Source organism: Neomonachus schauinslandi, chromosome 7 (assembly GCF_002201575.2).
Source record: "Neomonachus schauinslandi chromosome 7, ASM220157v2, whole genome shotgun sequence".
Lineage (NCBI taxonomy): Eukaryota > Metazoa > Chordata > Mammalia > Carnivora > Phocidae > Neomonachus > Neomonachus schauinslandi.
This window is the reverse complement of record NC_058409.1, coordinates 116,323,088-116,467,266: the sequence shown is the minus strand read 5'-3', so window position 1 is coordinate 116,467,266 and position 144,179 is coordinate 116,323,088. Positions and strand designations below refer to the sequence as shown.

At 36.5% G+C, this 144,179-nt stretch overlaps 1 protein-coding gene and 1 non-coding gene across 2 annotated transcripts; both read right to left on the bottom strand.

Moving 5' to 3' along the window:
* Nucleotides 1–7,755: 7,755 nt before the first annotated feature.
* Nucleotides 7,756–7,878, bottom strand: LOC123325436. The gene has a single exon (XR_006540440.1). It is a non-coding gene; the product is annotated as a small nucleolar RNA SNORA54 (small nucleolar RNA).
* Nucleotides 7,879–39,634: 31,756 nt separating this feature from the next.
* Nucleotides 39,635–115,460, bottom strand: FGF10 (fibroblast growth factor 10). The gene is made up of 3 exons (XM_021696724.2): nucleotides 115,112–115,460; nucleotides 43,656–43,759; nucleotides 39,635–39,832 (listed from the first exon to the last, which is right to left on the bottom strand). Exons 1-3 carry the CDS (start codon nucleotides 115,458–115,460, stop codon nucleotides 39,635–39,637), a joined length of 651 nt encoding a protein of 216 aa, XP_021552399.1.
* Between the last annotated feature and the right edge of the window lie 28,719 nt (nucleotides 115,461–144,179).

Below are 144,179 nucleotides of genomic sequence, written 5' to 3'. Positions count from 1 at the left end.
CTAATTCTAATAAAGCTTTTCTTTGTCTCTTCTCCCATACCTTCGATTTTCTTTTTTCTCTTTCTTCTCTCTCTCTCTCTGGTTTTTTGTTTGTTTTATTTTTGTTTTGTTTTTGTATTTTCCCCACCTGAAGTTGCATAATACATTCCTTGCTCCATGTACACTCAGCTTATCCTTTCTGTTGTTTCTCCTCTCCTTCAGCCCATTCCCTGCTGCAGCAGCTGCTGCTGCTGCTTCTGCTTCTTCTTCTTCTTCTTCTTCTTCTTCCTTCTTCTCCTTCTCCTCCTCCTCCTCTTTCCTCCTCCTTCTCCTACTACTGTGCTCATTTACCATCTTTTGAGCTTAGATTCACTGTGTTTCCCTTCCAGTTAATGTCCATCTCTAATTTAAGTTTGCGTATTTTCTGGCCATCTGTTACTATGGGCAGACATGGAGCTAATGAAGTGTTTGACCTCACCATTGATAAGTTTCTCACTGTCATTTCCTGGATAGTGGAGGACACTATTGAACTCCACTAGGAGTTCATTGTCATTCTGGAGGGTATACGTCCTTGAGTGCAAATAGGAAGTCAGTAATGAGGAAATAAAACCAATCGAGGTTACATGATGTTTCTTTGAAGATTTGTCAAAAAAGTAGGACCAATGAGTCAGTCATCCAATAGGACTTTGAGAAACTGCAAAAATGCTTTTTGTTTATACCTCCGTATGGTCTCTATTACACGTAGGTTTACACACAGGATACGCATATGGTATTTCTAGCCGAGATTTCATTTATATATGTACAAACTCAGATTATAGTTTACAAATCTTACTTTTTAGTTACATAGCCACAGGCTGATAGCAACCAATGGTGTCAGCTTACAACTCAAATGGTAACAAATTATTATTTATATCATTTGATTTAAATTTCTGTTGGCAAAATTTCATGAGGTCCTTGTGACACATGTTATTCTCTGTCTTCTTAGTGCTTAGAGGGAGTAGGAAATCCAAGCAGCAATCATAATAAGTATCAATTACTGAAAGATTTGAGAATTGAAATTAAAATAATGTAATAAAAGGCAGGTACATGCCTAGAATCCCACAAGGTTTTGGCCACTTGCATTTGCATTTTATTTTAAAGTGTGAGTAGCTTTTGTGCAGCTATTTCCCAGAAATGTTTTAATACTAAAAATGTGCCAACTAGTCAAGCTCTCAAATTCTCACTGTCTATGACCTTACAGTCCATCTTTCATGTGTGTGGGGATTTTTCTTTCTATTGTGTTGTTGTTGTTGTTCTTCTTCTCTTCTTCCTTCCTCCCTTCCTCTTTTTTCTTCTTTCCTCCTCTTTCTCTTCTTCTTCCTTCTTCTTTTCTGGACTCAATTGGTGTAGCTTATCTCAACCATCTCGATCTCCTGGTCATCACATCCTGGTAGAGTTTCCTCTTACGTGGAACAGAGATAACTGTGTAACCTGTAGATTATTGTGGAAGTGATGGAATGTGACTTCTGAAGCTAGTTGATAAGACAGTGTGGCTTTCCTCTTCTGAAGCTAGGTGATAAGACATTGTGGTTTCCTTATATGACTTGCTTTGGGGAAAGCCAGCTGCCATTTTGTAAGGACACTCAAGAAGCCCTATGGAAAAACCTGTGGCAAGGACCTGATGCTTCCTGCCGACAACCAGCAAGGAACTGAGGCCTCTTGCCAGTAAGCATGAAAGAGTGAGCAATTTTGGAAGCCAATCCCCCACCCCAGCCAAGCACTGAGATGACTGCAGTCATCTTGCCTGTAATCTCATGAGAGAACCTGAGCCAGAACCACTCAGTGAAGCCACCCCTGAATTTCTGGCCCACCAAACTGTAAGAAAATAAATGTTTTTTATTTAAAGCAGCCAGGTTTAGGAGTAATTCATTATATAGCAGTATATAACTAAAGCATATATACTCTACCACCAATGGGAAGATCTCTGATCCAAATGATGTTAAACTAATACAAGTCCCAAATCAACCTGCTAAAGAAATTAGGTCTAGTTTATATGTTTATGTGTCTCAAATAAAATCACTTTTCCTTCATTTTATATTTGAAGATAATTTAAGTTAAAAATAAGTGATAATGCTATAAATTGAATAGGGGAAGAATTTAAAAGTCTTAAATACAGAGGCCATTATTTGAAGGCCTTAATAATAGAAATAGTTATTCTATCTCAAAATAACCAGAAATTAATAATATCCATTTGGGTTGGCAATTTTTATATATATTAAAGAAACTAGAATAACATAATTAAGTGCCACTTGCCAATTTTTTCCAGTTCTGTGTAAAGTTAACTGAACATATAAAACATATTTTCTCCTGCTGTTGACTTTTTATTGTCCTGGGCCTGTAGTAAATGTAAGGCTGCTTTGCTTAAGGGTATAATTTTGTGCAGGAAACCACAATAAGGTCTGGGAATAATTGCCACAAAGACTAAGATTAAAAGATAAAGTTAGCAAAAATCTTTTGACATTTCTATCAAAGTCTGTACTCTAGAAGAAAAATTCCAATTATTTCTTCAATGATGAAATCATTATTAGAGGAAATGCTGTTGCAGATTTCATTTTTTTGTATAGTCCAGCAAATTTTCTACCTTCATATTTGTTCTTACTTTAGAAAAAATTTAGAATATTGAATCTTTTTGGAGCCAAGTCCCATTTAGTTTTAGAATGAAGTAGCCGTATCCTTAAGAGAGAAAAAAATTCAGATATCCAGTTTTCTGTAGCTTTAAATATGTTTATCCTATCACAAAATCAATCTCCTCATTCCATTTTTCTTAATGACATTGGGGAAATAAAATAAATTTGGTCCAAATTGTTGTTATTATGGAAAGATTCTGGTTCTTTCCTGGGGTGTCACAGAGTGGCCCTGAAGGCAGCCCTGCGTTGGTTTTTGTGATCCTAGACCTCCCTAAGTCGAGGTCCTTGGGGTCCAGAGAGAACATATACACCCCAAGGGTACATCTTTTTGCATTTCACTCTAGAATGCTGAAGTTAGTGTAAGGATTTTTGTAATGTACCTAAAAGTGGTCTGTAGTTAACAGCTTTAACTCAACTGTGCTGGAGATCTTTGAGGAATTATGCTATGGTCTTTTCCCCATCTGTATCTTTAGCTCAGTATAACCCCCTAGTCAAAGTGGGGAATGTACTCTTCCTGCACTCTCCTAGACAGCTTGCTCCTTACCCCCTACATGCCTGGTCTTGGGACAGTTCCCTAGAACACCATCAACACTTTTATTTGGAGGTTTTATTAGAAAGATTGCAGGGAGGCAAGATCCAAAGACAGCTCCTGTGGCTAGTTTCTTATCAGAAAACTGTCCCTGGATATGGCAAAACATGTTAATGTGAGAGAAATAGGAGGGAAGAGAGTCTGATTTCACAGTAAAAACAAAGCATTGTTCTTTCCCCCAAATATTTATTGGGCATATTACAGGCATGGAGCTCATGCCACATGCAGAGAAGGCATTTTAAGACTTACTTTAAGTAGACATTCAACTTCCTGAACTAATACAGACATAAATGGTAAATAAGAATGCAGTATATTAAGGCGTTTTTTGTTTGTTTTTTCAGAGGAGCCCTCAGCCTTTATTGTGAAATTATTACAAGAAAGATATATCATGCTGTTAATATGCAACGTCAATGACAAAGATCCACACTATTGGGAGGCTTTGGTTCATGTGGTTTCTATTTCAACATGTGAATCCATAGTTATTTGAATAGGTCTGCAAGTAAATGATGACTTGGTCACCATCTTGAAAATTCACTTTCCTTGTTCTGACTTTGTACAGAACAGTGTTGGTGTTGAATAGAGAAATAGCAAACAGTAATTTCAGCTGGTTGAATTCCAAAGCTCTGTTTTCCACAGACACATAAAATTAGTTGAGAGTAGCCAACATTCTGGCCTGTACTGCAGTCTGGGTGTGCTGTGTAGGCTTCTGTTACTACATCCCGTCTGCAAACCAGGTGCACAAAACATTGTAAGGAAGTGAAGTCTGGTTGCTGGTAATTAATGGAGTTATTTGGTGAATGAAAGTCAAAGCAGTAGCAATATATTATGCTGGAGAGTGTTAGAGAAGTTTTCCTGAAGCTAGAATGGAATCTTGCAAATGAAAGCTTCTGATCTCGGTGAACTGGGATATTCTTGCACTTATTAAAATTCAATTTCTGATTATCAACCCTTGCTTAAAGAAGAGGGGAGAGGAAAAAAGATTTTTATGGGGTGGATAAAATGTTCTCTATAAAGCAAATATGGCAAAACTACTCATTGTGATGAACTGTGAAAATAATGGCCCACTAAACATCTTACTGTGCTTAAGGGCTAAATTTAAGGCTGTGTCACCTCTCTCTTCTCAAACTGTGTGTCCTCTGGCTAAGCATGGTTCATGATTGGTGCTGGAATCTAGATTTCATGTTCTCCCATATTTGGTACAGTCTCTAGATACAGTCATGACTTAAATGATGTTTAATGATGGAAATGTGACTGCTTATTTGGAAAAAATGGAAAGGAGCAGTAGTAGAAGTCATAGATGACAGATAATCATGATGTATGCTGAATAACCATGAATAAATAATTTCTATTTTATAAAAAGGGAAATATCCTACAAACTAATGAGAATTTTTGGAGGGTTTATAGATCATGTGTTCATATAATAACTCTAAGCTACTTATTTCAAAGAAAATTGAGGGATAATAATCCCATTAATGCAAGAAAGTTATCCTATTTGCATCCAAAGTCAAATTGCTAAAGAGGAAATAAAAGCAAAAGCAAAGCAAAACAAGAAAATAACTTTTTTACCTATTAAAAAATTGTCATCTTTTTCTATATATTAAATGTGGAGTCAGATTTCCAGCTGTTTTGGATAGACAGCAATCAATTAACAAGTACCTATCAGTCACTACTAGGTCTTCAACATTGGACCAGACTGAGCTACTGTGATTTGTAACAGAATCATCTGGGCAGTTTATAAATGCAGATGGTGATAAGGCACTAGAATCTTGTTGCTAACCCAGTTTGAGTTTCATTATTCTGGAAGCGTTATCCTAAAGAAGTGAAACACCTAAGTCTTTCTGCAAAAGGGGAGGAGATTACTGTAGAGTTCAGGAGACTAGGTCTTTACACAGAAAATAAAAGCAAGTAATTGATGACGATTGTAATTCTCCTCAGATAACAAATACTACTTCTTATATTTGGACTGAGGCAGTATGTTGATGATTAAAATTCGGTTGATCAGTTAGAAATGACATATCACTTGCCTAGACTACTGATGGTAAATTTTTTTTTCTTGGTGGTAGGCTCTTTTTGAATTTGATGGCTATTTGAAACTTTTGCAAAAAGAATATGTTTTAAATTATAGGTAGTTGAAAAATGAAAATGATTCCAACTACATACCTTCAAATTATGATGCATATAAAATATATACAACCAAAATAGTATAGATATCTACTTTTAAACATGTTTTCTTAGAGAAAGTTGAGGCATAGTTCTTTGGTTTCCTTGATGGGTGACAATTGAAGCTAAAAATGTTGATAAAATTACCCATGGGTAGTGTTTAGAAAACAAAGAATGGAAGAAGAGCAACGCTGAAAGACACAAACAGAGGGGAGAATGAAAGAAGAAAAGCTCATGAAGGAGAATAAGAGGCAATAGCCAAAGAGAAGAGATGCCAAAAGTATTATGACAGGAATGGGGGGGAATGTATTTTCAAGGACAGTGTGAGCAATATTGCTAAGTGTTATTGAGGTCAGGTAAGGTAAAGAGGGCAACCATGTGGTTGGCTATTTTAAGAGAAGTAGTAAAGTTCTCAGGACTTCAGGAAGTCATGGATCTATAAGACTAGAAATTATGGTTTTTTGTTTTTTGTATGGATTTTGTAGTTCTCTGGGATAATAGCAAGGCTCAGTATGTAAAAGGTGACTGATCAGGAGTCATTTGTCCCAGGTGAGTGAGTTTTTAGGAGGTGATAGATGATCCTACTAAGTAAAAGTGGCAGATTGGTTCTGACATGCAGGATTAAGTCCAGAGGTGCCACAATTGTGCTCTCACATTTTACAATGATCATCACAGAAAAAAATGCTATTAAATGAATATGCCATGTAACATTTATCAGAAAGAAAATTATAAATAGAGTATTTCATATTATCTGTTATTAAGTGACTTGAATAGTGACATAATTTAGAAATGTTCTAAGATCTAAAGATCTAAGGAAGTGACTTAATACTGGCTACACATTATAGTCATTCAGGGAAGTAAAAAAGCAAGCAAACAAACAAACAAAACACCAAAAAACAAAAACAAAAGAAATTCTTGGCAACAACCCAATCCAGTTGGATTTTAAAAGCCCCCTGAGACTTCTGGCTTCAGCTCTGACATATAAAGAGCTTAAAAGTCATCATTCCTGTCCTTATAACAAGTAAAGATCAGAACAAACTAAAAATCACTGATTTTTGTTGAACCTACCAGAAGACTGAAATCATAGGGAAAACCACTCCCCCCAAATGTAGAGAGATTGATGAATCCAGACAGTTACAGCCAAGCAGGGTAAAAATATTTATATCTATATCTATATCTAAACACACACACACACACACACACACACACACACACCTAGGAATATCTTATTCAAACTGCAGAAAATCAAAGGCTAAGAGAAAATTTTGAGGGAATGAAAAAGAGGGAGGGGCGCCTGGGTGGTTCAGTCGTTAGGCGTCTGCCTTAGGCTCAGGTCATGATCCCAGGGTCCTGGGATTGAGCCCCGCATCGGGCTCCCTGCCCCGCAGGAAGCCTGCTTCTCCCTCTTCCACTCCCCCTGCTTGTGTTCCCTCTCTCGCTGTGTCGCTCTCTGTCAAATAAGTAAATAAAATCTTAAAAAAAAAAAAAAGAGGGAATGAAACCCCTTACCTATAGAGAAACAGGATAAGAATTACAGCAGATTTCTCATCAGAAATCATGCAAGCAAGGAGAAAGTGGACTGAGTTATTTACAGTATTGAAAGAAAGACTCAGTAACCTAGAATTCTATATCCAGCAAAATTATCCTTCAGTAGTAGAGAAATGAAAGTCACTTAAATGTTTAATTTTTTTATCATTATTTTAAAAAATATTTTATTTATTTGAGAGAGAGAGAGCATGCATGAGCAGAGGGAAGGAGAAAAGGGAGAGGGAGAAGCAGACCCCCCACCAAGCAGTGAGACCAATGTGGGACTCAATCCCAGGACCCCGAGATCATGACCTGTGCTGAAGGCAGACACTTAACTGACTGAGCCATGCAGGTGCCCCTTAAATATTTTAAATTAACTCCTTAAGTGTTTTTAATTGAGAACCCCTGGTTAAGATAAAGGTGGCTTAGATTGCATGAACATATAGAAAGATTCTTTTTTTTTTTCGATTGTATTTATTTGCGAGAGAGAGAATGAGAGACAGAGAGCATGAGAGGGAGGAGGGTCAGAGGGAGAAGCAGACTCCCTGCCGAGCAGGGAGCCTGATGCGGGACTCGATCCCGGGACTCCAGGATCATGACCTGAGCCGAAGGCAGTCGCTTAACCAACTGAGCCACCCAGGCGCCCCATATAGAATGATTCTTATGAATAGTTTTAGTCAAAAATTATTAACTTAAAATACACTCCTTTGTCTTTCACTAACCACTAAGGATGAATCTGGCTTTATGAACCCAGTTTTTTTCCCTCACCTTCCTTTTTAAAAATTTTTAAAAATTTATTTTTATTTAAAAATTTTAGAAAAAATTTTCCAGGCCCTGTGTCCCCAGGACCGGAAACTGAGAGCCATGAGTCAGTCAGTCCTATGCTGCTGGAGCTGCTGTAACACTGGGATGGAGCCTGTTAGCTACAGCCAGACTAACAAGCCATCAACAGTGCCTCCTCTCCTTGAGAACCTTCCTGCCTAACAAAGAGAAAGAAAGAGAAGGTGGAGAACAAGGCTGATTTAAGACTCAGAGAAGAATTTTTAATATGTTTTCTTTCTCTCACTTTTTTTTTGAGAGAAATTAGAATAAAATTATAGGCAGCATTTGAGGGAAACTTATGGACAAAGAAAGGGGGTTTTTAAATAAGTGTTTCTTTGGAATATATCACCTAATGGTGTTTGGATGATGTAAGCATGTAAGTTGAGTTACCTTTTATTGCTCTGTGTTTTGTCTCTGCTCTAACACTAGACCGGTGGGTTATGGCTTCAAAAAGTAGTAGAGACATCTTCCACAAGGATTCTCATAAGATTTTCTTCAAGTTTGTCGAAACCATCATATGCTCATTAAGATTTCTATAATCATACAGTTGATATGGTTGGAAGTTTTTAAAGTATGAATTGTGATAGGTTCAGGGAGGCTTCTACTTGTTTTGGCAAGGGCATGGCAAAAATCTGTCTTGGGAATGGCTGCTTCACATTACTTGATATATGGTCTGCAGCATATATAGTGCTAGATTAATTTGACCACAGAAAGATGTCAGTAGATTACTCAAAGTATTTCTAGAAAAATGGACAGTTTTGAAAAATTATCTTACAAGGGGGAACATATTTTTATCTGGATCCAGTTTTTGTACAAGTTTATCTGAAAGCTAAAAATGTGCCTTGAGCTTCAGTGGGTCAGAAATAGAACAGTTTCAGCAACCAGTCAAGCATTGTTTCTTTCCGTTCCCCTTTTATTCTCCTTTATTCGATTTTATTTTTCTCCTAATGAGAAGATAGTGTATGGGTTGTAGGATTATGGAAGGCATTGGGCGTATTTACCTTCAGGATTTGTAACTGATTTGGGCTTCTTTTTGCTTTTCTTTTGGAGGAAGAGATTGGGGAGACAAAAAACTGAACTCATTACCTGGTGATAAAGCTTTCTCTGACTTTTTCTTTGCCTTAGCCATATAAAGCAGAAGTCCTGCACAGGCTGGTAAGCTAATGACAGGCTGAGGGATGGGGTCTTCTGGCAGAGTGGTATAGTGCTAGAGTGAAATATTTTGTGGTAATTGAGCCCTTAATCCGATGAAAATTCTTTCTCCCATCACTCACTGTATGGAGTTGGAGGAATCTAGAAAATCTGGCCATTTGCTCATTCCTTCTGCATAGGCTTAAATCATGAATAGTGATAACAACTAACCATTTTGAAAGTACACACACAAACACACACACAACCTTATTTAATCTTTAAAAACTGTTAAATTATATAATTGATATAAACCAAAGGATACATATGTAAATTATGTAAATTATAATTATAAAATGCTCAGGTATGAAACCAAAGTCACTGAAGGCTCATGTGCTACTCTCCTATCACAATCCCTTGCTTTTCCAACAACCTCTGTGCTGAACATTGTTTATCATTACCTTGTCATAAAAAATAGTTTCCGACTGCATATGAATCCCTAAACAGTTGAGCTTTATAAAAATGTTATCATATTATATATAGTCTTCTGGGTCTTATTTTATCAATATTATACTTCTACAATTCATTCATGGTTTTGCATGTAGTTGTAAATTTATTCTATAGAATTTTATTGAGTATAACATAATTTATTCATTTTTCTAATGCTGAAGCACATTTCAGTTTCTATTGTTTTGCAATTATAAATAATTCTGCTCTGAAGTTTCTTGTATAAATCTTCTGGTGAACTTATACAAACATTTCTCTAGGAGTGGAGTTCCTATGACGTAAAAGGCATAAAAAGTATTGAAAGAAAACTCAGTAACCTAGTGAAACTATCATTTCACTTACATGATAGTGCCCAATTATTTTGCAAAATGATCGTAACAATTTACTTTCCCACGAGTAACGTATATGAGTTCCTGTTGATCCACATTACCCTCTAATACTTGGTAGTATCTGACTTCTTAGTTTTTCCAATGTAGTGGATATAAAATGGTATCTCACTGTAGTCTTAGTTTGAATTTATGTGATTACTGATGCTGTGCATTTTCTTTTCTATTTATTCACATTTATAGTCCCTCTTTTGTAGAATGTCTTTTATTTGCTTATTTTTCTATTACTTATCATTTACTTACCAATTTATAGTCTCTTATATTATAACTATACTATTCCTTTGTGCTACAAGTAACTTGTCTCAGTTTAGTCTATAGTTTTACTTTGTTTTTTGATAACAGAAATTTTTTTCCCAATTTCATTGAGAATTAATTACCATACATCACTGTATAACTTTAAGATATACAGCATGATGGTTTGATTTATGTATATTGTGAAATGATTACCATGATAGGTTCAGCTAATATCCATCTTCCCATATAGATACAATAAACAGAAAAGGAAGAAAAAAAAGAAAAACATTCTTCTTGTGATGAGAACTCTTAGGATTTATTCTCTCTTTTTTAAAGATTTTATTTATTTATTTGAGAGACAGTGCACACAAGGGAAGAGGCAGAGGGAGAAAGAAGGAGAGGGGGAGGGAGAGAATCTCAAGTAGACTCTGTGCTGAGTGCATAGCCTGATGCAGGGCTGGATCTCATCATCCCGAGATCATGACCTGAGCTAAAATGGAGTCGGATGCTTAACCGACTGAGCTACCCAGGCATCCCAGGACTTACTCTCTTTAACAACTTTTCTATATACCATACAGAAATGTTAGCTATAGTCATCATGTTGTACATTACAACCCTAGCATTTATTTATCTTAAAACTAGAAGTTTGTATCTGTGACCACCTTCCTTCAATTCTCCCTCTCCTCACCCTCCAACTCTAGTAACCACAAGTCTGATCTCCTTTTCTGTGAGGTGTTTTGTTTTGTTTTGTTTTGGTTTTTTTAGATTCCATATATAAGTGAGATCATACAGTATTTGCCTCTCTCTAACTTATTTCACTCAGCATAATGTCTTTAGGGTCCATCCATGCTGTTACAAATGGTAAGATTTCCTTTTTATGGCTGAATTGAATTCCATTTATGTATATATATTACAATTTCTTTATCCATTTATCCATCAATGGACATTCAGATAGCTTCCATGTCTTGGCTACTGTAAAAAAATGCTGCTGTGAACATGGGGGTGCAGATAGCTTTTGGAGTTAGTGTTTTCATTTCCTTTGGATATATTCCCAAAAGTGGAATGAACCATATCGTAGTTCCATTTTTAATTTTTTAAGGATCCTTCATCCTATATTCCAAGAGGCTGTACCAATTTACAACCACACCAATAGTGCACAAAGATTCTCTCTTCTTCATATCCATGCCATCATTTGTTATCTCTTGTCTTTTTTTATGATTGCCATTCTAACATGTGTGAGTGATATCTCATTGTGGTTTTAATTTGTATTTCCATAATGAGTAGTGATGTTGAACATCTTTACATATACCTGTTGGCCTTTCATATATCTTCTTTGGAGAAATATCAGTTCAGGTCCTTTGCTCATTTTCAAATTGGGTTATTTTTAATTTTAGTTTTTTTTTTTTTTTGCTATTGAATTGTATGAGTTATTTATATATTTTGGATATTAACCCCTTATCAAGTATATGGTTTGCAAATATTTTTTTGCATTCTTTAGGTTGTCTTTTAAGTTTGTTGATGGCTTCTTTTGCTGTATTAACAGAAATTCTTAATTTTAATGTAATTTAATCAACCTACTTTTGAAAATCATCCTTTTTTTTCTTGCACTTAATTTAATACACTCTTTCCTATTTCAAGGTCATGGGTATTCTACTTTCGTTTCTTAAATTTTAAAGTTTTCCTTCCACATGTCTATTTATTTATTTATTAAAAATTCTTTTTGTTAACATATAAAAAGACTCAACCTTTCTTCAGGGAATTATAACCCATTTCTTTCATTTGTCTCATATTCTCATATCCTTATATGTATGGGTTCATTTCTGGTCTCTCAGTTTAGTTACATTAGTTAATTTGTCTATCCCATGCCCTCAATACTATCTTAATTATTATAGCTTTACAATAAGCATTGATGTTTCATGGGGGCTTATCACACCATCTTCTTTTTTTAAATTTTTTAAATTAACATATAATGTATTATTTGTTTCAGGGGTACAGGTCTGTGATTTATCAGTCTTACACAATTCACAGCCCTCACCATAACACATACCCTTCCCAATGTCCATCGCCCAGCCACTCCATCCCGCCCCCTCTCCAGCAACCCTCAGTTTGTTTCCTATGATTAAGGGTCTCTTATGGTTTGTCTCCCTCTCTGGTTTCATCTTGTTTCATTTTTTCCTCTCTTCCTGTATGATTCTCTGCCTTGTTTCTTAAATTCTGCATATCAGTGAGATCATATGATAATTGTCTTTCTCTGATTGACTTATTTCGCTTGGCATAATTACCCTCCATTTCCATCCATGTCATCCAAATGGCAAGATCTCATCTTTTTGATGCTTGCATAATATTCCTGTGTGTGTGTGTGTGTGTCTGTGTGTGTGTGTGTACCACATCTTTATCCATTCATCTGTTGTCACACCATCTTCTTATCCTTCTTTAGAAATACTTTCAATTCTTCCACATAAACTTAGAATCAACTTATCAAATTCTTTGTAAAACCCTATTACAATTTAGATTTAAATTAAATAAATCCAAAAAGTCAATTTGAGAAGTGACATCTTTAAAACATTGAGGATTCCTACCTATGGTGCAAATGGTGTTAGTTTACATGAAATTACTGATTTTAAAGTATGTTCAGTAGAATGGACTTGATATACCAAACATTTAAGAAAGAAATATCAGTTCTACACAAACTCTTTGAGACCACGGAAGAGGAGTGAAAACTTCTAGATTCATTTTATAAAGTCAGAACCTTTTTTTTTTTTTAAGATTTTATTTATTTATTTGTCAGAGAGAGAGAGAGACAGCACACAAGAGGGAGAAGCAGCCTCCCTGCTGAGCAAAGAGCCCAATGTGGGATTCGAACCCAGAACCCTGGGATCATTACCTGAGCCGAAGGCTGATGCTTAACTGACTGAGCCATCCAGGTGCCCAAGTCAGAACCTTTTAACAAAACCAGACAAAGACATTACAGGAAAAGAAAACCATAGGCTGGTATTTCTCATGAAAACATATACAAAGATCCTTAGTAAAATATAATCAGATTAGGATCAACAATTTTAAGAAAATGTTATGACACCAAAGTTGAATGAGATTTATCCTTGAAAAATAAGGCTCGTTCCATACTCAAAATCAATGCAATCAGGATATCAATAATTAAAGAAGAAAATCCATATGATCATATTTATACAGAAGAAGCTTTTGACAAAATTCAACATCCATTCATGATGAAATTCTTGACAAATTAGAAATTAAAGATTATTTTCTCAACCCAAAAAAAGGTCTTCTCCCTGGGGTGACTGGGTGATAGACACTGGGGAGGGTATGTGCTCTGGTAAGCGCTGTGAATTGTGCAAGACTGTTGAATCTCAGATTTGTACCTCTGAAACAAATAATGCAATATATGTTGAGAAAAAAAAAAGAAGAAGAAGGTGGTAGCGGGAGGGGAAGAATGAAGCGGGGGAAATCGGAGGGGTAGACGAACCATAGAGATGATGGACTCTGAAAAACAAACTGAGGGTTCTAGAGGGGAGGGGGGTGGGAGGATGGGTTAGCCTGGTGATGGGTATTGAGGAGGGCACATTCTGCATGGAGCACTGGGTGTTATGCACAGACAATGAATCATGGAACACTTCATCTAAAACTAATGATGTAATGTATGTGGATTAACATAAGAATAAAAAAAAAAAGGTCTTCTCCCCTCCTCCCCACCCCCCAAATTAATTAACATAATACTTCATTGAGAAAGACTGAATTCTTTTCCCTTAAGATTGGGAGAGAGGAAAGTATGCTCACTCTCCTCTCACTTCAATTTTGCATTATGTTGGAACTCTTAACCAGTGCAACAAGGGAAGTAAATAGGTAAATAAATAAATTCCATACCGATTGGAGAGAAAGGAGTAAAACGTACTCTGTTTATAGATGGCATGATTGTCTATGAAGAGTGTACACAGAACCTACAAAAAAGATATTAGATTTAAAAATTGAGTTTAGCAAGGTCAGAGGATACTAGGTCAAAATGTAAAAATCAGTTGTATTGCTATATACTAGTGGGAACAATTTGAAATTGAACAGAAATCTACAGTGGAGTTTAATGACTGGGCACTCATTAATTTGGTAAAGTTAACTTATTTTTCCACATATAGGATGTCATTAAAAAGGCCTGGTCAAGATTTTCAGAGCCCTTCAAAGAAATTAATTTATTCATTGGTTTGGACTTCTCATGGTTCATCATAATCTTGGTATTATTTCAAATCTCTGATGATGTACTCACAACTCAGCAGTTGTTATATGCAACACAGATTGACAAGAACTGTTGTTTTCAACAATACATCTGAAATAGCTTTGGTTGAGGTCAAATAATTTGTGGACAGTAAAGGCATGTGATCTGCATCATGGCATCTCATCACCCAACAACGTATGCTTAATAAGTTATAAAGAGGGGACAAAAAAAAGATTTCCTGAATAAGCCTGTTGAAGGTGACAGTTGAAAAGACCTTCAGATCTCTTGGAACCCAACGTGTCACTGTGAATTTCATTAAAAAAAATGTCTTTCTGAATTGCTTACAGGGTGAACCTATTTATAGATACTAACTTGCAAGTGAAGGATAAATGTGGTCTGGATATGGTTCAGCTTTTATTTACTTTTAATTTAAGTGTTAGATTTTCTTCAAAACACTGACTTGAAGCATGGTAGATTCCTATTTCCTTAATATGGATTTTTTGGCCTATGTTTTATAAGGCACATTATGTAATATGGCACTGTTATGTTCGTAAGCTGCCAAGGTGTTTCTTCCTAGCAGACTTGATGATAGATGTACCATTATGTGTGTCTCCACCAGAGCTACAAGGCATTGAACATTTTTTCTCTGCCACATGTCTGCAAGACCCTCAAAAAAGGAAATAATTATTTTCAGGCCACCACAGTGACCTAAGTAAAAACATCTGGTATTTCTGTAACCAGTATCGTAGAAAGGTAGATACACTAAAAGCGACCCATTTGTGGGTTAAGTCGTTATTTTAGAGGGCCATTATATATTCCATAGGATATGATTTTTATTTTTCTATATACATTTGTTCATTTGTTCAAATATTTGTCTCAAATATTCTGAAGATGTTTGAGAAGGTGGTACGTATCAGACAGTGAACCAAGATACTTAAATAATTGTGTAGGAAGCAAAGTGAAGCAAATTGTATGGGATTATTTCTAAGAACTTGTCAGTCCAGAAGAAACAAAATCTTCAAATACAGAGACAATAAAGTACTCAGTTCTCTAAATACAAGTAAGATTACCTTTTCATTCTGCTGTCTGAGAGAGAATCTGTATAAAAGACAGTTGTCATCACATGGCCTAAAACTATCACTGTTCTATGACTGAATGTTATGCACAATTTTATTTCCTACTTCTCTGTTTCAGATAAGAATACCAAATTAAATATCTAAAACATTTAAAATATGAAATGTTGCCAGAAAGGTAAAAGGATATGTTAGCTCCTGCTGTTCTGTTCTGTCAAAGTAACTTTAAAATGTACTTGAGCTGGAAGAAAGTGAGATGGACCATAAAGGCTTGTATCAGATCCTTGTTACCCTCTGCAGGGGTAACATCGTTTCAGAAACAAGAGAAAGTGAGGATTCAGTAAAGTGGACTTTATGGCAGCATTGGTATTCATGTCCTTGAGTTCCATTTACACAAAGGAAAAACAGGGTAAAAAAGCCCAGAAATATTTTGTGGGTAGCTTGTATAGTTCAAAACCAGTTTATTTGCTTTGGTGGCTAATTCTTTGTAAGCAAATTCTCATGTTTTTCCAGCCACAGTGGCCACACCATTGTTCAGAGAAGTACACTTTCTGTATTATGATATTAATAACTAGGAGTGAATCGTTACCACAAATGTGGAAAAGAGGGAAAAACTTAAACATATTTCTTTTATATGAATGATGCCATTGGAAAACGAATTTTATAAAATCAGAGGCAAGACTTAGGACACATAAAAGGCATCTATTAGTTTTTACAAGCTTGTTTTGAGCTCACAATTTAAGTTTGGGGGTCTAGTTAGCAGAGCGCATTTTTTAAAACCTGCAATCTGGTGATCTCCATTCAGATGAAAACAATAGAAATATATGTAAGTCCTTATAGGTTTTTACAGATGAATTTAAGTATTTGAACCATCTAGCAGATTTAAGGGAAAATATCACTTTGATATTATTTCTTTAGACTGAAGGCTCTGTGTGGCCAAAGGGGATGCATCTAAACTCCCCGAAGCCTTGTAATAGTTATGGGAACATATTCCTGTTGAGTTCATTGCATCTGCAGTAAAACAGTATTTGAATCAGCTTGAGTGGTGCCTTAGATTTCCCATAACCCAACAGCAGTTTTGCATTTCTTAAAACACAGAATATGAGGTCACTGTATCAAATTATATGGTTTCATTGATAATGAGAAGAAATTTTAGGACTCTAAAAACATCTTACCTAAGCTTATCTTATCTAAGATTAGATAATTATGTATTTCTTTTACCTCATGCCAGAGGACACACCAGGGGATCAGAGAAGGAGGGGTAGCAAAGAGACAAATGGAAGAGGCAACCCACTATGGGGTAATCAGTATGATGGAGTATAATGGGAGTTGAGGAGTGAGCTACAACTTGTAGCACAGAGTAGTCAGCACGATGAAGTATGGATCTCAGGAGTACAGTTCTTGTTTTGGGAAGATATTCTGTCTCTGTGAACACAGAATCCTCAGATTTAACATTAGATATTATAGGACCTAACTTGCAAGATCATGTAAAGTCATAGAATATTGCTTGATCCTAAGGTTGGAACACAGTTGGTTCCCAATAATATCTGGCTTCTCTGCTTCCTACTATAGCATTTATTATTCAGTATGGGAATTATATTTTAAACATAGTGGATTTTGAGGTCCTTGAGGAACGAACCATTTCTCATTCATATTTATACTCTCAGCACCTTATCACACCTGGTGATGATGGAATTCAAAAATATTCAATGGAAATAATAGAATTTTTTGTGTACAGAAAGCTCATGAGAGGAAATATTTCAAAAATAAACATGTTAAAAGTTACCTAACTCTTAGTGGTAGCACTAAATAGTAGTCGTGCTGGTAGAAGAAGAAATGGTTTTCAAATGTGGTGTAGGATTTGGAAGTCAGGGGAGTGTGGTTCAGGAGAGTTCCTTATCAGTTGCTACAGATGTTCATTAGTTCCCAGTTAACGGCTCTGTAAGAATCAAAGACGCACTTGATTCTTCAGATCCTGCTTGCTCCAAGGAGCCTCTGTAAGCACTCTAGGTCAAATGAACTCTTCCCCCCGCCCCCCACATGCTGCCATCTTCACAGTCAAGGTGATGGTCAGTGACAGTCCAGATCACAGAGTTGGTTGTTACTGTGTACCAGGCACTGTCTCAGGCCTTGAGGATAGAGCTGAGTAAGACAGCCAAGGTCCTTGTTACCATGCCACATGTATTCTAGTTGGGGTACCAACATTGGGGTGAGAACCCGATTCACTTTTAAAATTCTGTTTCACATGTATAAATCTTGTCTCCATTTCTTTTGTTCCCAGCAAGACCACTAGTTCCATTAAAATAGAAAATTGTCATATACTTCCTTCACAGCATTACCCTTGCTAGGAACAAATGTCTAAAAAGCAAAACCAAACAGAAACTAGTGACTGGGATGAGATGGCAGGTTCTCCATTTGCTGCTCTCAGTCCTACCACTCTTTGTGCCCCTTAAATCAATTTTGGGAAATAGAAATGGGTTATCTAAGCATATTCCTAAATAGAAATGGTTGGAGAACCTCTTAAAAGAGAAGCGGTTAATCATAAGACAAAAATACCGTCACATCCACAGTAGGTGCTCACCTGACACTTGCCCCCAAATAGTGGGTTGTCTTAATTTTGGTCAAAGGTGGACTGTCTTGTATTCACCTCATATCACAGTGTGAGAGAGGTTACAAGAAAAATAACATTTTTGAATTCTAAATAGTGAATGGAATTGATTAGATGATATTCCAAACCTATGGGTCCTAATTATTCTACAAGCTATTGAGATGCAGCTGAATTATGTTTTCCCCTGGGATTCACAGGCCCAAGTTATGATGGGATGGCTTATAGCTGGATTTCTGAATTCATTTTATAGACTACTCATCTATGGTAAGAATGTCCAGTACAAACATAAAAACACAAAGTTATATGCTAACTATCAAAGTTACTTGGTAAGTTGAAATAATAAAATTAGTAAAATTCTTTACAGAATTTGGAAAAAACACCAGCATTATAAAGTAAAACCTTAAAAATCCAAGAAATATTTAAAATTAATTAAATTACTTCAGTGGGAATTATTATAGAACATGCAGAAGATTAGATTTGGTCCAACTCATAGGATTTGCTTCCTTATGCAGGTGTGTGTGTGTAAATTGCTTTAATTGACACACAAAGGAAGATCACAGGGTGAAGTAACAAAACACTTTCTTTAACAAGATGTATTGACATAATATGAGAAAGTACAAAGAATATTGTTTCTTCTTCAGTATCTATACTCATATTATCAAATATTAAATAAAATCAATAACTAATTCCATATCTAGCTTTAATTGGTAGTTTTCAGTAATTTGGAGTGAAATACAAAACATTCAAAAATTTGAAAAAATGACTAGAATCAGACTTAAAAAGAACTGTTTCACAAAATTAAACATAAGGAAGATATCAAATGGGTTAGTATTTTGGGAAGAGGATATAAGGATGGCCAGTTTGAAGAACCTTCAATGCAACACATCAGCACATCACATTAAGTCCTCCAGGCAAGGGAGAGCTAGATCTCTAGTCTCTATTTCCTTATAATATCCCTTTACTCATGGGATAACATACTGTGTTTTTAAAATACCTAAGTTATTCATTAGGGAAGGAACTCTGGAGGGTGAGGGTAAAGCTTGATGTTCTTGCAACAGAACTGAAATGCTAGTTCAACTCCTTGTATAGAATGACTAGTGTCTTAGAGAAGGCAAACCCAATAATTCCTCAAAGTAACGGGAAACATTCCCTGCAAAAGGAAGCAGGCGATGAAGTACCCGGAGCTTTGCCAGCCTTCCTTATAGCCTAGGGGAAGAATTTGAATGTTGGGAGTAGGAGGATAGAATTTGAAACATTTCTGCCTCTCGTGTGCAGAACTGATCTTTTATGTCTAGAAAAATGTGTAGAGCATAAAGTTGAAAATACTATATACATACCCTTCTAAAATAGTATGTTTCTATTATTAAACTCTACAGACATAGATGAATAAAAATGTCTAAAACCTGGGAAATGGTGCACTCTTTCAAGGGGAAGCAAATAGAAAACCAAAACAAAATGGGAAGTTCTAAGAAATAATCTTATATTCTGCATTTTATGGAGGGGAAGGGCTCACCAAGAAAGTTGCTTTGGTTTCAGGAAACTTCCTGATGTGATCATACTTGGGTAAGTAAAAATACTTAATTTTGTGTCTGCATAATTCTATTGACTTGATTCTTTTATTTCTTTCCTGGAAATTATTTATTTTTTACTATCCTTATTGGAATGGTGAATTAAACATTTTCTTCTTTATTCAAACTATTAAGTGGAAAAACCCAAATGGGATTATCTCAAATAGTTAATATATATTTATGAAAATAGTCATCCTAAAAATACATAGAAAATTTATACTGGCAAAAATATAACTGTTCACAAATGTTAAAGGTGTAAAGAACAAACAAAAGAGTCTGTTGACTACACCATTGATTTTATTTTAACATATGTCTTTAATAAGAAAAATATCCATTGGCTTCTTGACTCTGTGGATATTGTTAAAACATAAAAAGATTATCTGAAAATATTACTTTTTTTTAATCTGCAGATTTTTTTGTTTTTTTATTTTTTATTTTATTTTTAAATTTTATTATGTTATGTTAATCACCATACATTGCATCATTAGTTTTTGATGTAGTGTTCCATGATTCATTGTTTGCGTATAACACCCTATGCTCCATACAATACGTGCCCTCTTTAATACCCATCACCAGGCTAACCCATCCCCCCATCCCCCTCCCCTCTAGAACCCTCAGTTTGTTTCTCAGTGTCCATAGTCTCTCATGGTTTGTCTCCCCCTCCGATTTCCCCCCCTTCATTTTTCCCTTCCTACTATTTTTTTAACATATAATGTATTATTTGTTTGAAAATATTACTTTTAAATAATAGCTTTCTACATGATTTTTATCTGTTCAAAGAATAATGAGGAAGAGTGATAAAGTGGAATATGATTGTGTGAAAAGGGGAAGGAGGTAATGATTGTAAGTATCTGCCATAATGGGTTAATGTCTATATGAGAAAAGATGATTTTTTGATATGTAGAGTCCAAGAAATCATGGACCCAGAAACTGGTGGAGGAATTAATAACAGAACTGCATATTTAAAGACCTGGAGGCACAAAGGTCATGGCACATTCATAAACCTGAAATAAGTTCACCATGGCTGGAACCTATGTTTAATTTAACAAAACATTAGGGGTCCTTCTATAGTGGATGTAGAGCAGACAATTACAACTGATCTGTGGTCATGATTTTTAAATATTTCTGTGATCTGTAACTACAGAGCTGTTAAATAATGATTAGTAAATCTAATTTTAAATTGCCTATCAAACAATTCGAGAAATTTAAGAGCAAGCTAATGTTATGGGAGCATTACTCTAATTAGAAGCAAATATTCTTATAGATTCAGCTCAAATGATAAAAAAAATTGGAGTTAAATAAGAAGCATACCATTCTACTTTGTTTCTAAAGAATCAGCACAACCCTAAAAGATATATAGCAACACTTTCCAAATAACATGGGTTTGGTTTTCAAAATTCTTGGTACCTTCAGAAAAATAGTACGATCTTGTTGTAATACTATTCATGATTTGATAGAATTCACATAATGCTATTTGATTATTCTTTATTCATTTATTTAAGAAACAGTTACTGAAGACATACCTTATGCCAAGAATGACCTACAAACCTATGAAATACTCATCTTTATTAACTAACTTTTACTTTCATGAGTATTAATGGTAACAGTGTTACCATTTCACACTACCAGGTCACTAAAAAATTTTTTTAAAGTTCTAAATATACAATGTGTTGGTGAGGATGTGTTGGAATGGGAACATCATGCAAGTGTAACGATTACCGTTACTGTGAACAACCATTTCATATTACCTGGTAAGGTAATAAATGCACACATACCATCAATCCTGCTCTTAGGTAGGTGTGTATACTAGACAATGTGTTATAGCAGCAAAAACTACAAAACAAAATAAGCAAACAAAACCTAGATTCTTTAATACTAGAATAATTAATTACTGGTATCTTTATAAAACTACAAAAATAGGGGCGCCTGGGTGGCTCAGATGGTTAAGCATCTGCCTTTGGTTCAGGTCATGATCCCAGGGTCCTGGGATCAAGTCCTGCATTAGGCTCCCTGCTCAGTGCAGAGCCTGCTTCTCCCTCTCCCACTCCCCCTGCTTGTGTTCCCTCTCTCGCTGTCTCTCTCTCTCTCTGTCAAATAAATAAATAAAATCTTTAAAAAATAAAATAAAATTACAAAAATAAATATGAATTAACTGTAGCCAATTTTTCAATATGGATGAGTCTCAAACCCACATTTGGGAAAAATTTACAAAATACATACAGTTTGGTTTCTTTCATATAAGGTTCAAAAATAAGTTAAACTAAACAGTAAGTTGCTTAGGAGTACATCCATATGTGATAAAACTATTAATGAAAAACCAGGCATTGATTATCCCAGCACCCTCTTCCCTTAGTATCCTTCTTCTCCCTTTGATGGTACTATTTATTTGGCTTTCTGCTCTCCTCTTTCTCTTTACCTAATATCACCTGTTTAAATCTTACCCTGTTTCGAATAGCCAAATTTGAATACCTTTTCTCCACAATCCAGAATTTACTCAGTCTTTCTGTAATATATTACTATATTATCACATTATATTTTGTACAAGATTATTTATCTACTTGTCCATGATTCCCTTTATATTGCTACCATCTCAGAGATTTTAAGTCCTTAACTTTTTACAACCTCACAGCCTTTAGTAAAGCACCTAGAATATGTACAATTACACTCTTTTTATGGAATTGTATATTTTGACTAAAATTCACTTTATTATAAAACCCTTAAAGCCCTATAATGAGGTTAAAGGAAGGAAGAACACTTTGCTCTGTATTTTCAAATTTTTAGCCAACTATAAGGAAGCGGATTGTTTTAGGGGCAAAGCTATGAAAATGGAATTAGGAAGAATGGTTCACAGTGCCTGTGTGTCTGTGCATATGTGCACATGTGTGTGCACAGGCAAAAATACTTGAGTTTTGAAGTAATAAATGTACCTAATTTTCAATATAAAATCATGTAACGATAGAAACATGTCCAAGCCTCTGTTTCCAAATTACTCTCACCACTCAATGAGTGTACTTTTTAACAAAGCTTTATTTTCAAACTCATTGATGAAATATTACTTTGGAAAAATAGACTTTATATTTTACTTTGGAGAAATGGACTTTTTATTTTCAACAACTGTATGCCATCTTTCCGTGTCAGGTTGGGTTGCACAGTTACTGTTTTGAACCTTGTGATAAAGCTAAAGCTTGGTCTAGGAATAGAAGTACTTCTATTATTGTTTGCTTGTGCTTCTATGAGTAAGGTTATCTTTATTCTGAATATTTATGGAAATCTTTTAAAGTCCATTGTCCAGCTCATCTTGTTAGGGCTAGTTGAATTACAACTGGCTAATATAACCTAATGAATCTGCTTAGTTGGCCACATGTGAAGTCCACTATATGCTAACATGCTGAAAGCAAACAAGTCTGGAGGGTCTCACTGTCTGCCTTGCTCTTCGCTCAAGGCATCTCACCTAGTGAGTGATCACAGCCATCAGAGAAAAGGACTCCAAGGTCAACAGTGTCCGTGCATTTGTTGGATTTTATGAAAGTTTAGTTTTTGTTCACTTTTTCACTTAAAATATCTTAACAGTTTTTCACGCATCACACAGATGATTTTGTACATTCCACTTTTGAGATCCTATGAATTAATCCAGTGATTGTTAATGCAACATAAAGAGATGAAGAATTCACAAACTTTTTCACAGTTGATGCATACATATGATTTTCCTCTGTACTATCCCAGGTTGAGGACCGTGGTATTAGATCGCAGTGGTCATTTGCTTAGAAAGAAAAAGAAAATTCCAACTGAGTGTGAATATAAATGTGAAGATACTTGTCCAACCAGACTTTGAGACCATCAAACAACAGTAATTCCCCCAAAGGGATATTCTTTTCCTGTGTTTCTTCGTTTCTTCTTCTCCTACTTCTTAAATCATAGGCTTTAAAAAAAAACTATAAAATTATATTTAGCTGTAATTCCAACACAGGAGAAGAAATAGCCATATGAAAAGAGGTGAGAGGGAAAACCTCAGAAAAATGAGAGTGATCAGTCATGGAATTGTGAATTTCATTTTTTTAAATGAATTTTTGTCATTACTTTGAAGCCAGGCTTGAAAAATTTAGGGGTCAAGTCAGTTAGTTTTGCATTTCTTGAGCATTTTCTGGAAGCCAGAAGCTGTGCTAGGAGCTTTGTGTGCATTGTTTCAGATCTTTATAATAACCTTCCAGGGAAGAATTACAATCCCTATTTTATCATGAGAAAACCTCCTTTAAATTCAGCTAAATGACTAAGCCAAAATTTGAATGCAGGTTATGTCAGATCCAATACCCGTATTGTCTCAACTACATTGAGATTGTTCAGGCCAGTTCTTTAATAAACCTGTGAAATAGTTTATGAAAAAATTTGTTGTTACTTTACCTTGGGTATGGAGGGGTTCAATAATGAGATGAGGCAAGACATGATAATGATTTTCATCATTGTATAGTGAATGTACTTTTATACTACCGGAAGGAATGGAAGGTAGTTCTTTCTCAAACTTGGTAAGTTTGGTTTTAGGCTGACATGCGTAACAACTACACGTAAAATATTTTCTAAAAGTGTTTATTTTTTATTTTCCTGTATCTTTGAAAACTGTTGTATATGTATGTATACACTATCACATATACTTATTGAATCTGTAATTCTACATAGGTGACAACAAATCTGTTGCATATTTCATGCTCAATTAAAAAGAAATCTTACAACTTTTCTATGTATTTTGGAAAGATCGACATCAGTCCTCCATTTAATTAGGTCCATTCTGATTATGTTAAATGTGTTCTGGCTCCCATTAAGAAAATTATCTAAATATACATGAAGGAGGACCTTGTTAAAAATGAATTGTCAGCAAGACACCAGGGAGATTTAAACAAAGAAACTCCAAGTAAACATAACAACAAAAAAATTATCTCAAACCTGAATGCTCAGACTGAATAATAACCCTTCCCCTTCATCTCTCATGACTGATCCAACCAAAAATGCAAATGCAACTTGAAACCACTAGTTTTGGAGCTTCAAGAGTTTGGTTAATTTTTCCTTCCTGTTACTTTTCACTTTGGAACACCTTTTGGCTTCTGGGATCTGACTGGAGCCAGGAGGGGAAATGCCAAAATACTATGGGGAAAGGCTTGTTCTTGGGGTAATTTAGACCTGATTTGAGGAAGCCAACTCCTGCTATAAATTTTATGTTAAAAAAGTTCTGTCTGTGAAATTTCTAGTGGGCTGAACAGATGCAAGAATTTCAGATAATAACATTTAGATAATAATGTAAAAGTAGAGAAGTGTCAGAATTCATGGAGAGCTTGAATTTAAGCTTTGGATCCTGAAGCTTGGGTTCTCTTCTTTGTTTTGCTGTTAATTCTGTGATTTTTTCCCAAACTTTTTCTCTGAATTCCTACCTTAAAAATACGCAGGAGTAAGATCTCCCTGGGCCCCATCACTAGGGATATACAAGCATCCGAAGGGGGTGAAAATTCCTTTTATCATTTATTTGTTCATTTGCCCAACGAATGTTTGCTTGCCAACTATATGCCAGGAGCTAGTCTAAGTTTTGGGGCTATAACTGTGAACAAAAGGAATTTTTTCTTATGGACTTTAAATGCCAGTGGAGAATAAACATGCAAATATACAATATGTTAGATTGTATTAAGTGCCATACATAAAAGTGAATCCATGTACAAAAATATTTTATGTAGAATAGTTAGGAATGGCTTTCTGAAAAGTAACATTTAAGCAGAGACCTGATTGAAATGAGCGAGTTAGCCGTATAGGTACTCTGGACGAAGAGTCCCACAAAGGAGGACCAGCAAGCACAAAGGTCCTGAAGTACCCTCATGCCTGTGTATTTGAGAAGCAGTGAGAACAATGTGGTGGAGATGAGTGAGCGTGGAGGAAATAGTAAAAGGCATGTTGAGAGTTTGAGCAAGAAAGAAATTCTGTTACTGAGTCTAGATCACAAGCTGGCGAGTGAAAGAAATAGTAACCAGCACATTGAAATAGTTGTTATTCCACCATTTAGATTTAGGAGTACACCTGGAAGGGCTCTGCTACATGAGTTTAGAATATCAGACTGTTCCCTTCACAAATTTGTCAGAACAGTTGGCAGGGATGCAATTACAAAGGAGGAAACCTAAATGCAGGAGAAGAGGTAGAAACCTGTTGAAACAAGAGAAGGAGACGATTGATGAAAAAAAAATCCCCCTAATTAGGCTATGCATTTTTAACAGTTCAGTCAAAATCCCAAAATGATGCTTCCTATTTCTCTTCTCCTTCCCTACCCCCTCCTTGCTTTTCCTTGCTTCCAAAAGGTTACATGCTATATGATTTCATTATATCACATTCTTGAAATGACAAAACCACAGAAATAGAAAACAGATTAATGGTTGCCAGATGTTAAGGGCAGGGGGGTGAGAAGGAAGTGGGTGTGGCATTATAAGGGAGGCTTGTGGTAATGAGAATGTCCTATATGTTGACTCTCTTCATCCCAGTATCCTGGTTGTGATATTGTATTACAGTTTTGCAAGATGTTACCATTGGGGGAAATTAGCTCAAAGAGTCACAGGCTCTTGCTCTGTTGTTTTTTACAACTGCGTGTGAAATCTTAAGTATCTCAAAATACAAGTTTAAGGGTTTCAAAAATAATGACCACCATGATCCTAAAGGACAGCTTGAGGCACCTGAACTCTGTCACTCACATCACAGTTCCCCCCCAGCATCTTTCCACCACGACTGTCATGGTGCCATATCTGTATCCTTAGTGTAGTAAAGCACATGTATCCCTTGGTGCAATAAAGCAACATTGTCAATAATTTAAATTCACTGGTACTCTCCTCAGCAATAAACTGTGATGTGGCCAGTTGAGAGCAGAAAAACCACTCAGATGAAACCAGTTTTCAGAGGAACAAGATGAGTTGATTTGAAAACTCACGTAAAATAAAAAGGGCCATGAAACATTTTGGAACATTTCCAATGAAGAAGGTAAGTAGATTGTTCTCCTTTTTTCCTCTCTGTTTGACAAGACACCAGCAGTATGTAAGATTATCCATTTCACCAAATCTTCTCCAACACTTAGTGTTACCAGAATTTCCAATTTTTCCTAATTTGATGGATATGAAGTGGTTTCTTTATTTTCATAGAAATTTGTAGGGGTTCTTGATATATTCTACATATTAATCTTTCTCAGTGTTATGTGCTGAAAATAACCATTCCCAGTCTGAACTTTATTTTTTTTTAAGATTTTATTTATTTATTTGAGATAGAAAGAGCACACATAAGCAGAGGGAGGGGCAGAGTGAGAAGTAGACTCCCCGCTGATCAGGGAGCCCAATTCGGGGCTCGATCTCAGGATCCCAAGAGCATGACCTGAGCTGAAGGCAGAGGCTTAACGAACTGAGCCACCCAGGCACCCCCCGCCCCATCTGAACTTTATATGAAATAGTTTTATACTGTAAGATCATGTCTTTCTTAACATTTTGTTAAAACTGGCCTGAAACTATCTGGCATTATAACCTCATCACTAAAATTGTATGTTACAGCTGGAGGAATAGATAAGCTTTAACAGAGGAAACCAAGTAGTCAAAAAATAGACCCACACACATATTTGAATTTGGTTTATGAGTAAAATAACTGTATGTCCCAGTTTGCCTGGGACAGTTTTTGCTTATGCTTGTTGTCTGAGCATTATTAGTTAACAATTCCCCCTTTAATTTCGAAAGCTTTTTGGTTTGGATGAAAAATATATGTATATATGACAAGGGTGGACCTGAAAATAAATAGGGATACCAATTGCTGTCCATATAAAATTTTATCCATATCCTACACTATAACAAATAAAAGTTCACATGAATTGAAAATCTAAATATGAAAGAAATCTTCAAAACCTTTAGAAAGAATTATAAGAAAAGCTTTATAACATTAAGATGGGGAAGAATCTCTTGAAAATGACATGAAAACACGAACCATGTTAAAATGAAGTTTTTCTTTTGGAGAGCAACTTGACAATATGTGGGAAAGTTCAAAGGTGATAAAACCCTAGAGTCCATCTCTAATTACACGCTGAAGAGTCCTTTTGACCTTGGACAGCAAGGGATGTGTATGAGATGTTTCACTGCATCAGTGGTTATAAAAATTTAGAAACAACCTTATATGTGCATCGGTTTGAGGATAGATGAATAAATGAATAATGTTATTTTCATAAAATGGAATGCCATTCAGCAGTTAAAACAAATGTACCAAGTTAATATTTGTGTGAAATCATAGAAAAATCTTGGCCTTTTTCTCTCCAAATTGATGGAGTCACCTGTTTCTTGCATTTTGCATACCAAGACTGCTGAAGACAAATGCAAATTTCATCAAAGATTATTTTTGTGAAAGTAGACAAAGAGGGACACTATATACTTTTATATTTTAAGGTTTGCTAACAAACTCAGAATTAAAAAAAAAAAACCACCCAATATATACTATATTGTGTTTTAGCTGCCCAGGAATATCTTAGATATAATGAAGAGTGAGGTTTTTGAAAAGTTTTTAAGGATACATTTTAGAACTTAAACACTTCCAAAATGGTTATCCTGTCCTATGTTAAACTCATACATATTAATACAAATATACTAGTTTACATAATCCTTGAGAGCCTCCAGAAAAGAAACATTGCACATATAAGGTGAATTAAATATATTTTATGTTTTCTCAGGTAAAATTGTTATACCATATGACTATCTCTAAGATTTGTTTTAATCTGAGTTTGTTTTTACATCAAATGCTTTGTATTCCCTATATCCTATTTCTGACTTGGGTTATTGAAATATTTTCTCGAATCCATTAAACTAATAAGTCCCTTAAACTAATATTTACCCTTGTCTCATGGAGGTTTGAGTATCTATCTCCATTGGACTTAAAGAATGTTTCTGCTTTTCATCTTTGGTTTCACTACTGGCCACCACTTTCCCACAGCATTGAAACTGTATATCAAGAGGCTAGAGGGATATCAGTCCTAAAACAAATCACTTGCTCCCTGAAACTTCCAATTTTATGTTAATGTTGAGGCCAGTCCAAGGACTGAGACTCAGGATCTGGACATAAATAGTATCCAAGGTGGAGGGCAGCATGTTCTTCGGTCCGCTCTAATTTTGCTTCTTCATCTCTGAGCTGAACATCTGTCTCCTAAATCCCATTTCTTTTTGCTTTTCTCATGCCTCACAAATGGCAAAGTAGTTAATGGGAGAGCGTTAGGGCAGGGATGATGGTGAGAAGGATTTTAGTTGAATGATTAGGAACCTATTTCTGTTTGCTTCATATTTTAATGAGAACCTGGATTTTATTGTCGATACTATGATTTGCCCTGTTTGAGACTTCTTTGAGTAATTTCTTTAAAAAAGTCTTTCACAGAAATAACCATATTTTATATTCTGTATTTCTTCAGAGGCATCCAGGGTGTGCTCATCAGAATATAAACTGGCAAATACTAGCATGCCACATAACAATGTGGAGAAGCATTGTACCTCATTTCTTTGACTGGCTTTTGCTATGTGGTAATTGTTAGGGAAACATCTGGTTACTGTCACATATTTGAGTATCCAATCTCATTGCGTGACATTTTGTTCTGTGACATTTAGTTCCCACTTAGGACTTGGAATTGAAAACCTAAAATTAAGTTCCATTTCCAACATAATAATAGGGAATTGTCCTGGATAATGATGTTTGAGTCTCTCTGTAATGGAATTTCAACATAGCACATTGGGGAAAAAATAATAGCAAATTGTTATCAGTGATTTTCTTTACAAAAATACAAATACTTAGAAACTGTTTGGAGGGGCTGATCTGGAACTTTTCTTAGTTTTGAAAATAGTATCCTTTGCTTTCTGGACTCATGGTAAACTGAAATGAACTTTCTTATAGTGAAGTTCATATACTTACACATCTCTCATTTTATACTGACTTTTTTTTTTTCCTGTAAGGAAACATTTAGGAATATTCCTTTAAAAATGTCTGAGTATACTTTTCTAACCTTTAGGTTTTCCACAACGGAACTGCATCTATCATAGATTCTCTCTGCTGGTTCTTTCATAAAATAAAAAAGGAAGGATTTTTAGACAATTGCCATTTTGCCTCTGCATGATTTTGGCAGTTAGCTCAGTGCCCATGGGCCTCTAGTTCATATCCTGGAACTATATTGGCAAACCCATTCTTAATCACTTATGCTGTTGGCTCTGTCCAAGCTAGTCCTAAAAATTGCTACTTTCTTCATCAATTTGTTCCTAGGAAGTGTTGTGTGTGTGTGTCCTTAGGTTTCTCTAGTGGACTTATTAAACTCACATGTTACTTAAGTTAAAAACGGAGGCAGCCATCATTCAGAAGAAGGGCTAGTTGTTTTGCTACAGTTTTATCAAATAGTCCCTACCTCAAAAACAAACAAACTATACTTAACAGGAAGTCTTAGAACTAGTTCCAAAGGAAACAGACTCTGTGATGGAGATTTGCATGTAGGAAGTTTATGGGGGAGAGCTCTTAGACTGAACACCTGTGAGAGGTGAAGTAAACAGCTCTAGGCAAAGGGAAGAAAAGTTGATCTGAGATGAAGTCACAACAGATGTCTCAGCTGATCCCACAGGGACGACCCGTCAAATAAGGGATGACCCTTATTCCCAACTGAGCAAGAGGACAGGCTTTTATACCTGATATTGAGCTGTCTTTGGATGTTGGCTGCCACAGCAGGGACCAGAGAAAGCAGGCAACTTGCCTTTAGCACCTAGGGAATGAGTGCCTAGGTCCTGAAAAGGGGATCTGGGCAGGTGTACCACCCATTAAGTATGCAGGATTCTAAAAGCTAACCAATTTACTTGGAAACAAAGAGGATAGATAGGCATAGTTTCCCTCATTTCCCAATTTATTTGCAAAAGGATTAAACATGTAACAGAAAGCAGGTGGCTACACAGTGGAGATATGAAAAATATTTTGTGTGTTTTTTTGTACCCCCTATTCACTGTGGGCTGGATAGTTATCACATTCACTTTCTAGGAAAGTGAGGCTTTGTATTAGTTGTGGAAGAAAAGCTGAAATATTGTTAAAACAGTGCTATACTAAAGCATCTATAATTTTACTGGAAACCCTTGTGCTCATGGTGTTTATTCTTCCAAGTGAATATTTTAAAACATCAATCCCTCTTGGTTCTCAAACCAAACTTTCCATAGACGTTGGCATCTCCATATCCGAAGTAAGAAAGCTATGTCCATGCTTATGTTCTTTTTTATTATCTGTGCCTCCTTCATTCTGATGCCTCAGAAAGCCCATTTTTTTCAGGTGAGAAAATTATACTTCATAACCAAAGTACCTCCTCATGAGCTGGCCCAGAGCCCAGGAATCAACAGTGCTGAGAGAAGCATGATTTTAATATACACTGATGATCTAGTCAATGGTCAGAAAAAGATTTTCTGGAGAAGAATGAAATAATACATGAATTAAACCTGAAATTTTGTAATGATGTAATCTTCTTGAGTAAGTGTGGAGATTTTGAAAGTGACCCAGTCATTATTTTAGCACATTAGGAAATGTTTTATAATATTAACAATTGACCAGTGAGAGGGCAGAAAGTCAACATGTATTGAGCACTTATTGCTTGCCAGTCATTATACAAAACAGTTAACAAATGTGAATATTCAATCCTTACCAGTGTTCCAAATGTTAGGAATTATTATTCAAGTTTTTTGTTCATTCATTTTTATCTTAAATGGGATAACTTTTGTAGGTTTACACTGCCAGAGAGTGGAAGAGCTAGGATTACAAATGATCTCTCTCGGGGCGCCTGGGTGGCTCAGTCGGTTAAGCATCTGCCTTCAGCTCAGGTCATGATCCCAGGGTCCTGGGATCGAGTCCCGTATCGGGCTCCCTGCTCAGTGGGGAGACTGCTTCTCCATCTCCCACTCCCCTGCTTGTGCCCATTCTCTCTGTGTCAAAATAAATAAATATCAATTAAAAAAAATGATCTCTCTCTGATTCAGAAGTGTATGCTATTCCTCTCAAAAAAAACATCCATTAAGAGAGATGTGTCACTAAAGGAAACACCTTCATTATCCTTCAAAGTACATTGAAACAAAACAAAACATTGGGCTGTAAATAGTGTGGTCCTCATTTCTTTCTTTCTTTCTTGGCAAAGTGTCCATATAATGGAGGGAAAAGTGATTTTGGAATCAGGAGACCTGCATTTGTTACCTCACACTGAGCTCTGGTAAAGAAACTGAACTTCAGTCTTATCAATTATAAAGTTAGGGTCTGAAAGCAGAATGAGAGAGCTCAACCTTTCAGCTAATATACTGCATTTGATACAGGAGACAAATCTTGAACAAGGTTTCCCGTGATGGGGCTACGTTGTATCCCGGAACCAAACTGTGATGTTGTGAATGTTGAGTGCTCCTGTGGTTTTGTGCAGCACTGACTTAGCATTGGGTTATCCTGGAGTCATTTTTCTCCATAGCAGATGTCTGTTTTGATGTTGGCTTCTTGCTTATTTGATTACTAGATGTACATAAGAAGATGGAAATTCAGATGGTAAATAATCAAAGGAGGGGGAATAAACAAATTAGGAGAAACGGTTTGGCAAATGTGACTATATTTACAGAAGATCCTTGTAGTTTTGAGTACATAACACAAACATTTCCTTGTTTTATACATTGTTGGTTCCGGATGGATTTACTAAGGTTTTTGGAGAAGGGGGAACGCTTATTAGCTACCCATTTTATGGTTGCACCACTGTAGGATCATAGGAACCAATTCAGTGATATATTTGGACTCAAAAGCTAATTGTGTAATTCTACTGGGAAAATTAAGACTGCAAAGATGGAAGCTAGGATTGTAAATTTGTGTGAGCACAGGTACCTATCTCTGGTGTAACCTGCTATGGATGGGGTGGAATAGAAAGTGACTTGCATCAAATCATGCCCTTGAAAGGAGGTAGGAACTGAGAACATTTGGTTTCTAAGATGAAGAATATTATTAATATAAATATGGTCTAATGTTCTCCGAAGTGGGCAATATTCATTAGATGTATAAATTTTAATATATTAGCCAATTCCATTATTTTGTAGTTCTGTCTCTTTTATAGTCTAATTATAAATATTTCACATAAAATAATTGAGATGTTAATTCCTAAAATTGTCATAAATTATCAGGAATTAATGGGGGCTACCATATGTAGATTTGTATTTGTATGTCCTAACTTGATTGTTTTTTGTTGTTCCTTTAGTAAACAAGGAAGGTCAAGATTTAAAAATAACAGAACTCCTGAAAGTATGTCTGTTCCTCACTAAGTTTTCTGGCTTACATCAGTTTCATCTAACTAGCATTTTGAGACTTTGGTCAAGTGTCGTTTTTGGAATCTATCATATTTGGGGCCATTGAGCAAACTACAAAATTTAGGGGGAAAGTATGACATTGTGGGGATACTCCAAAAATCTATGGGTTAAGTAAAGATTTATTGAGCAAAACCGTACATTAGACTTTGCAGTGACATGGCTTAGGCGTTGGTTAAGGTTGTTTGATATGAAGGTTGGTGTCAAACAATTCTGTGTATTCACATGAAAGCATTATGATTCCAGATGTGTCAGACATCCTCCTAACTGTGAGTTCTGTGGGTCTTACATTACAGGCTCTTTACTAGTTTCCCAGGGCTATCATAATAAAGTATCACAAACTGGGTGGATTTAACAATTTCATAGTCTCACTGTACAGAAGGCTAGAAGTCTGAAATGAAGGTACTGGCAGGGTTGGTTCCTTCTGAGGGCTGTGAGTGAAGAGCTTTTGGTGGTTTGCTGGTGATCATTGGTGTTGCTTGGCTTGTAGAATCCTCACCGCAATCTCTGTCTTTGTGTTCATGTGGTGTTCTCCCTGTGTGCATGTCTGTGTCCAAGTTTCTGATTTTTATCAGGACACAAGTCATGCTAGATTAGGGGTCCACTCTAGTTTGAATTGGCCTTAACTAATTACATCTGCAAATATTTCTAACCATAGAGAGAAATAGAAATGAAAAAAATAAATAAAACCAGAAGGGTGAAAATAGCAATTCCAGGCACCCAATATTAGAGGCCTCCAACAATCTCTACTAACATTACTATGGTGTCTTTACTTGTTTGAAGCAGCTGAAGGCGGGTATGGGTCTAAATAAAGTCTCTTTTCTTGTGAGTTTAATAAGAAAATAGATTTCATATAGCTATTTAATATCACCTGGAGTTAAGAATGGGGATGTTGCAGTTGATATGTGGTTATTTGCTTATTTCTTAGGAGATTTTAGAGGACGGAATGCAGAACTTTCCCAGGGTAAGATGAAAAGGAAAATTGTCTGATCTGACTTTAAAAATACTATTAAAAATACTATTAAATTTCATTTGTTTCCTGCATGAGGGTAAGCTTGCATCATAAAATGCATTTTACACTTAATATCAGTTTATCAGGAAAACAAGATATTGTTTGTAACTTATTCGCAATGTCATTTTTCAGGGTTTTTCTTTTGTCAGTTGGAAAGCTCCCCAAAACCCAGATTTTTTCTTATATTGGTTTTACAGATATTGGCTTAAATACTATTAATGTCTGAACGTATTGATCATGTCACTGAAAAAAAATGGGTATAGAAAAGTCTGGTGGTTAAATACCAGATGTTAAAATATTTTTTTTTGTTGTTGAATTGAATTGATAAGCGACCTCTAACCTGAAAACCATAAAAAGCAGTCTTTTTTTTTTTTTTATAATACCTATGAAACACTGATTTTAATTTACTGCTCCTTGAAAGACCTGGGAATATTTGCATTGTCAGCAGCTTAAATTGAGCACAGAAATGATAACTAATTTAGAAAATTGTAAGATTATTTAGTCATTTACAATGTGTGTAAGGTAATTAAAAACAAACGTCAGGAGGGTTAAGACCTCACTGTAGTTGGTTATTCTACAGCTAGGGTCACTGCCTAAGTTGTATGAAGGCATATGTTCAATTTACAGTTGTAATGAGGAACATGGGATGTTTTGATTCTTCATTTGCTGTGCTCATCTCTAGAGGATGCAATTGCCTATATTAAAAAATGAACATAGGCTCTTTTGTGGAGGATAATAAAAATGTGTAAGATAATACATGCCACATGCATATATGGTTGACATATGGCTGTTGTCTTTGGGTGTAGAATTGTTGCCCTTAGCTGATACCGTGCAGCAGCCACATGGAAATATTCATTATTAGCCACTTAGGAACGAGATCAGTTCCTTTGATCTCATTAGTTTGATCATGATTATTCCATTTGAACTAATACATGGTGTTTGTAAAGGTATTTTCAGTAGATTATTCACTTGCAAGGGCATTTTGTGTTTTATTCTAATCAGTGAAAGAGAAATGCATGTTACAGAGTTTTCTTTTGTCTCATTGTGAATGTATACAAGACGTAGTAAAAGACATAAAGCAGGTTTTTTTCTTTTTCTTTCTTTTTTATTCTACATTTAAAAAATGAATGGCATTTGAGTTGCAGATTTTGTCTACATGTTGATATACTTGAAAATACTGGTACATGCTTTTGAGGTAAAGAAATACTTTTGATGTCGTTATGGTATAGTTTAATATTTAGCAGGATTACCTTTTGATTTAGTGAAAACTTGCATTCATCTCAATTATTATTCCATAAAGTTTGCAGAATTATAGTGATCCTGGCTACATTCAGAGCCCTTCTCTTGGCTTTAAAACAAAACAAAACAAAACAAAACAAATACAATCTTTCCCTTATAAAAAATACATAAAAGAAAAACATCTTGAGATGTCTCTGATTTGAACAAATTAGCTGAAGGCTAATTAGAATTAGCGAAAAATATAAGATTAGATGATATGTGTTTTGAAAAAAGGTAAATGTTTAAGTCAGTGATCTCATTTATTTTTATTATTTTTTATTATTATGTTATGTTAATCACCATACATTACATCATTAGTTTTTGATGTAGTGTTCCATGATTCATTGTTTGTGTATAACACCCAGTGCTCCATGCAGTGGTCTCATTTAAATAGATGTAACTAAGAACCATATTTGTTTTTGATCTGTCCAGCACTGCCCTTCCCTTGGTACACTATTCTTCATTTCTTCAAATGTGTGGGCTGTCAAAATCTGCACCTTGAAGCTCTGTGGTCATGTGACTGAAACCTGGCCAATCCCAGTGTCCCTATGGTTTGTCAGACTGTTTGCTCTAGAGGTTGGGATGCTATCCACTCCTGGCCAATAACAGTCACACCTAGGATGTTTCCATTTGGGGATCTTGAGAAAAAGAGGTTTTGGGTTTTAGAGTTGGAAAGATGTAAATTGGTGGCAAGCAGTAGCCCAGCAAATAAAGCCAGTCAGAGGTAAGAGGAAATGAGTGCTGGGAGGAGGCAGAGTTTAGTTGCTTCATGTCCCAGTTCTGGTGGAATTCAGACCTGCCCATTTCTTTCCAGTATCCTTACAAAATACTCCCCTTTTTTTCTTAACTGCTTTGCTTAAGTTGCAAAAGTCCTGTCGAGTGAAATATATAAGAATTCTTAATCAACATGGCATTTGTTTGCATTAAATGGGTTACTTTTTTTTTTAAGATTTTATTTATTTATTGACAGAGAGAGAGAGACAGAGAGAGAGAGGGAACACAAGCAGGGGGAGTGGGAGAAGGAGAAGAAGGCTTCCCACTGAGCGGGGAGCCCGATGCGGGGCTCGATGCAAGGCTCAATCCCAAGACCCTGGGATCATGACCTGAGCCGAAGGCAGACGCTTAACAACTGAGCCACCTAGGCGCTCCTTAAATGGGTTACTTCTAATGTACCACGTATTGTAAGTATTTCCTGGTTTCCTACAGATATTTTTATTTAAACGAAGTTTGGATCAGCTAGAGCCTTCACTGATAAGGAAAAGGTAAATTTTATTTTTGCTGAATAATCATAAATCCTGAATTAACAACATCCAAATTATTGGAATTTTGCAGCATTAATGCTGATCAATTTGGATAGTGTCCAAAACCTTGCTTGGGCCCTGGACCCAGCTTGCATAACTATATACTTTTCTCTTTCTAATTTTCAAATCAAATTCATTGGCCTACTCTCTCCTCTTGAAATCAGAGTTTGCAGCCTCCTGGCTTTCCTCCAAAATTCTTTCATTGTTTCACAAGCCATCCTTGTTTTCAATTCATCCTTCTTTATCCACTGTGTAAGCTAGGTGGACCTGAAAACTTAGGAAAAATCTTAAAGCATTTGGTTGTTATTAGAGTAAGGATAGCTGACTCACACATGTAAAACATTAAAGAAAACTTACAAATGTTTGAGTGATTTTTTTTTTCTTTTGTTGTTGTTTGGGACTGTGGGGTATTTAACCACGTCCTGCCATGCATAGAGCACTTGAGCTTCTTTTTTTATTACCAGGTGTAGTTAGGTATAGGCTAATAAAACAAACAAGGACAATATTTTTATTTTCTTTTCCCAGCATTTTTATTGATTTATTTAAAGGTAACATACTATACACTGTTCAGCCTTTTGGGAGGTAGGAGGAGGGAGGGATTCTATATCTTTATGAGGAGTCTCCTCGGAACCACGTTTGTGGCTGACAGACCTTGACATCGTGGCCAGGGGCCACACTTCCCGCAGAGGTTGAGCTCCCAAAATCATCATGATTTTTTTTTTTAACATACACTATTCAGGGCTGGAAGTGCCTTTTCTTCAGTAGCACAATCCAGCTGCAAAGGGGACCAGAATTCTATTTCAGTATCAAGCAAGATGCCGTTTTTAAATGCAGGAGAATCTCCTTTCTCCTTACCAGACTGTTTTTGTCCTTATCTGTGTGTGTGTGTGTGTGTGATGTTGGGGTGTGGGTGGGGGTGAGGGAGATGTTTTCTACTTTTGGCTCTGCAAGCTTTGATATATTTTGCTAGAAGCTGTTTTAGTGTTTGGAGTCCGATAATGATGCCTGTTTACACATAGTCTCCTTGGTAATCTAAATGGCTATGTGAAATACGAATCCAGTTTGTGCCCTGTTTGCTGTTCATGTAGTCATCTAATCCTATATTTGTCTCACCAAACATTTAATTTTGGTTTTGGGTGGTCTGTGTTCGTGTGTCAGGTGCAATTATTATTTTAAAATAAAAGAACAAAGATAATCTAGTTCTGATAGCAATACATTACATTATAGGTCAGACTCAGTTACCAATTACATTTTCATATACAGATTCCAACCACAAAAATTAAACATTTTTAGAATCTGATTTGTTAAGAAGCAAGTTGGAAGCCAAGTGCCATCAAATGCAACTTTAGCCATAAGCCAAAACTCTCTGCCTCAAATATGTATCTTTTGAAATCCCAACTTTTTTAAGGAATGAAAAATAAATAAGATCTTTTATGGGATGACTTTATGGGAAAGTTTCTTTTAAAACTAATTCTTAAATAACCGATTAACTGGAAGTGCTGGTTAAGCATTGACACAATTAAGTTATAAGAGAAGATCACAAAACACCAGCCTTTCTAGAGGTTAAACTTTAGTAAAAAGACACATTTAGTGAATCTTTCCCTTGTACCAAAATACTGTGTCCGAACAATAAAAATAAACAGACCTTTTCAAAACAAGAAATATGAAGATAAAACTGCAGCATCAATATAATCTTATAGTTATCACTTAAAGTATTTAAAACAAATAATATTTTTCTACACTTTTAAAAAAAAATCACTACAGACACTGCAAATAAGGCTTATGTATTTATTTACTGGAATACAATGTGATGATGACTGGTATACTCTTATGTATTGTTTTCTATACCTGCTCTAACAAAATGAATTTTGATATGGTTACATGATGGAATCTTCCAAAGCTCTTTAAATTGACAGAAAATAAGTTTTATTTGGTTTTGTAAAGACTAGATCATACAGCTCGAACAGGTTTCAGTATATGGTTACACATATACGAGGATATATTTGCTCAGTTTAAGCCCCTGGGAGAGTTACACTTCAAATTCCTTGATAATTCCTTTGGGGGAAATGCACTCTGTGGGACTTAATATATGCAGACAGCCTCTTCATCACTTACCACCGTGACACATGGCAAAAAATCGTTGGGAAATAATGAGGCTGGGCTACTAAAATTTATTTAACAATTTTCCTTCTTTTAGTATATTCTTAGAGCCCCATTAGTGTATTGAAAGAGAAGAATTTGGCCTTCTGGTCTATTTTTTTTATGAAAGGAAGCCTTAGGAGTGATCGATGTTTTTAAACGATGGCAGATATCTCTCATCAAGCCATGCCACAACACTGTCATATTTATTGTGGATGGTTCTTATTGCAGGAGTGATATTAAGTTAACTCATAGCACATGGGGCTCTCACCCTGCTTCCCTATCTCCTCTCCTATTCTTGAAGTGTTTGCCAAGTTTTAAAAACACTTTGTCATGAACATGCATGTGGTGTGCTGAAGAAAAAGAAAAGGTAAATCAGAGGGCAGCTGCTGAGGATACTCTTTAAAACCCCAAAAGATATTTAACATCCTATTAAATAAATAACTTAGAACGAAATAGAAAGGGATGAAGGCAGAATGCACAAGCATACCGTACTATTTGTTTTGTTAGAACAGTTTAACACTAACATGTTTACATTTTTTTAATTCTTATCCAACTCTTCCATGATGCCACGCCCAAAGCTCCTTTGGTTGTGCATATGATGTGACCCAAGTGCTTTCCAGTAAATGCTTGCATGTCTTACTGCTCATTGAATCATTAGGCTTGCATGAGCAATGAAAGTCTTTGATATGAGTTCGTATTCCATAAATAACTTTCCCGACGATCCAACAGATTGTTCCATGTCCTTTAAGTTCTAGCTCAGAGGTTAAAAAACAAGAACAGAAACAAAAACTTCTCCAAAAACCCAGCCACAATGTTGTTTGCTTAGGAATAACTTCCATCCCATGTAACTCTGCCTATATCTCGATTATAAGGCATGACACAGAACTAATTAAAAGAACATCATATGTCAGCAGTGAGTACAAAACCTTCAAAGACTTCCTTTCGTTCAAGCAAGCAGACATCTGACATCTGCAGTGTGTCTCTGCCTTTTGAGCTACTGTCTTCATGAAGAATACCAACTAGTCCTGGCAAAAGAACCTTTGGTTCTCCTGCATCCACAAACCTTGCCTTCCTCTATGAGTGTACCACCATTGGAAGAAAATGAGCTGAGGTGTTTTTTCTTCGTGTTTTCTGTCCTCTCCGGGGAGCTCCTTTTCCATTCAATGCCACGTACATTTGCCTCCCATTGTGTTGCCAGTTGAAGGATGCGTACGTATTGTATCCATTTTCCTCTATCCTCTCCTTCAGCTTACAGTCATTGTTAAATTCTTTCTGCAAGGGGAAAATAAGATCTTTTATTCTGGTGATGATGATACTTACTTCCATTTGACACACACCATCCAGAGAACTCCAGTTCAAGAGTTTTGTTTGCTGTTGTCATTTGTACGTAAGTTGTGCACCTAGTGTGTGGTGTCAACAGTAGAAGAGTAGAACTCACAACCACAAAACAGGTTCTGTGTTTGAAGGCTCATGATTCACTTTAATTGATCATCATAACCACATGTTAGGGCCCTTTTAAAAAGCTGGTGTGTTTTGAATATGACATGGCTTAAGTGCCTAGAATGATTGTCAAGAAGCAAAGGTTCCACTATCAGTATTTGTGATGAGTCAATGATAAAGAATAGTGTTATAATCCTTTTTTTTTTTCCTTCAGAATAATGACCAGGGGTCTCATGGGGAAAACAGAATTACAGAAAAAACTTGGGCTTATCAAGTTTGCAAACTTTACCTATAAATCCATAATAAATACACCCACATTGGTAAGAAAGCAGATCATATAACAAAATCATAATCGTTCTAGATAACCAAGAGGGCCAGGGAACAGTGGGGGGAAGTTTTCCTTTTTTACAAATACTAGATTTCTCTATTTTGGTAGATAATATACAATTTTCCATAACTTGGAATTTTAATAGATTTACTCTGAGGTCTAAAATGATTGAAAACTAGGACATGAAATGCCTTGCTTTGTGAATTATCATATCAAAGAAATTACAAACATGGTGACTATCACTGCCTTTATTGTATAAACCTGAGACTTTGGTCCTGGGAAATTCCACTCTATAGCCATAGTCCTTTGGCTTTGTTTCAAGTGGCCATGTGTTTTAAGGGGATTTTTGGGACAAGAATTGATGTTGCCTTCATTCCATAAATCCAGTATCTTTCTCTGGAGTTACTGATGAAGAGTAACCACTAATCTCAAAACTCTGGCTTTAGAAATGTCCCTCCAGGGGCTCCTGGGTGGCTCAGTCATTAAGCATCTGCCTTCGGCTCAGGTCATGATCTCAGGGTCCTGGGATTGAGCCCCGCATCGGGCTCCCTGCTGCTCGGGAAGCCGGCTTCTCCCTCTCCCACTCCTGCTGCTTGTGTTCCCTCTCTCACTGTGTCTCTCTCTGTCAAATAAATAAAATCTTAAAAAAAAAAAAAAAAGAAATGTCCCTCTTCTCTTATATCCATATTAAAGCAGATAAGAAGCTAAGGAATACGGGATTTTGCTCTTCTGGTTCTATGTTTTCCAATCCAAACCAAGAGTATCGTAGGGATCTTTTAGTTGGCCTCTCCTGGGCAGTTTTTCTCACCTTGGGATTTAAAAATTTTTTTTTTACTGAATTCTCAATTCCTGAATGTGTGTATATTTAAGTATCTGGGTTTCTGTGAACTAGATCATCATTTTGAACATTATCAGAACGACCACAAACATAGTTTGTCTAAAACTATATGGCTTCAAAGCAGTGATGATTTTTTTATGTGAATAATCATATTCATTCTAATAAAGGGGATGCAGTTTAGAGACTGTGGGAGGATTGGGGTTATTTGAGATGATTTTATATTTGCAACAGAGCTGTGTTTAGAAAAGTAGCAGCAGATACTTATTTTTCCTTTCCAAAATAAATTTATAGAGTAATGTCTCTTTTTTTTTTTTTTTAAAGATTTGTTTATTTGAGAGAGAGACAGAACATGTGTGCGGAAGTCTCAAGCAGACTCCTGTTGAGTGCGGAGCCTGATGCCAGGCTTGAACTCATTACCCTGAGATTATGACCTGACTTGAAACCAAGAGTCATTTGCTCAATTGACTGAACCACCCATGTGCCCCTAGAACAATGTCTCCAAGTGAGGTATACCTGCAGCAGATTCCTAATCTCAGGTGTTTTTTTAGTATTTATACCTTAGCTCAGATGTATCAGAATCTCTGGAGGAGGGACCTAGGAATCTATGTGTTTACAGCATTTAGGCGAGTCATACTTAAGAAAGTCAAAAAAAAAAAAGAAAGGGTCTTGGGGCTATGCTCTGGATGGATCTGAGTGCTGAGGGTATAGTGTGGGATAAGGCAGCCCCTGTCCAATTTAAGCTCACAATTTATTGGGGGAAGGCAGTCAAGAATAAACACATTCATGAGAGAATTTCTGATAAATCTCATTGCAGATAACTAAAAGGGGGTGCTATGATAGAAAGCAATGGGCATCTACTTTAGATACAGAAATGATGAAACAATGAAATTATTCATACATCTTAGAGTTTAGTAAGAAGCATAGGCACAGTATGCGAGTTGTGTTGGGATAGAAGAAAAAGGTTATTAAATATTTTTATGACCCTGTTCATTTAAGAATTCTTAAATTTCAGTCTTTTATTGCAATTAAAATTGTTTACCTTTTTTTCTCTCAATTTAAATTCGTGTTGATCTGACTTTAAAGTTTTAGTTTTGACTAAGTGTATTAGTATCTCTGCAAGGAATATAAACCTGGTCCTCTTACCCAGTGATTCTGATAATAGTAGATTAAGGAGGGATTCAAACATGTTCATTCAAGAAAATAAATAAAAAATGCCTCAAAAGTGATTATGCTGTGAACCCCTGAATGGTACCACTTTTTAAAATGACCCATTATTGGGGCACCTGGGTGGCTCAGTTGTTAAGCATCTGCCTTCCACTCAGGTCGTGATCCCAGGGTCCTGGGATCGAGCCCCGCATCGGGCTCCCTGCTCTGCGGGAAGCCTGCTTCTCCCTCTCCCACTCCCTCTGCTTGTGTCCCCTCTCTCGCTGTCTCTCTCTCTGTCAAATAAATAAATAAAATCTTTAAAAAAATAATAAAAAAATGGCCCATTTCTCTCCTGGGCTCATGAGCAGAGCTGCACATAATGGAAAATTTTAAAATTCCCTTAACCACGTCCCTCCCCCTGCCATGCAAAAGGCAGTTACCCCAGACAAAGGGACTGGCCCACAGTGTGTGTGCCCAACTCCCCAGTTATGAGTGGATCTGATACAAATGAAATACAAGACTATTCTATAATCAGACCAGTGGTTCTTAAGTTGGGTTATCAAAGTGTTGCATCAGGAACACCTGGAACCTTGTTAGAAATGCAAATTCTTAGATCTTATCACAGCTTTAATGTATCAAAAAATCCTTCCCAGTGATTGTGGTCAAGTTTGGGAGCTGCTGCCTCTGGGCAGGCAGTGCAATTGTCCTTATGCTAATCAACAAAATAAGGTTATTTGCACATTTTGAAGTGATATTCCTTAATCCTTGCTATGAAACTCAGAGATGTATGTACCCAAAGCATTGGCTGGGTACCAGCTGCATCAATGAACTAATGACTGTTGTCTAGGTAAATAAAATTATGAAGTTGATTGAAGGCACACACAAATGGTGAATTTCTTAATCTGCCTCCCCATCTCATATTTTAACAGAATACAAAATACCAAACCCCTGTTTTATCTTCTGCTCTAAAACACACACAGTGTATGGTTTCCTATGCAATTTAAGATCTTTGTTTTCAATGATTCTTCTCCAAGTTGTCTGCAGCACCCGTGCCAATCTGACCAGATGCTTCCGTGAGAGTCTGACCTGTTAACAGTTCAGAGCACGGACTGACGAAAGCCAGCAACAGCCTGTGTGGCAGACTGAAGGGTGAACAACAGAGGAAATTACACAGTTGCAAGAGCTGCTTTGCCAGCTCTTGAAACTCTGGTGACCAGCCCACCGTGGCTCTATTTACTAGCAATAGAATGATAACAAAGCTCTTCAGTGTCTGAGGGAAACAGTCCAAAACTCTGGTAATGATTTACTGCAGTGGACTTGGAAAACTAAAGCAGAATACTTACTGAGCCATAGAGTTTCCCCTTCTTGTTCATGGCTAAATAATAGTTGCTGTTAATGGCTTTGACGGCAACAACTCCGATTTCCACTGAAGTTATCTCTAGGATACCTAAAACATACAATAAAAAAAAAAGCTAAATTTAAAGGGTCACATATATTTAGGTGAAAGAAAGAGAAAATCAGAACTATTGAGTTTTAATTTCTGATCATTCTAAAATTAGTAGATTTTTTTTAAAGATTTTATTTATTTATTTGAGACAGAGAGAATGAGAGACAGAAAGCACATGAGAGGGAGGAGGGTCAGAGGGAGAAGCAGACTCCCTGCCGAGCAGGGAGCCCGATGCGGGACTCGATCCAGGGACTCCAGGATCATGACCTGAGCCAAAGGCAGTCGCTTAACCAACTGAGCCACCCAGGCGCCCTAAAATTAGTAGATTTTTAAAAAGTGGGGGCATCCGGGTGGCTCAGTCAGTTAAGCAAATGGCTCTTGATTTCAGCTCAGGTCCTGATCTCAGGGTGGTGAGATTGAGCCCCGTGTCAGGCTCTCCACTCAGCGCGGAGTCTATTTAAAATTCTCTTTCTCCTTCTCCCTCTGCCCCTTTCCCCCCCCTTTCTCTCTGTCTCTCAAATAAATCAATCTTTAGAAAAAATAAAAATTAAAAAAATTAAAAATTGGAAAAAAAAATCTCTTCCGATGTGCCTAACTATATTGAAACAAGTAGTAAGTCTTTAAAAGAATTCCCTTATATTTTACTCTGAGCATATAAAGAAAAATATTGTTTTAATTAAAATGCTTCCTTTGCTAACTCTGCATTTTCAACCCCATAAATATTGAAACAACTCTATCTTAGCCTGGATTTCACAAAAACTTATCAGAGCACACATCTGTACTATGGTATTAAATTAAATCCATAGCATATGTCAATAATATGTCAGATTTGCCTCAATCTGTAAAAACAGTGGTAAACTATTTCTCCTTTGTAGGACACTTAGATAAACTAAATCTCTTGGCTACATTTAACTGATAAATTCAGTTTTGGAAAATGTGTTGACATTCTGTGATACAGAAAGTCTAATCCCAACATCCACATTGTCTTTAAAATAGCAAAATCACTACTCTGGGTTGGGAGAATATCCAGTATCCATCAGCATTTTTAAAGGCTTTTTTTTTCCCCCTAGAAAGAATGGAAAACTGAGGGAATTTGTAACTAATAGACAAGAGAACTTTTTCCCTAATACACATGTTTTGGTTGGTGCATCTAAAGGTAATTTTCTCTGAAAGGTCTGTAGGTAACTACAGGGAAAGCATTCGATATTTTACCTTGCCTTTGAGGTACAAGCAAATACATCCATTTATTGGCATATTGAAAAATACTTTCTTGTAGTTTATTTCTTTAATTCTCACAACAGTCCTCTAAGAAGGTATTGCTATTCTTACTTACAGATGAAAAACAGAGGATATGAGATTATATAACTCACACATAAGATGCTAAAGTGACAGAGGTCAGTTATGATGGATCCAACACCTAAGCTTCTGGCTTTCAGACTGTTGTGCTCTCCATCTCTATTTATCTCTCTATCATATCTCCCCACCTTTTCCCATTCTCCCAAGGGAATCCTGTTGGAAAACCATCTGACAAAATGACTCATCAAGATAACAGTCTTTAATAGGCATGCCACAGAGGAAAATGTCTAAGTATCAGGGAAGGGAATCTAATGTACTTTATGTCACAAGCAGAAGATACAGAGTAAGCAGGAGGTTGAAATCTTGGGCAAAATATTTAGGCCGGTATTTACTTCGCCTAAGAAACAAGCACTGTCAGTAAATTGCAAGTTGTTCCCTATGTATGCTTTTGTAACCAAAAATTGTTAGAATGAAAACATTGAAGGATGATTTTAGCAAAGAATAAAGCAGGATTTTGAAGGTGACAAAAAGAAAAACGTGATACAAATGTTACTTAATCCTTGACCAATCATTTCTGAGAGTGCATTGTACATGGTATAATTAGCTTGGAAACCCCTGGATTTTTCTGCTTTGCACAAAACACGAACTCAATAGTCAAAGAATTCATCAATCAATTAACCATTTTCCCACTCTGCAACCAGTTAAGACTAGTGTGAAAAAGTTCACTATGCTTTGAAATAGAAAGTGGGAAGACCTAGATGACTTAAGATTTTTTCAAATTCTGAAAAGAATCTGATAATTTTGTGGTAATGAACAATGACTGTCTTTATTATAAACATCTGTTAATGTGAAAGTAACTTTCTGAGGGGCTCAAGTGTAGCAGACTTGTCCATTTTTTTAATGAAGAACCTCTTCAGTGTTCTCTGTCCTTTGGTAAGGATGATTAAGTTTGCTTATAAAAGTCTTTTTTGAAAAAGAGAACCAGAATTCTACTTGATGGTTGTTGGACTAATAACTTAGCATTCTATATTTGTATATTTTCATGCAAAATTAAATGCCAATTGAAGGATGACCTCCTAGGGGAAAGTAAGTGAAAGGCATACAGATTTCTCTGTATTTCTTACAATTTTTGTGAATCTACAATTATCTCAAAAGTTATAAAGTACTGTTTTGTTACTTAAAGAAACTAACTCCTGAAAATTATATCATTAATGAAAGGGAACATAAATTATATTTCTTATTCATGTAAGTCAGGTATTTTCTAAATTTGAAGACATATTCTTGTAGTGAAATTCTATTACTTACATTAAGTTTTAACCACATCAGTTTTGATGTCTCTTAAAAGATGAATATGCCAGGTGGTATTCTAAATCTATTTAAGAGCTTTTGGACAGTTTAATTCAAACACATAGGAAGACCTGTGGGGAGAAGGGTACTCTTTTAGGAAATGGGAACATAAAGCCAAGTAAGTTATGGCTTTCCGTGAGCAAAATCTATGCTGTATTGGAAGTAAAAGACAAATACGCAGAGAATTACAATAAAACATTTTAAGTGATAGTACGAGCTAAGATAGAAGATAAAAGAGGCAAAAATAAAAGTAGTCCATATTGGCTGGGGCTCCAAGGCAGACTTACTTTTTGGAGCTGAGACTTGAATTGGGTTTTGAAGGTTCAATAAGAAGCATCCAGGGGAAAGGTGGGAACACATGAACAAAAGCATTAAGATGAAACAGTGTGGTGTTTTCAGAAAATCATGTTTGACTTATCAACTAGAGAACAAGAAACAAGGCAGGAAGTCATGAGAAGAGAGGTTAGGGAGTTAAGTAAGACTCAAGGTATCAACCATCTTGTATGGACTCTAAGAATTTTGGCAAATAGGAAGTATTTTATCTAAAACTATATGACTTTAAAAAACATGTTAGATCCAATATTTGGCAAATTTATTTAAGTAAATAATAGCAATCTCTAAAGTTTATTTTGAATTATATTTGAAATCCTATATAATAAAGTTTGATTATCGGCATTACAAGTGATTGCAACATAAATCAGCACCTGTTAATGGGCACATTCTACCTAAGAATGCATCATCACCATAGTAATGGGGAAGATTTTGCAAACTGATGAAATCCAAATGGAAATAACCTAGAAGTCACAATTTTCATGTAAATCATCTTTTCTTTTAACTTGCCAACGCATGAGTTATGTTTTGATGAATCATTGAGTAGTTAATCTGAGAAGGGCCATTCACAATTTTCTTTCCCAGTTTATGCTTCTCATCCTTCTCCAGAAGAGAAGCACCTGACCCATTTTCTCCCTAGCAATCACCCTGGACCAAGAATACTTCTCTTTTTGGGCTATTAGAATAAACAAACTATTGGCCAGCATGATAACTTTCTCCTTAAACATTTTTTCATGACACAACAGGAGAAAGTAAAAGGCAAGTAAAACTTTAATAAAATGGATATAGACAGAGGGAAAGCTAGATGTAAAAAACAAATGCAAAATCCCATTATCCTCTCCTAAATAAATAAAACATGAATATATAAGAAATCCTAGAGATTCTTTGAGTAAATTAAATAATGTATTAAGCACAAATGTGTAGGATTTGTGTTAGCTCTTACTATGGAGGATGCAAAAACAAACAAGACTCAGCCCTTACCTTCAAGGAGCTTTAAAACTGGGTAGAATAAGGACACATATAATTAAAGTACTTACAATACAAAGAAAATATTCTAAGAGGTACATGAGAGAGAAAATACATTGTCTTGGTTTTAAATAGTAAAGTTATTGTCCTGAAGATGGTTGATGTTTGAGGTGAACCTGTCAGGTGTAGGATTTTAGTAGGTGAGAATTTGCAAAGTTGAGAGAAATAGTCTATGCAGAGAAAAATGAAGGAGTGAAGAAAGGCCTGGGGGAGAAAAAAGCATTCAGTTTGTATTTGAGCTATGGTTGGCTCTCCGCACCAATCGTACTTTGTGGGGACCACTCAGTAAAAGTATAGATTGTACTTCATTGAGTAGCAGTGGTGCTGTCCTGGGCGAGGAATGTACTTTTCAAAAACTTTGTTGTGAACTTTGGAAGCAGCTCTGTAAATGTCAGAGCCTCATGAATTCAGAATCAGTCACATCTATTATTTTGCTCTAAATATTTTACTCAAAATTATAATGCTGTATAGTTTGATAGTTTTAGTTAATGTGCTGAAACATATTATGATTAGTATAATGTAATACACAAATCCTAACTTCTCTAAACTAAATCTCTTTCTCATGAGTTGTTGTCAAGTGTCCCACTTATTATATTATATTATATTATATTATATTATATTATATTATATCCTAATATAAAAAAGCCTGTGGAACTCCCCAGAGTTGTTATCACATTTACACTATATACCTTAGAGATTATGTGGCCATACCCCACAGTGTGGTGCTAAATGGCTCCAAGTGTGGTCTTGAGAATCACCATAGATCATACCTCTTTCAGTGTGTATCTTTCTCAAAGAGCCATAGCAATTGCAGTGATCTTCTTCTTCTTTTTATTAGAACAGGACGTACATACATAATTCATAATATGCTCAATATATTTTTATTGAATGAATTATTTTACTGAATGAATCAATGAATGATCAGTCCAGCAACTGGCTGAGTAAAAGAAAACTCAGTATTCATTAAATATAGAATTTTTTTTCTTTCTTTAAATTCTTTTTTTTTTAAAGATTTTTATTTTTCTTATTTGAGAGAGAGAGCACAAGCAGGCAGAGGAGCAGAGGGAGAGGGAGAAGCAGACTCCCCACTGAGCAGGGAGCCCGACATGGGGCTCGATCCCAGGACCCCGGGATCATGACCTTAGCCGAAGGCAGTCGCTCAACCAACTGAGCCACCCAGGCACCCCCAGAATTATTTTCTTTTGATATAGTATGGTCATATTTGTAAAACCTTGAGATAATAACTCTACATCAAAATAAAATGAAAATGAAAGTAAAAGGAAATGGCCAAATGAGCATTCTTTAAAGGAAAAGTCAGTGAATTACAAAATATAAATATTTGTTATCTAAAGGCAATTATTACAAATCTGAAACTCCTTTAAATTTTCTAAATAATATATGTATGTCTCTTCAACTATTCATTATTAAAATTGTGAGAAAAGAGGTCTCAAACATGGATCAGAAAGGCTATCTAGAGTGTGAGGTCTCAAGGCAACATTCTTGGCTAAGGAAAGCACCATTTGGGGTAGTGTTGAACTTAAAGACAGCAATAGCACAAAAATCAAGAATGACACAGAGTGACTGTTAGGTATCATATACTTTAATATTCATATCTGAGTCTCACAAAATATATCAGGTAAGCCTTATGTTCTACACATGTTGAAATTGGGCCTTGGAGAAATTAAATAAATTGGTGAATATACATTCACCTAGGGTATGGTAGATTTGGTATTTGGATCCAAGGCCCATTCTCTTTCCACTAAATCAGGCTTTGTTGAATAAAGTTGAATATAGCAAAATGGTAAAGACCATTTTACCTCTTTTGAATACGTCTCCATATTACATATTATAGCAAACACTTGATTTTTAGATTTCAAAAGTACTTTAGAGAAGCATACTGATTAGTCAACACAAAGCGATTAATTTCCATATAAACTGATTTTCTAGGTGACTAAAGTTTTACAGTTCCTTGGACATTATTTATTTAAAAAATAATTTGGCACCTTCATCTCCCAAGTTCATTCACTTCCTTGTTCATATATGGAGATTACTAATAAGAATGTAATGTTGTTCTTGATGACTAATGGACATCAACATTATCTCTAATGACTTTCTCTACTATGAAAGTAGAATGCTCTAAAGAGCTTCTAAGTACCTCCATTAAAATAAGCTGATGAGTTAATACGAAATCTGATTAGGATTGAGTCAAAATTATGGGCGAGGCTTGGCAGTGTTTTTTTCTGAGTACAGGATATGAGGTTTTGTGTAGAAATCCTAGTATCTTTTTTTGATAGGTTCTCCATTACACTAGAGAGTGACGTTCTACACAAATGTGGTGCAAAATTCGGAGGAAACAAAAAATATTTAGGTTTGTGTCTAAAACAAGCTACATTAGTTTTATCTTTTATATCTATGATAAAACATAATAATTTTCCTATGTTGTAAAAATTGTGATAATTTGCAAACGATCTAATAGGGTATAATTTTGCTTCATATTAAATACTGGTATGGAAAAAATTACACAGCAATTATTATTTCAGTTGGTAGTCCACTGATACCCTTGAATTTGTTGAAAACATGATTCCACTCATGATTTTTGGCAGTGAAATACTACTTTACATCTAGGAAATCCAATAGATTCTAGGTTTATAAGATCATGTCCAGAAAAAATACATAGCAGTTTTCAATATCTAAATAATTTCCATCATAATAATTAAGAATATTTCATTCTCAAATAATGTTTTCATTTCTCTTTAATGTGTAACAGAGTTAAATTACTTGAAGCCTCAACACATTATGTAACTGCTGAACCCTCACACAGAACAAAGGATCTTCCTGAACACTATGCCAAGAGTCTTGACCAAACTTAAGCTTGTCTTCCACCTGCACTAGGCTGTGTCCCTAAAGGTGACCTCAGGTCCCATGCTGAGTCTTAAAGAAAATGCAGTCCTGTCCAATTGCAAGTTATACATTGTCCCAACCCACCTTCCCAAACCATTTTCAGTAATTCCCTACCTACTCCCTTCTGTAAATTTCACTTCCACAGTCTCTCATCTCTCTGTCTTTTTTTTTTTTTTTTCACCTTTTCCACTTTCCTGTAATCCCTCTTTGTTCTCCCTTAAAAACCTTAATCACCGGGGCGCCTGGGTGGCTCAATCATTAAGCGTCTGCCTTCAGCTCAGGTCATGATCCTGGGGTCCTGGGATCGAGCCCCGCATCGGGCTCCCCGCTCGGCGGGAAGCCTGCTTCTCCCTCTCTCACTCCCCCTGCTTGTGTTCCCTCTCTAGCTGTCTCTCTCTCTCTCTCTGTCAAATAAATAAAATAAAATCTTAAAAAAAAAAAACCTTAATCACCTTTGTCTTAGTTGGAGTTGAGCTCAATTAATATTGTAGTTTCTCTCCCTTACTGCAATAGTTTGTCTTTCCACCTTTAACAAACATTTGGTGCTGTTTGTTTGCTGGACAATTACATAAGCTCAAAAAATTTCAGAGAGATTATGAAGTAGAAAACTGCCACCAAATTCATAGGTAGCATGTGCCCAGCAAAATATAGTGCATGAGTGGTGAATGTAAAAAGGAAGAAGAGAATGGGTTTTTGAAGACCGACTGGGAAAGGAGAGCACATAGCTGAGGGTTAACAGAACTACGTTAGTATCTCTTAGCTTAAACAGACCTGTTTGGGATTGCATATTTGTTTGACCTTCAACAATTTCAAAAAGTGCATCTAGACTTTAAGTTAACTGTCTTGAAAGAATGTCAAAATGTATCTAATTGCTATATATTGAGAGTGACTGGACAGCAACGTTTGTGATACTAATTTTATTTTTTGTATTATCTACTTATTTTCTCATTTCATTTCTCTCCACCCTGCCCCCCACCATCTGTCTGTCTGTCTCTCAGTCATGCCTGCGTGCACGTGCACACACACACACACACAAGGCAGCTAATAACTTCACAGACACATGTGCACACACAAATTTTTAAAGGGAACATCAAAGTCATATTTTATGTGACAAAATTAATGGAAGGGCTTAGGTGTAAATGAGAACGAAATAGCTCTAAAAGAGCAGAAGAACTTGGCTTAACATGTCAGCTCTGTTACTTAACCAGCTGTATGACCTTGAATAGGTCATTTATAATTCCTGAGTCTTGGTTTCCTCATTTGCAAATTGGGGCTAATTGCCTACAGCTCATAGGATTGCATAGAATCTGGAGCAGTAGGTATTCAATAGGTATTTACTGTCTGCTGAATCAGGATGGTGGGGAGTTAGCCAGTTTTTCATGCCAGTGGTTCTCAAACTTGAGCCTGAATCACAATCATCTGGAAGGTTTGTTGAAACATAGATTGCTGAGATTTTTGATTTAGTGGCTCTGGGGTGGGGCCAGAGAATTTGAATTTCTAGCCATTTCCCAGGAAATGCTGATTCTGCTGGTCCAAGGACCACACAATGTTCTATACACTATGATTCAGAGACAGAGAAGACCTTTGATATGAAAAAGCACTGACAGAAAAATGTGCAGAGAAGCAGAACCACAAACAGGAATAGACACAAATAATGGTAGCTGCTTAACATTAGTGAAAAAATTTTAAAGAATGTGGAAAGAAGTGCTAGGTTTTTCTTTTGTGTATTTTTGATAGGTGTGGGACTCAACATCTGCCTAACTATAATTATGTGCATTTGGAATTTGTGTACAAATACACCTCATTTTTGTCTATAGGCAGGCAGGTTTTTTTTTTTTTTAAGATTTGCAATATCATAATCTTTATTTTCTTCCCCTCACTAAGAGTGTGGAAATGTTGGTTGAAACTTAAGTGCCTTCAGTTACTCCCTTAAGTATTTTACATGCATTCTCATAGAGCTAATAGTGTCAACATTCTAAAAAAATTAAGGGACCACGTGGCCCCTTTGAAGTTACACTGATGACAAAGAAATTGCTATAAATAAGTAGGGATTCACTTCATCCCATATTCTCCACCCAGAGTTAAAGGCATATACTTGTTCTAGAATGATCTCACCACCTTTAAAAAGAGGACACCAGAGTGGGCTAATCATTAATCTAGTTCTGGCCTACCTTGTACTGTTTTAGACTCCAGATGCCCTTTCAGAATAATGCAACAGAGCGATTTAGTTTCTCCATCATCCAAATTCTTTCAGATACCCTTGACATTCATTTAGAATTGCAGACAGAAACAGGACCTAAATTAGCAGAAAATTCTTACCATCTCTATATAAAAAGATCAGTATTTTTCTCAATTTGCTAAAGACCAGAGTGACCTTTTACATTTTCAACTGGTGCTTCAAGGATAAATGCAGTCATTAGGTTGGCCTTATTGAGGAATATAGTGGCAAATTCTAAAACATTTCTAAGTTTATGGCTATATTTAATTGACCAGTATTGTAATTTGACCATAGTCAGTGACCTACCATGAAAAGTATTAGAAGCTAACAACACAATTTTAGGGACAATAGTCTCAGTTGTAAATTAATTGTTAAAATGTGTTAAAGATTAATTTTCTACTGCATTTTTAATTGCAAATGAGATATGATGCTGGAGTCTTCCATGTTGGTCATTAGTCAACAAATATTTGCAGATGGTCATTTAATGTGTCTCTTCATGGAACTGTGCTAGATCAATAGATTTAGTAAATGTGACAATTACTTTCTGTTTTTTTCCCTCTCCAGAGATTTTTTGTCCGGTTAACTTTATTGAATTATTTCAGGAAATAACTAGTTATCAACATTTTAATAGTGCCATGTTTTCAAACATTACCTTCTGTGTTCTTAGGATATATTCACAGTGAGACATTGATTAGATGAGATCGGCCGCATTCAGGGCGGCATGGTCATAGACAAGACATAGATTAAATGTTTGTAAGGATGAGAGTTTATTTGGAATTTTTGAGAATTGTCCACAGTAAGTGCTGATATAAATTTAACTTGCAAAGCGAGAAAAGATTATATGGCTAAATTTGCATGAAGTAAAGATTTAGAAAAGCTTGTGTGCCCCCTAGAAATGGGAATCATGCCCCTACTCCCAACCACCGGCAATCTGAAAACAAACAAACTGGAATTCTTACATGTTTCAGTCATTTGCTGTGACCCAGGATAACTGACATTGGATCCCATTTTACAATGTGTTAAATGGTAGGAAATAGCATAAAACAGAAGAGTTTAGAAAAGCAGGCTGAAGATACCCTCAGAAAAGCCCGGTACAATTAATTTCAATGGTAAGAAGGCCATGGGTAAGGCTGAGAGTGTTACTGAAAATATTTCTTCCTGAAAAGTAAACTTATTTCTGTACCAGAAAATATATTTGTATATAAAGTCATAAAGCTATTTATAGTTTTGCCTTTTTTCCTCCCTTTTTTTTAGTAAAACCAATTCTTCAGGAAAAATTTTGGAAAATTAGAAATCCTACTTTCTTGCCAGGGCATCCTAGCTACACCCAACTTTGGCCCTATCTTATGCCTCCTGCATTTCACATTTGGGGAAAAAGCCTGACGGAATCCTTATGTGGCTTGTGTATTTTCACTTGAGCCTTAGAGAGAAGGAAAGGCTGCCATTCTGTAAAGGAAGGGTGTTAAATACTAACCGGGTAAAAGTAAAGGACAATCACTGCAATGTTTTTGCTGTTGGAAAAATCTATGGAGAATACAAAATAGTACTAGAAATGTGTTGTGTTCTAGTAAAAGTCCACCAACTTTCTAAATTAGATCTACTATGATAAGGAGGTGTTGGCAGGAATGTCAGTTGTAATACTTCCTCATCCCCCACCAAAAAAACCCCTAAGTCATTATAGATTATTTTAAGAGGTGTTGTATATTCAATCAAAACTTCTGACCCGTCTAATTTAGAGCACAGACTTCAAAGCCTCAGAATCAACTAAAATTACTAAATAAGGAAACCTGGTCTCTTTTTTCTTTTTAGTGATAAAAGTTTAGATCATTTAAGGCTTAAAAATTTAGGTTCTAGTAAATTGTAGAGTCAGAGAAGAGCTTGGCAAAATCTAACAATTTTCTGGTTCATCTCTGATTCTCTTCTCTAGTAGATGATAGTAGGAGATCCAGGGACATTGAGGAACTTACCAAGCACCTCTAGAAGATTACTTAGGACTGAAATAGTCCATGTTCTTTCTACTATACCATGAGGCTCCTATAAACATTTACAAACTGTTGGCAACCAGGCAAAAATTTTATATCTACTTAATGTTTTATAGACTAATTTATCTTGTTCATTACCCAGAAATAATTCATTCTAGTTGAGCTTGACCACTGCATTTTATTTATAAAGGAAGAAAAACTTAAAAGCCAACAGAAAGGGTTGGAGAAATTACTTCGTGGCATATTTCACTAAATGATCACCATGTCAGTATGATTCTTACCCTAAAGACATTCCTATAAAATGTCTACCACATTTACTAAAGTTTTTATGAATTTATTTAATGTAATTACATATAATATAGACTATCTTTTCTCCTTAATTTAATGAAAAGAATAAACTGGATCAGTAGAACACATCTTGATGTTGGGTTTCTGGCAAGAAACAGTCTTACTTGATGCATTGAAGTGTTCACAAATTAGCTAAGCATGAACAGCCCTAAGTAGTCTAAAATACTTAATGTAGAACAAGTTTTAGGAATCAAACTCAGGCTCACTTTGAACACATATATTGTAAATTTTCTAAGCTTTCAACATGGTATGAAATAATTTATAATTAACTTCTTAACTCTTTCAAAGATATTTTCCCTCATTACTTAAATAGTGGGTAATTATAATACTTGCTAAGAAACATAAATACTACTATTAGTATATATATATATTTTTTTATTTAACTGTGTGGAAAGACAATTCACCTGTTTATATATACTAGCCAAACCAAAACATTTACTATATATGAAACTATATATTTCTGTGACTCATGATATTGGCAGTGAGGAATTCTGGCTTTTGCTGAAAAGGGGGCTTAATCAAGATGGGAAGCTAATAGCCCTCTGGACTGAAGATTGCCCCTTTTTGTCCTACACCAAGGTTGAAGTGATTCCGTATATCCGAAGTCCGTGGAACTGCCCTTCCATTGCCACAACACACAGCTGGCAAAGGAAACAGATCTCTTAGGCTGGAAATAGAAGAGAGCATCACAGAGTCATTTCGGATCACAGAGTAAAGGATATAGTGAGTATTTTGCAGAGCATATTGGAAGGAATACTTTCATAGAAACGAATGTAAAGGGTTTTCTTGGTACTTAAAATTGGTATTTGGAGACAGCATAAAAACAAAGATTAAAACTCCATGTAAAAGTCTGACATTCTAGAATAGACAACACTGGAAAGGCGACATTGGAGAAGAGGAGATGTTCTAAGAACAGATACTGTTACCTTAACTACATGTGGGAGGGCGGAGGGTGGGGGGGAATATTATTCCTTCCTTAGTGAGATGCAACTAAGGATTGATATTAGAGCCCAACACATATCCTTTATTGCTCTTTGTCATTATACATGAGAAATGGAATGCTATGTATGATTTTTAAACTCTTACTGAGTATTTTTGTTGTTTTCATTATATCTTGAGTTAATAGCTATCTATAAAGAAAATAGTAGACAAGAATTCTATTTGGCACATTATATCTGTTTCCCCATGGTGGATGATGACCAAGACTTATCTCAATGTCACATCTTATTTAAAAACCAACGCTTAGTTTGGTTTAAAATAATATGCTCTTGGGCGCCTGGGTAGTGCAGTGGGTTGAGTGACCAACTCTTGGTTTCTGTCTGGGTTGTGATTTCAGGGTCAGGAGATCAAGCCCTGCCTCGAGCTCCACACTCAGCACGGAGTCTGCATGGGATTCTCTCTCCCTCTGCCCCTCCCACTCGTGCTGTCTCTCGCCCTCTCTCTCAGATAAATAAATCTTTTAAGAAAAATAAAATAGTATGCTCTTGAGAAAGTGCACATATCTTTTAAGAGAAAACATGATCTATGTGATCCAAGTTTGAAAATAAAAACTGATGGTTTATAAGGGAAGATTATATGTAGGTGGTGGTCCCAAGTGATCAATAGGAACACTTTGGAGAACTTAAAAAAATGCTGAGAGGCAATTAAGTGGAGAAATATATATGTATATTTTAAACAAGTGTTATTTTATACTCATCTTCATGCAAGTCTTAGTAAACTTTTCTGAATAAAACATGCTGAAAGTTTAGCATTTAAGACTAGAAGATAGGTTACAACTACTATGTACTTGAGTTCTTAAATATATATTATTTCTGGGATCCAGATTATAGAAAAAAATAAAGAGAAAACCAAACCCTAAAAGTTAACAGAGGAGAAACACTGAGAGAAATAAAATGATTGTTGGACTGACTTGATCCAAACCAGGTGAATTGCAAATGTTTCACTTTACTCAATTCAGATTTTAACCCAAATTGTTAAAACCTTTAAAAATTGGGGGAAAAAGAATATTCAAAGGAAAGTTATCTTAAACTTCTTTGTAGCATACCTCAGTTATGCTGGATAAAACTCCACAATATTATGTTTTGAAGAAATGTTTCCATTTATGTTTATTTATCAAAATCTGAAAACATTCCCCCAGAAGACTCAATTAATATTATTTAATTCATATAATCAATTTCAAGAAAGAATTTGAATTGATTTGCTCAATTCAGACTAGTTTATACAGTATTGTCAAATAATTATTAAATTCAACTGAAATAAGATAATTTATAATAATTTATGGTGATTAAAATTTTGGTGCATAGGGTGCCTGGGTGGCTCAGTCAGTTAAGTGTCTGCCATCAGCTCAGATCATGATCCCAGGGTCCTGGGATCGAACCCCACATCGGGCTCCCTGCTTGGTGGGAAGCCTGCTTCTCCCTCTCCCACTACCCCCTGCTTGTGTTCCCTCTCTCGCTATGTCTCTCTCTGTCTAATAAATAAATAAATTCTTTAAAAAAATAAAAAAAATTTTGGTGCATAGATATCATATAGGGAAAAATGGAAGCTAGAAATTTGAAAATAATTTGTCAAATTGCCATTAAAATGGAAAAATACAATTCTAGGTAAAGTGGTTGGCTTTTTAGCAAGTCAGGTTAGTAAATTAATTGAAACATCTATAAAAAACAAGTAACATTCAGTAGTTTCACACTCTTTGATTTCTATTGCAAATGTTTTCTCCTCTCCTAATTCTAGATGACCAAAAGAAAACTCTGATTGTAATATAATATAATTTAGTACAAACATTGAAATGTTTCAGTGTAGATTATTCTTGGGTAAGATTCAAAGTAAACCCTGTTTGTTTTCATATAAGAAGCTTTACAAATGATGTCCAAAGAGATTTCAAATCTAGTGTCATAATTTAATTTTTGAAGGAGATATATTTGAAGTCTCCATATTTTACCAAAACAGACCCAGGAATTCAGGACCCATAATACAGTATACATTTCTTAGTCAGTGTATTAAATAGATAGGTGAATAGAAATATGCACATCTGTCTTATATAAACAAACCGGTTAAAATACAATAGTAAACACTAAAAAAAAAAAAAAAAAATAAGAATAGACATGCCCTGAAAAAGCTCACAAAGCTTGATGAAACTATGGCAGCATGGAAATGGGGCTCAGGAATGGAACTCTATTAAGCAGTTTTTATTTATGGATAGGTTACAGCTACTCTGTAGCTGAACTTAATTCTTGATGCCTTGATAAAAGAACTTATTTTCTTATCAAGGAGAAATGTTCAGTATGCAGATTTCAGATTCTTTCAAAACTCTGATTTTAGATCATTTGGCAGAGTGAGAACTATGGTGAAGAACGAGGAGAATGAATTTGCCTAGAGGTAAGAAGAGTCTCCATTTGCCCTGAGTTTATTGAAAGCATGACTCTCCTCTTTTCTCCCTATGGGCCACATCTGTACTACCAGCACCTTGCCCATAGCAGATGCCCAGTATATAATCATGGAACAAATTAATTAATTTATCTGAATAAATTCATGTGCAAAGTACCTGTTTCAACTTTGGCAAATTTATTTTCTTCTGGAAAGAGGAAAGGAGGGAAAGCTATTGGCAGGTATTCCTTAATTTGAGGGTGTCAATGCAACCCTGGGTACTCAGGTAGAATCCGAAGCCAGTTCATTTTCACCTTTCAGGGCAGACAGGAATGTAGTGTCCCTCCTCCACTGCCCCAATTTGTCTTCCATTCTAACTGACCCAGAGACTGATCCCTCACATTTATCTTGTGTATGTATATTCAACTCAAAGTAATGAGTCGTTACCTCGAGGGACTGATTACCGAATATAACCCTATGAAAATATTTAACAAATATTCCATGTTTTCTATGTAAAGCCACCTACCAAGCATAAAAAGAGCCGCCGTGACTTGCATGGTCTAGGAAGAGAAAGAATAAAATGAAGTCCCAAGCCTAAGTACAGAATTATCCTGCACAACAAAAGGACCACTTTATTCCCGTTCCTTACATAGGTGCACAGTCATAAGAACCTATCTGAAAAGCTTAAAAAAAAAAAGTCCCCTAACTATAAAGTCTAGTATCTCAGTCCACACCCTGGATGTCCTTTGCCTCAGAAACTTGGTCAAGGATGTTAAGGTAATGAGGTCTGCTGCAAATGTCCAAATATAAACAGTTACTTGTTGACTCTAAAACCCTGATGGGTGTTTTCACCTTGAGTGTTTAACAGCTTTCTGACAGGGTGGGAGATCCTATCTTTATTCCTCTAGCCTACAAACAGCATTCTCGTCCCTCTTTGCTTTTCTCAGTCAACACTTTAAGTTCAGAGAGGATGACAGAGTCTTGTCTTTATGTTGAGACTTAAAAGCTCCTAGCAGAGTACAATCATTTCACGCCCTTCCTCTTTCATCATCATCAACTCCTCTTTTTATTGTTTCTCTAACCTGCCATTCAACAAAAACAGCCACTAATAATTATGTTTGTGGTACCAGTTGCACAGACTTGTGCCACATGTCTTGTCCGGTTACACAAACTTGATTTCCAAAAAGAGAGCTTCGGAGACATTTGCTTAGCTGTCTTCCCACTCACAAACTTCAAGGGATGTGCACACGATTCTGTTAAATGCCTGTACCTGACCATTGTGTTCATATTTTATATTCTTTCACTTTCATTCAACTCTTCCAAAAATACTGGCATCCCTGTAGAGTGAGGAGTGTACTACTTATTGGAATCTGATAGTTTCCTTTTTTTCAGTTGCCCTTGCTAGCTAGCTATGATGGAAAGTCAGAGGTATTTTTGACTTTCAAATTGAAGCAAAGTATTGACAGTTTTTTTGGACAAATTTATTAGAAGCAGGAAAAATACATAGTTATAGATATATAGTTATTTTCTTTGCAAGATACTTTCTCAGACAGATTCTGTATATTTCCCCTAATTCTGACCATAGCCTGACAATCTCACCTATGTTAATAAATACTTTTTAAAAAGTTTAAGGAGAAGAAAACCATAGAAGGAAAATTATTTCAAATAGATTCCTATCCAGAATAACTTATTGATATATTTGAATAATTGATACTGCAGATGAAGATTTTGCTCTTCCTTTTGGCAGATAAGTATATCTCATTGATTTCTTTTGACTTTACCAAGTCTAGTTTTTATTATGTTTGTTGAAGCAGAGCTCTTCCTAATTGGTTGGCATATTTTGATGATAAGCTTTTAACCTGACATCACTGTCTTCTTCATCAACACCTCCAACCTCAACCAGCACCCATATTCACATGGTAACCTAAGTGAAAAATATCAAAAAAGGAGCATACACTCAATATCAGAGACATTTGTTTTGACATCTATGGCTCAGACCTTCTAAGTAGTCCTGGCAAAATCACCATCTAGTCTCCAACACAGAACAGCTGTTTTAGGTGGCAAAATCTTGTCAAGCTAAGGAACCCTTCAGAATGGATAACTGGCAAGATCTTGTTCCAATTCATCCTTAGTCTCTACTGAATCTGGACAAACAACTGTGAGTTTGTGCCAAATTCCTCTTCCTGTAATAGGCAGCCTGGCTTCCCACGGAGACATACAGTTTTTAAAGCCTTAGTGTCCCCAGGGTATCTGCTGGTACAAAGCTGGCCTAGGATAAGCCACATTAATAGCAGTTTCCTCTTGTCATTCTTAAGCTGTCCTTTTATATTTATGAGCTCATCTGCAGGAGTTAAATGTTTTGCATATATTTTTACTACTTCAATAGCTGCCACTTACTCAAAAACTGCCAGTTCTTTAATCCTTTAGTACATAGCTTTTCAACATTTCCAAAAGTATTGGATTTTCAAAAGAACGTTGACTAAAAAGGCATTATAAACAAGGTGCAAGGAGACAGTGGTAGTTGGTACTTCTCTTTCTTAACATATGGATTATGTTACAACTGAGCAGGTCCTCAGCTTTTATCTCTGGGAGCTGTGAAGTTGACTGCTTATAAAGTCGCATTGTCTAATTAATCCTTACTTAAAATTCGTCTAAGCAGGTCTAACATGAATAGGAAGTTGGTTTCTGTTAGTTGTTCCACCTTTCACCCTACCACACATCTGGGAAATATTCAGCTAAGATCAGGTCCAAGCCTTTTGGCATTAACTACCTCTAAACATTAAGATATCACCAGCAATTTGCCTCTGCTTCAGAAAATTAAAAGCATATTTGAGACATAAACATGAGTATGCCACTAATATTACTGACAATAATTGAGAGCTGTTCTTTTATTATAATGGGGAAAAATGAAATAGCGTAAGTCCAAATGCATACGCATTTTTCTGTGAATGCTAAAAATAAAGTTTATTAAATGCTGCTGTTTTTCTTTATGGTATAACAACCATACCATTGTTATGGTAGGGAAAACACAGACCCTATATAAATAGTATATAACCTGATCTATCAGGAAAATATCAAAATAATTTAAATTGCTTATAGTTTAGGGATTTTTAGCTCTTGATTAGTTGTTGATTAGACATTGCCATTTTTTTGCTAAGATTATTGTCTATTTAGTTTAAAATAGGAAAAACCCTACTTGGATCTTTTATTCAAACGTATTCGATCCTAGCGGTTATATTTTGCAGTCATATTCTGATCATTAAAAAGGATCTTGTGGGTAACAAATAGTTATGACTGGTAAAATTATTACTGTTGGTTATGACATCGTTTATACAGGATAGCTAAAGGTAAAAAGAGACATGGGTGAATGGGAAGTGACTCTGAAAAACTTATTTGGGAGCTAGATTTACATTTTTTTTCTGTCAAAATAGAAATTAAACAAGATTAGATCTTTCCTTAAAAATGTACAACTTATCTTGGAGCTTCTTTCTTGCTGGTGTGTCCCCACTAAGACTTTGTTTCACCACATTTTTTTTTTTTGAATCTTAGATTTTTGCCCAGTAACTGAGACTCTAAGGAACTGCTTGCATTATGTCCATCAACATCCAAAGGCTTATGTCTACTAACTTTACATGATTTTAGTTTTTATTAAATAGTTGCACTGGTAAGAGAAAAAGGAAGAGGCAAGTGAAAATGTAGCTTTGTGCCTTTAATTAGAGACTCAGAAATTTTTCTCATGCAATTTCCATGTTTGGTTCAATGTTTTCTAAAAAAGCACTGACATTTAAAACATTCTTTAAAAGGTTATTTTGAAGACATGTGAGCAAGTTGTACTGAGGGTGTTGTATGTGCAATTAGGGTTCCTTTCTCTGTAAAGCCTTGCCAGCATCTTAGATGAATGAGGATCTACCAGCTCAGTTTTCATCACCTTCTGTATCTTTGGGTCTGACACAGTGTTGTTGATCCCATTTTGCATGCAAAAAACCACATGGCACTGAGAATTAGAAACAGTTACCAGCCGAGCTATTATAACACACATAACCAAAGACCACCAAGAGAAGAAATCATGCTAGCATCATGCTAAAAGGAATGTGAAACAGTGCCATGACTATTACGGTTGCTCAATACTTTAGTGATTGGTTGATATTTACATGTGGACACTTTGGGACTAGAGCTGGAGACATCTAGGTTTTGTTTCTGGTGTGCTGTTGAATATAAATAACTGAAGAAAAAAAATACAAATGCTTTCCTTTATGTCTTCCCTCTTGAGAAACAACAACTAACAGTGTCAAACCCACTATGTGGGTAAAGCACAAGTATGAACTCCATTTTGCCACAGAATACTACAGAGATAAGCTTAGTGTTTTGTTAAAACCTTTTTACTCTTGGTAGGGAGTCTGTTGATGGTAGTTCCACGTTTGGCTTGGCAGATCGTGAGCTCTATGAATTTGGAAGAGCCAGTTAACCCCCCAGAGTTTCCTTCCTCATCTGTAAAATAAGGAGGTTGCCCCCGAGGTGATTATCAAAGCCTTTTCCAGCTTTACAATTCTATGATCTATGAACAAGAGCCAAAAAATACAATTTAGGATTTGGCACCTGATTTTCTACTACGCTGGTGCCATGGACCTGCTTCTTTCATTAATCTCACATGTTGAATTTCTCTGCGTAACCCGGTTTGACTTTGTGGTTTTTTCCTTTAAAGGAACTAAGTATACTCTCCCTTTGGCAATTGCAGGTGATTCTTAAAAGAACTTTAATTGTACTTGGGAAATAAACGTAGCGCTTAGTGGTACACATATCTTACTGCCCTCTAGTGGGTGAAACCATATCTTCCCTAACTCACCCCAGGATAGGTTAAGATAGCGCTTCTCAAATTAATCACGTGATGGGGGTGCAAGGGAGTATTTCAGCTTTTGCATTACGAATTTCCAGGTGATTTTATTGCTGCTGGTCTTACTTAGGACCATACTTTGACTAGCAAGAGTTTAAATGATGAGTGTTCTTTGGCACGTAATTGGTTCAAGTAAGGAAGGAAACCCATTCAGTGTGTGCTGAGAAGTAAGTTTGTAGTTAGTAAAAGATGAAGAGGAAGGAGAAGAAAGGGGTAGGAGAGAGAAGGATTGGAAGGCGAGAAGCAGGAGGAGGAGAGGGAAATGAGCCCACCAGATTTGAAAGGGCTCATTTGGCAAAGCCACATTGCTCTTTATCACTGGAAAGTTTCTAAGTCCAGGCTTCATATGACAGTATATACATTATGACTTAAGGTCCCGCAAATATTTTACTACAGTTCAGTAAATTTTAATGAAAAGATAGGCCTACCAAAAAATTAGAATTAATTGAGCCTAATTTGGAAGCCAATTCTACAATTATGTAAAAACTCATTAAAATCAGTCTAGACAGAAAATATTCCCCATATTTGTGTAATTTATTACAGAAGGAAGCTGTGTTGATGGAACAGTGAGTACATATGTCCAGATGCACTGAACTCTTGCAGAGTGGGATTGCTTTCCAGACAGAAGAGTAGAAGTTTAGCAGCAAAAAATTATATGTACGTCCAAAGCACTTGTACTTGACTCTGTGCTAAGCACACTGTGGTCCTCACCTTGATGGCCCCATTATATACATATGGAAGCTGAAATTGAAAAAGATCAGAGTCAAGGTCCAAACTCTAATGAGGCATCAGATGTGGGCTCTTAGCTGCTAGATTATGTTGCATTTCATTGGTTTTCAAAATGTTCACTCCAGTTGACTAACAGATGAAGCGAGTCCTTTCCCTCTGTGTGATTTGATTTCCATATCCTCAACAGTTGCCTCTGTAGGGCATTGGAAGGAGATGATACTGAGGCTGCCATTCTGAATGATAAATGCCATATGTCTGGATCCCACACCTCTGCATTTGTATTTTATGTGTGGGGAGTTGACTGTGGGAAGAGAGAGGAGCTGGCAGGAGGGGAGAAGGCAGAGCCTGACCCTCTCATCTGTTTTTAGATCTGACTTCCTATTCCTTCATCTGAGCTTTCATTCTCTTACGCTAACTCTACTGGGCCTCACTTTCTTTTCAGAAGCAAATGGTCACATGGTACAAAAAGGTGATTATCATTTCTTTTGCTCCTACAGCTAAGAAGGGGGGGCACCAGTTCCTTACACTAATGGTAAGTGTTACTCCAAATTTATCTTCCTAGCATTCTGCTTCCAGTAAGCCTCATTGTCTTAAAACTTAGTGATGCCCCATTTCATGTTTCTGAATGAGGATATAAGTGCCGTCTCGTTTGGTTTATAACTTTGGGCTCTCCATCTTCTCCATTTTGCAATATCATCCTTGCACTCTAGAATGAGAATCTCTCTGAAAAATACTGCTTCTTCTAGCCCTTTCTCAAACGTGTTTTGAATATTCCTAGGAATCATCTGCAAAGATTTCTTGAAACCCAATCCCAACATAAGTTTTCTCCCGATTCACTGAAAAGAAATGCTTGCCACATTATCATTCCAACAACGAAGGAGAATATAGTCACTTCACACAAAAACTACACTCAGAAATGCCTTCGATGCTTACCAATAGAAGTGCCTTTAGAGGTTATATTGAAGAATGTCAGTATTTGGATTGGACAGACTGGATGTATACAATAGTTAAATGAATTACCTTGCTTTATATAGTGGTTAGCCAGGTTTTTCCAACCCTAGCCTAATGTTCTTTCTACTAGCTCTAGAAAAATGTTGCTGTGCAAAGTAGCTTCTACCCAAGATGGTAATAACAGGAGAACAAGAAAGCTGATGCCTGATACTGTTCAATCAGCTGGCAAATAAATATTCTTGTTCATAAACCAACCTCAGGAAGGCTCAGTGGAAATTAATTATAAACACTGAGAGGAAATAACTGAGAATAAGAAAATTTCTATAGCACAGAACTTTTCTCTCTCTTTCTACTCATTCTCACTTGAATGTTTTCCCCTAGTAATGTTACAGGATTTTTAAAGATCTAATATTCTATGTAGTCTAATCTCTTTCACATAGTGCCAGACTCAGAATTTAACTTAAACATAAGGAAGGGTGAATAACAGCAAGAGGATCAGTTAAAGATCAAAGATCAGAATAGCTTGTCTTTTTCTAACCACCAGTTAGAAGGACTTACGCGTATAGGTGGGAATAAGTGGGTCACAACAAAACAATGATCAATAGTCGCTCACCAAGGGACACTCATGCATCCTCATGAGAAGAAGTGGCGTACTCCACTTTCCCTCAAACAAGCACTGTTAGATTGGGGAAGTCTCCAGATCTCTTTTTTGTATCAAGAAGTTTTGATAATTTTGATAATTCAAAATCTTCAGTTTTGACTGTATCCTTAGTCCTGTTCACAGCTAGTATTCTACTAAGTATATATCTTGGTATATAATAAAAAAAACCTTTCATATTAAGTATACCTTATCAAAAGAAAATTTAAACTAAAGTCTTCTTGGGAGTTCTCCTGGGAGGAAGCATTCAGATTTTGTGATCCCAAAGCTACATGCCAAATATAACTTTTGGCATGCTAAATTTATTTGTTGATTTATAACTTGAGCATCATTAATGGAAATTGATGTTCTATTTATTTTGTATTAATTTATTGTTTAATACATGGAAGGTAATCATGGAAAACAAATCCTTCATACAAATTCACATAATAATTAAGCTATATGCTTAGACGTTGCCTATATAACAAGCTTTAATTTACTGTTTTCCTCCCTGTTGACTATACATGTTGGAAAAGTACAGATTGTGAAAATGGAAAAAATAATTCTGTAAACACACTATAGAATATGCTATATTACATATGTAGACCCACTTTCATAACTCATAATTTATATTTTTAATATTAAAAAATATCAGAATATAATTAGTGAATGTTAATAATGATAATGACCTCAACACTAGAGGTGACCTTCAAATATCCTTAGAACCTATGTTCTTAATCACCTGACTCAAAGTGAGAAAAGAATCTATCTGAGATAAGATAGAATACCATCTTTACTACCACTACTATTGTAAACAATTTCTCCAATCCTAACAATGGATCTAGGATCTAGTGGTTGTAATTGTGAATGTTATTTAATTTTCTAAACCAGGTAAGCCCATGCTATATTAATGATCCTATTTTATTTTGGAAAATAAAAAGCATACCACTGACCCTGAGATATGATAAAGATAACACAAAGTGAAAGCTACCATTGCATCTTTAAAAAATACTAATTAATCAGATTCAATAATACACTATAGAGAGATGCCATTATGATTAAATGAGATTTATCCAGAAATTCAAACATAGTTTAATATTGGGTAACTACACCCTCTAATACAACTAGTATTTAACATTAACCAAGGGGGTCCCTGGCTGGCTCATTTGGTAGAGTGTGTGACTCTTGGTCTTGGGGTTGTGGATCCAAGCCCCATGTTGGGTGTGGAGAATACTTAACATTAAAACAATAAATGAAAAAAATAAAAAAAATATTAGCCAAGAAGTTCAGGTCAATGAAATACAACATTGAATAGAAATTAGAAGGATAAGTATTGAAAAGAGGAAGCCATACTATCATTACCTTTGGGTAATAGGATTACCTAACTACAACACCAAAATAATCTACTGAAAACCTTAGTAGTTCTTTAAGCTGGTTCAATATGAGATATTTAAAATTAATAGTTTTTCTATATGCCAACCACTATTTGAAAATAATCCCTTTATAAATCATAAGAAATAAAAAAGAAACAATCATGAGCAAAATATGCAGGATTTATAGGAATAAACTTATAAAATATTGAGAGATACAAAAAGATGAATATAAAGAGTTGTGAATATTCTAAACATTTCAGTTTTTCATTTATTATGTACTTGATACGATTTCAATGTTTTAACTTGGTAAAGCGGTCTTATATCTCATTGGGAAAAATGAATAGTTAATAGCAAAATTTTACCTTCAAAAATATGTAATTTAGAGGAAAACATTTTCTATCAGGTAATAAAATGCATTATACAGATATAATAATTTCAACAATGTGACAGTGGAACAAAGGTTAATGGATGGGATGACAGCTGGGACACTAGGTATCCTACATATAAACATTTCCATCGGGCAGAGAGAGTGTGGACTTCTGCTGGACATATGACATGACCTTTTATCCCTTCTCAGTTTACTCATGAAAATACCATTTCTATCCCAACTCTTCCAATTGTTAACCCTTGTTCTGCCCTCAACTGTTTGCATACATTAGAGGCACTGCAAGGACTTCTCAGGTTGAATATTTTTGAATTTATTGCTACACAATATCTTTAAAAATAGTAGCAGTATCAAAAATTTTGAGGGACATGGGATCCATTCTTATAAGTAGGATTTTTAAAACTGTAGTTAAATTAAACTTATCAGAAAGCCAGAACTATGGGCTTGAAAATAGAATATTAGTAAAAAACAGATTTCTTTTTTAATATTGCTCCGTTTGTTACAAAAATATAATAAAGAATATTACCATTAACAGTGTCCTTCACTATGGTTTCATCACGCAGATAATTTGTAATTTTTAAGAGCATTAGTTTTTTATACTTGTGAATACTGAATCTTGTAACATACTAAACTTGTTTATTCTCACTAGCTGCTTGAAAACCTAAGGGACACTATTTACAGTCCATTCTTTGCATAATAATGTTTGAAAGTAAAAAATTTGTGTTAACTCATTCTTGACTCCATCTACAACTTCAACTATTATTTTCTCTTTGCTTCATTTTACCTTTATTTTACCCTTTATCTTTACATGCTTTTAAAATAAATTGGAATTTGACTTAATGTAAAAAAATAATAAATAATTAGTATGTCAAACACAGTTTACGATTCAGATAGCATGAAAAACAGAAGATTCACTGTAGGATGCTGGGCAATTACCTAAATATTTAGGTAATGGGGAGTGATTGGATCCTGTCCTCACATTGATGTTACACTCTGAGTTAATGAAAGGATTAACTTCGAAAAACAATACCATCATGTAATCAGATGTAAAAATATAGAGAAATAATCTGGTCCCGGGGCATGAGAAAACATAAAACACAAGGACATATTCTCAAAGTGAAAACGATAGATTTAAATATAAAAAATTAATGATTCTATATATTATTTATACATAATAAACAAAAACATTTAAAAAGAGAACATTTCTGCTACAAATTTGACAAGGAAACTAACCCCAGTCCATTAAGAGCTTGCATAAATCAGTAAAAAAGGAGAACTAAAATTCTACAGAAAATTAGGCAAATGACATAAAAAATACAACTCAAAAGAAAAATACTGGTTTTAGGCATACAAAATATTTAGCCCCTTAATTAGTAAAAGTAATTCAAATTAAAGCAAGATAAAATTTTTTGCTTATCAAGTTAGCTAAGATAAAAAGAACCAATGATAGCCAATGTTGGTATGGGTTTGGTAAACTGGTCATAGGTGTGTAAATTGGGACATTTTAAAGCAATTAAGCAACTTACTGGAATAATCTTAAAACTGTTAAACCCTTTAACGAAATAATTTCACTTTTAAAAATCTGTACAAAGAAAACAGTTAAGAATGACAAAAACAGATATATGTATTAAAAAGTACACTGAAATCATTATATGTAATAACAAAAATGGAAAACAATCCAAATGTCCAACTAAACATAAGTGTTAAATATATTATTATTCTATCATATTATTGTTATATTTCTATTGGCAATCATAGAAAATATGTTAGGAAAATGTTAGAAATAATATCATTTAGTGATAGGAGGATTTGCTAGTATTGTAAGCTCTAAATATGATACTGTATGATCGCAATTCTCTAAAAGCTACTATTCAGCACATGTCCTATATATTACTTATAATTATCAGAAAGGAGGATAATCTAAAATAACTGATTATTTCTGAGTGCTAGCCTTATTGGTGATTTTCTTTTTCCTTTTTAATCTTCTGTATTTTCCACAGCCAGTACTTTGAACGTATTTTTTTCTGACTGCAAAATTGTTGGAAGAGATGACTTGATAATCAAAGTGGAGAGATACTAAAAGACATAGAAATTATGAAGCTCTGTGTAGACCTCCTAGAGCTCCTGAAGTGATGGGACCTCCTGTTCGCCCTTGAGAGGCGATAAATGCCATATCTCCATGGAAGATGGGGGGCAGATACCATTCAGATTTTCAAAAGCACCTGTCCAGCATGTTTGGCTTCCTAAGCTTGGATGTGTTGAAAAGATCAGCAGAGCTTTCCCCTTGCCCTCTCTTATTGCAGAATAAGTTCAAAGAAACATTTATCATGAAGAGGCTAAATTGTAACAAAAGCCTGTCCTAGCTTTGAATTGCAATTTAAAGTTTATCTGTAACTTTATTCATCAGAAATGCCCCAGCAGCTGAGTTACTCTAATAATTCTCATTAGCTTTTTGTGATTTCAAGTATCAAAGACAAATAATAGAGAAATTTTATTGTTTTTTTTCATTGGGGAATGTTATAAGGTAGAAAATTTAGAATGGCAAACTATATTTAGATTGAGATTATCTAACCAGCTACTTAATAATGATTTGAAAGAGTGTGTTACAAATGTCCATTAGAGTGGGGATAGAAGTTCATGTAAGCCAAATCAATGAATCCAATTTTCTGTTCATTTAGCACCAAGTATATTTAATTTTACATAGCCCCTTTTACCATTTTCCTTTTCTATAAGTGATCAGAGCAAACAATGAATATGATTTAAAGAGGGTATTTTTTGAAAACTTCTAAAATATTGAATCTGTCTCAAAACAGAGATTAAAATCCAAGCACAAAGAACATTTAACAATTTTGTTTACTTATTTTCATCTGAAGTCTGTACATCTTAGGTTCTAAGTGTTGCAATGTGATGATCAGAATAGTTAGATCATTTTAGAATTCAGTAATACCAGCAAGTATAAATTAACCCACCCCTCAAAAATGTTACTCATACTGTAATCTAATTGGTGTTTAACTTTTAAATGCAGAAATGATATTTCTGTTCTTACAGTATGTTAAAGAAATGTGAGGTTGAGGAAAATAGGAAAAAAAAAACACAAAATGAAAATAGAAGTTTAGTATAAGGCATCTTGTAAGAGAAATTATCCTTCTTTATATGAATGGGCTATGTTCTGTCCAAGAAGAGAACTTTTCATGTTGTGTATTTGCTAATTATCTGAAATGCAGTGATAACCTCCTATCAACACACTACATGTGAAACAGAGATCAGATAGGCCCATGCTGAGAAATTTCCACTTATTTATTCTTTTCCCACACTGAGATTCTTTGAACAGTGTCCTCTTATCTTAAAGTTTTCTTCTTGCCATTTGACCCCTATCTTTAACATTTTGCTTTCTGCTCTTTGCTCTTAAGCTTCTCACCTTCTCACTTTTGACTGAATTCTCCCCTTTCTTCAGGCTTTTTATTATCTTGAACAAAGGACTACCAGCCACTTTAGGCCATCTGCCCCCATTCTTTTTATGCTCCTATCAACACCCATCTCTTGCCTCTGAAAGCTTAGGTCTCCATTCTTATATTCCTCTTTAAAGTAAGTGCAACCTTGTTCATTTCCCTTAACTTTACATTTGTTTCTTCACTTTTAGATTAATAGGACAGAAAATGGTAAGAAATCGGAATTTTTGGAAGAGCAGGAATGAAGAATTTTAGAATATAGTCATGATATTTTCCCACTTACCAATTGCCACTATTGCCAAAATGACCATGAACTTTTCCACTTCATATGCATTTACTACTTTAGATAGTTAAGGAGGAATGGAAATAAAGAAGAGAGCAATATATAAAAAATAATAGTAAAAATGAAGCTGAAGTAGTGGGTGGAGGGAAAAAGCAAGAGTATGCATCAACACAGAATTTGGAAGGTGACATGAAATTGGCCCAAAGAATAGGAATGCCATTCCTTGGGCTTGCTTCTTTCCCAATCCCTTCAAGGATTGCCTAAGAGCTATAAACTTGAGTGAGAGTCGCAAGCCTTTGAAATCTACCTTTGTTCCCATAGAGTACCTTTTTTCAGCTTCTTGATGCTTTCCTTTAACTCTTTAAAAAACATCCAACACTGACCTAATAACAAAATATTATGAGACATAATAAAAGTTTAAAAGTTTAAGAACATGCGTATGCAGGCTTTAAGACACAGTTAATCCCAGAACACAGTTAATTATTTTTGTATAATGATGGCATTAGGTATTGTCTTTTGCCAGTGTGATAGTTTAACTTTTCATTATTCTAAGGATATTAACATAAATGATTGCAAGCCCATATCTCTCACTTTATGACTGAAAAGTGTTAGCAAAATTAAATTCTCAAAGAGAATGCCTTTTGAGAATTTAGGCTCCAACAGGATAGCTGTTTTTGATACACAGCTAGTCCTCTTTCTAAGATTTAGAATCTACCACATTGGGTAAATTAAAAAAAAAATAGGAGAAAAGAGAATTAGGATTTTATATACTCTCCTCTCCCCAAAAGAAAAAGAAAAAGGTGAAGTCAAAGGTAGAATCAGCCCAGGAAGAAAATCCACTTCCCTGTAAATATCCTAGAAATTAACATGAGAGGTACTCTAAATTAGGATGGATTTATGTGATGATCTGATTTATATCACTGTCTACCTAATAAGAGAAAAATTTATTCTAATCAATTCTTTCTTTGTTTCTATTTTTCACCATTTCTCAGGTCTGTCTGATGTCTAGGTTCCAGAGTGAAAGTTTGCACATGAGTTGTTGGCAAAATAAATGGCAATAAATGTGTATTAATCTCATAAATATAATAGTGTAAGGTTTTATTTTTTTATGTTAAAAAATATTTTATTTATTTATTTGAGAGAGAGGAGAGAACGGGTGAGAGAGCACAAGCAGGGGGAGCACAGAAGGAGAGGGAAGGGAAGAAGCAGCCTCCCCACAGAGCAGGGGCAGGGAGCCCCTAGTGGCCTGATCCCAGCGTCCTGGGATCATGACCTGAGCCCAAGGCAGACGCTTAACTGACTGAGCCACCCAGGTGCCCAATAGTGTAAGGTTTTATAATGGAATTTGCTTCTTTTCTATTTATATTATGCAGAATCACTGAGCATGTCTTCTTGGAATTTGATGTATATAATAAATATTGGGCTAAATAAAAATTGGTTAGATTTAGCTTTTAAGGAATTCTTAGAAGGGAACAAGAATTTAAAGTAAAACTCTCACTCAGTTCTACCTCATTAGGTCATGAATCTGATTTATTGATTACAGTGAAAGACCAACATAATATGGTTCATTATTTTACATATTCAGGTAGATAGATGATAGAGAGGAATGGAGAGGGAAGAAGAGAAAGAAAGAGAGATGGAGGGAGGGAAGACATAAAATGACAAGACATTGGGCAAAACAATAAAAACTCTGTAATGTCCACATTACAGACCACCCGCATGATAAGGGGATTGTCTTAGAAGATATTTCACATCATCATCTGAAGACCTAAATCAATCAGAGAACTCTCAGGGTTGCTCAGCACTGACTGCTATTATAGGACCCAGTTGTAAGAACAGAAACATGACTGCAGTTGATCGGAAGTGATGGGGAAAAATTACAGGACAGTGGATTGACCATAGAATTTAAAATCAGACAGACCTGAACCTAGTTCTACCTTTTATTATTTTAGGTGATACTGAACAACCCTACTTTATAAGGTTCGTATAAGGAATAAATTATTTGATACATGGGAAACGTTTAACAAATAATAGCTATTTTTATTTCTGTATTCTAACCCAGTAGGCTTTGCAGAAATACCATTCGGTGACTATAGAGGCAGAGCTGGGAGGGCAGCCCTGTCTTTTCTAACATAAGCTTTAAAAACTAGGTATGTATCCCTTAATAACTCCATTGTTCCTTTGATATGTGTGAAGTTAATCCTACTTGGAAGCTAGTAGATGTATATTTTCAGTCTGTACCACCTATTGCTATTTATTCCTTAGTTGTCTCCTCTATAAAATTATATTCTTTTAGTTTTAAATTTGATCTTCATAAGCATCACAGACAAATCAATGACTGCTTGTCAAGTACCATATGTATCATTTACGGCAAGAAGTAGCAGTCACACTCTAGCATCTAGACCTTGCTCTTAGTTCAGCCACGAAAATTCACTGAACACTGTGTTAGGCATGTCCTGTCAAGGGACAAAACAATTTGTGAAAAGTTAATAAATGTTCGATACAGTGGTCACAAATCCATCTGTAAATATATAGGTCATAGTACAAACAATAACTTCAACAGAAGTTCATGGGAATGAGGATTTTGGATTAGGAAAATGACAGAAGGTTTTATGAAGAAAGCAGAATCCATTATTCAAAATATTTACTGACTGCCAGCTCTAGGTCAAGCAGTCTAGTGAAACACAGGTGGGGGGGAGCTAATGGACCCTTAGAATAAAGGAAATGAAAATTCTTTGTACATTGCCCACATTAAAGTTCATCTACATTTTAAAACAATCGGTTACACACTTAGAGATATTTCAATAATTTAGGCTGAGGAGTGTTTCTCCTTAGAGTTCAGTGTTGTCTGCAAACTTAAGGGTGTCGCTTTTTACTCTGGAAGAGTAAAAAATCCTGCATACAGACAGTTCAGGGAAAAGCTATGATTAAGGAACAGGAGAGCTGGACAGATGTGAGTCCAGATATAGGGACCAAAAGGACAAGCCAAGAGGACAAGATTTTGTTGGAAATCTGGGCAGAGAGTGAACAAAGGGACATCTGTAGAGAACAATGAGAAGGGCACAACACAGTGAGGTGTTTGCTTCTTTCCCAGCCCAAGTACTTGAATACAGTCCATCCTCACGGTCCAGTTTTGGGGTTACATAAACTTTATCCCTGAGTGGGGATACATTCAAGTAGATGACAGTACCATGTTCCATTAAAGACAAACTGTTAGCAAAACAGCATTTGGAGTAATTGTACTTTTCACTAAGTTGCTATAAAACCATTTGAAAATTTTAGAAAGATTCAATGAATGTTTTTGCTCCCTAAATGTAAATCAGACACAGTAAAAATGCCAGATTAAAGTGAAGTTATAATTGGGCAATAATTTTTCTTTTTACCAAAGTAGGGTTTTCCTAATATTTTTTTCCAACTCCCTGACCCACTTCTGCTTCCAGGAATAAAAATATTTTGTATTTCCAATACTTAGTATTGAGAGAATATAAGTTTTCCTTCAAGATGATTTTCTGTGAAACATTTGCTAATAATAACAGTTTCAGCATTGTTCTGTTTTTGGTATGTACTGGGTCAGTGGTTTCTAGGGGTCAGTAAAGGGAAGGAAGTGTTTGGACTTTCAAAGGATCTCATTTGAAAAATAACTTTTTGAATTTGGATAAAAGCACTTGTATACTCCTAGCAACTTCCCTGAGTCAGGCTACAGTAGTACTTAAAATTACTTGCTGGCTCCCTTCTTTTCATATTGTATGGGGACCTTCAGTCTGTGGGCTTGGGTACCTTGAGGATTTCAGTTATTGTGATCAGTGGTCACATTACACATGGCCTATAACCTGAATATGCATCATTTCCCAAGCATCTGAATATTTTGTAGTGATAAAATTATCAAATGTATTTTAAAGCATTCATACTAGCTTTTATCATTATGTAATTATAATGATTCCATGTAGGAGTCTGCAAAATACCTTACCCTTAAAAATGGTCTTCAAGTACCAAAAGATTGGGAACTACTGACAGTATATTGTTTGTTTTATTGAAAAATAATGAAAGAATGAAAAAAAACAAGAAGATTCAATTTGAAGATTCATTGGGGAAAAACAAGTAAAATAAAACTGAACTAAGATTGTATTTCCCAAGACATCAAATTTCAACCATAATTTTTATTCCTCTGTGTATAAGAATATTAATACATTAAAATTCCCATTATTATTGAAATTATGTTCATATTAGCTCAAGCAAATGACCATTACTATCATCAATTTCAACCCAAATGCAGGATTATTCTCTGCATTATGTTTGGGTATCTCTCATCTTAAAAACAACCTACCTTTTTCCCCCTAGGTTTCAAGTATTTTTTAAATTTTTATTAAGTTTTTAATTTTAATTCCAGTGTAGTTAACATAAAATGTTAAGTTGGTTTCAGATGTACAACATAGTGATTCAACAGTTCTACACATTGCTCAGTGCTCATCATAAGTGTATTCTTTAATCCCCATACATCTTTACCCCATCCCCCTACCCACCTCCCCTCCAGTAACCATCAGTTTGCCCTCTATAGTTAAGAGAGTTTTCCTTTGTTTGTTTGTTTTGTTTCTTAAATTCCACATATGAGTAAAATCATATGGTATTTGTCTTTCTCTAACTTATTTCTCTTAGCATTATACTCTCTAGCTCCATCTATGTTGTTGCAAATGGCAAGACTTCAATATTTTTTATGGCTAAATAATATTCCATTGTAAATGTATCCCACTCCTTCTTTATCCATTCATCTATCGATGGACACTTGGGCTGCTTCCATAATTTGGCTGTTGTAAATAATGTTGCAATAAACATAAGGGTGCATATATCCTTTCAAATTAATGTTTTTGTACTCTGTGGGTAAATACCCAGTAGTGTGATCAGTGGATCATATGGTAATTCTATTTTTAACTTTTTGAGGAACCTCCGTACTGTTGTCCACAGGTACAGTGGCTGCACCAGTCTGCATTCCTACCGACAGTGCATGAGGGCTCATTTTTCTCCACATCCTTGCCGATACATTTTGTTTCTTATCTTTTTGATTTTAGTCATTCTGACAGATGTGAGAAAAACAGCCTACATTTGACCTCTGGTTTTTCCCAAGTTTCTCTCCATATTTTTCCTTCCTGTCTCAGCAAAACATAAGTTGTCTATATGTTTCACTTTTTATTCTCTTCCTCAGCTCAATAGGACTGGGCTTCCACTTGGCACCTTTTCATTAGGCACCAACAATTCCCATGTTGCCAAGTTCCAGTGTTTTCTTCTAAGTCTTTCGCCAGTGGCATTTGAAGTAGCTATTCTTCCATACTTCTGGAAACAGTTTTCTCCTTTGTCTTCTGAGATATCACACTCTCTGGATTTTGTTCCTATTCTTTTGGGCACTCTTTATAATACAGTCATTCTTGTAATTTTTCCTTTTGATCTACTCAATAAGGAGATACTGTGTTGACTTTGGAGTCAAACCCAGGTGCAATAAATGTTTGAAGAAAAAAATGGATAAATGGATGAATCCATCCCCTCTGCTGCTTGCTGAAGTTAGTTAGGCCTGTGTCATAATATGTCTGGTTTATCCTCCTTGGACTACTTCTGCCTCACTTAAATCTCTCCTTCATGTCACCATCTAAGAGATCATTTTGGGTTACATATGTGTTCAAGTCACACACTACTGCTTAAAACACATTGGTGTATGGCCTGAGAATCCCTTAATGATATGGTGACTTCTGTCTCGCTGGCCTTCCTTACCTTCTATCTTACACTCAAGTAATACTGAAGTACTTGCAGTGTTCACACATCTCAGGCTGGTTTGAACAATATGTCCCTTTCATGTTTGATAAACCTTTATGTATCCTTCAAAAACCTGGAGGTATGCTCTGTATGATGATTCACCCATGGCAAATCTTTCTCTTGCTGAGGATCACTCCTTTTTTGGTATACCTTTTATATCTTACCCATACTTTGATTGCTCTATGAATATATGGTACTTGGCTTCAGGGACTGTGACTTACTTTGTAACCTTATCACAGAGCAAAAGTTCTAGATGTAGCACATAGTAAGTGCTCCATCAGTAATTGTTAATTAAACTCATGCCTTTATAGCAGGATTCCACTGTACTGATGGATGGAACCCAGTGTCTCTGGTTCAAGACTTTTATTGTTCCTGTGGAAGACCGATTTTTTTCTTCCATTTGTCTTCTATAGAACAATTACTTTTAGTGTCTAGTAATACGATTTTATTTTTGTTGGGGCCATATTTTTATTAAATTTAGAACATAAATACAGGAGTCTTCCATATAGCCATTCTGCAGTATGTTGTTTTTCTTAGGGCTGTCACAATGTGGTATAAAATGTAAATAGAACCTGTCTGAGTGAAAATATGTCACAAATATGAGGATAGTTAATAGATCCCAAGGATTCTACCTGCCTTCTGGCTGAACCAAAGTGAAGTAGTTACCAAGGCACTGCTAGGCTCACAGAATTTCTTTAAGGAAAGGTGTTAGCTATTCTAAAGCAAGTTATTAAAAGTGTAATTTTCTTTTATGAAACCAATAGTACAATAGTAGGGTGAAATATAGGTATTAAAGCTAATGTTAATAAAACTTGCTAATGGAATAGTCCTATCATAATGGAAGCCGAGCTAGGGACAGAAACAGGGTCCTGTCTTGACCTGCTCAGCTGCTGTAAACAAATACCACACCTGGTGGCTTATAAACAGAAATTTGTTGCTCATGGTTCGGGAGATTGGAAGTCTGAGATTAGGGTGCTGGAATGGAGGTGAGAGCCCTTTTCTGGGTTACAGACTTCTTGTGTTCTCACATGGTGGAAGAGAGCTCTGTCAATCTCTTTTGTTAGAGCATTACTCCCATTCCTGAGGGCTCCACCATGACCTGATCACCTCCCAGAAGGTCCCACCTGCTAATACCATCAGCTTTGGAATTTAAGATTTCAGCATATGAATCTTGACAGGACACAAACATTCAGACTATAGCAGGTACTAAACATGGGATTTGGGTTTTACAATCATTCAGACCCTATGCATATTAGGGTTTGCCCTGTCCTCTGAGATATAAAGAAAATTCCTATTTAACTGGAAGTCCTGTAGTTTATCTGGCAGCCCTGCTTGGGGAGGATGCTGGGAAGTGGTGAGTTTTGCTTCCTTTCATCACTTCTTGCTCTAAATTCTTGCTTGTACTAAACCCTCAACCTTATGTGTCAATTTCAATCTCACTTTCCATGAGTCTCTCTTCCTGATGCTCTACACTGATTGCCTTGTGAAACTGGGCTCCTTTGCTGTAATGTTTTCCCCTAAACTCATTCAAGTCATCAGTATGTAGTGGGCTTCCCTTGACATTTGTAACTAGGGAGGGGATACAGGTCATAGCAGTGTAAATAACTTAAGATTAAAATAAGATGTGCTTATTTTCCAGGATACTTCAGTCCCACTCTGCCCTCCTCCTACTTTCCACTATGAGCAAATTTCTCACTATCCACTTATCTCAGTAATCTTTTGCCTCCTCTGTTTCACCTCCTCTTCATTTCTTCAAGCTTCTCGCTTCTCTTGCTACTTACCCCAGCAGCCAGATTTCTATTAAGTTCACATGCAAAGTAATTTAGCTAGCTCATCTTTTTTAACATTGTTTATAGACCATGTCTTCATGGCCTTAATTTTTTAAAATGGCAATTCTTCCCTAAGAAAAATCATACGTGTGTGTGTGTGAGTGTGTGCTTATATGTATCTGTATCTCACTACCTTTGGTGAGGTCCTGTTATTTCCCTTGCTGAAATGTAGCCTCTATTTTGGAATTAAGTTAGACTTTATCTAGGTGGATATGTCATATCATTTTGATTCATGCTTGGTTTTGAAAATAGTTTGTTATTCTAATTTTGCTCTGGTTAAATATCGTTAGAAAGCATTAGAAAGCTATTTGGGAATATGGGTCAGTAACTTTAAAATCTGAGTACTCTTTGACCTCAAAGGTTGGCTTCTAGGAGATCATTTGAAGACAGTGAGTTGAGTCTCTGAGAGCATAGGGTTTGGAATCTTTTCTTTTTTTTTTTTTTTAAGATTTTATTTATCTATTTGACAGAGAGAGACACAGCAAGAAGGGAACACAAGCAGGGGGAGTGGGAGAGGGAGAAGCAGGCTTCCTGCTGAGCAAGGAGCCTGATGCAGGGCTTGATCCCAGGACCCTGGGATCATGACCTGAGCCGAAGGCAGACGTTTAACCGACTGAGCCACCCAGGCACCCCAGGGTTTGGAATCTTACAAGCAATTCTAGTTTTGCCATCTATCAGCTGTGGGAAAACTAAGTCTCATTTGTTTATCTGAAGGATTGGAATAAAAAGAATATTAAAATAATATGATTGTTTTGAGTATTTTAAGTAATGACATATATGTATTTCCTAAGTATGTATAATAAATATATATTATGTGTAAGTGGTTAAGTAAATTATGATATAGCTACAAGTCAGAATCTTACAGGAGTCTCAAGCTACTATTTATAAATATTTTTAACAATATGAAAAAGTATCCATGAGAAAAATAAAACTATAACCAAGATAAAATGTACTGCGTGCAGCATGATATCCACTAGGAATATCCACATAATATAGAATTATGTAATCATAGATACAGAGAAAAGAATAAAAAGAAATTGACCATAGAACAGCAGTCACTGCTGGATAGTGAAATTTTGAATAATTGTTATTTTAATACCTCTTTATCTTGCATATTTCTAACAATGGACATACAGTACTATTAGCAATGAGAAAATTTATGGGCACATAAGCATATGGATAACATATACACATACGTAAAGCATAAGTGAGTATATATTATATATACTCTTAAATTATAGATCATATAATTCAAGAAATATATTCAGTTTAAAATGTTCAGTAAGAGTTTTTTTAAATGAAGAATACTTTTATTATATTCATGGCTCATGGTTTCATTCAAGGAAAAGATTGAGTATCTGGCTTTAGCAAAGAGCTTATAAAATCACTACAGTCATTCTTGGTTTTGATTCATGCTTTAGATGGCGGTGCAGTTATTTTTTCAGAGGAATATTGATTTTTAGTAACTTCCATGTTGAGAAAATTGTTTATATTTGCATCATTAGGTAGCTTAGAAAGTAATACCCAATGAAAACTTGTATGTATTCTATTGCAGCTAAGAATTTAGAAAGTACTTAAAATAGGTAAATATCCATTGGTTAAAATTAATCTTCTCAGGTCAGGTCAGATTGCTTTCTCTGGCATTGTTAAATTGATAAACATAAGCCAATTCAGTTTAGCCCATGTTAAAATTTAAATTCCCTTGGGTTTTAAATACTCTTATTTTCTCTCTTTTGAGAGAAGATAATAATCCATGATATGAGTTTCTTATTTATCTTTCTCAAAATACACTAATCAGCTGCACGAGGCATGCTTTCAAGACATGACAGTGTCTTCCAATTTTGTTACATAAAGAAGTGCTTTATCAGTCAACAATAGATAAATGAACAGTTAGATACCATATAAAATGAGTCAGTGATTCATTCTCATATTATTTATGCTTCGGGGCTGTGCTTGATAAAAGACAGGTCATGTTCTCTGATTTATCTTATTTAATATAATCTACTTTGTTTTTAAAGTTACGTGGTTTTCCAAATATTTGACAACAGAAGAATCTCTGAGGATTTGAGAATTACAAGTAACACTTGAGTCAGTTGATCACAAACACTGTGTTTGCTTAATTAAAGAGAAACATGCTACAATGTATGTTTTCCTTCTGAAAACCATAAGTAGGTGTTTTTCAGGGCAGCTTATTATTGAAATCACCGTTTTTCTTTCTTTCTTTGAGAGAAAAAGAGAGTGCACGTGCATGAGTCGGAGGGGCAGAGGGAGAGGGGGAGAGGGAGAGAGGGAGAAAGAATATCAGACTCTGCACTGAGCATGGAGCTTGATGTGGGACTCGATCTCATGACCCTGAGATCATGACCTGAGCCAAAACCAAGAGTCAGTCGCTTAACCCACTATGCCACCCAGGTGCTCCTGGAATGACCTGCTTAAGGAAAGAAGACTTCCAGGTCACCACTGACTAATTTGTATGCTAACATTTCTACTATGATAATAATGCTACTTTGTTATTACTAATAGTTTGTTATTTGGAGGTACTGGACTGAACCATGTAAATTGCAATTTTTATAGATAAGTTTTAGAGGAATGTAGTTAAAAGTACATGATTCAACCTAATAATTTGTGCTAAAAGACGCACAATGGGCATGTTCCTTTCATCAAATTAAATACACACTCACATACAGACACACAATCTAGAGTTAAATATTTATTGATTTATGACTTACTTACTATTTTGTACTCTTAAGTTGTGAATTTTCCAACAACTGAGAACTGTGTTTAATTTGACTTCAGTGGTAAAATTTAGAAGCTAGTGGATATTTGTAGAATCAATCATTCTATTATTAGTGATTCCATCTCAGGCTAAGAAAGGCAAAAAATAATCAGAATCATATTCCATGAAAGGGGAGCACATTTGGAGATACAGTGACATGTGAGTGGGTGACCGTCATTCAGCACTGGTCGCAGCATTGGGGCTGATGAACAAACACAACACCATGCCACTGACCTAGTTAACGGGGTGAGGGCTTTGGCCCTGAGGGACTTTTCTGAAGCTTCTGATGCACAAATACAGGGTGTATTGAAATCCATTGCCAGGACTCAAGGGTTCAGTAAAGAAGCTGCCTATATACAACACAATGCAAAAGCTGCCACAGAGGGAACTCATGCCTGACCTTCCATATCTCCAAAAGGCAACACTAATGCAGAGTTGGCATGACCCTTATCTGGGCCTGGGTGTGAGCAGGCTCTTACATTTGGGGAACAAAATATCAACTGTGCATTTCAGAAGCTTTGCCTGACTCCTTCCCATCTCCTGTCAGAACTTTGAGATAACTGATTTTTGAGATCGGCAGTCAAAACCCCAAGATTATCAAAATATTCTAAGATGCACACCTGCGTTAATTTAGATCACCAAGAGTACATGATTTAGAGATTACCCTGGGAAAATTCTAGGTTCTGTAATTATGGGGACCTGGGGAAAGTTGATCTCTCTATGGCTCTTTTTCCTCATCAGTAAAATATAAATATTAAGGTACCTAACAAGCGATTTTCTGAGGTTTAAATGAGTTGATGTATAGTGTGTGCTCAATAAATGCTAACAGAAGTTGTTTTATTACTATTAAAAATAAACTTTCAGGGTTCTTCTTATTATATCCTAGGTTAGTCATAAGAATGGATGAGATACTTAGAAAACACATTTTGGAATTTAAAAAAAAAGTTCCCTTAATGTGACATAGTACCATGTGTAGGTAGAATTAAATCACATAGATTTGGTGGGCTCATCTTTCCTATTGAGTTAATACTGTTCATTTCACAGAGATCTTGTAATATTTATGAATTAAATCATGTAGGTACCTAAAACAGTGTCTGGTCAATACACTCTTCTTAGTTAATATTAGTTTCCATTTCTGTAAGTCATTCTTTCTTTAGTATCCACCAAAGAATCCAGTGCCAAGGATATATTTTTGACTGTCCAGATGATCTCACTGTTGTTGTTGTTTGTTTTACTTTTTTTATTGTTGTTGAGAACTATTTCATTGTTCTCTTTTTCTCTTTACATTCAGTAAGCTTAGAGCTAAATGTTATGCTTAATAGCAACCTCTAGCATAGTTTCTAATAAAACTGTTGCAACAAAAACCCTCATTATGTAATTCCTATTCTTATTTCCTTATTTTAGTGGTGGTGGTTTGCATTTGTATTTTTTTTAATTGCCTCAAATCCTTTAGTAATTGGGTAGAAATAATAAAGAAAAGAAATCCTGAGGGTAGTTTCCAGATGTCACAAGAGCTTCTCAGATACCTTCTAAATAGGAAGATTCTGTTAGTAAAATTGGATGTATCTGGAAAATTGTTCTTCAGCAAAAGAAGCTGGGAAGTAAGGAAATTTGTGGGGGCTTTACAGTCTCTTCCTATTAGCTTTAAGAGTAAGCCAACTGTCTACTAAGTCATCATTAGGGAGAGAAACTCAGCCATTTACCATAAAAAACAGCTCTTATTTTCCTTATTAGAAAGCAGCTACGCTTGAAAGAGTACTTCCAGTTTATCCAGCTAGCTCATATATTTCCATCTCTGAAATGAAATGAATTGTAACAAATGCATCTATTTCATAAGTAATTTGAAGATGTTCCCCTCTATTTTTGTCTCTTGCACTGGTACTAATACAACTAAGTAATAAAGCAAAGCACAGAGTAAGGTGGTGAATAAGACACTGTAATTCTGGGTTTCTTCTTGGTTTAGGTGAATTAGAGTATGTTAGGTCTACCTTTACCTTTTGAATGTTAGAAAGTTGTCTCCCCCCTACCCCCCGCTTTTTTTAGAAGAATACAAACATACTTCTTAACAAAGAATATATAAGATTCTTAAATTGCAGCTCTCATGACATTTAAATTTCCTTTTCAAGTTAAACTCTTAAATGGAAATGAGAGAGTGGGTGACATGTTCAACGTCGATGTTCTCAGTTGTTACTAAAACGTTTTTGTCTAGCATATATGTTGCCTTAGTATTGTAATTGATGACATTTCTCATATTCATTAAGAGGAAGGTATATTTTTAATTAGAAGTGCTTATTAAACATATAATATGTACTATGTTGTATTTAAAATAATATGTCTTGCCTGACTCTCCAACTACCTCATATTAAAGGGCAATTACATTGGCTTTAAGTCAGATAACCACTTTACTCTTACATCTAATTGCTCATGAAGAACTTGAGAGCCCTCAAGTTTTGTTCATTGTCATGACAAAACTTTTTGAACATCCCCTAACGTACATATCTAAACTTCCTATCCTGTCGAGAGGGTGTCCAGATGGACCCTAGTCCTCATATAAATGTTAAAATCTCTGAAAGTGGTAGGATGTTCGGTGGTAGTACCAGGGGACGTATGGGAATTTGTGCCATTAGAAAAGTTAATGCAGTTGGTGTTTTAATACTAAATCTGTGATAGATAAAACCCAGGGCTACTGGGTCAGCTACTGCCTGCCCTGAGTCACACTATCTCTTCTCCAAAACACATGTCACATATTAACAATCCGATAATTAGTGCACATTCCTGCCTGCTCCTTAAAACCTCACTCCCAGATGCGGCTTTGGTTGGATCTTGGTTTTATTAGGTTTTATGATTCACTACCGTTGTAATACCAGATCCCTTTTCCTTCATTAGGCTTTCTCTCTGGCTAGGCAGTGTTGATGTAAACTCGGATCTTAAAAAGGCAGTGACTTTATCCTCTTTACATTTACCCAGTCTCTAAACTATATATCTGTACACTGCAGAACTACGGTTGCAACGGCATGAACAGGAAAACAGGGTTGACAAGAATGCTTAGTTCACTTGTATTTGGCATTGGGAAAATGGGGTAGGGAAGAAGACAATTGATTCGGGAAGTGTAGTCATTGGCTCCTGGATTCTTCAGGATCTGCCAAAACATTCTAATGTATGCAGCCCCAATCTAATACTGCAAATTATCTTCTAAAGGGAGTATTTATAGAAAAGTCAAAGTATATTCCCTATCTACAAGGAATAATGTCTTTGTTGTGGACATGTTAAAAGACTGAACAGAAAGAGAAAACAGCTTACAAGGCTCTGATATGAATAGTCTTGAGTAGCACAGGGAAGCTTGCCGAGGACCCAAAAGTGTGAATATATCCTGCTGTGTATTTACAATCTACACTAAAATGGTATCCTTTACTAAGAAAGTAGATAACTAATCAGCATCTCAGGTTTCTGCGCTTCCGAGTGAAGGATGACTAATTGTTAGTTTACAAAGGTATAATAAAAACAAGGAGATTCCAATGGCCCATGTTTTTCTGGAATACTTGAGCAACACGCAAAAAGCAGTAAGTAGAACACAGCATAGAAGAGAAGACTTCTTATGTGTGACTCCGCATGGCTATTTTAAGAGCAGGGTGCATTTATTTTAAAGCATCATGATTCAGTTTTCCTAATCTGCATTTTATAAGTAGAATAAATTGAGATGAATTATCCTGATGGTACTTTGGGTCAAATATTCAAAGCACATCAGTGCTTTTCCCAAGAGGCCTGATCCACTAATGCCTTAACAAGGGAATGCTGATTATACAACTCTCAGTGTCAGGAAAGGGTGGGAGGTGAAGTTGTTACAGTCTCCCCTAGGAAATTAATGATGGGAATCTTAGGATGTAATTTCAGTTCCATTCCTAAACTTTTACCAACTCCATTCCAGCTCAGAGTCCATAGGTCAGCCAAGAGGGACAATAAAGAATATTCTTTGCCAACTTCATCTTAACAAATTTGAGAATCAAAATCAATTAGAAAGATGACCATTAGCAATTCAGTTGATATTGGCCAACTTCTCCCACTGAAAAAGAGTGGTTCCCATGGGCAATATCTAGATAAGGGATCTCACCCCGTATTATCAACAAAAAGTTGGGTATGTTTCAGTTTATCAGAAAATCAACTCTCTCTGTTCCCTTTGGGGAAGAGAATTAGACCCAAATTCAACTTAGATTTAAGTCTAAAATAACTAATTTTATTAGCTGATCTACCTAACACTTTATTACACAATGCATTCAATGTTGTAAACATGATTTTTGGCAATCTTTTACTTTAGCTCAGGAACTGAGTTGGAAAACACTGGGCAACATTTGGAGAATGACAATCTCATCTTGTCTTCTTTGGAGAGTAATAATGTAAACAAAACGAGCTCTTTACTGGCAGCCAAATGTAGTGGAGTTAGCGTCTGTTCCTCTTCTAATATCAATGTCCCAGGGACATTTCCTAAACGTGTTTCTGGAGGCCAAAATCCTCCATGTCGTTATTCAGTGTAAGGATCTTATACAGCATTGTCAACTCTTTCTTAGATTCTTCTCGTGACAAATATTTCTCAAGAAAATCATGAATTTATCTGCTATTTTTAAAAGCAGTTCTAAAGTTCTCTGATGCTTTAATGGAGGGAGTGTCCATGAAAAGGTGTCCAGGATGGTTTTAGTTGTTAGGAAGGGCAAGGGAGCCTTATCAAACTGATACAATATTACTCAACTGCTACTCTGAAGAACCAAGAATGAGGTGAGAGAGAAAAGAATTATACACTTCAGACTAACCGGGTGACCTTATAACCCTTTCCCTGCAATATACTTTGCTTTCAAAAATCTAATGTTTCACTTCTTCCTGCTCCAACTGCCAAAACTTTCAGAAGGCTTGTTACAAAGAAAAAATATATATGTGTGTGTGTGTGTAGGTGAGGGATGCCATTTAGATCACTAACACTACTTGTAATTTCTTAAGGTTTGGTGAAAAACAAACACTCTAAAGCAATTTGGAAACATGATGAGTTATTTTGGCTTGACAACAACAAAACTCTAGGGTTGGAGTAATTAGATGTTAGACCTCAAAGGGGCCATGGAAGTAATCTCCTTCAACCTCCTCATGTTACAGCTGAGGAAACCCGAACCCAAAAAGATCAAGCAATTGCACAGCCACACAGTTCACTAGTACTGGGATACAAAATTTAGATCTCTTGTAATCTGTGTGTGTTTCTTTTCCCATTAGTTTCCAGATTTAAAAATTTATATGCAAGTGGCTACCAATGAACTTGATGTCAGAGAAATGGATGGGATTGATCATTTCCAGTTGAAATTTGAACACTTACCAGCTGACACAACCTATCAAGTCATTTAACCATTGAATAGTCCTATAAGTGAGATTCTATTGGTATCCTATTTGACTGAGAAATAACAGGCATCTGAGGTTTAGTTAACGTGTCTGAGGTCACATGCTAAGTGGTGAAGCCATGATTCAAACAGAATGGATCCAGTGTTTGATCTTAGCCATTGTGCTCTTGGGCCTTTCTTTGTAAGGTGCGTAAGCAGTGTAATGACAAAGATGCTGATTGAGGGCAAAATTCTCTTCCTTTCTCCACATCTTGGTGAATATAGGGTTCTCTTTATGAGTCCAGTACCTTTTTACTTACAAGGTCTTCAAGACCTGCAAGCTTCCTGACCTTTTCTACTATGGAGGTCATCCAGAAGACCTGTAGGAATCCTACATTTCCCTCTGTCTTCTCCAGAATGTGCCATACCCACCAGATGATAAGATGATGAAGCAGAGCCCATGTGAGGAAACGTGGACCTGGTGTACTCCAAAGGCTGAGTGACTGCAAAGTCAGGAGACTTGATGGAAGACAAAAGCATTTCCAGGCCAGCTTAGACTACTGGGCCTCCCCTGTGTTTCTGCCCTTTTGTTGTTGTTGTTGTTTAACAATTCAAAGAGTGTCACAGAAAAGAGGATTGTGACTCACTGAGAATTAGGAGACTTGTACATGGTAGAAGTTCCAATAGATAAGACACAACATACCCAGGGGAGGAGACCTTTAACCTACGCTGTTGGCTAACTTCTTTATAAAAGTTCTGCAGGTTAGGAAGGCTCCCAGCAGTACTCCAGCACAGATTGTGAAATTCTGGGTCAACACTGGGATGCTTTTCCTGTGGTGCACTGGACTGCAGTGCTGGGGTACATGATCTTAAAGTAAGAACTCTTCTTTGAGACTGAGAGTGTAGAGTCAATATTTTGATCCTCTGGGCTCTTCGTTATTTGGCTTAATAAGTAGAGATTTGAATAAACATACATGAAACAAACAGAGGGCTATTTGAGTCAAAATCTCTAAAAACCAAAAGGACATTATAGAACACAGACAGCTAGCTGCTTTCTTGCTCTGCTAATAAAGGACTCCCTCCAGATTGTTTATGTAGTGTGCATGGACTGTCAACTGATGTGGATTGTACAGGAAACTTTCAGACATAATTAACCTCAGTAGCCTTGTAATGCAGTTTCACCTATAATCCACAGCTCAGCCTGTACCCCTGAAGAATCTCACAGCTAGCTCACCCCAGGATTGCAACATTTCATGAAGATCTGTGATTAAAGCCAGACATATAGACAGTAAGAAGCCATGTGGTGCATATTATCCCCACACATCAGTTTTAATGGTACATGCTCTACCCATGAGAACACCAAAAGCTAGTACATTGTATCTTAAATTGATATATCTATTTTAAAAGCCAAGAAAAAATGGAAATTATATTATTGGTAGGATTCATTTCCCAAAATAGAAAATTTCAGAATGCGATTCACCAAGAAAGACTCGGTGGTACATTTTTTCTTTCTGTGTGATGCAATGTACACAGGCCCAGGCCTCCAAACCTCAGTATGCACAAAGGCTCAGGCCTTTCAGCTGTTGATTATACCCCAATGAGAACCCCCTAGCAAGATTCAGAGTCTTGTAAAGGTGGGGGAACCATCTTGTACTTCTTTTGAACTGTCCAGAGTGCATTGCAGAGTGCTTAGATTTAGTTTTGTGCTAGTGAAGTCTTCAGGGTTTTTTTCCTGCTCTTAGGTATTCTCTGAATTGGCACATTTTTACATTATGGATTTTGTAAGGAAAACTTATATTGACACACATTGAATGGATGTATAACAAAAATCAGATGTATATTCAAAGACACTGACATGACATTTTGGATCTCCTAGGGAGAGTAATCCTTAATTTTTCTACCTGGCATTTGTTATTATTTGTTTTTAGGGAAATCACAAAACCTTCCACTTTACTGGGAGAGGAGAAGTCTGGATTAGAAATACCTTCTTTGGGCCAATTGTGCAGACTGCATCGGAGGGAGGGTGTTGTTGACTGGACATTTCAGTAGGGACCTAATACAACAGCACATGTAAATCATTTGCATATGGCAGATACTCTTTAATGGCTGATTACCTTGTCCCTTAGTTAAGGTAGCTGGTGCTGGCTGGGTAATTGTGGTCTAATCCAACTGGACTGCAAAACCTTATTCCAACTTAAAAATATGGGATCTATATTTAGCCTTGTGAATGTTTAGAAAATACTACTTCCCTGGAATAAATTATCTTTTTGGAGTACCTGTATCCTTTTGTGGACCCTTAGAGTTGGCCTTAAAATCATCCCAAATCCTCACAGTCTTAGAAACCACAAAAAGGCTTTGTATTGACCAGTGTTCCTTCAACACTTTGGCTCATAATGACATATCATGATTTCATGGGATGACATTTGCCAAGACACGTTTGGAGGATTTGGAAGTCCAAATATTACAACTCATTATTCCACTATAAAATGACGTTATCTTAACCACATAAGACTCATCTTTAATTAAAACAGACTTCGTTGTTTAAAATAGACTTCATCAAGAAAAGTAGTTTTGAAGGGTAAGACATTTAATGTATTAATTGGACTTTCCTACTGGGACTGACATTTAAGATTTAGGTATAGCTTTTCCTGCTAATATCTTAAATTCTTTTCCCTATGGCAGCCATTCATTCTGCCACAAGCATCTGGTCCTAGATCCCTAAACATACTATACTAGTCATAGTTTTATTTTAAGCCATGGCCACCATCTTGAATTCTCAGCCACTTTTCTAGATTGCATTCTTCCTTAAAAGAGCATCTCTCAAGGGTTTACACCCACAGCTTCTTCATGCCTGCCTCTGTATTGACTTTACGTACCATTCTATTTGTATTCAATAATTAGGAAATTTTATACATTCTTATAACTATACTACCAACCTTGTCTGCTAAATTAGATTGTAAGACTCTTAAGCTTGGGGCCTGGAATCTTAAGTCACTTTGTATTAAGCCTGTAGGTACTTAATGTTTGCAGCACATGATGGCAATCATCACTATCACTACAAGTAGCAAGACACCTCTAGCAACCTCATTGTCAATTGACTGTCAAAGAATATTAAGGGCATAACTTCATCTAGAAAATATTCTGTCTTAATGATATTTTGAGATTTGGATCTTCTAAGGAGGCTTGATGCTGATGAAAACATGGGTGAATTCCTAATTTTCCAAACTCAAACTTCTTTTTCTGAATGAAATGTCTTCCTAGTTATCTCATTGACCCAATATAGAGTACAAACCGAAGTGCCCTGAAATGTCTATATTAAAAGGTATTGCACTTACAAGCAGTAATAAAAAATTTTAAATGGAAAGAGTCGCCTTGCAGAGGCAACTGTATCAAGATTATTCTTCAGTGTTGAAATCTTGACTGGAATGGTGACAATCAGAGTTTGCTAGTTCAGCTAAAAACGGCTTCTGCTGTCCCACAGAAGCTCTCTGGGCCTTCTTAGTTTGTAGTTTATTGCTTTCTGAGTTCAAAAATTTTTTAAGTTGGAGGAATAACAGCTGAGATTTTTCAGACACTCATGAGAGACTTCTATTTTAATGCTGAGGCATTTGAAGGCCACTCAAGGGGTCCACCCATCCCACTCCTTCCCAGGGGCAGTGTCATAGATTTGAGAATTCTGACAGTCTCCAAGAACTACTGGGTGCATGGAGATGACCCATAGTGTTAATTAGGAGAGCAGAGCTTGGTGCATCACTCTGAAAACCCATTGGAGAGTAAGAGTTCCACTCCAGATGACTGATCATCAAGTAAGAATTTGGAAGGGGTCAGAGCATCTGGAATTATCTCTCCAGATAATAGCTCTGTTTAGGAGCTGAGCCAGGGAGGAGAGAGAAGTCTGTCTTGCATAGTCTGGCAAAACTTAGAAATATTGGGCTTCTACAGATTCTTTGTGCCTTACAAACTCATTATTATGTTGCACTTAATAAATCTGCATTTGATATTTTCCGTAAGTTTACTTGAATTTTCACTGATTTCAGTTTGTCTGCTCAGCAGTTTTGTAGTTTCCATCTCCTGAGCACCTCGATGTTATTTTTCACTCACTTATATCTGCATTTGCAAAAAGTCTTCCTCTCAAATACACACACCCAAAACTACCTCCAACCACTCTCTCAGTTGCTCCCTTTACCAGAAAGACGATCTATGTTTATTTTGTCCAAACAAATTCTGTGCCTTTATGTTTTCTGCGGCCATTCCTAAAAGTCTTCTGAGGAGACCATACTCTCTAAAAAATCTTACTCAGCCAGATAGCACACATAGAAGAGGGACAGTATTCCATAATGATTGGATCTAAGCAAGCCTAACTTGGCATCCGGGCTTTGCTATTTACTGTCCTCATCAACTTCAGTAAATTATCTTTTTATTCCTCTGAAAAATGAAAAAAAAAAAAACACATCTGTTCCATACTATTTTGATAGAATTAAGCAACACATATGTAAAGCTCCTATAACCCAGCATATAGCATAGCAACTATTCTAATATTTCCTCATATTTGGCAATGTTAACACTCACAGCAGCTGGTCCTATATCCATTTTGTCATATTCTCTCTCCCATGTAGAGATATCCTAGAATAAAAATGGATGCTATGTGCTAGAGAATAAATGCATTATATTCCTCTTAGCCTTTTATGTGCTGCTCTCCCTCTATTCACAATGTCCTTAACCTCTTGGACATAGTCTGTATATCCTATCTTCTCTGCTGAGGAGATTCTTCCCTGGAGAAACATGAATTGCCATCACACATCTCTGTGTGTTCCTGCCCAAGACACTCAGACCAAGGCAGGCTTAACTCTTTTCTCTTTTTGTGCCTTCACTACTCTGTTCTTTTGTTCTTAGTGTATAGTATAATTATGTCTATGTCTGTCTCTGGTTCTAGACTGTGAGCTCCATGTAGAAAACAGCAATGACTAATTTTGTTGTCCCCAAAATATTTCACAGGGTCTAGAACATAGTAGGTACTCAGTATTTGTTAAATAATGAATATACTCCTGAGTAAGTATGCTCTGTAACTTGTCTGGTATTCCACAACAATATCAATTTTCCTGGAGTTCAGTTTGGGGAGAAACAAGAGAAAAAGATAATTTACCTAAAAATGACATGTTAATTAAATAATTTGTTTCACTTGCATCAGATCTCTCAATGCCCATCATTTAATGCACTATTACTATAGTTTTCAGCTTGTAATAGAAAGGATATGGCTCTTTAAGTAAAAATTTGCATTGGAGTAACTATTGAATCTCAGTTAAACATAATTCTCTTTTAATAGCTAATTGTGAATGTTACCAGGGAACTTAGATAAATAGTAGTAATGAAATAAATATTTAAGCTTTCATAAGAAAGAAAATTATTAGGGAACCAGCAAGATTCAGCCATTAGGTATTCTTGGAATCAATAGAAATTAAAAAATCTATAGATTGTGAGGTTTAAAGACATTTCAAGTAAAGCTTGACAGCCATAAATTTTCCATGAGACTCTGAACCAAGCAAATTTCAGAGTATGAGGTTTGACACGAATTATCTTAGACACCCAAGAAGCACCAAAGAAGTTATGCTTGTTGAAAAGTGAAAATAAAGTGTGAAGGATTTGTCCACTTTAAATACGACTTTCCAGTAAGGTCACTGACAATATCTTTCTTGACTGATTAATGAGGCCCTCTTTACAACATGAAGAAAGTCATTTTTAGCAACTCGGTATATGTTCTATGTCATTAGGAAATTTATTAAATTAGAAAGTAGAATATCACTGTCTACATATCTACTTGCAATCACTCATAATTTTGCATACACTTTTGGTCTATGGGAAATCTTATTCCTTCTTTTTGTTCTCAATAGTTATTTTCTTGGTTTCCCCAGATAAATGTTTCCTCCATAATTTTTCTCTCCAACTCTTTCATGTACCCCCGACTACACAAATAAGATAGCCCTGGATCACATGGTAACGAGGCAACAACTTGACTGGTAATAAACATGATTTCTTTATATTTGAATTGCATTGTAAAATTCCCTATGTATTTCAGAAGCTCTCAGCTTCAGAGAATACTATTAAAATAAAGAAGATTTCAAAAACAAAACAAAATAAATAAAAAATAAAGAAGACTTTAGGGCTCAGATCTTGGCTATAGACCAGGGTTTAGGTGGCTGAGAGATTTCCAAGCTTATTTAAGGTACATTTTCTTCTTTTGCAATTTAAACTTTTAAGAGGAAAAAAAAGAAAAAGAACATTTCTTACTGTGACTCTTTCTAAAGGAAAGATGGAAAATTACCTTATGATGGGAAACTAAAGGCCTTAGAAGGATAAAGGGAAGGTAGTAGATTCTATCCTCTGTGAGTGAATAGACACCCTTATGATCAAAAAGGTGACAACTCAGCAATCCCAGAAATATTAACAGGAAAATTCACATCTTACATTTAGGAAATTTCAGGATTCCTAATAGGAATTGAATACTGTTATTCTCCAGATATGATCTGGTTGTTAATCTCTCAGCCCATGGCTTGTGACAATGACAACTTTTTGTTGTTACAACTGGGGCAGGAGTATTACTGGCATCTAGTGGAGAGAGATACCATGGGCACTGCTAACCCATCCTACAATGCACAGGACAGCCTCCCACAAAGCATTATCTGACCCAGAATGTCAATAGTGCTGTGGCTAAGAAAGCCTGATCTAGGAGAAATAGAGTAGTACAGCAGAAAGATTATTAATTAGAAATCAGAGGAAGAGAATTCTAGTTTAAGTGCAATATGATTAGTTTTCTTCATACATGTAATGAAGATATTATCACCTACCCTGCCTAATTAAAAGAGCTGTTGTGAAAATCAAATAAGATCATCTATATGAAGTGTCCTCTGAGCCAAATAGAGTATCCAAATGAATTCAACTATTATGTGAATCCTTTTGATTTAAGGAAGTCACAGTAGAAATATGGCAGTATAATCTCTGTGGATGGTTTTCTATAGATGGTTTTTATGTGGAAAAAAATAAAGTTGCAGGATACAAAATCAACATAAGCAGTTGTGTTTCTACACACTAACAACCAATTATTTGAAAAAGAAAGAAAGAGAACAATCCCATTAACAATAGCATCAAAACCAAAAAAATACTTAAGAATACATTTATCCAAGGAAATGAATGACCTGTACAATGAAAACTGCAAAGGCATTAACAAAAGAATTGAAAAAGAAATAAAGGGAAAATGTAAGGGTTTTAATTAGGTTACTTAGACTCAGTTATTTCTTAGAAGAAACCAAGACAAAATGAACTAAGATGAAAGAATCAGAGGCTTAAGTTAAAATTTTCATATACATGTCCAGATAGTATATTCAAAACTAAAATTAGCTATTAGTGAGAACTGTAGATTCTCCAATTATGATGAATTTTAAATATCAGTGTGGGCATGAGATATCTAAAATGACAAAGTGTGTGGTTTGTGGAGAGAGAGGGGAGGTGACCTAAATGACCTCTGAAAGCTCCTTCCCCTTCCTGGAACCTCCACTCAGACTTTATGCCCCAAGATTAGCGTCAGCAGGCTCTGGCAGGTTGTCTTGTGGGATTCCAGACATTGCCACATCAGGAGCCCTTCAATTAATTGTCTTCTTTTGGTCTCTTCACACCCTTTTACTGGTGGTCAATTCAGGTCTCATACAATTTGCCAGAGAAAAACCTTCCTTTTTATTATTGTCTTCCTTTTTTTTCATAAATCCTGATTCTGTAATGCTTTTTTAAAAATACATTTGGAAGGAAACTCAAAACCTTCTTCTTGCACCTCCCCCTTCTTGCTCCATAAAATTTCTACTCCACTGAGCCATGACTAACATGTACAGTATGCTTGCAATGAAAATTGTTTTTCCCTTTAAATGTCCTAACTCCAGATTTTCACTTTAAGCTTGATTAGGACATATGTTAAAAGTAAAGATCTGTTTTCATCCCAGTCCCAGATCCCTTCCTTTGTCACTAAGGTACTTGATAGAAAAATCTCACCTTACCTTGTGTTGCAGTTAGTTTCAGCATGGAAAACCACCAATAGATAATGCTATTAAAAGAGGAAAATACCCAACGTTGGAAGGGGGAAGCTAACTACAGGCATAATTAGCCAAAAGAGTGAGGGTTGTGTGGATTTGGGCAAAAAGAGCCAGAGAATATTTGGCTCTTCTTTCAAAGTATAAAAAAAATGTAAAAATGAGAAATGTTGAAAAATAACATAACTTGGGCATGATTGACCACAGTTGGACAATTTCTGGGTGCACAGAATTAAGAGAAATTCTTTCCCTCCCTTCTATCAGCATTATACCAATCACCTATGGTCTGGTACTTTTGTAAACAGCTCTTCCATCATTTGGATCGTATTTCCAGATTTTAGCCAATCCACTGTAAAAGTTCATTCTCACACCTCTGTGTCAATTATTTCCTATTTTGTACTATTTTATTTTTTCCTCCCGCCCCCTAATGGAAGCAACTAGAATAATGAGGGCAAAAGGTTATATATACATCTGGTCCCTCCATTTAGCATCCTGGTTTATCTTTTAAGCTTTGTGGAGAACAATGGTGAAAGGTGGGCAGGGGTACTTTCTTGTATGTATTTTCAATGTGAAAAAAAAAAAGCATTCAATATTTTGTACATATGTGACATCTGAAATAACTCAGACATGGCAACATTAAGGAAATCATTGCTTCTTAGTTTCATGTTTAATTGTCGGAGCCAGGAAAGAAGGAGGTGAAGAAAGAAGGCAGGACTTGCATAAGCTGACACTCCGAGGGACCGGGCTGGAGCAGGCATGGCTTTCATTAGATTTAAGTGAATTAGTCTGTTTCCTTTAAACAGGAGAGATTAACAAGCCACCAAGGGCCTGCTGTGGGATTCTGACACTTTTAGTGGCTTGTGACATATGATTTGTGAATATCAATTCGCCTTCAAAAGCAGAAAGCACATCTACCCTTTGCATGAGGTATGCCAAAAGCTGAGTCTAGGTTAGTTTGGTTGAAATTCATTAGGAAAGACATTTGCTAAGATAGGGGAATAAATCTTTTATTTGATTCAATATTTGGATCATTTTTAAGTTCTCCTTTGGATTTTAAAATGGCTACATGTAGATGGAGGGGTTTAATAGGAATGACTTTCTTTAGCAAAGAGAATACCTCAAGTCTTGAACTTGGAAACTATGGGGACATTAAATAAAAAGGGAAAAGTAAGCTCTTAAAATTTTGCTTTCTTAGTGAAAGAATATATCTTTGGGCATTTTGGCTTCAAGATAAATATTTTCCAAACTGCATGAAAACAAAATATTTTCTCCTCATAGGCGATTATGTCAAAAGTATCATCTCTGATAGTAAGTAAATGACATACAGAATTTAGGGCTGAAAGAACTGATAGAAAAATAAATTCATACTACAAAACTTTATTTTTTAAAACATTTCCAGGTTATCATTATTTTAAAAAGTATACTACTGGAAAAGTACACACATATATATATATATATATTTTTTTTTTTTTCGCCCCGTTTCTATATCAAGACAAAAGTGATCAGGAGCCAGCCTTTCGAAGCTGCAGGTACGAATCGGTAGATAGCAAGAAGAGATCTTCTTGGTCTTTAGGAGGCAAAGTCGAGTCAAGAAAGCATAGAACGCTGCATAAATTCCCCTAGCTATAAAGTTTAATTTCCTAATGTCCTATACTGACAGTTTGCCTCTGCTTGACTATAGGATTTCCAATCAGACCAGTTGTATGTTGTATCCTATGGAAGGTGCAGTAGCATACTGATTAGGTGCATGTGCACTGGGACCACTCTACCTGGGTTCAAGTCCTAGCTCCACCTCTTATCAACTGTTAAGACTGCAGGGAAATTACTCAGTCTCCTAGCACCTTTAGATTTCCCCATCTGCAAGTTGGGATGACTAGTATCCCCACCCTAGGGTTGTTTGAAGATGAAATGAGTACACATGTGAAGTATTTAGGACTAACTAAGCATTCTATGCCATTAAGCTGTTATTCTTTTATCCCATTCTAAAAACAGAACTGAAACAGTGTCTACAACTCTGGAGCTCTAGGTATCAATAGTGAAGACTGTTGCCCCAGTTTACATCAATCACTCAATGTTGCCTAATAAAATCGTTGTTATATTGTTTTTTCAATAAAACTTTACCTGTGTGTTCAGTGGATTTTGTTGATAATCCAAAATGATAAAACAATCAGTGGGACATGAAGAACCCCTACGTTGATTAAAACTGAATGGCCTCCAAACATTTTCAGTGATCAACATAGGAAAACAAGGATTTTCCATGCAATTAATCTAAGAGATTGTAGGGGTATCACTGAATGTTTATTATGTTTAAGGTAAAATAAGAATGAATTTAAGAATACAACTTTTTCTAAGTTATTTTTCTAGTATCTTTCTAGTTTTACTGTATGACAAAATGTTACTATTACTAGTTGAAAACTTTAATTCAATTAAAGTGTCAGTCACTGAATAAGGCCATGGGATGGTCGGAAGGTCCAGAACAGGATGCTTTTATTCTATAACCCTTGTCATCAAAAGGGAAAATAATATGACAATTTATGGATGACATTTTTTCTGGTGAATAAAATCAGCAGTGTTCAATTTGAGATTTTTTTAAAAGTTGAAAAAATTTGATGCCTTCTTTGGAGCACAAGACATTAGGGCAAAAACACCTTTGGCCAAGTACCTCATAGAGCACAGCAGGATATAACAAATAATTTAAAACCCCATGAAGTCTTTTTGGATTGTGAAAAACCCAACCACACTACTTGAGGTTGGTCAGTACAGTAATCATCTCAGATTAATAAATTGTGGCCAGGGTCAGTGATTATGTATAGCTCAACTCAGATGAACATATTCTGGCTGATCTTATTAAATGACTTTGAAGCTTTCAGTACAAAGAAAAAAATATATAAGAAGAAATAAACATGGGAAAAAAGATGCATCAGAGGGGGTGCTAATTGTTGTTTTTTTAATTAATATTTCCAGATTCATATTCCCTGTGACTTTGCAGGAGACATTCTGTAAGTTATTTGGGCTGTAAGTCTGGTCCAAGATGTCTTTTGTAGGAATAAAGAAATGTCACTGAACCAGAAGGGAACCTACCATTTGCATACTCATGGAACACCCAAGGTGGACATATCACACAGCCTTTTCTGTAGTGCCTGCCAGTCCGAATCACCTGAACAAAAGGGTCATAAACGGGAACTGATGCTCAAATGATTTCCACAACTGGAAGAAAGCAAGTGTCACAACAGAGAGGCATTCCTCTCAATAATGCCTAAGCCATTAAAGAGCTGCTGGAGTTTGGAAGATCATTTCTGGGAAACTCTAGAATCTCATCAGTATTCTGTCTTCATGATTCTAGCTTTAGAAGCTGTGCGGCAAACTCAAGTGATCACTTGGAGGTTTCTGTTCCTGCGAACGCTCTTGGGATTAGGGGTGCTTATACACAGATTCCTGTGGCTTCAAAATAACAACAACAATAACAAAACAAGTGGGGAGGAGCCCTGAATGGCTAAAAGTTTGTTTACACAATTGTCATTTGGTGTAGCACCCCCAGCTCTTGCTCATAAATAACAGTGGCAGGGTGCTCTGACACAGGGAGAAGCTTCACGCAAGTGTCGCGTTGTCTCTCCCCTCACCCCAGATTGGGCACATGCGACTCGTGCCTTTACACAGTGAGCTGAAAACTGACCTCATCTCAGATTTATCACTAACGTCCACCAACCAAAGAGCATTAACACTTCAGCATATGTTTTAACTCACTTTTACAATTACTTCCTCTTTACAAAATATACTGGCACTTTCCCCATTCCCAGATTATGTGCAAAAATGGAAAATGGGCAAACACGCAGTATGCGTATGAAATTCATTCTGCCAGGTTTTTTTTAGATGATTCCAAGCTCAAGACACCTTTGGCCTTTTATCTCCTCACCTCCATACCTAACTTAGTATCATCCTTAATTTGGTTGTTTCTTAGAGGTTTGTTGGCATTAAGAATCACTTGAAGTGTCTACTGAAGTTCAGATTCCTGTGTGTGTACCTCTTACCAGTCTCCCCTACCCCCTTGCAGTCCTTCTGGAATAGGGCTCTTACTGTTCACATTTTGAGCCAGCACCCTCGTTCATTCTGATCACACGGTCCAGAGGCCCAACTCTGAGAAATACTTAACATGGCCTCTTATTACTAGCTATTTCAAATCTGGCCTCTCTTGCTCTTTTTGCTCCAAATGTCCTTCCTATGTACTTTTTAGAAGGAATCTTATTTTTATTAAGAGAAATAGGTAGGGGCTGCCTCTCAGATCAGAGTGCACAACCGGCATTCTATTGCTAAGCATGTTTCAGAAGCCTCCTGTAGACTTGTATGGACCTATGCCATTTGCTTGGACTCAGAGACTACAAGTAAAAATCTTTGAATGCCACCAGGGATGGTAAGATTGATCCTCACCACCAGCATGCTCATTGTGCTCAAGATCATTGTGGATCGGATCTTTTGTCCAGTTCCCTTGCATGAGAGCCCTACGCCTAATTGCACCCACCTTTCCCAATATCACCACCATTCTCTCTCTTCTCAAATTACTATAGCCCCAACACTCAGTTAACCATGAGTGTGAAGGAGAAAAAGCAGTGAGTTCCATCACACTCCAACTTAGGAGATGTCACAGCCAGCCTCAGCTTAGAGAAGAGCCCCATTACCCTAAGACATGACAAAAAAACATGTATCTACTGTCTGCAACTTCATAGCCCCTATTGCTGTGAGAGAAACTAATTTTCTATAAGAGGAAATGCCAGTTTTAGAATCATGCTTTCTTCCAGGCTTTAAAAATTTAAGTGACATAAACAGTCATGACAATAAATTTTAGGAGAGTTGCACCATTATGGAAACATTTTTGTGATGTGAAAAGCTTAAACTAGGATGTTATGTGAATTTTATCCACAGCGACAGAGGATAGAGGATGCAGGGTATAGTTTCAAAGAGAGCAAATGTGGCTTCAATATACTGAGACATTGAAATACTTCAGAGAGTACCACTTACTTACATTTTAATTATATCAATCATCCATTTATTAAATAGATCTGCTATCACCTTTAACTCTAAAAGGGCCTCTTTAATTTGGAAAGGTTCCCGTGGGCTTAGCATGTACCTTCAGGAGTGTGGCTCTTGGACCAGTGAGGAGGAAGAGAACTGATACTCTTTAATCCACACTGAATTTATAACCCAGTGGAAAATCAGACCACAGTTCTGCATCAAACAATCAGAGCCCTTCCTCTGCTCTGGCAGTGCCCAGCAATCAAGGTATTATGTGCAAATAAACTATATTTTTTAAGCAACGTTTTACAGATATATGGTCGTTTAAACTCATTGTCAGATTCAACTAAAATTTGAGGTTCTATTATAAGCTTGATAGTCAGTTAGATATTTTTACAGAAATTATTTTAGTCTAATAGTCCTCCATAGCTTGTGGGTCTTGCCTCTGGGCCTATGGTTAGGGTCTCTGCCTCTACCTCTGTGGTTCTGCCTTCTGTGCCTAAGGCTCTGCCCTCATGGTGATCCTTCCTTTTTTTTTTAAAGCTAGCATGTGTTTGTAACTGAATAGTTTTATCAGCCTGTTTCCTGCCTGTAAGATTGTGGGAATCTGACAGCTTTCCTTCATTTTATCCAACTCTGTCTCTTTTAGTCCAAGCCAGCAGTGTTTCTGCTGCTACAACATTCTCAAAACTTTGTGGGTCTCCTGTGTATGTCATAGGCATCCATGTCAGTAGTTGGAGGGTCCTCCTCAGATCCTCCTTTTATAATCTCTATTCCTAGCTTCCGTTGAGATGGCTGAGGGAACCTATCAGTCACGTGCCTAATCTCTCCAGCACTAGATTAAGGCTGTCCAGCCACACCCCAGCCTTTTTTGTAGAACACACTTCCTAGGTGTACCTCCTAATTTAGCAATCTTTTGCCACCTGGATAGGCTGAGGATTTCCCAAATCATCAAGTGCTCTTCTGGTTTGCTTAACAGTTCTTTCTTCACTCTCTCTCTTTCCTCTCACATTTTACTAGAAGCAGCAAGAAATCAGGCTGTACCTTCAACACATTTCTTGGAATTCCCCACAGTTACATTTGCAAGTTCGCCTCATACAAGTTCTGCTTCCCGCATGACTATAATACACAGCGCAGCTAAGCGTCTGCCACTGTATGACAAGGCCTGTCTTTCTTCCAGTTTCCAGTAACATGCTATTTCCTCTGGCTGTCATCAGAATCACTTTCCATATTCATATTTCTACCAATATTCTGTTTATGAAGAGATATGTATTCTCTAAGATAATGTAGGCTTTCTCTACTGTGCTCTTTACAACCTTCTGAGCCCTTACCAGAGCGCTTTTAATGCCTGTATTTCTACAGAAGTCTGTTTAAGACAATCTAGGCTTTCTCTGTCATGTGTCTCAGAATTCTTTCCGCCTATATCCATGATCCAATTCCAGAGTCACTTCCACACTTTTAGGTATTTGTTATAGCAGCATGCCACTCTGAGGTATCAAAATCTGTATTAGTTTCCTTTGACTGCTGTAACAAATTACTAAAAAGTTGGTGTCTTAAGGCAATAGTAATTGATTCTTTCACAGCCCGGAGGCCAGAAGCCCAATATCCATTTGACTGGGCTCAGATGAAGGTATCGGAATGGCCAACCTCCTTCCATAGGCTCTGCGGGAGTCTCTCTCTCCTCTTCCAGCTTCTACAGCAACATTCCTTGGGCTCACATTTCCTTCCAAAAGCAAAGCATCACATCTTTAAGTCTCTCTTTTTTCTGTTTCCATCACTGAACTGCCTTCTGTGTGTGTCTAATCTCCCTTTTTCTTTTATAATAAGAACAAGTGACAGCATGTAAGGCCCATCTGGATAATGTAGGATCATCTCTTCATCTACAAACCCTTAACTCAATCACACCTGCAAAAATTTTACCATAAAAAGTAGCATTCATGGGCTCTGGGGATTAGGACTTAATATCTTTGGGTGGCTATTACTCAGCATATCATAGTTGTTATCTCCTGATATCTGTATGCTTGCAGAATCTGGTACTTAATCTAGGCAATGAGTGTATTGAATAAAAATATTTTAATAATAATTTAGTTCAATGTACTCATTCCATAGATTAGGTGTCTGAGGTCACATTAAAGTAAATGGCATGCCTGAGACTGCACAGCAAATATTTTGACACGACCAAGACTATGAACCATATGCTTTTACTCCCACTCTTTGCAGTACAGTCTTCTTCTCTAAATGAATTACCACCAAGAATTTCTCATTTCTTTTTTTTTTTTAAGATTTTTTTTTTGTTTATTTATTTGACAGAGACACAGTGAGAGAGAGGGAACACAAGCAGGGGGAATGGGAGAGGGAGAAGCAGGCTTCCCGCTGAGCAGGGAGCCCGATGCGGGGCTCGATCCCAGGACCCTGGGATCATGACCTGAGCCGAAGGCAGACGCTTAACGACTGAGCCACCCAGGCACTCCTCATTTCTTAATTCCTAAAATTACTCCAGTATCCAACTATAACTCTGAAACAAAAAGTATCTCACAGCCAGCATCAATTTTAAAAGAGAATAAAGTCATCATTTATATCCACTGACCATAGTCAATAGTAACTTTAGGAAAACTGGAGAAATGTGGGAAAGAATCCATTTCAAGGGTTACATAATATATCCATTCAGAAGTTTGTATGAATTTAAGTACTTAACTTTCAGTTAGGTAATGATGGGCCTAACATTTTCTGAGTTCTCAGAACTGTAGAACTTAGAACCTAATATAATTTTAAAAGATAATTTACTTCAACCATATTTTTTCGGGTAGGCGGTGTATTAATCATGCTTTCCAGACCAAGTGACTGAACCAAAGAGTCTAAGTGATTTGGATCGAGGATATGCAGTTAAAAACAACAATTTTTACTTAGTAAATATATAGGAAGGACCCACTGCATACCAGACTCTGTATGGAGGGCTCACATGTGAAGGTCAATGTGATATGTACAGTCCTTACCCTCAACAGGCCTTCTGTGTATGAGGAAACTAGATGGGTCAACTAATCAAGTGTGAGAGTGCGTTAAAATACTAGAGACAAAATGTTTGGGGAGTGTTCGGGAAGGCCTCCTAGAGATGACATCTAACAGGATTTTGACAGGAAGGAGTGCTAGGGACAAGGAGAGAAAGAGAACTCCAGCTAGACCTCGTTGTGTGTGTGAGGTCTGGACATGAGGGGACAAGGCATGTTCTGGAACTAACATCTACTCAGTATGTCTATCATGGGGAGTATAGTAAGAAATGGGGTGGGGAATCAGTAGGGAACAAGTCCTGAGGGCCTTACAGGACATGTTAAGGAATGTAGATCTTGTTCTAAGGACATTGTGAAGAAATTCAAGTATTTAATAGGGGACTGGCTTGTGTAGGTTTGTGCCTTACACAGAGGCAAACTGGCTAAGGGTGATTTTGTAATGTGAGCCTTCGAGAGTGAACAGGGTGCCATTATTAATATGCCAGTGTGAGAGGCACATACTGAGACTGTCCCAGCACACCAAGGCAGAAGGTCACCCTTGCTGAGCCTAGCCTAGGTTTGAATCCTGACCCACTTATGCTAACTATCTCACTTGAGCCTGGCACCGTAACTTTTAGACTCAGTTTTCTTCTCTAAATATAGTATGAGAGTGACAGTGACTATTTTATCCATTTTATAGAATTTTTCTGAGAATCAACTCATGAACACATGAATATAAATGCCTTATAAACTATAAAATGAAGTAAAGTTGTATGATAATCAATTTTCTGTCTAATCTTACATTAGGCCATGACTTAGCGATCCTTTCAGAAAATGACATAGTTAAAAACAACACAGTAGTCATAGCATAAAAGGGTAATGAGAGCTAACATTTTGAGCTCTTAAAATGCGCCAAGCCCTGTATTGAGAATTTCACATTTATAATCTCATCCTGCCAACAGTGATGAGGTGGGTGATGTTATTATCTTCACTTAATAGTTGCAAAGATCACAACCCAGTAATTTGTCCAAAGCCACAAAGCTACCGAGGGTTAGAACCCTGATTCTATATCAAGAAGTTGGTCTCCAAAGCTCATGGTCTTCATCTTGGGGGCAGCTGCATATTTGCTGTCTGTGTCTTACTCCTCGTTTGTTTTAAAAATATTTAAGTATATTCTTTTGCAAGAAAAGGAGCTGTATCTACTTTGTTTCTTTTCCTAATCACCTAAACCAGGTGAGCCTGAGCTAATTTAGAACAAGAATGACAAGAAGAAATACACAATGGGAGCAAGTACTATTGAGGGTTCAGTAGTTGTCTTTGGGAATCTGCTGAGAAATGACAAAACCCTTCCCAGCACTACGTATATTTTAAGAACTTCTGCAGTAGGGACTATTTAAAATTTTTAAGTAATGATGAGTGCTAAAGAAGATGCCATTTGGGGTAGATCAGAAGAACTATTTTGTGTCCCTAGTATAAAATCAGTTTTGGGTTTTGGTTTGTTTGGCTGATCAAGCTAGAATTTCAATGTTTAGGTTATGTCTATTATACTATAATTTATATAGCCATGTAAAATATTTCTTTGCCTTCTCTTTGTTTTTCCTTTACTTCAAAAAGTAAAACAAATGAAAAAGTCTAATTTTAAATGAAAACTCTTAATGTAATGTTGTAGCAGAAAAGTGAAGTCCTCAAATACAAGGGTATTTATATTACCCCCCACACACATGACAACACTTTCTAGTGTATTATTCTTTGTGTTTCATAAGGTAGCCCCAGCCTGTAAACTCTCCTCCACCCCGTTTGCCTACCTGTTATTGCCTGGAAACTTCATGTAAGGTTTTGTGCCCACATGCTTCTGTGCCCTCTTTTAGGACATTCTTGCTCCTCTCTATTGGTGTCTAGCTGGAGTCCTTATCCTCAGTGTGATCCTGCCCATGTCATTCATGAATCCCATGGGTTGCTGTTCACTTCGTTTCTGCCCTGCTTCTTTGGTGGTTAGTATAAATGTCTTATATTATCTTCCAACCCCTTGTGAAGATTTCCTGTCTCTATCTCTAGATTGTAAACCCTTTGAGGCTATGGGCCAAAAAGGTCACAGTCATGGGATGAGAAACAAGAACCAGTTTAACTACCGAATTTACTGAGAGCTGAGCATCTGTGATAATCCTGGTTCAAAACCGTATCATAACTTGAAGCATAGTTTGTCTTGAAATATTTCACCTAGAGTCACTTTTCTCTTTTTGCCTTTTCTTCAGTAATCTGCCTTCCTCCAGTCTCTACAGTTACCTGTTTTGTCCCTGTTTCTTTTCCTTTGTTTTTTTACAATATGTCCTTTTAACACATTTTTTATCTTCTTTATTTTCAACTCTTCTCTCTCTCCTCAAATTATCTTCAATTTTCCAGTATCTGCTACTAGTCTATTAAACCAGACCTTTACTCTTCCCCCCAAACTTTAGAGCATTACAGATGCTACAATTGCAAATCTTAAGTAATTTCAGATGTTCTAATATTTTCTTTTTCTAAAAATGCCAGGTGTATTCCTCATTCCTGCCACTTTCTTCAGTTCCAATATTTTTACTTCCCACTTCAGCAAATAATCTGCTAGTTGTTTTCCTGATCCTTTCCCTTAAAACAAAGGGGAGCATCATCCTTACATTTTCTTTACATAATACCCATTTGCTGAGGCCTTATTAAGCACCAGGCACCATTAAGCTATTCATGCATTAAGTCTGACTTCTGCAAACTTCTCACCAAACCCCAGGCTCAGTGTGCCGATTCTGTACTTCTTGGAGGAGGCATCGCTCCCCATACTCTTCCCATCTCCACCTCCCACCTTCAAATGCCTCTTAGCCGTGAGGTTTAGAATAGTTCCCAGTTGTTTTCTTTTAGAGGACACTACTTGTTTCTTCCATAGCATTTACCCCAATTTTTCATCACATCTTTGTTTACTTGTTTTTTTTTTTTTTCTCTTTCTTTCTTTCTTTTTTTTTTATTTTGGTCACTGTCTTTAGAGTGAAGCTCTGTGAGAGCAAAACCAGCATTGTTTTTCAGTACTGTATGTACATGTCACACGGTATCTGACACAAAGCGGCACTCAATTTCTGCTGAATGAATGAATAATCTCATTTAATCATTACCATATAGGAAAGAGGAAGGTATTGTCAATGTTGTTGTTTTACTGATAACAACTTGCCCAAGTCATACACTATTGTCTGGCAGTTCAAAGCCTCAACTACACCCACTTCTGTGTCTTTAAAGTGTCTTTGCAATCCAGGGCCATACTTGTAGTCACTTTTAATCAAAGCCCACACTTTTAATCCCTCTTTCCTACTGCCTCTTTAGCAGGAACTCTGGACTTGGCCTTTCTTACTTTGATACCATGGCTGTGATTACTTCTGTAGGATTCCTTTTAGATCACAGATTCTCATTTCAGTTAATTTAACATGCAGTCAAATGCCAGGGCTTGGGTTATATTTCCCTCACACCTTTCTTGTCATGTCAGCCCTTTTGCAGCGCTACTCATTAGCCTGATCTCTTTCCTGGGAGTTCAAAACCCTTGTCTCCATCACTCTAGCAAAGCATGTCCTCCTCCTTCCACAGTCTGTGTCTAAATGCTCTCTGGCTTCTTCTGCTTTTCTTCTGGCTTCGAACATTCTAATTATATGTTCTTTACCATCTCTCTTGCGTCAGCTTGAGAGCACTTCTGTAGTTTTGTTTATCAGGTTTTTATTCCATAATTTGATCAACACGCTTAGCACTTTTTTTTTCATATTTGTAGAATCATACCCTTCTACGGAGATGTTTCAAAAAATCCCTAGAAATCTGGTTTACTACATTGGTAATTACTGTTATTAATAACATAGTAAATATAGCTCACTTTAGATGAGAAATAGTTTGTAAATTAATATCATGTGTCACCATTTTCCCCATGTTACAAAATATTCATTTTTCTTTTAATAATTCTATCAATAAATCGAAGCAATTTAGGCTTTGGAAATATATCTACATCTATATATCTATATACTTTGAAATAAGTGTGTTTTTTTAATTTGAAATCAATCGTAAAAAGAAGCTTGACTTTTAATTATTATGGTAACAGAGCAATCTAACTTATATAGTCAGATTCTGTATATAATAAAAATAAATTTAATTCAGCAATCAGTACAAAAAGACTCTTCCTTGAAAGAAATATGAACATACATGTATCTATTAATTCAAATTCTAACTCCTGTAGGTGTCTTAATATTTTTCCAACAAAGATATGTGCATTTCTATATTTGGTCAGTCTGGAATATATATATATATGCATGTGTATTTTACATTTTTTCCCCTTTGATAGCCATTATTAATGAGAAAATGGGTTTTATTTTTAAAAGTTAACATTTGACAGGGATGTACAGAGAAGCTTTGTAATTTAAGGGCAATCACGGAAGTTGGAAATAGTAAAGACCTTTATGGTTAGCATTCATCTTCTTAGAGATAAATGATGACTAAAATAGAAGAGGAATAGTTATTTGATTCCCTAAATCATCTTCACTTTCTCTTATAGGAGTCCAGACAAAGACAAAAAAAGTAAGGAAATTGACAAAGTAGCTAGTAAGTGTTACATGTACTAAAACAAGTTAAAAGAAAGGTAAAATGAACCTGCAAAGAGAGTTATTGGAAACAGAATATTTAATCTGGGGAAAAATACAAGATGATGATTTAGTAACCAGACAGCATTCATTTGCAGAAGGTACTTATCTGTGGTTTGCCTATTTCACTAAAGGCAAAGCTATAAGAAATTGACCTGAGTGCTGGGATAAGGGAGAATTCACTGGAGATTCAAACTGAGAAGAGACTCCTGATGGAGTATGTGGAATTTACATTGCTGAAGACTTTCATGCGTAGAATATAAGCTGTCTTGGATGTTGCACATCCAAAAAGGTTGAGACTGCTGGCTCCAAATATAATATGACATGATATGTCATATTATAAGCAATGATAATGGATGACTTTCCCTGACCTAAATGGTATGGAAAGGGTTTGGAGACTGGGGAAAATGTGGGGTGGGGTGGGGGGGGGACAAGAAAAAGAGGAGGAAAATAATGAAGGACTGAAAAAGTATCATGGGTTCACACTGCCTCAGAGGCAAGGCTATCACAGATGTCTAATAGTTCAGCTGTATAAATGCCTCAAGACAGAACTATTAGAATTTGGTGAGCCTTAAATTGTAGAGACTCTATGAATAGGTCAGGTTATCCTCAAACAGGGGCAATGCATCAAAAAAGGTTAAGGATGAACTAACACGTATGTTTTTCAGTAAAGCATGTTAACACCAGGTGCTTGAAAGAAAACAATGATTACAGGAAAATGCCTTTTTAAAAAAGTTCTCAATTTTGCAGTTAACCATTGCTACTTGTAATTAAGTTGCAGTTAACCCACACCATTCACAATTAAGTGATAGTTGTGGTGCAATTATTGGGTTATATTTAGTTGACAGTTACCTGAAGTTGGGGATATATTGACTTAATCAATACTTTGCCTCTTCTATTATGGTTAATTAAATGGTTCATTAATCGCTCAGTGTCATCATTCACTGTAGGAAGCATGCCAAACATTTGAAAATTCCTCGTTAATGATAACACACATACTGACAGATTAGATATAGGTAAAGGTGGACAGATTTAGGCTGAAGAATTATTAGGTGAACTATAAAATAAGGCAATGCTTTACTGCCAGCACTATGAATCTTTCAAATGGTAATTGGATGCACGTGTTAGCAGCAGTAAAAAGTCACTGTCCAGTTGTCCACCTTACATGGGAATCTACTCTGAGTGTCTTCTTTGATTTATTGTTCCAATTAGAACACAGTGTTCAAAGAAAGAACACAACTGACCTGATTTAAAGGCAAGGGAGCCTTTAAGGCCATTATTTGGTGGATGACCTGGCTCCCTTTTAGATATCTTGAAACTTTCTATTTGTGTCAACTCTGTACTGATTAAATATTTGGTTTTAAACTGATTCTATAAAGCATCGACATTTTGTATTCATTAATTCTTGATCAGAGTGTCACTGATGACTTCCCAAGATGCAGATGTATTTTCTCTCACTAACTTTAAAGGCCTATTTCTAGGTTGTCACTTGTCATCCTGACTGACTGGCACAAGTAAAGGTAACAGGCACTAAAAAAAAAAAAAAAAAAAAAGAGTGCCAATCATGAAAAGTAAGTATTTTTGATTGGCAAAACCAAGTAACAAACACCACTGGTCAAATGGTAAATGTAAACGATCTTAAATCATTGCAGTATACCATGAAAAATGAAGATTTTTCTGCATAAAGGACTTGAGACAAAATGAGGTTCATTATCTTCTAGATATGCTAGACTGTGATAAAGCTGTATTAAAATTACATAAACATAAATCTTATGTCCCATCCTCCTGGAAAATTAAAAGAGAACTTTAATTTCTGGGAGGGAAATACTAATATTTTACTTACTTGCATTAAGCAAGTATCAACTGTTAATGCTAACAAATGTTGGAACAGTAATACTAAAAACGTCATCTGAATTACTCCTCATTACAAAGTTCACAGAATTAATGTTAAGATAGATTAAAATCACTTTGAACTAATACACATGTATTACTCTTCCTTCTGAAGCATAATAAAGAAATCTCATTTGTACTACAATTTTTGGATAAGCATACAGACATTTAAGGCTTAGGAAAGATGTAGATATTCACAGGCAGCTCATAAATGTGAGGAACATTAGCTCCATTTCAAATGAGCTGTCAACTTTTTTCCAACATTTTGGCTTGTGGAAAGTCAGACGTTTGGATAATAAATGGGATTTGCCTCTGCACATTAAGGTAACTGTGCAGGAATTTAAAGTGCTCATTCATATTCTACTATAAGTTCATTAAACACTAAAAAAAAATGAACTGGAATAAGCCTTTTTGCTCTAAACCAGACAGTAAAAATATAGAAGAAAATATCCATGTAATGGAGTTTCCTTCATCCTATAAGACCCAGTTTCTCTTTTAAATTCTGTGCTTAAACATCATTTTGAAAACACCTGTTTTTAAAGAGTGATCCATACCTTTGCCTAATAGATTCCTAAAATACCCAAGACCTACCTAAAGTTTAGCATTTCTGAATTCTCATACTCTAATGTTGGCATGTGATTTCTGCCAACTGTTTTCTTGGGTTTCTTCTAGTAGGTTATAAATCAGATTTATGAAAAGGAAACTATGTGTATTTTTTAATGGATTTATGATAAAGCCATCAAAGTGGAAGGTCCATATGGTAGGAATGCGGTAAAGGTAACAGGACAGTGTCATGTAAACATTAAGTACAGTGCCTTCCACCTTCATAAATCTTCAATGCACATGATTAAGTGCTGCCAGTTATAAATTATGCAACCAAACTCTAGAAATGACTACAACTTAAATAAGACACCAGAGGAAGCCATAAGTTGTATATAGGTTTTCTTCCCAAAAATCCATTGTATATTTATTAGGAGATGATATTCAAGTCCCTATTTTCCTCCATAATTACTTTCTCACATTATTTAACTTCCTACAGTAAGTCCTAGTCCTGATTTAAAAGTAATAATGCAAACCTTTAATCCTAGACAGTAATTGTCATTTATATGAGGTGAAGTACCTTTTTGATTTGCAGACTCATTTTAAAACTTTCTTTTATATATATATATATATATATATATAGCTTGTCTCTCTCTCTCTCTGTACACACACACACACACACACAGACATATATGTAGCTTGAGGTCTCTACGATTTTGTCCTTTTTAGAGTCATGTATCAGAAGTTTCTGCAAAAGCCCAATTTCACACTGTTATTTACAATCAAATTATTTTATTACATGTGGGAACAATTAAACATTTTGCCCTCAGCTGTAAACAGTTACTATATACAATGACATTCATGGATTTTTCTTAAATGGTCATGTATTTCTAATGCCCTGTTAAAGAGGTGAGATCCATGTACATGCATTCTGTGTTTCCATAAGCAAATATATTCCCAAACAAAATATTAAAAGAGATACTTCACTTAGAGAATGCACTGACCTTGCCTGATACCATGTAGCCACCTGCAGTGAGGATACCTTGAACATGTTTCATTTCTGTTCCTCTCTCAATTTACTACTGTTCCAGTTTGAACCTGAAGAACTGTTGGTATTCATAGCAAGAAGTGATTAAGATTTTGGATACTTTGTTTTTTAGAGTTTTGAGGTGTCTAATTCAAATATATTGGCATCAATATTGCCAGTAGTGGAGGTAAAAGAAATAATATAACCAAATAGATTTGGTCTTGACCTGACTCTGCCAATTTCCAGTTGAATGACCTTGGGTAATTTCCTTTTTTCAGTTTACTTTGAAAAAATATGAATAGTTATATCTAAATTATAGGACCATTATGTGTTAAATGATCTATATATTGAAGAAATAGGTACATGCTATGCAGTACATACTGATTTCTATGTTGTTTCCCAAACTCCTTTCCCGCAAAGACTCATAAGCACTGTGGCTTTCCATTTTGAGGACAGCCATTCTTGGATCTCTCAAGTTTAGGGATACATTTTCTTTTTACTAACTCCCGTTTTCTACAAGTGACAACCATGAGAGAAGCGCACGGTCCACTCACATCCAGAAATAAGTCTACCAGTCCCAGTTGCAAGGGTACCTAACAGATGTATCCAGCCTTTCTAGGGGGCCAGAACTGGAGCTGAATAGTAATGTTTCAAGGGCAAAGCTCTAGATATAAATAATGATAAAACAAACTTAAATGAGCCTAAGCACATCTAGTGACAGATACACTACAGCTATTCTAAATTATTCAAGTTTTCTCAGACTTCTAGCAGAAGAACCATAATTCATCTCTGCTCGCTTTGTTCTATTTTCATATAATGGCATAGAAGCAAACCCAAAACTAACCCCTTCCACTAAAAAAAAAAAAAAAAAAAGTTATAATCACCCAAATTGAGCAAATTGAGAAGAGTTTCTTTAGCCCATATCACATTTTTAGAACCATCCAATTTCTGGGAACCAGCTTTGGAGGTAGAAGTTAAAAATGATTTTGCAATGCTTATGGGTGATTTCTTTACTTCCCTTTTGTTAGTATTTTGCTGGCAAAAAGCCAATAAAGCAGTTGTTTAATTACCCAGGACATCCCAAACATGTAACCTCTTAGATAAGTTGTTACTGTATTTTAGCAGCAATAATACCAGGTTCAAAAGTAACAAAGAAAATTAAGCTTCAAATAAGCAAACCTCAAAAGAACAGCTTTGTATATTGAGAATAATTAATAACTTGTTTAGGAAAATGTTACTGAAAAGTGGTTTTTGGACAAGAAACTGACACTCTTCAGAAATCCTAATATTTAACAGGCTACCATTTGGTGGGCTGGCTGGCTGGTTACCCTGTAGGCATGGCAAAAGTTTGCTCACATGTAATTATGCAACATTTAGACAATATCTTAATGATACCATGTAGTTCAGCTGAATCAGTCCAGCTGGAAATTGTAGCAGTGTTCTGATTAGCCAGCCACATGTGAAATTAAGGCTTTTTCAACCTCTACTTTTCACTTGCTATGTCTTGATACAGATGTTCTTGGAAAGCCTAAGTTATTTGCGGTTTGACATTATTTAACAGAGTAAGCCCCACCCCTTTCATTTTCAACCACTGATTATGATTGCATTACTATATAAGATATGATATTTTAACAAGGGCTATTGCTATACTTTATCATATGGAAGAGATATTATTGTACTTTGGACAGTTAGAATGGAAATTTTCCACACTAGTTTTTATGCAATAAAAATTGTATACTCTTCTCTTTGCAGATAATTCTTACTGTAAAAATATAATTCAATTTATATCCCTGGCAATCATTTTATTAAATAAGCACACATGATTATTATTTTAGAAAATATTAATTTCAGTTGCATGAATAAACTAGTATAGATTGGTCCTTATATCATGTCATAAAGACACTTAAAATATACCAATAGCAAAATCAAGTTAGTGTCTAAAAAAAAAAAAAACACCAGAATTTTGCCCAAGGTTAACACTTTGAAAATATATTTATCTCCATGAGCTAAAAATACAAAGAGGAGTTTCAGTCAATGGGCATTTTTTTTTTTTAACTCCCAGCTCACTCCTCAGCAAGTGTTTAGCTTACTTCTTCCCCATAATTCTACCTGGATGACAGCACAACTATTTTGTTTTAGAAGTGAACAAAGGTATTAAATTTTAAACAACAACTATACCATCTAAACACAATATCTAATGAATTCAGGTAACAAATGACTTTCAAACAAAAAAATCATAAATGACATTATTTCAGCCACTTTCTATGAATCAGAATGGAAAAAAAATAGGTAATGGACTATTTACCATCTCTATGTTAAACACTATGGAATATTTTAAGATACTTTCACAAGTATTTTTATTACTTATAAACATATCGCTAATTTTAGTAAATGGAAGCAGCAGCTGAAGAGGAACAGAAGCTAATGTTGAATATATGTGGATCGCCAAATAAGAAATCTAAGTCTTAATTCCTGTAGATCTTTATTTAAAAAGAAAATGCTAAATTCTGATTAACTGTCTTTCCCCTTAGTACCAGATACTTTTCTGGGCCAATGTATCTTGGAATGTCCGACCTACGTATTTAAGTTAGTTGGCAAGAAATTCCCAAACAACTGACACATAAAGGTCCCTTTAAAAGGTAACTTGGAAGGACCATTGAGATAATGCTAAATGGTCATTAAAGATGTTTAAATGTCATTGTCTACTGTCTTCAGTGTGCCGTTACATAGCCTCGGGATCCTTTCAAATAGCAATCAATAGAGGGTGAATAAGTCTCACCACTTGAAAGTAACTAGGAAAGGAAGCCAACAGAGTAATCTGGCTTTGCTGGACTGATTCAAGAAGAGATACAATATCCACCCCTCCTCTTCTAGTTCTCCCTCCCCCTACCCAGCCCACACCCCTGCAAGAAAGAAAGAAGAGAAAGAGCTAAAGAAGGAAAGAGAGAGAGAAAGAAAATGGATGGGGCAGAGGGCATAATTTATCCTGAGCAGAAAACCTCATCCAATGGGACAAACTATAGCCATGGAAACAGACCTCATGACTTTTACTTTGAAAATAAAAGAATGACAATGAAATTTGTGTGAGGTCTGTGTGAATCCAGTCCCAGATGTTTACAGTGCTGTAGTAGTATGGCTCTGCAATATGAGAGGTTTCAGAAGAAACGAGTACAGCAGGACACCACAAAGCAACGCATATGCCATTGACAATGCAGACATGAGCATCATGTTACCGAGAGAGAAGGCAGGCAGAAGACAAATAGCAGCGGTGGTGCCTGAAAAGCTAACTTCATGGACTGCAATCACTCAAACCAACATGAGGGGCCAAGGGAAAAAAAAAAAAATCAAAACCAGAAAAATGTTTGCACTCCTGTCTAGATAGGTAGTAGGGTAAAGAGATGGGGGTGGGGAGCCAGCGGAATTGACTTTTCTTTCTTAAATAAAGCTCCCATAAAGCCCCTGTAATTGACAGCAGATAATTATTTTCAGCTTGAGAAAACTGTCCCAAAACTCTTAATAAGATTGCCAGCGAAAAGAAACCAAATGTGTTTACTCGAGCCAGTTCCAGAAGGGAGGGAAAGGGGACCTTGAGATGAGGTGCGGAAGGGCTATGGAGACGGAGGGGGGCATCTAAGGCGCAGCAACAACTCTCCAGCGCCCTGCGTGGTCCCGGGAATGACAAGCCGGAGAGAGAGAGACGGGGCAGATGGGGTGGCAAGAAATGGGGGGTGTGGAGGGCGCTGCGTCAAGGGGAGGGGGGGCGGCAGCACAATGTATGGGGGGGAGTGATTTAGTGTGAAAGTATTCCACTTAATCATTTTACAGGGGTTGGGGACGTAAATATTTAGCTGGCCACATCTGGAACAGATTTTCCCCCCCTTGTGGGATGGGGGGTGGATAATTGGAAGGAGGGGAGCGCGCATTTGTTACTTACTGTACGGGCAGTTCTCCTTCTTGGTACCGCTGACCTTCCCGTTCTTCTCGATCTTGAGAAAGTACTTGGTAAAAGAGAAGAGCTTTCTCCAGCGGACATCTCCTTGGAGGTGATTGTAGCTCCGCACGTGCCTCCCCGCACTAGAAGGAGAGGAGAAGGAGGAAGAGGACGCGGAGGACGAGGAGGAGGAGGAAGAGGAGTTGGTGGCCTCTGGTGACACCATGCCCTGACCAAGGGCTGGGCAGGTGACAGGGATGGAAGACACCAAGAACAGCAACAAGAAGCAGCAGCCGCTGCCAGGCAGGTGGGGAAAGGCTGAGGCACAATGTGTCAGTATCCATTTCCACATTGTACTGAAACTCTCGGCACTGGAGATTGTCTCATCAGAAGGAACATACTGGACGGGTAAGACCTGGTGCGAGGCAAGGAGACAGCTGGAGGTGGCGGCCGCTGGTTAGCTCCCTCGGGGCGCAGATCTGGCCAGAAGTGAATGCACCAACATCCATAACTCCTCGGAAGGGCCGGCTGCCTCTCCTCGCTCCTTTCTCGGGCCCGCCGCCGAGCGCCTCTCGAGTCTCCCGGTGAATGGTGAACGTGGGTGGCCGCAATGGCAGGAGCTGGTGGCGGCGGCGGCGGCGGCGGTGGTGGTGGTGGTGGTGGTCACGGTCACCAGCGGTCTTCACTCCCCTAGGAGTTACTTTGTTCTCTTCTTCACCCCTTTCTTCACCATGTTAGATGCAAAAAAAGGTCTGAAAAACAGATGACAGCACGGTGAACAAAACCCACAGAGGTTGGGGTGGGAGGCTGGGGGGAGATGTCTGCGCCTCTCTGGGCTTGGCACCTTCTGGTCCCTCTCCGCAGAGGCCCAGCCCGCTAGCCAGTTCTAAAAGCGCGTCCCTTTGCGGTTGTCAGAACTGGAGGCAAGCTGCCGGTCGCCGATGTTTCCGTCCCCGTCTTGCTTTCTCTTTTTGGTGGTGCCTGTTGATTTGAAGCCTCCAGAAAGTCACTTCTTGTTTGGGGGAGATGGCGGTTGGTGTTTTGTTTGGTCCTCTTTCCCTCCCCACCCCCCCCCTTCCTTTGGAAAGCCCTCTTGTAAACAGGTTGAAGCCTGGAGTCTAAATGTCAGTGATTCTAAGCCAGAGGTGGGCTCTGCCTCTGCTGGTCAGACCTCATTTGCAGGGGTGGAGGAACGGGGGGAGGGGGTCAAACGGCGGTGGGACATCTGAAACCCTCGGCTGCTGGGAACGCCAGGGAGCGGGAGGGGGAGGGGGCCGAGAGAGGGGGGAGAGTAGGGGAGCAAGGAGGGGAGAGCGCGATGCCTCCGCGCGGAGCCGGGGGCTGCCGGGTCCCTTCCGTGTGGCCCCGCGGCCGCAGGCAGCCTCCGCCCCGCGCCTCCAGCTCCGGCGAATTGCTGCAAAGTGGCCGTGTGCTGGCTGCGCCGGCCACCAGCGCGAGCTGGCTCCTCGGGCTTTCCCAAGTTTGCTGTCTCCAGCCTGAACCAGTCCCCTCTGGGGAGCCCCCTTCTCACTTGTTTTCCAGCGTAGGATTTTTTTTTTTTTTCTCCCTTCTTTTGGCAGTGAAATACTTCAGAGCCACCTGGAGCTTGGTGCTTGGCTGACTGTTTTTAACCCCCCTCTGGCTCCCAGAAGGAGGGGAGGGCTGGGGGAGAAAGCAGAAGATGCTGTGGATAAACCCTCTAAAGCAGCAGATTATAAACTGGTCGGAGTGAGCACAGAAAAGGGAGACATAATTAGCTTCTTTTCCTCCTCTTCTGCCAGCTTCCAAGGAGGTCTCTGCTTTAATGAATCACTGATTTCTCGCTTCCGTTGCCGAAGTAAAAAGTTCACACTTTGGCCCTCTCTGCCTTTTAAGCTCAGGGAGATTTATCGTCACCCTTAAAAGTCGCCTCTCTCTTGGTGCAAATGAAATGGGGGACCTAAAAGACCAATTTCTAATTGCTAGCATGAGTCCTTTACTGAATCAGGCGTACACTTCAAAGCGAACGCACTTTATTGAGATTGCAAAGATTTACCCATAGGATTTGGCCGAATGTTCTGCTGTTTTCTATGCGATTTCCTTTGCACTTTGCCATAAAAGGGGCGTCTTCTTTTTTCTATCTTTACATTTAGTGTTAAGGGGGCTCTGTTTTACGATACAGCTCCACTACCAGTTCTCCCTCTTTCTCACACTCACCACGTCGCAACACCCTCATTGCTAGCGACGCTCACAGCCCAGGTATAGACAGAACCAAATCCCTGGCTAGGAAGCCTTGCCAGGAATTAAGAGGCACGAGAGGCAAGTAACTGTGATAATCGGTTCCGATCCGAGTAAGAGATAGTTCCTAGAGGATCGCTACTAGAACTGCTCTGTACTAGGGAAGGCTTGACTGGGAGGAGTAACGGAAGATGTAATGGTGTAAAATATTTACGTTCTGTAAGGCGGTTAGACATTAGTGTTATGTTGAAGCATATGAAATTGCCACTATTTTATATTTCTCGACCTTCCCAAGTGGCAACTTCATATGGTTCACCAAACTTAATAGTTAGACTGCTATTCTAAGATGGAGAATCACTTCAAGGTGAACTTGGGAGTTTGACCTCTGTAACTGTAATTCCAAGGGAGCTAATCGGAAGAGCTGGTGTATATACAACAAGCCAGAATCCCTGTAATGTGCATTTGACCTCAGTCTTCATTGTGAACAGGAGAAAATACAGAGAAATAAAAAAAATCTAGCTTTAGATATGGGCATTAGGAATGATTGCCCAGTTATGTTGTTTAGTGACCTGAAAAAAATGACTTTACATGCATGTGCTTATATTTTCCTACGCATTCAGAGCCTTTGAAATAAAACCATGTAATGCTAGAATCAGGATTTTAATTGCATTTGTTTATAACCAATTACAATGCTTACTAAAAAGATTTTGACAATGTGGTGAATAGCACAGTAGGCTTTTTATATAACCAGTTTTGATTTCTGTAGCCATTAATTGGAAAGTTAAATAAAGAACATATGTCATTCGAATGCTCAAAGTTTTGTTCTTTTATTAAAGCATGGATGTTTAAAAATGAAATCACTGTGCTAATTTAATTTTCTAGTTCACAGTTTTATACCTGAGCTAACAAATGCCTGAGAGAAAGTATAGTGTTTCTAAGGGACTTAAGTTTCAGTCCAATTGTTCAGTAGAATCCAAATGTTTGAATTGACAACTAATTAAAACTGCATGCTTTTTAATGTTTGATGAAACCATACAGTAAAGATTCTGCTGTGAAAAATTACAAAAGTAGGAAGTTACAATTTTGAGGTTTCTCTACACTGGGCATCAACACTATTGACGCCAGCTTGAGATCCTTTTAATTTTTTTTTTAAACTCACAATAGACACCTCCTCCTACACTGAAGGTAGTCTCCCCTCTACCCCCCTCACCCCTACATCTACCGACTTTCTGCTCCAGTAGAGAAAGCTATTGAGATCTTTGTGAGAAGTTTTGTGTTTTTATTCTGTTTGAAATGGAAAAAAAAACACTTCATCAAACTTCCATATTAAAATCTGGTTGCAGCAGGTGCAGTGTTTAAAACTAGAGTCCTTTCGCCATTCTTCTGTACAGCGTGATGACAGGAAGGGCATTTACAAAACAGCCCAAAGGAAAAGCTGACATAGCTTTTTAGATTATATCTCATTCTTCTTTTTCTTTTCTGTACAGCCTTTCTTTTATAGCACAGTTGAATCCCTAAATACTCTGCTGCTTTGTATTGTTAGGTCACCTCTTAGGTTAGCCCGAGAAAGCCTGAGAAAAGTTCCACAGGAAAGATGCACTATTTAACGGAATTCAATCTCTCCCAATAGATTTGAATCACTAACATAAATGTATGAATGTAGATTATATCTCTGTAATGAGGCCTGAATCATTCTCAGTTACTTCAAAGGACTGAAATTCTACCTTCCTTTTTTAGCAGCAATAATCAGGTCTTAATGGGTTCCTTTATTAATTGTTTCTCTGCAACGACTGAAAAGGACAGGACAAGCTTCAGATTGGAGTGGTACCTACTAATTCTAAAAGGCTGTTTTTCTTTTTTTCCAACCTCTGGAAGGCATGCTTTATTTCTATGTCCTAAACATATCCAGTAATATTAGGCTAGCTCTTTATTGGAGGAAATAGATGTGGTCTTTTGTTTAATTTGATGTCTTAAGAAGCTACTGACGCTTTTAAAAGCAAGTTCGTGGCAGCAGCCCCTGAAGAATCCTAAATGGTGACTGTTTGACCTCAGAGAAGCCGTTTTCCTATGTACTTCCAGATCCTTCAGTAGCTCTTCTGTTTGAGCGGTTTACATTTTAAGTATGTATTTCCTGGATTCTTTATGTTGCTTGGCACTATCTGTGGTTCAATTACAAGATGTGTGTTCTATAATGTGTGATGTAATTGGCAGTGTCAGTAAGCTGCTTCAAATAATAATACATCAGGTCAAAAGTCAGCCAGGCTGTTCCACAAAGTAGACATGTGCAGGCCTCATTTTTGAAGTCTGCAGTGGTAGTCATCGTGACTATGTGTTCCAGCCCATGTTCCCTTTCAGATACGGGAGATGCCAGTTTTTTTTTTTTTTTTTTTTTAAAGATTTTATGTATTGAGTGGAGAGAGAGAGCATGCACACAACTGGGGGGAGGAGGAGCAGAGGGAGAGGGAGAAGGGGGTCCTGGCTGAGCGGGGAGCCTGATGCAGGACTCCATCCCAGGACCCTGGGATCATGACCTGAGCCGAAGGCAGACGCTTCACCGACTGACCCACCCAGGCGCCCTGGGAAGATGTCAGTTTTAAGGCATTGTTGGGGCTTCTGGTCTTCCCAGAAGGTGGCTAGAGATGATGCTTATGGTCAGTGACATTTGGGCCAAATCAAATAGTGATATCTTATTTTTTTAAGAGGGGGTTTCAATTGAAAGGAAAAGGAGTCTTAAACCACAGAGAGCAGTGCAGTACTTGAGAGCCAGGGGGAACTTTAGCAATAGCTGAATCCAACTCGATCACTTTATAGCTGAATGAACTGATGCCCAAGTCACTCAGTGGTAGAAGAGCGTTTAGAACTCAGGTGCTGAGTCCTAATTTTAACAACCATAGGCTGCTGTCCTAATTTTGTTGGTAACACCTGCCTTGTCTGTTTTCTCTTTTCCCCCCTCTCAGCTCCTCTTCTCCTTATCACTGACCACTCATCACTCTAATGTCTGAGATGCCAGGGTGGAAATGATAAGGGGTTAGGAGGCTTTACTTATGCAAAACCAATATATCTTTGCTGCAATAGATTAGCCAGAGAAAAGTAATAAAATAGCTTGGTGTTGAATTATTGGGTACCAGTTGATTTGCTGAATAAATATTGATGTATATATTTGGCAAAGGGGACTATGTTATCAAAACTTGTGAAATGAACACAATTAGAAAGCAATGCATGCCACATGTTTTCGGAATAATCAAGGATTTTTTTTTTCTACATAATCTGAATTTGTAAGTTCTACTCCAGGAAATTCATGGTATCTTCTAAAAAAATTTATAATTTGATTCTGCTTTTTCTATTCCAAGATTAAATTTCCATAAAGCAGTGTGATATTTCAAAGCATAGGTATTGGCTTAAATAATTTTTTTCCCAAAGCTTGAAACTAAACTAAATTTTCTATTCCCAAGCTTTCAAACAGACTTAATGATCTATTGTTGAGAATGAAAAATGGCCAAGGTAGTGACAAAGATCTTTTGAAGGAAAAAAAAAAAAACTATATAAGAATGTTTAAATTATACAATAAATCACAAAAATTCTTGGAAACTCAGCTCTGCCTATTGGCACCAAACACACCAAACATATTTCCGCAAAGCTGCTATTTGTCTCCTCCCCGCTGATGGTAAACAGAACCTTCCCTTGACAAAGCTGTGAAGTATGAAGAGTTCTGTTTGTTTTCTGTGTTTCCAGCTGTCCCTTTGTAGAACTGTGCCTCCTTCCACTTCAAGCCCTCTAGGTTTCCTAGTCCTGTATCCTTGATCAGAATTTTAAGCACTCTGATATCAGTCCTTTATGTTTGTGATTCAGTTGGAAGGTTATCATGTTTTCTTTAAAGTTGCAATGTCTTACAACAGACATTTATAGTAAATTTCTTTCTTCATCCATTCACTTAACTGGTTTTTATTTAACTAATGTTTATGGATACCTACTATGTGCGTGTTGTGGGATTTTACAAATAAATAAGACAGAGCAACATCCCTTGTGAAAAGAATGAATGAATGAGTGAGTGAGTGAATGAATGAATGAATGAATGATTTTAGGTACTTTATTATTAATGATGAACAAAATAAAGTTATTTTAGGACTCAGAAAGCAAATGGAGAGATTTGGGAGGAGAAAAAAGAGCCTCTGAAATTTTTTTCTGGTTGTCCTACTGTCTACAAGAAGAGCTGAAGGAAACTGTAACTTCTATTTTCTGGCTTCACACAGGATCAGGACTCAATCTTTTTCTGTTATGTGTCCCTGACATAATCCCTCACAGTTTCTTCTGCAGACTGGGCATTTGGGCTGCATCCTTTCTGCCAACTCAACCTGACTTGCTCTCCTTACCTTCTGCTCTCAGAAGATGGATGCAAATTTTATGCTTTCCAGCTTATTTTAATTACTTCCCAGTAAGACTTCCCTAATCTATATACTGTTCAGTGTGCCTTCTATTGAAATATAACGTATTATCAAGTATAATTTGACCTATAAACCCATTCTCCCTACTTGACAAATTTTGCCTCTGTTAAATAGACTTCAACAAAGAAGATTGATTATCCAATAATTACTATTAGAAATATTATTGTGTTGGGAGAGTGCAGTTAGTCATGGTGCTGGATTTTTCTTGGATTGGTCCCCAGATCCATTTCCTGCCCTTTTCTGCTCAGCTCTCTGCTGACACCTGTGCATCACCAGTGTCCCTTGGACAATGACTTGCTGTTGGTTTTGTTGGGAGATTGGGATCTGCAGAAGATCAGAGCCCAGGAGAGAGAGAACTCTGGGTATTTCTTCCTCTCCTCCTCCTCTTTGATTGACCATAACTTTTCTGGCAGTGGCCATGTTTTTCCAGATCCACATTTGAGTCCCTGCTATGTTATTCCCTCCCCTTGCCCTTTAAGCTCAAGCAAGGAGTGGTAACAGTTACTGTCTATTGCTGGTCTACCATCATTTTTCCTTGCTTGTTTATTTCCGTGACCTATACCTCTGTAACTGGTAACTTTGTTCAAGTCTCTTCATCTGAATCAATAGGGATAAATTCTGTGTCATAGTCAGGACTGTGACTAGAATGCACATCTTCTGCAGTGAGTGACCAGTGTGTAGTAATATGTTTTGTTTGTGTACAAGGTAACAGAGAAGTGTAATTTAATACAAAGTACACCGTGGAACTTCTAGTGCTTGCTTGCTATGCTATATTCTTTGAACTATACAAAAGATAATGACACATGACATTTGTCCTCAAGAAAGATATAATTTAGTATTGAGTTTTGATTGATTATTGCAGAGATTTTTTTTTTTAATTTAGTGAATGACTTTGAGGTCCATAATCAAAGAGTAAAACGTTTTGGTTGCTAAATGTTCAATAAAATACTTTCACACAAATAACTTTAGAAAATGAATTCAGTAAAGTAGAAATTATGTTCATAAATAACATGCATTTGTGGAAAGCTGTAGTAAAAGCTCATATTAAAATTACCTTTCTTCTTTTCAATTTACTATGAAAAATGTAAATGTTTCCTAATCTTTAAGGTCATCAATTTTTTTGTGAGTGAATTTGTTACATTGAACTTTACTTATAGTTCAGTTAGAAAAGAAGGAGGGAGAGAGAGAGTATTATTTTCTAGCCTACTTTAGTTCTTCTCTAAAGACAATTCTTTAAAACTGGAGATGCAGTTAGCCTTGAATTGTTCAGTTAGGTGTAAAAGATGGGTACAGTACAAAAACTCCCGAGACAAACTATATATACAGATAATTTTGTGGACTGATCACTGTCCAGATAATTCCATAAATTTCACAGACAAATAACTTCTTACAGAAATGAATATAACCTGGGATTTATAGAGCTCAGATCAAGCCTTTGTCTTTTATTCTCTCCCATTATCAGCCTCAACAATGATAAAATTGTGAACCTTTATAGCTGGAAAAGACTTTAACTTCCTCAGTCCTGCTGCCCTTACTTCACAGGTTGGGGGGCGGTGTCAGGAAGAAAGAGGAGGAGCAGAAGCATGAGGAGCAGGAGGAACAGGGGGAGCAAGAGGAGGAGGAGGAGAAGGAGGATGGGGAGGAAGAGGAGGAGGAGGAGGATGGGGAGGAGGGGGAGGAGGAGGAGGCTGTGGCCTGGGAAGATGAAGCAAGCTGCCCAGGATGGCAGGGCTAGTAGTGATGAGCTACCACACCTGCACTAAACTAGCAAATTGCAGGAAAGCTTCACATACTTAGAAGATGTCATACACTTGCAGGAACAACAGTATCCCCTGCTGAAGCTGTGGGACAGGGAGGGAGAACATTTCATAATTTCCAGGGCATTTAGCATGTTGTTTGGAAAATTCTGAGTTTATTCCAACTTGAAGAAGAGCATGTCCTTGTGGTTGAGAACCTACTAGACTATCCCTAAATTAGGAGAGCATTTTGAGAAGTTGCTTGAATCCTAGCTAAGAGATAGAGACTGCCCTCAGGATAAGAGTTCAAAAATACATCATTTTAAAATGGATTTGCTGCTCAAGTGTCTGTAATGGCTTCTCCTTGTCTCTACCGTTCTGGCTTTCGCATTCCTGTTTCAGTTGTCAGTGGGGTTTGGATATTTGGGTTTGATATATTTAAATTTTGTGGGCAGAGGGAGAAAGGACTTAGAAAATTTTTTTGGCTAACTTGTGAGAAATAATGTTTTGCCTTTAACCAAAGTCATGCTCATTTGGATTAGGGTAGAGTGGATTAGGGTATATTCTTCCTACTCTATAGCACTAGATAGCAATGTTTTCTGGATTTATTTATGTAGCCAGTGTTGTTTTTACTGTTTTACCTGTATTTTCTGTGGTTAAAAATAGGGACATGTATATGAGAAGTCATTTAATCTTGTATTTTCTGCAATTAGAAACCTAACTGTGAGAATTTACCTTACCCATTTCTTAAACACACACACACACACACACACACACCTTCAAGTACCTCTTGTTAGACATTTAGTCTTTTTTTGAATTTTGAAAAACAAAGCCTGTCAGATTATTTGGAATTGATTGAAAAATATTTTTTTTAAACTCCAAAGCATCAATTAGGAAGATGGCCAAGAGCTAAAATGACCTGTTTTCATTCTTTTCTTCCCCCTTCTTAGTTTTATTGAGAAATAATTGACATACCTCACTGTATAAGTTTAAGGTATGCAGCATGATGGTTTGATCTACATATATGGTAGAATGCTCACCACAATAGGTTTAGTTAACATCCATCATCTCGTATAGATACAAAAAGAAGAAAAAATAAATTTCTCCTTGTGAGAGAACTCCTAAGATCTGTTATCATATAGCAGGGGAACTGTAGTCATCATGTTTTCATTACATCCCTAGCAACTATTTATAACAGGATATTTGTACCTTTTGACTACCTTCCTCCAAATATATAAACAGCTTTTGCATTAGTTCGATATTTACTTATAACAGATTAATGTTATTTATATGAATTGGTGCTCGGTTCTCTCTGTGTTAGAGGTCAGCTTCTAGATTGACAGAAATAACCCCAGGAAAAGAATTGCTTAGTACAACAGGGAAGGTAGTCCATTGTAATTGAAAGGCAACTTTGAATCCTTGATTTATCAAAGGAACTTCAGTGCTACGAGAGTAGACATGTGAGTTCTTTGTCATTGACAATTAAGAGAGGGAAGCAGAGAGGAGTATTGACCTTAGACATAGGTGTTGAAGTCCAAAAAGGTGAAGTAACCTGCTCAAGTGGCAAAGCCAGGACACATCTTCAGCCACTATCTTGTGAATAGAAAAGTGCTGGGTACCCAGGTGGAGTACTTTGAACTTCAGAAATGTCAGTGGCAAAGTTTGGGGATATTTGTGTTGGAAGGACCTAAGGAGTAAGGACAGTGGTTCTTTTTACATTGATGTTTTTGTATTTTTCTCTTTCAGGTGCCTGATTTTATTCTTCCAGAAAGTTCTGGGTTCTGAATATATATCAAAAGCCTGTCCTCTGCTTCTTTATTCCTTTCCTAAATGCAGACACTTGCTCTGCACAACTGCTGCTTCCCTTTGATTATTGATACAACCACAGTAACAGTAAAGAGAGCCTTTCCCCTGAGGGAAAGCTCTATGGAGGCTTAGCTCTATGTGTCAAGTTATTCTTCCCCTACTTTCACTTGGGGCAGAGACCTGACTCCTGAGCTAGCTTTGTGCAAAGATACAATGTGATTTGGCTATTTTGCATAGAAACCTAGGCCTGGATGGCTGCACACAGGTTCTACATAATGAGTGGAGAAAAAACTTTTTTGAGCTACTTGAGGACATTCCCAGTGAGCAGTCGGAAGCTTCCTTCTGTGCAGATTCTTAACACCAGATCCCAGTCTGTGCACTAAAGTCCTGGAGGACGATGCCAATCAGCTTTTAGAGAACAAAGGGGGTTTCATTGGAAAAAAAAAAATCCGTATTTACTCATTGCTTAAGAGTTAGAATTTGGGGGAACAAACTCTGCTGCCATTTTCAACTCTTTTTGTGTGTGTTTTGAATTTGTCGTTGAATTTCTACTAATGCATTTTTAAATTGGATAAAATTTTAAAGTAGAACAAACACAGTAAACCTAAGGACAGGATTGCCCATTCTCAAAGTCCAAAATAAAATTGTCCGTGAGGTTAAAAAAATTATAACTAAGCAAAGCCAGGGGGGAAATGTGACTAGTTTATCTTTTGGTAAATAAGCAAGGGAAATGAAATACAGACAGCAAGGAAGCCACATATTTGGTAAAGATAGAAACCTCAGATTTTTTTTTTTTAAATAAAGCAACTTCCAGATTTAGCAATATAAAGTATAATTAGTTTTGGTACTTAGGAACATTTTATTGATAAACGTTACCCTTTTAGGCCTACTGAAAAATACACGAGGCTGTATCCACATGACAGCAGACAAATGTTTCAGGAAGGAATTAATTGTGTAAAATTTTGAGAGCCATTTTCATTTACATAATTTTTTTTGTCTTAAAATATTTGCTTCTGTCATTTGGAGAGAATCTTTTTTTTTTTTTTTCTCCTTCCTATTTGACTTGTCTTTATTACCAAGTGAATTTTTCCAAGCCGCCCCATTAAGTGGCTCTTAGGGGAAATTGGAAATCTGTGGTTGGCATTATGTTGGTGGAGGATAAAGAGAAAGCTATGTATCCCTCAACTCCCATCAGGAAAGGGCAGGAGCTGAGTAAATTATTACAGTTGAGAAGGGAGGAGATTAAGGTGAGCTATTCTGTCCCAGAGGCTGTTCCGGACAGGGTCCCAGTGGCGGGAGGGTGGGAGGGGCGGTGGCATACGGATGGAGGGGCTTCCATCTAGATCCCTGTCTTTCATCAAAACAGCTGTTGAGACTGAGAGCCAGAGCCCAGGAACTTTCCTCTTTGGTGGAAAGAAGTGGGTGAGGCACTGTGCTCAATTCTAAGAGTGTGTGCAGTTCCTGTGGAAGGGGCTGAAGATTAGACAAGAATGGGACAGATGGGAGTGGTTGCCGCCCCTGCTACACAGTTTGCAAGAGACACCATTTTAAGATCCCTTACATAAATCATCACTATTTTCTGATAATGTTTTATTTTCAGCACTATTCTGTGGATACTATTAAAGCTAATAAAAAGTAACATGCTTTTGTTTGGGAGGGAGGTAATTTTTAACCAGTAGATTTTTAATGATTTTCCATTTAAAAAGGCCTTAAAATTTATAGAAAGAGAGGGTAATGTGTTTAAAATTGAGCAATATTTTGAAGCTCAAATCAGTTTTTGCCTTAGCAGATGTGTATGCTGCGTGCTGTTGAATGTTATTCTGGGTTTATTTTCTGACAAAGATGTATTTCCTGGAGCTGTTTCTTATAGGAAAATATATAATTTCTCAGCCTTTACTTTCACGACTTTCATACTGTTGTCCAGATACAAATAAGATGTGGAATGACAAATGCTTGATAACCTGTGTTTTAATTATCTCCACTAATAGTATCATCTACAGTGTTCACATGGGGAGGAAAGAACAATTCAGAATATTTGTCAGGCTCACATAGTGTGTAATTATTACATTTTCAGGTGAAAAAAGAGGGAAGTGCATGAGACCTGAAAGTTAGGATATCTAGATTATATTTCTGATTCTGACACAAACAGCTGTGAGGCCTAGGACTAATATTTAGGAAAAGGCATAAATAGCTTTTGGCTTTAAAATTCTGAATTATGTTAGCATAGGGCACCTGGGTGGCTCAGTCGGTTAAGCGTCTGCCTTCGGCTCAGGTCATGACTTCAGAGTCCTGGAATTGAGTCCCACATTGGGCTCCCAGCTCAACAGGGAGTCTGCTTCTCCCTCTCACTACGCCCTGTGCTCTCTCTCTCTCACAAATAAATAAATAAAATCTTTTAAAAAAAATTCTCTAACATGTGAGACCCAGAACAAAGATTGCTATTTTATCAGTACCGCACCATGGCAATAGAAAAATGGATGATACTTAACATTGAAAGTGGGATCTTGTCACTCAAGTTATTTTCCAGAATCATGGAATAATGGAACAGAAATGCCCATCTAATACCAAGCTCTCTTTTCATTTTTTCCTATAGCTGCACATGAGGCAACTATGGTCCATGAAGGAAAAATTACTTGCCCAACATTATCCAGCTAATTAGTGACAGAACCTTTAGAAGCTGTGCACCCCAACTTCCCATTATTATTCTCGCTATATCCGTCTTTGGCAGCAAAAACAATATAAAATGGGTTGTTTTTTTTTTTAGAAAGTTGTAATAGAGTGAGAAATATAGTGAGCAAATGCAAATGTAAATTAAGAGGAACTCTGACTAAATAGATTTTTAAAAAATGTTATGTAACTTAACTGTAAGAAGACTGATAAAAGTAAAGGTACTTTAGGATGAGAAGGGGTTAGAAGTCAAGTCCCTGATATTTGATTCAAGATAAGAAATCAAGAGTAACCATAGGCATCCCTGATGAGTCCGCTGTTTGATTATTTATATTTTTAATATTTTAGAGTCCCCAAAGACACTGGAATGTTCAGCAGTTGAAGTTCTGGGTCAGTAGGAAATTTTGAAAAGAAATTGTCAAAAAATTGCATGAATGAGCAGAACAATGATATAATCTTTCATCAGGTGGTTTCTAGGAATTTATCCCAAGGAAATAATCCTTGGCCTTCCCTTTCATCTGTGTGGAAAGATGACTTAATTTTTAATATCAGTCTTACTCTTGAACTAACTAGACTTCATCCCTAACTATTTTGGTCATGTCTTCACTAGGGTACTGCTTTAAACAGAGAAGATTGCTTTCATTATTACCAGGCATTAGTTGTTTTTAATATACTTTTTTTTTTTTTGAGAAAACTTACCAGAGGCTCATTTTTAGAAAATCTTTATCTAATGATATCCCTTTAACCATATATTTTCTCAATATGATTATATATCACTCCATATACTTCCCCAGCTATAATGTTCTCCTTTTTCCTTGTATATCCATGCTTAGAGTGTTCATACCTTGAATTCTTAACCAACACTGATCTCACTCTCATTTAAGTGGCTATGCAGTTAGATGAAAATAAATCAATTTTTACTTTATAAATTTTCCAATACTATTTTCATTAAATTACCTAGTAATTAATTTTAGCAGCACCACATTGCACAATTCTGGGGCCTGTCATTCCTGTGTTAGTCTATGTGAAAAATTGTCTCCTGGTATTTTGCAATGGAGAGGTTTATGTAGCAGACTCTATTGGCTGTCTATCCAAGAACTATTACCAGCTTTTCGCTTTATGACCGTCTCTAATTTATTTGGTGAACCCACCTTCCTCCTCAAGGCCACATAACTCATTGAACCAAACATGATATACCATTATCTTTGTTGGTGATCGGATTTAGGACAGGCACATGACATAGTTCTGGCATAGGGAAAGGCTTCTGGCAATCTTACTGATAAATAAGGAGATGCCTCTTTTCTTCAGCCAGCCATTGTCATAGGTAGATGCGGTCTCTGGAACTGCAGCAGAGTTCGTATCCATGAAGGGAAGAGTAGACAACAGTGAGCACCATGTGGGATGACTGAAACTCTGATGGAAAACCACAAGCTTTTTGGTCTGAAACACTAAAATACAAAATGATGATCTTGACCAATGGAAAGTGAGGGGCAATTCTGGAAAGTGGAGGGCCAGAGAATGGGAGCTCCAAATTCTCTGTATAAGCTCAAAATAATGATCTGGCTAAGCCCTAAAACTCACATATGTGGAATAGACCCTAGCTAAAGAGAAAATAACTGAGCTGGGATTTGAGCTGCTAAAGAATTTGCATCCAACTTGAATCCAATTAAAGTAATGAGTCAGGAATATAACAGAATCCTCAGCATATCATTCATAATATCCGGTATATAACCCAAATTAACTCAGGTGATTTCTAGGAATTTATCCCAAGGAAATAATCCTTGGCCTTCCCTTTCGTCTGTGTGGATAATGACTTAATTTTTAATATCAGTCTTACTCTTGAACCAACTAGACTTCATCCCTAACTATTTTGGTCATGTCTCTTCTAGTATACTTCTTTGAACAGAGAAAATTGCTTTCATTATTACCAGAAGAATCAGGAAAATGTGACCCTTTCTGAGGAGAAAGGACAATCATCAGATCCCAATGCTAGGGTGACCCAAATGTTGAAATTAGCATAGGAAGACTCTAAAGAGTTGTACTCAATGAGGTAAATTAAGATAAAGGAAAATATACTCACAATGATTAAAAAGGTGGGAAATCAAAGCAGAGAGATAAAAAAATCATTCAAAAGAAGAAACAAATAGAAGTTCTGAAGCTGAAAACCACAACAACCTTACCAAAAAAGTCACTTGATAATAAAATGGAAATTCCAAAGGAAAGAATCAGTGAAACTTAACTAGGTTAATGGTAATGATCTGACGTATATAGAGAAAAAGATTTTAAAAATGTAAAAAGAGATTCTGGGACTTACAGCATCACATTGTAAGTTCTGATATATATGTAATTGGTATTCCAAAGGAGAGAAAGGAGAAAATATGACAAAAGGAGGAGGAGGAAGGGGAAAAAGAGAAGAAATAGTGGCTAGAATTCTTAGACACAAATTTATAGGCTTACAGAAGCTCAGTGACTCCCAAACTCAATCAACAATAGCTGTATATCTCTTAAGTAAATCAAATTATTATAGAAAATTTTACCACAAAGTAAACTACAGACCCAGATGATTTCACAAATGAATTCTAAGCAACACTAATGAAGAAATAACCCCAATGTTACACTAAACATTTCATGAAAAAGAGGACAAATTGCTCCCAAATTATTTTATGAGACTAATAGTCTAAGACATTGCAAAAAAAAAAAAAAAAAAAAGGAAACTAAAGACCAATATTTCTTGGGAATATAGACAAATAACTAACAAAATATTAGCATAACAAAATATTAGCACAAAAAAACAATAAATCTTGACTACACAGGGTTTAAAATGCCTTTTTACAAAAAGATTTTATTTATTTATTTGAGAGAGAGGGAGAGAGCATGAGTAGAGGGGAGAGGCATAGGGAGAGGGAGCCAGACTCAGGGCTCGACACCAGGTCCTGGGATCATGACCTGAGCTGAAGGCAGAAGCTTAACCGACTGAGCCACCCAAGTGCCCCTAAAAAAAAAAAAACAAAAAAACCCAACTTTTTAAAAAACATTTAAAATAAATATGTAGGGGTGCCTGGGTGGCTCAGTCAATTAAGCGTCTGCCTTCGGCTCAGGTCATGATCCCAGGGTCCTGGGATCGAGCCCCATGTCAGGCTCACTGCTCAGTGGGAAGCCTGCTTCTCCCTCTCCTCCCAGCTCATGCTCTCTCTCACTATCTCTCTCGCTATCTCCCTCTCTCTCTCTCAGATAAATAAAAAATATAAAATAAAATAAATATGTAAATCGAACATATTAAATCTTGACTAAGCAGGGTTTACTTTAACAATGCCCTTTTTAAACATTTAAAATAAATATGTAGGCCACTGTATTAACAGAATAAAGGAGAAAAATATTTCAATAAATGCAGAGAAAAAATTTGAGAAAATTCACCCATTTATGATAAAAATTCCCAACAAAGAATAAAAGGAGATTCCCTTAATCTGATAAATGACATATGTGAAAATAGATAGCTAATATCATATACATTGGTAGAATATTGAATATTTTCCCCTAGATATTGGAAACCAGGCAAAAATACCTATTGTCACCACTTTTATTTATCATTGGTTGGAAGTCCTAGTAGTACTTGGAATAAGACAAGAAATAAACATTTTAAAATATAAAGATCAGAAAGAAAGAAAATCCCCTGTAATTCACAGGTAATATGATTATTTATATAGAAAATCCTAAAAAGCTACAAAAAGTACTAGAAATTAAATTTGACAATGATGTAGAATATTAGGTTAATATGGAAAAAAAAAAACTATGTACCTTTACAAATTTGTAGTAAACAATTGAAAAATAAAGTATAAAAATTTTCATTGGCAATCATGTCACAATGCATATAGTACATAAGGGTAAATTAAACAGTGGATATATAAGATCTCCATACTGAAAACAACAAAACATTCTTGAGAGGAATTCAGAAGACCTAAATAGACAAAGACCTCATCAAAAAGGAGAATTACCAATATCCTTGATGAACATGGATGCAAAAATTCTCACCAAAACACTAGCCAACAGGATCCAACAGTACATTAGAAGGATTATTCACCATGACCAAGTGTAATTTATCCCTGGGCTGAAAGGTTGGTTCAACATCCGCAAATCAATCAATGTGATACAATACATTAATAAAAGAAAGGACAGCCACATGCAGAACCATAGGATCCTCTCAATAGATGCAGAAAAAGCATTTGACAAAGTACAGCATCCTTTCTTGATCAAAACTCTTCAGAGTATAGGCATAGAGGGTACATACCTCAATATCATAAAAGCCATTGATGAAAAACCCACAGCGAATATCATTCTCAGGCAGAAAAACTGAGAGTTTTCCCCCTAAGGTCAGGAACACAGCAGGGATGTCCACTATCACCACTGCTATTCAACATAGTATTAGAAGTCCTAGCCACAGCAATCAGACAACAAAAAGAAATAAAAGGCATCCAAATCAGCAAAGAAGTCAAACTCTCACTCTTTGCAGATGATATGATACTTCATGTGGAAAACCTAAGACTCCACCCCAAAACTGCTAGTTCTCATACAGGAATTCAGTAAAGTGGCAGGATATAAAATCAATGCACAGAAATCAGTGGCATCCCTATACACCAACAACAAGACAGAAGAAAGAGAAATTAAGGAGTCGATCCCATTTACAATTGCACCCAAAACCATAAGATACCTAGGAATAAATCTAACCAAAGAGGCAAAGGATCTGTACTCAGAAAACTATAAAATACTCATGAAAGAAATTGAGGAAGACACAAAGAAATGGAAAAACATTCCATGCTCATGGATTGGAAGAACAAATATTGTGAAGATGTCAATGCTACCTAGAGCAATCTACACATTCAATGCAATCCCCATCAAAATACCATCCACTTTTTTCCAAAGAAATGGAACAAATAATCCTAAAATTTCTATGGAACCGGAAAAGACCCTGAATAGCCAGAGGAATGTTGAAAAAGAAAAACAAAGCTGGTGGCATCACAATTCTGGACTTCGTGCTCTATTACAGAGCTGTAATCATCAAGACAGTATGGTACTGGCACAAAAACAGACACATAGATCAATGGAACAGAATAGAGAGCCCAGAAATGGACCCTCAACTCTATGGTCAACTAATCTTTGACAAAGCAGGAAAGAATGTCCAATGACAAAAAGACAGTCTCTTCAACAAATGGTGTTGGGAAAATTGGACAGCCACATGCAGAAGAATGAAACTGGACCATTTCCTTACACCACACACAAAAATAGACTCCAAATGGTTGAAAGACCTCAATGTGAGCAGGAGTCCATTAAAATCCTAAAGGAGAACACAGGCAGCAACCTCTTTGACCTCAGCCGAAGCAACTTCTTCCTAGAAACATCGCCAAAGGCAAGGGAAGCAAGGGCAAAAATAAACTATTGGGACCTCATCAAGATAAAAAGCTTTTGCACAGCAAAGGAAACAGTCAACAAAACCAAAAGACAACCGACAGAATCGAAGGATATTTGCAAATGACATATCAGATAAAGGGCTAGTATCCAAAATCTATAAAGAACTTATCAAACTCAACACCCAAAGAACAACTAATCCAATCAAGAAATGGGCAGAAGACATGAACAGACATTTCTGCAAAGAAGACATCCAAATGGCCAACAGACACATGAAAAAGTGCTCAACATCACTTGGCATCAGGGAAATCCAAATCAAAACCTCAATGAGATACCACCTCACACCAGTCAGAATGGCTAAAATTAACAAGTCAGGAAATGACAGATGTTGGTGGGGATGCAGAGAAAGGGGAACCCTCCTACACTGTGGGTGGGAATGCAAGCTGGTGCAGCCACTCTGGAAAACAGTATGGAGGTTCCTCAAAAAGTTGAAAATAGAGCTACCGTACGACCCAGCAATTGCACTACTGGGTATTTACCCCAAAGATACAAATGTAGGGATCCGAAGGGGTATGTGCACCCCGATGTTTATAGCAGCAATGTCCACAATAGCCAAACTATGGAAAGAGCCAAGATGTCCATCAACAGATGCATGGATAAAGAAGATGTGGTATATATATACACAACGGAATAATTATGCAGCCATCAAAAGGAATGAAATCTTGCCATTTGCAATGACATGGATAGAACTGGAGAGTGTTATGCTGAGCGAAATAAGTCAATCAGAGAAAGACATGTATCATATGACCTCACTGATACGAGGAATTCTTAATCTCAGGAAATAAACTGAGGGCTGCTGGAGTAGTGGGGGGTGGGAGGGATGGGGCAGCTGGGTGATAGACATTGGGGAGGGTATGTGCTATGGTGAGCACTGTGAATTGTGCAAGACTGTTGAATCACAGATCTGTGCCTCTGAAACAAATAATGCAATATATGTTAAGAAAAAAAAAAAAGAAGATAGCAGGAGGGGAAGAATGAATGGGGGGAAATCAGAGGGGGAGATGAACCATGAGAGATGATGGACTCTGAAAAACAAACTGAGGGTTCTAGAGGAGAGGGGGTGGGGGGATGGGTTAGCCTGATGATGGGTATAAGAGGGCACGTTCTGCATGGAACACTGGGTGTTATATGCAAATAAGGAATCATGGAACACTACATCAAAAACTAATGATGTAATGTATGGTGATTAACATAACAATAAAAATAAAGAAAGAAAGAAAGAATAAAAACAGAACAATTGGGAAAAAAAAAAAGAAGACCTACATAAATAGAGAGATATACCTTGTTCATAAATTGAAAGACTCAGTATTTTTAAGATGTTAATTCTCTCAAAATTAATCTGTAGATTCAATGAAATCCTAATCATAGTCTTAGCAGATTTAATTTGTGAAAATCTAAATGATTCTAAAATGTATATAGCAATCTAAAAATCTAAAATATTTAAAGCACTCTTCAAGAAGAATAGAAGATTTAAAGACTTACTGTAATTCTGCATCATCAAGACAGCATGGGACAAACCAAAAAAAAAAAAAAAAGTGACAATGGAATAGAAGAGAAATCTCAGAAGCAGATCCATACTTGTATGGTGATTTGATTTTCAACAAAGTTACTTAAGCAATCCAGTGGTAAAGGAAAATATTTTCAACAAATGATGTTGTAATAACTGGGTATCCAGATTAAAAATTTAAAAAAAAAAACTTAATTGAGAATGAGGATTTCCAGGCCAGCATTTAAGCAGCTTAGAAGTCATAACAACTGTCCTAACAACAAAAAGCTGGAAAAACTGAAAAATCAGCAACTCTTCTTAGATCTTTTTTTTTTTTTAAAGATTTACTTATTTTTAGAGAGAGAGTGTGCAAGTGGGGGGAGGGTCATAGGGAGAGAAGCAGATTCCCCACTGAGCACAGAGCCCCTCATGACCCTGAGATCATGACCTGAGCTGAAATCAAGGGTTGGACACTTAACCAGCTGAGCTATCCAGGCACCCCTCTTAGATCTTTTAGAGAAATGAGATCATAGATGAAACCACTGACCCAAATATTGGAGAGACAGACAGGCAGATACAAGGAAACAGAACTTGTTAGAGCAGAAATCCATGAGCAGATCTCTCCATAGGAGCCAGTGCCAGGACAGGGAAATATGAGCTGTAATTGACAAATTGCTGGAAGCTCAGTGTGGACAACTCTGAGAGTTAAAAACTATGGGGACCCACTCATAGGTGGGCTCCCAAACTTCTGTGGAGTTTGCTTGTAGGAACTCTACCAGGTCCTCACAGTGAATATTGGAGAAAGATCTTCTCCATCTTCTACAAGGGGAAGGAATAGGAGCCATCTTTAAATATGCCAGAGCATTCCATTCTTCTTCATTAGGTCTTAGGAAAAATTATTTTACAGGAGTGTAACCTTCTGAGTTTTATCAGAACCTAATTTAACTAAGGGAAAGGAAATATCCAACTTCAGCAGGCCCTAGCTTTCTATATAGAGGAAGGGAAATACCAAATCTAGCCCCCATCTAGCCATACTGTTCCACCTAAGTGCAGGACAGTATACTGAGAGGTAATGGTGAAGTTCATAGTCCAGGGATGTAGATTCACCAAAAGCAGACATAATCATAGGACTACAAAATGCTTCTCTTCCCCAAAGCTTACCATTGAATTATTAAAGGCCTATTTACCATAGTCCTTTTTACCAAGTACATCATGTCTACCTTTCAACACAAAATTACAAGGCATGTTAAAAGGTAAAAAACATTGTTTGAAGAGACTGAACAAGCATCAAAACCAGAGTCAGATAAGGCAAAATCTGTGTTTATCAGAGACAGAATTTTAAAAAACTGTATTAATATGCTAAGAAATTTTATGACATGATAGATAATATGCAAGGACAGGTAATATAAGTAGAGAGATGGAAATTCTAACAAAATAAAAAATAAATGCTAGGGAACAACAACAAGAAAACTATAATAGAAATGAAGAATACCTTTGATGGACTCATTAGTAGACTGGACATGGCTGAGAAAAGAATCACGGAGCTTGTGCCCATAGAAACTCTAAAACTAAAAAGCAAAGAGAAAAAAAGAATGAAAAAACAGAAAAAAATATCTAAGTACAGTGGGATAGCTATACAAGGTATAATGTATGCACATAGGGAATACCAGGAGGGGAAAAAGAGAAAAAGGAACAGAAGCAATAATTAATTCCCCCCAATTCATGTCAGAAGCCAAATCACAGATTCAGGAGCCTCAAAGTATACTAAGACATATTATATTTAAACTTTAGAAAATCAAAGATTAAGAAAATTCATTTTGGAAGAAGCCAGAGGAAAAAATACCCATAGAGGAACAAAATAAAAATTACATCTGATATCTCAGAAACCATATAAGCAAGAAGAGAATGGTGTGAAATATTTTAAAATATTGAGAGAAAAAAACCTTGCCAACATAAAATTATATACCCTGAAAAACTGCCCTTCAAAAGTGAAGAAGAAAGAGACATTTTCACACAAAAACTGAGAAAATTGGCTGTCAGTAGGTCTGCCTTGTAAGAAATGTTAAAAGAAACTCTTCAGAGAAAAGGTAACTGATGTAGGTAAAAAACTCTGAACTATGTTAAAAAAAAAAAGGAATAACATCAGAGAATGAATAAATGAAGGTAAATTTTTTATTTTTCTTATTCTTAATTGATATAACAGATAACAGTTCAAAATAATGGCCCATTTGTATTTGATTATATGTATGCTAACGTGCTATTTATAGGAGAAATGAATGACAACAATGATACAAAGTATAGGAGGGAGGAATTAGGAATATTTTGTTATTAGAAGATATTTGCACTACCTGGGAAGTGGTATAATGTTATTTGAAAGTGGACTTAGGTTAGTTGTAACGTATATTGTGAACTATAGGACAACACTAAAAAAAAAATAAATAAATATGATTGATATGCTAACAAGAGAAAATGGAATCATATAAAATACTCAAAGCCACAAAATATCTGAAAAAAGTATGGAAGATAAAAATAGGAACAAAAAACAGAGCAACAAACAAAAACAGTAATATATATCATACATATTAATCCTATTATATCAATAAGATCTTACATGTCAATGGTTTGAATGTACCAACTGAAATACAGATGGTCAGAGTGGGTCAAAAAACAATACCCAACAATATGTTGTCTATAAGACACCCACTTTAAATATTAAAATTCATATAGATTAAAAGTAAATTAAAGGAGGAAGTTCTACCATGGTAACACTAATCAAAAGAAAGCTGGAGTAGCTATATTAATTTTTGATGGAGCAGACTTCAGAGCAAGGAAAATTATCAGGAATAAAGTTGGACATTACATAATGATAAAAGGGTCAGTACTCCAGAAAGATAAAATAATTCTGAATGTGTGTGTACCTAACAATAGAACATCAAACTACTTGAGGCAAAAACTGATAGAACTACAAGGAGAAATAGATGAATACACTATTATATTTGGAAGATTTTAAAAACACTCTATCAGAAATGGCAGGTCCAGACAGAAGATCAGTAAGGACATAGTTGAACTCAACAGCACCATCATTCAACTAGATATAATTGATATCTAAAAACTATTTCATTCCAACAACAGCAAAGTAAATACTCTTCTCAAGTTCACATGGAACATTCACCAAAATAAATCACATTCTGGGTGATGAAACACACCTTAACAAATTTAAAAGAGTAGAAATCATGCAACATCTGCTTTCAGGCTAAGGTGAAATTAAAGTAGAAGTCAGTAACAAAAAAAAAAAATAGCTGTAAAAAATATCTGTAAAAATCCCCAAATATGAGATGCCTGGGTGGCTCAGTCGTTAAGCATCTGCCTTCGGCTCAGGTCATGATCTCAGAGTCCTGGGATCGAGCCCTGCATGGGGCCCCTGCTCAGCGGGGAGTCTGCTTCTCCCTCTCCCTCTGTCTGCTGCTCCCTCTGCTTGTGCTCTCTCTCTCCCGGTCAAATGAATAAATAAAATCTTAAAAAAAAAATTCCCCAAATACTTGGAGATTAAACAACACACTTCTAAATAAAACATGGTTCAAAAAAGAAATATCAAGAGAAATTTAAAAATATTTTGAATTAATTGAAAATACAACTTAACCAAATTGGGATGTAGTGAAAGCAGTGCTTAGAGGAAAATTTATAGCATGAATGCATATATTACAAAAGAAGAAAGATCTAAAATTAATCTAAGATCTAAGCTTCACTTTAGGAAGCTAAAAAAAAAGAGCAGATTAAATTTAAAGAAGAAAAATAAATATACTGCAAAAATCAATGAAATTGAAAATGGGAAATCAATAGAGAAAATGAATAAAATCAGAGCTAGTTCTTTGAAAAGATCAATGAAATTGATATGCCTCTAGTCACACTAACTAAAAACTGAGAACAAACACAAATTATTGATATCAGAAATAGGAGTCCTCACTAAAGATCTGATGGATAATAAAAGGATAATAAAGGAATACTGTGACTAACTCTCTGCCCCCCCAAATCTGGTAACCTAGATGAAATGGATCAATCTCTTGAAAGACATAATCTGCCAGAACCCACAGAGGAGTAATCAGACAATCTGAATACACCTATATCTATTAAGTAAGCTAGGTCAATAATTAATAACTTCCCAAAACAGAAAGCAGCAGGCCCAAAAGGATTCACTGGCAAATTCTACCAAACATTAAAGCAATAACAGAGGGAATACTCCCTAACTCATTTTATGAGGCCAGCAAACACTAATACCAAACTAGACAAAGATATTACAAGAAAAGAATATTTGCCATGAACATTGATTCAAATGTATTTAACAAAATATTAGCAAATCAAATCCAACAATGTATAAAAATAATTATATACCATGAGGAAGTGAGATTTATCCCAGGTATGCAAGGCTAGTTGAACATTCAAAAATCAATTCATATAATCCATCACATTAACAGACTATACAAGAAAAATCATATGGTCATATAGGTAGATGCAGAAAAAGCACTTGACAAAATCCAACATCTATTCATGGTAAAAACTCTCATCAAACTAGGAATAGAAGGGAAACTTCTAAAACTTGATAACATCTACAAAACACCTTCAGCTAACATCATACTTAGTGGTGAGAAACTCAAAGCTTTCCCATTAGGGCCAGGAACAAGGCAAAGAAGTCTTTTACCTACCGCTTTTCAACGTTGTACTATCAGTCCTAGCTAACACAATAACCCAAGGAAAGAAGATGTATATAGAATAAGAAGAAAGAAATAATCCTCTTAGCAGACGACATAATTGTCTATGTAGAAAAAAGAAAATTTTTAAAGATTTTATTTATTTGAGAGAGAGAGAGAGAGAGATAGCAAGAGAGAACACGAGCACAGAGGGAGGGTGGGGAGAGGGAAAAGCAGACTTCCCACTGAGCAGGGAGCCCAATGCGGGACTCGATCCCAGGACCCTGGGAACCTGACCTGAACTGAAGGCAGATGCTTAACTGACTGAGCCACCCAGGTTCCCCATGTAGAAAAATTTAAAAAAAACAACAAAAAACACCTCATAGAGCTTAAGCATTTGTAGTAAGATTGCAGGATACAAGATTAATATACAAAAGTCATTAACTTTTCTGTATACCAGTAATAAAGACGTGGAATCTGAAATCAACACATTTACAGGGGTGCCTGGGTGGCTCAGTCAGTTACTCATCTACCTTTGGCTCAGGTCATGATCTCAGGGTCCTGGGATCCAGCCTGTGTCAGGCTCCCTGCTCATCAGGGAGTCTGCTTCTCCTTCTCCCTCTGCTCCTCCTCCCTGATCAGGCTCTCTCTCTCAAATAAGGAAATAAAATCTTAAAAAAAGAAAAATACCTTTATATTAGCATCCTCCAAATGAAATATTTAGCTATAAAATGAATAAAATATGCACAAGCTCTATATGTGGAAATCTACAAAACTCTGATGAATTAAATCAAAGAACTTAATAAATGGAGAAATATTCCATGTTCATGGATAAGAAGGCTAAATATTGTTATCATGTCAGTTTTCCCAGACCTGATCTATAGATTCCATACAATCCCAATTAAAATCTCAGCAGGTTATTTTGTGGATATTAAGCTGGTTCTAAAGTTTATTTAGAGAGGCAAAAGACCCAGATAGCCAACACAATAATGAAAGAGAAGAACAGTTGGAGGGCTAACACTATCTGACTGGTACGATAAAGCTACCAGTAATCAAGACAGTGTGGTACTGGGGAGAGGATACACAAATAGATCAATGGGACAGAAGAGAGCCCAAAGGTAGACCCACATAAATACTGTCAACTCATCTTTGACAAAAGAGCAGAGACAATACATGGAGCAAAGATAGTCTTTTCAACAAAAGGTGCTGGAGCAACTGGACATCTACATGCAAAAAAATTAATCCAGACACAGAATTTGCACCTTCATAAAGGTGCAAATGGATCATAGACCTAAATGTAAAACACAAAACTATAAAACTCCTAGAAGACAACATTGGAGAAAACTTAGATGACCTTGGGTATGGCAATGACTTTTTAGAAACAACACCAAAGGCATGATCCATGAAAGAAAGAATTGATAGGGGGATGGGGGGATGGGTTAGCCTGGTGATGGGTATTAAAGAGGGCACGTACTGAATGGAGCACTGGGTGTTATATGTAAACAATGAATCATGGAACACTACATCAAAAGCTAATGATGTAATGTATGGTGATTAACATAACATAATAAAATAAAATTAAAAAAAAAGAATTGATAAGCTGGGCTTCATGAAAATTACATACTTAAGCTCTGCAAAAGACAGTCTCAAGAGCAAAAGTAGACAAGTACAAACTGTGAGAAAATATTTCTTTTTAATATTTTATTTATTTATTTGACAGAGAGAGAGAGAGCGAGAGCAGAAACACAAGCAGGGGGAGTGGGAGAGGGAGAAACAGGCTTCCCGCTGAGCGGAGAGCCCGATGTGGGGCTCAATCCCAGGGCCCTGGGATCATGACCTGAGCCGAAGGCAGACACTTAATGACTGAGCCACCCAGGCGCCCCGAGAAAACATTTTCAAAAGACACATCTGATTAAGGACCATTATCCAAAATATACAAAAAACTTTTAAAACTCAACAATAAGAAAATGAGCAATCAAATTTAAAAATGGGCAAGTGACTTTGACACTTCACTAAAGAAGATATACAGAGGGCAAATGAGTATCTGAAAAGTTGATCAACATCATGTTACTAGAAAGTTCCAAATTAGAACAAAAAAGATACTACTACACACCTATTAGAATGGCCAAAATCCAGGATACTGAAGCACTAAATACTGGCTAGGATGTGGAACAACAGGAACTCTTATTCATTGCTGGTGGGAGTGCAAAATGGTATAGCCACTTTAGAAGACATGCAGTTTCTTAAAAAAACTGAACATATGCTTACCATGTGATCCAGCAGTCATATCTCTTGGTATTTACTCAAATGAATTTAAAAACTTACATTCACACAAAAACCTGCACACAGATGCTTATAGCAGCTTTATTCATAACTGCCAAAACTGTGGAGCAATCAAGACATACTTCATTAGTGAATGAGTGAATAAACTGTAATACATCCAGAGAATGGAATATTATTCAGCACTAAAACTAAATGAGCTATATCAAGCCATGAAAGATATGGAGGAAACTTAAATGCATATTACTAAGTGAATGAAGCCAATCCAAAATGGATTCATACGTCGTGTATGATTCCAACTATATGACATTCTAGAAAAGGCAATACTATGGAGACGGTAAAAATAATTAGTGGTCACCAGTCTTGAGTGGGAGGGAGAAATGAATAGGCAGAGCACAGAGGATTTTTGTGACAGTGAAACTAATGTGCAAAACCATAATAGTGGAAACATTTGTCAAACCACGAGTGAATCCTAATGTAAACTATGAACTCTGGCTGATGACAATGTGTCAGTTATAACAAATATACCAGTCTGGTGCAGGATGTTGATAGTGGAGGTAGGTTATGCATGCATGGGGACAGGCAGGCTCTATATGGGAATTATGGAGGAATGCAGTCTCATGCATCGTCTTTTGATCCCTACTCTGCTATAAAACAATGAGCCTTGGGCCTGCAACACTAACTTACCAACAGATAAAGAACTGCACAGCCTGTGCAGGATTTACCACCTTGTCTGAAAATGCCTTTTCCTGTTTCAGGAGCAATGAGTGTTCCTTTGTTCTGCTTCAGCATGGATGTCACTGGCCCTCAGGTATTCCCCCAGCTTCAAGTATTGCAGACTCCACAAGGGAGTCCTTTTACCATGGCTAGAGAAGGATATAAGTAAGCAAATTGTCCTCTCCCCTGACTGCAGGGAGAGACCTGTTGGCTATGGGTCACACCAAATATTGAAGCTGATTTTGCTCGGTCTCTTCTCTATGTAAGTAAAGTATTATTTCATCCAGTTCTTGACTGTTTGTGTTTTCCTTGGTGACTCTGATACTAAGATCCAGTGGACAGAAATATTTGTAGTCCTGCCCTGAGATTGGTAACTGCTAATGTACAGTACTCTGACGGACAGGAGCTCTCTATACTTTCTGCTCAGTTTTGCTGTGAACCTCAAATTGCTCTAAAAATAAAATGTATTAATTAATAAAAAGAAGTAGCTTAACTCCTACCTCACTATACACAAAAATTAATTCAAGATGTGTTATTAACCAAAATGCAAAAGCTTAAATCATCAAACTTTCATGGGAAAAAGAAAACATAGGAAAATTTCCTTACCACGTGTGTATAAGCAAAATTTCTAAGGTTACAGAAAGCAGTAACTATAAAAATTGATAAATTATACTTTATCAAAAGTTAAAACTTACGCTTGTCAAAATACAAAATTAAGGAAATGAACAGGCAAACCACAGATGGGGAGAAAATATACACAAAGCATACATCTGACAAAGAAATGGTATCTAGGATATAGAAGGAAACCCTATAACTCAATAAGCAAATAACAACCCAATTAAAAGTGGGCAAAATATTTGAATAGACATTTTATAAAACAAGATATACGAAAGGACAATAAGCAAATGAAAAAGTATTCAATATCATCAGACATCAGTGAGATAAAAATTAAACCTGATTTCTGCAATTTACTGTGAAATGTATAAAAAATAAGATGACTGGATGGCTGGATGGAATGAGGAAAGAGAAGGAAACATGATACCACGAATACAGTAAAATGTTACTGGTCAAATGTAGGTGATGCGTATTAGATGTCTGTTGCAAAAATCCCTTCTACTTTTTAAACATTTTTCATCATCTTGGAAAATATAAAGACAAAAATGCAATGATGAGAATTGAACGTGATTTGCATTAACTTACAAAGTATCCAAAGTAATCTAGGATATGTAAATTATAGATTTTATTTAAATGTGATAAACGCTATAGAAGAAAGCAGGGGACAATATAGGGATTGGGACATTGGAGGCGATTAAAAATTTCAAATAGGGTTGTTAGAGAATCTTCACTGATATGTCTTAAGAATGATTCTGACTCCTGTGATGAGAATAGATTGTAAGGGAACAAAGGTAGAAACAGACCATTTTGGCAGGTAGGGCCATGATCCAGGAAAGAATCGTAGCTTAGATCAAAGGTTATGACAGTAAAGATAGTGAGAATTGGTTTTATCCTAACATACATGAAAAGTAAATGGAAAAATTGAGTTATTGTGGGAGAGAAAAAGAGGGGAGCATTGCT

Coding starts and splice junctions, on each gene's coding strand:
- FGF10 (XM_021696724.2), bottom strand. CDS start 115,460: ATGTGGAAATGGATACTGACACATTGTGCCTCAGCCTTTCCCCACCTG. Junction 43,760..115,111: donor GAAGGAGAACTGCCCGTACA/GTAAGTAACAAA, acceptor TGTATGTTTTAG/GTATCCTAGAGATAACTTCA. Junction 39,833..43,655: donor AGGGGAAACTCTATGGCTCA/GTAAGTATTCTG, acceptor TTCCCCTTGCAG/AAAGAATTTAACAATGACTG.